This window comes from Tinamus guttatus, unplaced genomic scaffold (genome assembly GCF_059628265.1).
Source record: "Tinamus guttatus ecotype Peru unplaced genomic scaffold, ASM5962826v1 Tinamus_guttatus_pri_ptg001019l, whole genome shotgun sequence".
In the NCBI taxonomy this organism is placed as follows: domain Eukaryota; kingdom Metazoa; phylum Chordata; class Aves; order Tinamiformes; family Tinamidae; genus Tinamus; species Tinamus guttatus.
This window is the reverse complement of record NW_028289553.1, coordinates 17,536-161,714: the sequence shown is the minus strand read 5'-3', so window position 1 is coordinate 161,714 and position 144,179 is coordinate 17,536. Positions and strand designations below refer to the sequence as shown.

The 144,179-nt window shown below is 39.7% G+C and overlaps 4 protein-coding genes and 1 pseudogene across 5 annotated transcripts; 1 reads left to right on the top strand and 4 right to left on the bottom strand.

Annotated features, from left to right (window-relative positions):
- Positions 1 to 8,555: 8,555 nt before the first annotated feature.
- On the top strand, positions 8,556 to 29,471 carry NAA35 (N-alpha-acetyltransferase 35, NatC auxiliary subunit). The gene is made up of 22 exons (XM_010218396.2): positions 8,556 to 8,731; positions 9,708 to 9,741; positions 11,141 to 11,255; positions 11,667 to 11,741; positions 12,654 to 12,821; positions 13,477 to 13,543; positions 14,150 to 14,193; positions 14,639 to 14,689; positions 14,788 to 14,871; positions 16,324 to 16,438; positions 16,899 to 17,077; positions 17,588 to 17,647; positions 18,603 to 18,709; positions 18,931 to 18,997; positions 19,611 to 19,709; positions 20,383 to 20,561; positions 22,320 to 22,456; positions 24,854 to 24,921; positions 25,166 to 25,306; positions 26,998 to 27,120; positions 28,416 to 28,496; positions 29,117 to 29,471. The coding sequence occupies exons 1-22, from the start codon at positions 8,608 to 8,610 to the stop codon at positions 29,174 to 29,176; spliced, it is 2,178 nt and encodes a 725-aa protein (XP_010216698.1). The 5' UTR covers positions 8,556 to 8,607; the 3' UTR covers positions 29,177 to 29,471.
- Positions 29,472 to 32,369: 2,898 nt separating this feature from the next.
- GOLM1 (golgi membrane protein 1) lies at positions 32,370 to 65,005 on the bottom strand. 2 transcript variants are annotated; one of them, XM_088538341.1, is made up of 11 exons: positions 64,978 to 65,005; positions 59,362 to 59,483; positions 56,850 to 57,029; positions 48,128 to 48,182; positions 47,079 to 47,181; positions 40,975 to 41,113; positions 37,400 to 37,529; positions 36,632 to 36,640; positions 35,807 to 36,079; positions 33,096 to 33,218; positions 32,370 to 32,767 (listed from the first exon to the last, which is right to left on the bottom strand). In XM_088538341.1, exons 2-11 carry the CDS (start codon positions 59,458 to 59,460, stop codon positions 32,700 to 32,702), a joined length of 1,179 nt encoding a protein of 392 aa, XP_088394467.1. In that variant the 5' UTR covers positions 59,461 to 59,483; positions 64,978 to 65,005; the 3' UTR covers positions 32,370 to 32,699. The 2 variants fall into 2 exon arrangements, with proteins under 2 accessions (XP_088394467.1, XP_088394465.1); XM_088538339.1 differs by lacking the exon at positions 64,978 to 65,005 and having other exon boundaries at positions 59,362 to 59,504.
- A 12,132-nt stretch (positions 65,006 to 77,137) lies between these two features.
- LOC148590904 (uncharacterized) lies at positions 77,138 to 80,607 on the bottom strand (annotated as a pseudogene).
- A 5,240-nt stretch (positions 80,608 to 85,847) lies between these two features.
- Positions 85,848 to 90,892, bottom strand: ISCA1 (iron-sulfur cluster assembly 1). The gene is made up of 4 exons (XM_088538342.1): positions 90,777 to 90,892; positions 90,072 to 90,125; positions 88,139 to 88,244; positions 85,848 to 86,160 (listed from the first exon to the last, which is right to left on the bottom strand). Exons 1-4 carry the CDS (start codon positions 90,855 to 90,857, stop codon positions 86,012 to 86,014), a joined length of 390 nt encoding a protein of 129 aa, XP_088394468.1. The 5' UTR covers positions 90,858 to 90,892; the 3' UTR covers positions 85,848 to 86,011.
- A 2,859-nt stretch (positions 90,893 to 93,751) lies between these two features.
- Positions 93,752 to 123,096, bottom strand: TUT7 (terminal uridylyl transferase 7). The gene is given in 29 exon segments (XM_010218397.2): positions 93,752 to 93,950; positions 94,731 to 94,794; positions 94,970 to 95,046; positions 96,905 to 97,230; positions 98,994 to 99,109; positions 99,465 to 99,556; positions 99,651 to 99,698; positions 100,379 to 100,556; positions 101,242 to 101,319; positions 101,421 to 101,534; positions 101,624 to 101,713; positions 102,793 to 102,896; positions 103,536 to 103,593; positions 104,145 to 104,245; positions 105,492 to 105,578; positions 106,311 to 106,461; positions 106,586 to 107,604; positions 107,607 to 107,720; positions 108,111 to 108,291; positions 109,531 to 109,662; positions 111,352 to 111,471; positions 112,265 to 112,391; positions 113,224 to 113,293; positions 115,073 to 115,124; positions 116,162 to 116,250; positions 116,658 to 116,835; positions 117,817 to 117,933; positions 118,602 to 118,780; positions 122,586 to 123,096. Coding segments are annotated over 29 exon segments (4,614 nt in total). The 5' UTR covers positions 123,070 to 123,096; the 3' UTR covers positions 93,752 to 93,882.
- Positions 123,097 to 144,179: the final 21,083 nt, after the last annotated feature.

Sequence of the window (144,179 nt, the reverse complement as noted above, 5' to 3'; positions counted from 1 at the left end):
CCTACACATTCTAAGCACAAAACAACCAGCTCGAGCAGCAGGTCAGCAGATAACCCCAAAGGTTGGGACTTGGCATCTACTTGTGTATAGCTAAGATAAGGTGGAGAGGCCAATCCTCCTCTTGGGACTTTACTCTTCGCCTAGCTAAGGAAAGCCAATTTCTGCTCATTAAATCGGGAAAGTTATTAGATCAAGAAACTGCAGTTTCAGATGAATACATCCAAGTTTAAAGTGGCTTGGCGGATTGTTTAGCCTGTTATCATGTGACACATCAATGCCAGTTACCTTTTCTTAATAGCTGCCCATATTAACATGAATGGTCAGAAGTAGTTAAGGGATATAACCCAGTCATTTCACTACTGTACATTGGTCTTTCTGCAGAATTTCAATGAAGAGTCTGCCTCTTCCTAGCAGCAGGCACATTGGAGTCTTATTAAGAAAGAACCCTCTAACCCAGTGAAGACTATGGCTGAAAAGTCCTGCTCATAGGGCAGTTCTGAATGCATAACTCAGTCTAAAGTATTGTCAGTGCATTAGCAGAAAAACAAACTGAAATATGACTCAGTTGAAGACAAAAATAGTCTAAAGCAGGCACTGACAAGTAAAGAACAATTAAAGGGAATAGAGATAAAAATATACCACATTTTTTCAAAGCTGAAGTCAAAGTTTACTTAAGAAGTCAGTTCACAAGAGAATGTTTTTAAACAGTTCTGTATGTGTGCTGGCACATGAGAAAAAAATAAGTCAACTAAAAAGACTTCTCTACTGAAGAAAAAGGAGTAAGAATTAAGATTAAATTAATTTAAGACTGGCAAAAAGGTATTGTTTCACCTTAAAAATGAGCATTAACAATATGGCTGATACAAATAAGTAGATCACATACTGAAATGAAATACTTTTTAACACTGGAAATGTCAACAAAGAATGCAAGTAAATGCAGATCCAACACAAAATAAGAATTAGCCTTTATCTTAGTTATTTCATCCGAGAGACTGCTCTGCACCAAACTTTTTTTTTGTTTTTCTTTAGCTAAACATCTATTTCTGGGAACTGAAGGCCTGGGCCATTCATTTATTAAACTTCAGTTTTCTTGCAGGTTAAGTGATTCCATCTTTAGCATTTATTTCTAAATAACACATGTTTATAGACACTTATGTTTAGTTAGTTAGGCTCTAGTGTACAAATGCAAGCCAATTCTTGCCATTTTCATTTATCTAAGAATTATCACCGATTTTGATGGAATTTACTTGTAATATACTTGTATGAAACTGTCTGTGAGAACCTGTCCTAGTTTTGTTTCTATTTCGAAACAGATTACTATGTGCGAAAGGATCTGTGGAATCCTTTGTAAAGATATGCTTCAAATCACTCCCAGAATACAATTCTAAATCATTTATTTGACACTGTAACTTTTTTTTTAATTTCACAAAATTGCACATTTCAAAGAAAGTATGAAACTGCTAGAAACAATTACTTTAGCCCTAAACCTGTGTTGTTAAATAATAATAATAAAAAAACAAAGACAAATTATACTATTGCCATGAAACAGTTTGAGAAGGAACCAGTCCCTCTCCAACCCCATGGAGTCGAGCTGGCTCTACACAAGATGAAGTCTCAAATTTCAATATTTGTAGAGAATTCTGATACTGGTACATGCGCAGGATGATCCAAGGACTTAAAAAAGGTAACAAATATATATCAATCTACCAGGACTGTGAAAGGGCAAGGCAAGAATAGGCAAAGGACATGTTCTGCAACATAAGCAAAAGAAAAAAAAAAAAAAAGGGCATTTTATATGTTTATTGAAGTCGATCACACTAAATCATTTTTTTTCAAGGTATAAGCACAATGAATTGAGTGACAAGCACTGACAGCTGAGTGACAGAGGGGCATAACTTAAAAAAGAGAGAGCTTTCCTTGCTTCCAACTGCATGCTTATAACCTGATTATTCAACGTTTACCACTATGTAAGTAGTGTAGTATGACTTTCAGGATAGGAGCATTTAACTAAATTATAAATAAGTTTAGGAGTTGATGGTTATTCCCTGTGGGAGTGGAAAGGATAACAAGCAGAAGCTCTTCAAAATATCTGAATGGTAATAAAATGTAAGCAGGAAGAGACCTACTATCCTTTTATATGATTTCAGTGAGATTGTACTAATTTATCATAGTTGAAAAACTGACCAATAACTTTACTGTTTTTACTTTTTAAAAAATAACAGCCACTGCCATCTACTAGTCAATTGTGGAAAGATTTCTAGGAAAAAGGAACGCACTTCTAGCATTAAATACATATTTGATTGCAATCCTTGATACAAAGGAATAGTAAATAGGCTACATTTTTGCTAACACAATTATTAACTAGCAGACACTGAAATATCCACTGACCAAAATCATATTTAGTTAGTCAGCTAATGTAGATGCTGAAACAGATATCAGAATAAGCATTGTGAAAACTACTGCAGTTCACTCAGAATAAACCTTCCCTTTTTTCCCCCCTCTCTTGAAAGCTTTCTTACACTGCCAACAGGAAGCTAAAAAGCTTGCTATCAGACAAGTTCTATCATTATTTTATTTTCACAGGACAGTCACACACAAAAGGACAAAAAAGACCTAGGCATACGACTGTTAGAATTCCTACTGCATTTGCACAAATAGTATGCTGTAATCACACCTAAGAAAACTGTGTTGAGTGAAAGCACAATACTGAAACATGCTCAGAACTGTAATTATCTGAGAAGGTGATTTCAGATGAAGTAGACAACACTTTGCAAAAGACAGATCAGGACCCTGCAATGGACTGTTTCCTCTCTATTTCCTTTGTAATTACCACACACACATTGTTTCCTATTAAACCTTAACCTGTAGTAACTAAGTCTTCACCTGTACTGCAGTTTCATGTACTGAACAAATCCAATCAGCTCCAGACAGTAAACATGACTGCCAGCTCCCCTTGACTCTAAAAAACAATCATCCCTGCTTTGAGAGCTAACACTTGTCTCTGCATACACACTGAAGAATTTTTTTTCAGCTCTGTATCTCTAGCTATGTCAATGCTCTCTAACCATTAAAGCACTTGGTACTTTTCCAAGAGAGCCTGTTCTTTCTCACTTCTGCGATCTTTTATGCTCTGCTACGCACTGTATTTCAATGCATTCAAAAGTATTTCAGCTCAGCATCACATCCCTGCTTCATTCAGCTATCCTTGCTTTTATAAAATCACAAGAAGTAACAAACCAGCAACTGATCTATCTGAAAGTAGGTATTTCCATAAACCAACTCAGAATGCATAATTTGCATATTGGAGGTATTCCCATCAAATATTCTGGGAAGGGGGTTGATTGTATTACTGCTTTGGAGAAGTCAGGAGGAAATTTTCAAATGATGCACTATGCTCCACAGATTTACAAGTCAGTCACTTTTTCAAACGGCTAACATTTAAAATGCCTAAAGGCATTTGGTAACTATAAAGTTACATTTATATTTGCAGGATATTAATACAACAATAAGTGGAGTGAATCTTATATGTTTTGGTCAAACAACCTGCATTCTCCCATTTATTAAAAAAGGAATATTTTATGCACAGGATTTAATTTGTGCACTGAAGGCAATATGTTGCTGCTTTCTCATATCCTGAATCCTATCACAACTGTTTTAAGCAATTTCAGTGCATCAGATTCTAAAAGTCTGTACTAGTACAGAGCTAGTAGCTAAGTATTGTGAACCTAAAACTGGAGCAGTTTTCCAGTTGATTTTTATAGGCTCTTAATCTGTGGTAGACCCCACAAAATACAGGCACATTAAAGAACAGCAAGAATTAAAATAGACTTGGGCCCAGCTGAAGTTCACCTTCTTTCTATTTATGAAAGCATTTACATACTTTTACATATCTATTTTCCTTCTCTACCTTCACCAATTACTTCCATTGACAAGGACATCTAAAGTAATGCTAATTCTTGCACAATCTGTGTAGCACTTTGATAACGCAAAGGGAAAAAAAAGAGTGACCTTCAAAAATGATATGTTTATTGGAAGAAAATTATTTAAAAATAAATTACCGCTTCCCAAAATGGATTTAAGACACTACATCAAGCAGAAGAGGGTTGACTGTGTGATTTAGAAATATAATAAACAACTGATTTTCCATAGACAGATCAATATTTAACTCAGAATACTTAAGATTCTTGAGGCATGCTATTACAGCAGACAGAAGATAGTTATCTCTTAAATCTAATTGTTTCTGTTTATTGAGCATGCTTTAAGAACAGAGCATGAAGGAAATACAACATAGTATAAACAGGCAAGACTTACTGGTAACTTACACTTTCCCATTTAGTTTGACTGACTTTGCAGACACAGTACTTCAAAGATGGCAGATGCCTCTTCTTTTATGCAGATCAAAGTGAACAGTTTTACAGGATTTTTTTTTTTTCTTAAGATGAATAGCGAGGACAAGTTTGCTCTTTCTAAATATCCTTACAATGCTTTAATATGAGGTCCTGCAGTATAAAAATAGACACAACCTCATACAAAATGCATGTGTACCTTCAAAATTAATTACCATTATTTTGGAAAGGCAAAAATAGCAGACAGCTTTTTGACTAAGCCCTGAATTAGCCTAGTTAGCTAGACTAGCTGAAGTATAGATCAGTTTCCTTAAACAAAAGAGCCTACTTAAGTATACAATTATGCATTCCTTACTGTATTAACTGAACAAAGTTAATCAGTAATTAAGATTGGAGTAATCACCTCATAGCACTTATATTTACTCCATACCCACTTCACGAAGAAGGAAGCACACACATTACAGACACAACCACCATGAATTAACTGCAAGTTGACTTGCTGTTCTGTTTTTATTAACATTGAGAATTGTCTTCTGGATTCTAAATAGATGGCATATTTGACTAAAGAAAAAGAGATGCTTTTCTATTAAACACCAAGGCATTTTAAATACCAATATCTGTTGTAATCAATTCCAGCCAGGTTTGAGATCTCAGGGAAGAGTAACAAAAATGAGTGAGAAACCTAAGGAAAAAAAATCTTTTAAAGACATTCTATATGTGAATATATATCTAATATCTAATATAACTATATAACTAAAATCAGAAGTCAGATCAATACTTCACTGTGCTGTCAATGCACTTTCTCATATCATACCAGATAAAATAAGTGCTTTGATGTTCTTAAACCTCAGGGTCCCTGCAGTGAACACATGACAACTTTTTAAACTGCAGAAGTCATTTCACAGTCAAATGACCAATCTGGCATTCATTTTTTGGCTCTGGTATTTCTGCCAAGAGAAGTTATAACTGATTCCAGTCAGTTATGATGCATTCATTGGTCTGTTGTGAACTGGACTGAGATGACCATGATCACTCCATGAAAACTAGCTCATAGCTTAAGTTACCATTAAGCTTGGGCAGAAATATAAGCTTATTTGCTAAAAGAAGAACCTGTGACAAATTTCAAACACATTACCTTCTCAAAATTTTTAATTAAATACTGAATGATTATTAACTTAGTAGCCAAAGAGTCATTACAGACTTTTGTGTGAGCTAGTCCTGATGACTGCATTCCTCAGAAATTTACGTTGCTTTCTGGAGAGGAGGGCTATACTCTAGGCCCCGTTGTGTTCTGTATCAGAGGAAATTAGATAAAACTAGCTAATATTTACATGTGTTTGGCTATCAACTAAGCCAGTTTCCTCAAGCCAGTAGGTAGGTTCAGACAACGACATCCTCTATAGCCATACCTTGAGATCATTAGAAGATTTATATAACATACAACTGTATATTTTGCAAGGAAGTCAGCTAGCTATGACAAAAGCACAGCTGTGAACCATCAGTATATCAATAGCTCCTGAACTAAAGACTTAGTTCTTTTGCATAAGTTAGGTGATGATGTCACTAGTTTAGCCAGAAGTCCCACAAATCTTTCTCCTATTAGTTGTGACAACTACTCTGCACTTGGAACATGTTTTTTTTTTAAGACAGAAGGGTGACAGATGAAGTTAGTGTTAATGTTATACATTTAACTATTTTGTCATAATTCTTGGGGCAAATGCTGCTCAAGCTAGTTTACTTCGTTAGCATAGCACACTAACACACGAACTAACCAGTGATGTTTGTCAGAAACACTGAAAGCATTCATTGCATGCATTCTGAAAGGACATTAAAGATTCAATGTCAGTGGCTTTAAAAGTATGGTTCCCTATGATATCTTTTTAAAACAATCAGCTAGTTTCCTCACTGGCAAAAAAGGCTACATCGTCAAAATATCTGAGTCAACTCCACAGAAAAATAGTTATTGAAACTGTTAGATATGTCTCATGAAAACGGAGAGATTGAAAGGTACGAGAGGAAACACTATACACAGAAAAAAATGCCTCAAGTCTGTCTTAATTTTGGCCAATGACTCAGGCTACCAACATTTCTGCACGTACCACTTACTGGCCATCTCCGTGCACTACTATCCTAATCAAAAAATTACAGTAAATCCTTACAAGATCAACTCACGCTATGGTGCAAACAACTGCTGAAGGAGATGCAGGAAAATGGATCACAGAAACACAGAGCTGATATGACCCGAGATCCGCCCGAGAGGCCAACCAGAGGAGAAGAGTGCATCAGTAGCAACGGTTAACCCACGCTACCATAAGAATTCCTCAAAGAGGCATATTCTCTGGCATTATAAAGCAGCATCTTCCAGGGGCTCTACCAGCCAAAAGCAGAACACAGCCTCCTAACTGCTAGCCTATACTTGCTTTGTAAGCTCGCCGGGGAGACAGTGAGGGCAGCGGATCCCTACCGCCCTCTTCAAAAGAGCCTTCACATGGTGGAGCGCATCACACCCCTCCTCGGTCGTCTCTTCCCTGCTCCGAGCCAACATGTCCTCGAGTACTGGGGGCTCTCAGGACATCCTCGCCAGTACGAGTGCCCCCAGACTCGGGCTGGGCTCGGGGCCAGACGCGGCTACGGCAGCCGCACGCACGGCTGCCCGGATAACGGCCGCGCCTAACGGCCGCGGGGCACCGTTACCGCCTCTCTCGCGAGATTCCAACTCGCGCGATACGCAGCATCCCCCTCTACCCCCAGAACGGACTTTCCCGGTCGGCGCGCGCATGCGCACGCTGGGGCTGAGGCGGCCGCGGCGCGTGCGCGCCTGCGCTTGACCCTGAGGGCGGGGCTGGGCTCCTGCAGTGGCGGCTCTGCGCATGCGCGGCGGCGAGGGCCGGGAGGCGGCGGGGCTGACGCCGAGGCTGGTGAGAGGGCGGCGCGGGGGGAAGCAGCGGTTGCTCCTTGTGATTCCCGCGTTTCCCAGGCCCGCCGAGGGAGATAGAGAGGGACGGATGGAGAGAGACGGAGAGAGAGAGAGTCCATGGCAGGGCGGGGACAGGGGCAGGGGCAGGAGTTGCGCCCGGCCTGTCAGGGGCCGCCCGATGCCGCGCGGTGCGGGGGAGGTGCCCGCCCGCCGCCGTCCGTTAAACGGCGCGCGGCGATCGTTGGTCGGGCAAAGTGGGGGTGGAGGGGGCGTGCGGGCCCAGAGGGGTTGCCTCTGCCGACTCTGTCTTCAGCAAAATAAAACGTGATCGTGCTCCCCCCCCCCCTTTTTTTAATGTGTCTTTCCCCAAATTTCCTCGTGCCAGCCCTTCAAGATAGTCATTTTCTGGCGTTATCTGGGAACTAGTGAAGTATTGATCAGAGGGGGAACTGAGTGCTCTTTCTGGATAGGGTCTTCCAGAGACTTTGCCCAGAATCTGTTGGTTTTGGCTTTGGCTTTAGCATGGAAAGTGCAGTGCAGGCCCTTATTTAAAGCTTCTGTGCTTTCTTTGATTAAGCTCTCTTAAATCTCTCAAGGTTTATTCATAGAGAAATCTCCAAGAAAGCATGGTGAGAGTTGGTGTTATTTATATCTCGAAGTTAAGTGATAAAATGCAAAATTTCTTAAGGGCCACTCACCCTGTCATGAGGTTGTGAAAGCACAAAATCAGTTAAAATGATTACTCAGCACAATTAGCTTAAAAGTTATATTCCAGTCTGAAATTGCTGATATTGCTGTAGTAGTCTAGATATAACTTCTAGCTCAAGAATTCATGGGAAATTAATTTTCACAATTTGTTTTGATGCATTTTCTTTGCATAAAAAACTTTGTGTGTGGTCACTCTTACATTTCCCAGCTTTTAGTACCTATCATACAGCAATGGGAGGAAATGCATGTGTCTGCTAAAGTAAAACACCAAGTCAAATTTCTCTAGATCTCATATAAACTGGATTTCTGCATTTTTTTTTATTTCTGCGTTGACTGTACACGTTTTCTTACAACTCTTTATTCCTAAGGTTTTGCTGTCCTTAACTTTAGATGACTTAATGATTGTAAGCTAGTTCATGGAAAACTGTTAATAAGATTTTTTTTTTTTGTATGGATTTTTAGGAATAAGTTGTTTTGGGATGTTTTTATGTAACAATAGCTCTTTAAGTGGAACCAAATTTGTTTATTTCTGTTTCTCCCCTGATGATTAAAAAAAAACGCATTTATTCCTATGAAGATTTTTTTTTAACATGTTGATAATGTGCCTCTCAGATACAAATTTAAAGGTGCAGTATCATGGTTATGAAAGCTTCAGCAGAGGACGATGATTCAGGATGGGAACTCGGGATACCCGACAAGATGGAAAAGGGTAATTCAAGCTGGATAGATATCACCCAGGATTTTGAAGAGGCTTGTAGAGGTGAGTTGTACTACTTGCATTTTGAGAATGTTTGCATGCTTTGGAGGACTGAGTAGAGTTGCTGCTTCCTCTTCCAGATTAGATAAATATTCTGTCTTTAATCAAGTTTATTTTTTTTCATGTTTTTTCCCTTATGATTTTGGTTTCTTTGCAAAAGAAACCTCTTCTGTTCTTCTAAATTGAACCCCTTTTATCCATGCAGAATCAGGAGTCTGCTTTTTGATTACTTTTTCGGACGTGTAGGACCCAATGCTTTGTTCATTTAATTGGTCATCCATCATTTTTCACCTTTGAAGCAAACCCAAGCTTCAAGGATGTGACATGCATCCAAGTCTTTGGGAACCCAGTTAATTTCTGTTAAACCATGCCTTTACTAACTGATGTTGTTATTAGTTATTGCTTAGTTTATTCTGGCAGTCGCTTTGTTTTTTTTAATGATTTTTACAATGAAGTTTGGGAAAAATATATTTAAAACTGCAAGTTGCTGGACACAAGGTCTTCAGTAAACAGTTTCCTGTACCACTGAAGGATTTGCTCATATCAGCGATTTAAGGTTTATACTACCATAAAGTATGCCCAACGGCTCTGTGGAAAACAATGAGAAAAAGCAGATTTTCAGTAGACATCTTACCTAGAGAAAAAAAAAAGAAAGTAGATTTCTGCACAATGTCTGAACCACCACTATTCAGGTGGTAATGCTTGGTAATTTTAAATTTCAAGTGTTGAAGTAATGGAGCTGGCAGAGGAAAGACTTGAAGAACTGTTCTTTTGCAGGGTAGAAGTGGTAGGGGTGTGATTCAGTCTTTCAGTTTTGAAAGTGCTTTAGGAAAAGGCAAATAAAGATGGAGTAGAAATGCCTGGTGTGCTTTCAATGTCATATGCTCTTGTAGCATAACACAGTTTGGTAAGCAATATGACTTATCTTGGAATTTTAGGAAGATGATGGTAATTATTTATCCTGTTCATTCCTTTGTAGAACTGAAGTTAGGAGAACTCCTTCATGATAAGCTGTAAGTATACCATTGAGATAGTTCTGGTTTTTCAATAGGATTAGTGAATATGTATTAATGCTTATTAATGAAGAAGTCACAGAATACCAAGAAAGTTTTCTTAAAATATCTTAAAATACCTTAAGTAAAATAGCTAAAATGATGTAATTCAGAATATCATTCATCTTCAGCTGTAAGTATATTACACCACTGTTTGAAAGGTGAATTTCTTTTTTCATACCAGTTGGCCACTGCATTTCCAGTTAGTTTCAATACCAACATTAGAATAATATATCTAATCATCAATTGAATTGAAACTGATGAACTTAAACTGTTTTATACAGACATACCTTTACGTGAAAAATACAAGAAACGCTCCAAAACTTTTTTGTTGGTCCAACTGAATACTTTTTGTTCAATTACCTTAATTGTCTCTAGCAAGTTAATTCTAGACAGTCCACATAATTTAGCCTAAACTATGCCAAAATATAATGCTCTACAGTTTAAGAAAAAGTCTGTTTTAAAGCATCTGGGTTTTGTATTCCAGAATTCATTAAAATAGGAAGTGCGATTAAAATATCTTACAGAAAAAAGCATGTTGTTTAGCTGTGTGAATATGTTGACCTGCAAAAGAATAAATGTGCTAAATTAAGACTACTAGCTCAGGAAACATGACCATATTATTAAATGACATCTTTCTTAAAAACATTTATGCAGGGATGTGACCAAATAGTTTACTCAGTAGAATCTCAGTATGTTTTCAAGTTGCAGTTTCATTCATAAGAGCCTTCCCAAGAAGGATACTTTAAAAAATTCAAAAGTGCATTTTGCGGTAATCTTTTTATGTGTTTTTGTATCAGACCTGTTGACTATCACACATGCTAATGAAAGACACTGCAAGCCTGAACTCATTGGACAGCTCTTCTACACAAATGTATATGCTTCATGGCTAAAATAAATAAATGGCTTCAAATACATATATTTTTGCATGTTGTTTAATATGTTTGATATGTATTATGATTAGTTCTGTAGTGTGTATGTTGTCATTAGTTTGTGGGGAACAAACTTGTTTCTTTGGGTATGATAAAAAACAACTGTTCAGTTAATACCAGCTAATTGTGTTACATAATCTCAGGTTTCTAGAAAGCTGCTGTGTTTTATGAGATGTATAAATGCAAACTCATGCGGATTTAGCAGTGGCGTATTTGGCTGAGAAATTGTTTTTAGCTAAGAAAAGGCTAAGAGTTTTTTCATTTTTCAGATACTTTTTAGAGATCCTCAAAACCTTGACAGCTATGTCTTTTCAAGATCAACTGTATTGTTGAAAAATCAGTGTGCTGAGTTTTCCTTCATGTGTACTTCTATATTGTTATATGAAGATTGAAAAAAAAAAAACTTAATTGGAGATTTTTTGTCTTAGATTTGGTCTTTTTGAAGCCATGTCTGCAATTGAAATGATGGATCCCAAGATGGATGCTGGTATGATTGGAAACCAAGTTAATAGAAAAGTTCTTAATTTTGAGCAAGCTATCAAGGTTTGTATATTTTGTTTGTTTGTTTTTTGCCTTTTCACTATCTTTAAAAATATATGGTTCAATCAAAGTGCAGTTAAACATAGTTCAACAATTCAGCATAATAAATGTTTTCAATCTTTTTGTAAATTTTTCTTTCTCTTTTTAATTTGGATACCAAGGAAATGCTTGTTCTTCTTTGTAACCTGTTTCATCACTAACTCTCCCAGTGCTTCTGCTGTTCAACATTATGATGCAAAAGCAAATTTTTTAGAATTGTTGAGAGAAGCTATGAAGCTGATCTGTGAAGTTAGTGGAATACAAATAATCTGAAGTCCTAATCAAATTGTAACTTCCTTTTTACTATAAAGAGTAATTTGTATTTTGCATGTTGTAACACATACTCTATTGAAGTTTTTTTCTTAATTTTCTAAGGATGGGACCATTAAAATAAAAGATCTGACTTCACCTGAGTTGATAGGGATTATGGATACATGTTTTTGCTGTTTGGTAAGATTTTCACTTTTCTTAATATTTAATATGTATGTTTTTAAAATGCAGTCCCTTAAACCAGTAAAAAAAACGTTAAAAATAAAGACCTTAAAATTGATCCATTGAATAGTAAAAATGTACTCTATGTTTTAACTTATATTTTAGTGGATATTATTATCTAAATTGTCAGTTACTTGATTTTTTGATGATTGTGGTTTAGTTCCATTTGCAAATAATACTGGATGTTTTCAGATGATTTCTAAAATGATTTCAATAAAATAATCTCCTTTTGTAAAAAATATTTTGTATTAATTTATTCACAAAAACCCATATATAAAGGTCACCGTATTTGATACGGTGTAACACAATTCCCCAGCTGACTTTTTCTTTTTAAAGGAACTTTGGTCGTGTTAGAAATCTGATCCTACAATGTTTCATGATATTTCAAGATACAAATTAATGTTTTAAATTGCTCTGTAGTTTACAGCAGGAAAAAAGTAATAGAGGGGGGCATGACAAAGAAGTTATGAAATATGAAAGAACATGCAGATTGCACCTTGTTTGTTTCTTACTCGCATTTTTGATTCCTTATTTGTGTAGAGGAAGCTTACAAGTCTAATGCTGTGGTAGCTTAATGTTATGTCTATGCCACAAAGATCAAAGCTGGTGACTGAACTTTGTGAAGGAGGTTTACCCATCGCCAGGTTTTGATAGTGTTTAGGGTCTAATAATTTACTGCCTTCCACTGCCAGCAAGTGGAGAAAGGTTAAAGGGCAAGAGATGCTTTCTGGTCTTTTTTGCCAGATGGAAGGTTGCCATGGTATGTACTTCCTCGAAGACTCCCTGAAGCAGCGTAAAGTAAAAGGAATGGGGCTATAAAAATGCCTATTTGTCTCTGAAAAGTAAAGCATTTAATTTTCTTTTTCCTAGATAACGTGGTTAGAGGGGCATTCCCTGGCACAGACAGTATTCACTTGCCTTTATATTCATAATCCAGACTTCATAGAAGATCCTACTATGAAGGCTTTTGCTCTGGGGATCCTAAAGATCTGTGATATTGCCAGAGAAAAAGTTAACAAAGCAGCTGTTTTTGAGGAGGTATGTTTCAGTATATGCTGTTGTTAAGTATACAGCTCTTATACAGGCTCCTTAATTCAAATAAAAAACAAGTATTAGCAAAATTTAATACTGTTTGATTGGAGGATAATGAGGATAATTCATCCTTCTAAACAAGATCTTAATATCTCTTTAAAATGCAGTTTTATTCAATAAAGATGTTACATGTTCTTTTCTATATTCTACACAAATATTTGAGCCACTTAAATATTCTAATCAAGCAGCAATCCAAATCTCATTTCCCATAGCTTGAAATCGGGTTAACTTTTTGGTTTAATGTTGGATTTTTTTTCTTCAGATAAGCATGATTGTTTTTTGCCTAGAATGTTCTTCTGTCGGTGGGGTGATAGTCTAGTTTTCTGTGCCCTGTGACTTTGGACAAGTTACATCACAATGGCTATATGTAAAATTGATTAAATAGTATGTCCCATCTGTAGTTCTGGAAATGTTTTGATAGCACAATGCTAGACGCGAATTATGGTGGAAGCATTGAACAGCACTCAGCTTTAAGGATGTATGCAGAAAAAGGTTATTCCAAACTGGTGTGTTGTTGTTGTTGTTGTTTTTTCCCCCCTAAACGCTAATTATTACCTCCTATGTTCCATTAAAATTCCCTTCTTCAATTTTTATGTTTTAGGAAGACTTTCAATCGATGACTTACGGATTTAAAATGGCCAACAGTGTGACAGATCTTAGAGTTACAGGTACAATTTGTGCTTTGTATGTGTCTGTCTGGTACTGGGTTTCTATTTTGAGCATGTTGATTACTTTCAGCCAAATCTCATGACTCAGTGGGAATCTCAGATGTTGTGTTTTCTGTTGATCTTATGAAAATAACTTACTGAAAATACGTTTTTTGCCATGATAAAAGCTTCCTTTGTTTTGTTCTCATTTCTCTCACTTTTTTTTAATGCCCGAAAAACAGAGACTCAAAGAAGTGCCAACAGAAAGTCTGTTTTTTTTTTCCAGTAGTTGTAAACCTATGAATAAAAACAAGCTAGTTTTGAAGATATTAGCCTTTATATGCACAGTTGTTTATAATATTTTGAGGTTTTTCATTGACTTATTTTAGAGAATTAATAGAACACTTCAGCTTTGGGTCTGCCGTCCATACTCTGATATTATTTTGCAAAAAATCCCACCGTCTCTGATGACAGTTTTTGTACTGTATAGTCTTTAATGGGTGTTTAAAGCACTTCAACACTTAATTAAACTCTAAAGGGTTTTAGGGTTTTTTTTTTTCCTACTAAGCGGTGTACATGTGTTCGAAGAATAACTCTCAATTTCTAATTGTATTTCAACTTTTTCAGGTATGCTAAAAGATGTAGAAGATGACATGCAAAGAAGAGTGAAGGTATTTGTGTAATTTTTGCCTAGACTCTTATATCTGAAGATTGCTTGGAATAAAGTTGCTAGGTTTGGGGGAGAAGGTGGGAGTGCTCATTTAAGTAAATTATTCACAATTTTTTTTCTGTCAGTAATGTTTTTTAAGGAATTTTTGTAATGGCTTGTTTAAGATGCTGGTAATCACTCTTCTAGCTAATGATGTTCATCACTTCAGAATTTCTTAAATGGGTCATGATTTGCTTCTGTAATGGTGAGACTGAATGATAATGTAGTAGACAACATTGGACTGGGACACAGCATACAATTAATTTCTGGCTCTTACGCTAGCATAGGCAGTGATGATTTTAAGGGATATTTAATAGAACGATGTTTTGGAGGGAGGAAAATAATTACTTACAGCTTCTGTTTTTCAGCTGTTAGTGAGTTGTTTCTAATTCCTTTTCCTTTTTTAGAGCACCAGAAGCAGACAAGGAGAAGAGAGAGATCCAGAGGTTGAACTTGAAGTAATATTGTCTTTTAATGAGTATCTGTCTTTAAATATCTTTCAGAGTTTAATGAGTATTTCTTACTAATTTTCAGTATTTTTTTTAAATTTTTATAGCATCAACAGTGTTTGGCAGTATTCAGCAGAGTCAAGTTTACCCGGGTACTACTGACTGTTCTTATAGCATTTACCAAAAAAGAGGTATATTCATTTGATATTTCAGTCCTCACACTATGATTCTGTGATATATGTATTTTTTATTTCTGGATAAATTGGGTAGATCTGGGTGAAGCGTTATAATAGCAGCTTTTCGTTTTTCTTTCAGTTTTTTCAGAAGACACGGGGAAGGAAAGTGAATGACATCAGTATAGCCTTGTAGAGAGGCGTATTTTAGGTCATACAAAACTTAAACTTTTACCAAGTTTAAATTACTGTTTTCATATACACAAGTAAAACTTTCCTTTCTCAAGTAATATTTTCTCCATTTTTAGTAAATCCTAAAGGATTGTTTCAAGGCAAAAATGTGGAATTCCATGGGTTGGATTTTTTTTTCTTGTTTGCAAGGGCAAATAGTTGCTTTTGCTTATTGTTCTGTTTCCATATTTGCAAAGAAATAAGCTTCTTGCTTGCTAGTTTGAAGTTTCTCGCTCCCATGTTCTGTGCTGTTGGAGCAGCTGTGTATGGAGCAGTTTTAAAAACCTGGGTTAGAATGGAATTCTGACCCGAACATCATCTGGAGAAATCAGTATTGAAGAAAAAAAAGATTGAGTACTTAAAAACTGTTGCATTCTAAGTGTAATCATTTACACTGAGTATAGCATCAATAATTTAATCTTCATCAAACTATCTGGTGGTGAGCTATGTTTATCTATTACAAAATTCTTTCTTTATTAGCTGCAGCGAGTTAATGGTCTGTACAAATTAGATTACCTTAATTTAGCTAGTCTGAAGTTAGTTACTTAATGGGTGTCTCTGAGTAAGATCTGATTTAGCAGCCTATTCTTATAGTAGATTGGTGAAATATTATCATAATTAATATGTATTATGCAGAGTTGGTTCAACTTTATCAAGCTATATCAAAAGTTATGTCAGGGACTGCAAATGCTGTGTTTTTGAAACAGTTTTTTTTGTTCTTGCAGAAAGCAAATTTAATATTCGTGTTCAAATGATGTCAGAAAATTCAGTGTGTCAGCAGATAGTGACCTCTAATAAAGATTTCTAATTAATATCTGGGTTTTTCCAATCCTGCATAGTGACTTTGTACTGCCACTTGGTTCCATCTGTATTGTCAAGAATGCTGAATTATCTAATGATGGGATTTTTTTTTCTGTTTAGTGTGCTTCATTTGGCAAAGTATGTGGGTTTTTTTTTGTTTTGTTTTTTTCTTTCTAACTCTACAAAGTCAAAGGTAGAGAACAGAAATAGTATAAAGTAGATTTTCATTTATAATCACAATTAAGAGTTACCTGATTTCAAAAAATATTATGTTGTAAATTTATTGATATATGAAATATAAAGAACACTTACATGAAAACAAAATTTGATGAAAACTGAAAGAATATAAACAATAGAATACTGATAGAATTCTGATGCTTTTTGGAAATTAAAATAAGTTCTGTAGTCAAGATGTGACAGCTATTCTCTGCTTTTTAGACAAGTGCCGTTGCAGAAGCTCAGAAACTAATGACTCAAGCAGCTGACCTGCTTTCTGCTATTCACAATTCATTACACCATGGTATCCAGGCACAAAATGATACCACTAAAGGAGGTAATTATTGAACCTTCTTTTTTTCTTTCTTTTTCTTAAATACACATTTTAAATAAACTTTAATAAGACTATTTAAAAACTACTATGCATTTGAACCAGTAATACTTCTTTATGCAAGCTGTTAAAAAATGTGCACCTTTTTTTCTTGATTTCATTACTCTGAAAACTTTGAATTAAGCACATAGCAATCCAGATCGATATGTACACTTTCCTCACTGTCTGTATAGTCTTTGTTGAGATTTTTCCATAATCATTATTATCTCAGTTGAGTAATTAGTGTGACCAGAAATTAACTGTCAGTTAGAAAGAAGCTTTTTCTTTCAGCTTTGGAAATGCTTGTCTGCATCACTTATTTTGGCCAAATAAATTTATTATTCCTAAAATTCTCAAGTGAGTTCCACAGCTTACATGCATCTTCTCTTTCTCTCTTTTTCTCTCTCTTTTTTTTTTCTTCCCCTAGATCATCCTATTATGATGGGTTTTGAACCACTTGTTAATCAAAGATTGCTGCCTCCAACTTTCCCTCGATATGCAAAAATAATTAAAAGGGAGGAAATGGTCAATTATTTTTCGAAACTAATAGATCGGATAAAAACTGTCTGTGAAGTAGTCAATTTAACTAATTTGCATTGTATACTGGTAAGCAAATCTTTCTCATTTATTTTCAGACATCAGTATGTTAGTAAAATCAGTGTTTGCATGAAGCATTTTGTGCTGATTAATGCAGTTTTATTACGTGTCTGATTCAGACTTGCTGTGACTTTTAGTGGTTTCATGGTATCTCTTTTACATATTAACATCCTTCTAAAAGTTGTATCTGAGAAACATTCAGAAATCTGATGTGCAGTAGTGTGATGTTCAGTAGAGGATAATTGCAGGGGAAAAAAACAGACTTAGCTTCATAGGGAGCTTTCCTTAGTTCAAATTATATATGCTTTTTTTCCTTAAACTTTGTACAAACTGTGCTATAGGTATGTCTGTATGTATTTTGTGTATATATACATGCATATATAAAGATGCAGATATATATGTGTATTTGTGTAGACATATAATGTTTATACATAAATGTTGTTAAATATACACATATAAGAAAATGGGTATATTAACCTGACTTTTTTTTTTCTTTTTTTTTTTCAAAATATGAATTAGGACTTTTTCTGTGAATTTAGTGAGCAATCACCATGTGTTCTTTCAAGATCTCTGTTACAAGTAAGTCATGCTTTCTCTCTTTGAGTCAGAATTTCTCTCTTAGGCTTTCATTGTATTTATATATTTATTCTCTAGTTTCAAGTTTTAAGTTACTTACATACCATCTAATAGTATACAGCTTCTAAATTTTTTCAATAGATAGCTATATGGAGACTTAGGAGTTAAATTTTAAAAAAATATTTTGAGTGCTATTCTCCAGATCATGTTTATGTATGCTAATTAAATGACAATGTTACCTAGTGTTCCCTAGTTCAGAGTGAACCTCTGGGATGTTATATTTTTGGTAGATTGTCCCTGGAGGCCAAAACATCTTTTCCCTTTGATCCTGATTAGACCGTGTGTAGAACTTATAGAAGATACCTCTTGGCAAATCAGATGTTTTCACAGAGAGCACACGTTCTGACTACCCACATTAAATTTTTTGTGCAATTGCTCTGGGTCTCTAGCAGCAGAGCTGCTTTTATCTTCTAGTTTTATTTATTTATTTTCTCCTTCCAACTGCTCAAGATTTGGGTAACAGAGGAGCATGGTAACTTGCAGAGGAAAGTGGAACGAACATCAAACATGTCCAGTGAAAGCAGGACATATGCAGAGATTAAAACAATATAGGCCTCTGTTAGTCTCGTTCTTTTCAGAGCAACCTTTACCTGTTTTCAGGGAAATTTCATAGCCTTCAGAAGCATTTCTCTGTTTTAACATCTCTGAAGTCCATAAAACAAAATCATTTTGCATGTATGGACTTACACATGTAATAGAGTGTCATGGGAATACCAGGCAAATGAGACTGATCGCAATATGTTTTCACATCCACAATTTTGTACCTTGTTGAGCAATTTTAATTTTAAAGTGATCTTGTAAGTTTTTAAAGTACCTAAGTAATGCAAAAGCTTTCTGTTAGTAATTTATAAAGCTTTACTTCTAGCATCTATTTCTAAAAAGATAATTCTGCTTTCAGACAACTTTCCTGGTTGATAACAAAAAGGTGTTTGGTACTCACCTCATGCAAGATATGGTAAAAGATGCTTTAAGATCTTTTGTCAGTCCTCCAGTACTCTCTCCAAAGTAAGTAAAACCTGAGTTTGTTTGTATGTGTTTGTATATCCGAAGAAAATATTTCTTTTTACAGAAGCAAGGGCAGGCCTTTAAGGAACATACACGTTTTCTACTTATTAATGCTTATGTATGAAAGAGGCAGTTGCTGTTCTTGCAGTCTTTTAAATTTTGTATTATAGAGTCTGGTGACATCAATGTACATACATTACATATGGATATTTCTCTTTTAGATGTTGTCTATATAATAATCACCAGGCAAAGGACTACATTGACTCCTTTGTGACACATTGTGTTCGGGTAAGTGCTTGTTCCTTTATGATTTAAGGACTTTAAAGATTTGTTTGTCTCTGAGAACAGGAGAAATTCTACTAAATCACCTAACATGAAGCCAAAATTACAAAACTTGGCTACCTTAAAATTATTAAAGTTTTGAAGAAGACAGTATAACAATTCCTGTTTGCATCCTGCATGAGGTTTCATAAATTTTCACAAATGAATTTCACTTTATTACAAATCTGCACCCAGTATCTCTGTTATAGAGTAGTTTGTTTTGCAAAACAAATATATATCACTAATCAAAACTATTTTTTTACCTTCTTTGCATTTAAAAATTGTAAATAATTCTTTGAAAATGTTCTTTTACTAAATACAGCACACTGAAAAATCTAAGAAAACTTATTTAATCAAGAAAATTCTCTCTTCCCCCAAGCGTTCTGATCAGATTTTCCACAGGATGCCCATGCAATCTTATACTGAATTCTGTGCGGAAAGCTGAACCCTAATCACTCCCAAGAGTTTTCATAATAGTATGTGCTTCCTCATGAACCAGTCTCGTAATATAGATGTACAAATCAGGTGCCGAAACAGACAACATAGTACAAAATCTATAACTATGCTTTTTTTCTTTCAGCCATTTTGTAGTCTGATTCAAATCCATGGACACAATAGAGCTCGTCAGAGAGATAAGCTGGGTCACATTCTTGAAGAATTTGCCACTCTCCAGGATGAGGTAATGTCCTGGGCAAGAGGCCAGCAAGCCTACCTTTCCACATGTATCCCTACCACAGCGTATCATATAGTATTAATTTCTAGGTGAATGACTGCTACTGCTTTTACTCTAAAGATTGTTAAAATGTTTTTCTCAAAGATTTCTAAAGTGCGGTTCAGGAAGTCTGTAGGATGCATCTGAGAATTTTTGTTACATCTGTTGTACATGAAGAGTAGGATTACTTTTTTTGGTTTTTCTTTTATTTTGTTTTTGTTTTTCCCAGAAAATAGATTTTGGGAATCACGCTGTGTTGTCTATACAACTGCTTGTGGTCTGTCTATCTTGTACCTGGGATCTGGAAGTTGTAAGCAGAGACAGATTGATGAAGCTTGTTTGCAAGACGCTTCTGAGAATCCAGATTAGAATATGTAAAATATAAATTGCAAAATTTTACTTTTTTAATTTATAAAATGAGTGATAACTCTTAAAAATACATACTCAGGTGATGTTGAAACTTTGTCCAGAACGGACAATGAAAGGCCACACTGATGTTCTCTTGGTTAATAAACGTAGAGCATGAGTGTACTGACCAAATTTGTATTCAAATTCTGTTCTGGCAGAACTTGATTGCAATTTCAGATGTATGTTCTTCTTTTTCTGTCACTGAATAGTTTGTTTTCTCCTTTTTTGGTAGGCAGAGAAAGTAGATGCCGCTCTTCATAGTATGTTGCTGAAGCAGGAACCACAAAGGCAACATTTGGCTTGTTTGGGCACCTGGGTCCTTTATCATAACCTTCGTATTATGATACAGTATCTTCTGAGTGGCTTTGAATTGGAGCTTTACAGTATGCATGAATATTACTACATATATTGGTAAGAACATGCTTGATTGAAAGCTGGTGGGGGGGGGATGCTTTCACAGAGCTTTACTTGCAAATGCCTAAAGATGACTTCAAGTACTATTCTCCATTTCAAACTTGCCCAACTTGCTCTTTAGTTACCTATTCATAAAATAAGCAGGAAAAAAGATATATCAGTCTCTTTTCTAGGTTTACTGATCAGTATATTTACTGATGACTTTCTTCTGAAACAATAATTGGCTCTTTGTTTAGCTTTTTATAAAAATCTCCTCTAATAAAATGGATAAAAGCATACCAGTTTTGGCATATAAGGGAATGCAGAAGGTAAAACCACATCTTTTATTCTTGTCTCTCCGGTTCTGTCAAGACCAATTATTTTGTTGAGATCTTAAAGAGGACTCCCAAGTTGAAGACGTGACTATGGTCTGATAGGTGACTAATTAAAAAATAACATCTTATTCTGTGAACATATTTGAAAGGGCACCTTTCTTTTGTGAAAATGGCTACACTATACTATGGATACAAAATCAAATACCTTTTTTTTTCTTTTTCATATTTTTTTTTACATAAAATTATTTTTTGTATTAGACCAATGTCCAAAAGAAAGATGGTTCTAGATGATTCATCCTTAGTTCTACAAAAAAAAAAGCGTTGAACACTTCCACATTTAAATGCTTTTGTATTCATTTCCCTTTTTGTGAAGCTTCCTATAAACTCTTACTTGAAAAGCTGTTAACCTTACTCCTGAGAGTCTAGAGCAGTTTGAAAGGCCTGAATTTCAGTACGTCTCATTCCCTTATATATTGAAGGCTTAATTTCGGTGGTCTTTAAGTAATGGGCTTCTACATTGTTTTATTGGTGAATTAAGCTTTTGAGTGGGAAAATTTATACTGCACATAGTTGCCAGAAGATGGCACTGTTCTGTGAGTAGTATACGGCTTTTACCTATCCATAGCTCCTCTCACCATTTCAGTAAGATCACTCATAGAGCTGTTGACTTAGCTTTTTTATCTCCTCAGTGTAAGTGAAGAACAAAAAAACCGCCTTTGTTTAATAGAAAAAAAATGAAATTTGGAAATGAAACTTTCAGCATTATTCCTCAGATTCTTTTTTTCTGAATTGTAGCTTCTTTTATAGCTTTATTTCTTTTTCATGATATGTAATTTTCCACTCCGTTTTTTCCCATTCCTTTGGGTTGAAACCAGGCTAGAGGTTTATATGTCCTACGCGGTAGGAAATCTCTTTTAAAGCAGTCTTAAATCTTAAAGGATTGCATGTATGTGTAGTGTTCCTGTGGGCAATTTTATGTGATATTTAGTTATACTTGAAGTTTTTTTTAATGCTTGACATGCATTAATATTAATCTTGTTTCCCAAAACAGTATCTCTTAACAAAACTAGAAGCATAGGAATATATCAAATATATCAAAATTTTAAAATATTTGATTTTTTTGAATGAGAATGAGAAGTTCTAGAAAAAAAAAGTTTTAGTAAAAAGCCTAGGCTTAAATTAATAGGAGCACAAGGAACTTGCATGCCTGGAACTATTAGGATTGAATGTGTATGAAGTGTTGTTTAATAATATCAGGGATCAGGGAATCGTGAATTGATTACAGCCATCATCTACTTTCATCAAAAAAGAGCGATACCCTAAAAGATGTCCCGTATCATTAGTTATTTGAATAAACAACTCATCATTCAGTGAAGATGTGTGCATTAAGAATAAGTTTTGCCTTGTAGTATATAATAGCCACATACTGTTTCTACCGTAGGTATCTATCAGAATTTCTCTATGCCTGGTTGATGTCCACACTGAGCCGTGCTGACAGCTCTCAAATGGCAGAAGAGAGAATAATGGAGGAGCAGCAGAAAGGCCGTAGTAGTAAGAAAACAAAGAAAAAGAAAAAAGGTATCACAAGTGTGGAGTATAGCTCAGACTTCTGAGGTGGATTGAGAACCGGCTGGATGGCAGAGCTCAGAGGGTTGTGATAAATGGGACTGAGTGTAGTTTGAGGCCTGTGGCCAGTGGTGTCCCCTAGGGGTCAGTACAGGGCCCAGTGCTGTTCTACTTGTTCCTCATTGACTTGGACGAGGGCACAGAGTGCCCAAGCAAGTGCACCCTCAGCACTTGCACCCTCAGTGCATGCTCAGCAAGTCTGCAGGTGATACAAAACTGGGAGGAGTGGCCGACACCCCTGGGGGCTGCGCTGCTGTTCAGAGAGACCTGGACAGGATGGGGAGTTGGGCGGAAAGGAACCTCATGAGGTTCAACAGGGACAAGTGCAGGGTCCTGCCCCTGGGGGGGAATAACCCCAGGCACCAGTGCAGATTAGGGGTTGACCTGCTGGAAAGCAGCTCCGTGGAGAGGGATTTGGGAGTCCTGGTTGACAACAGGTTAACCATGAGGTAGCAGTGTGCCCTTGTGGCCAAGAAGGCCACTGGGATCCTGGCCTGCATGAGGAGGAGCGTTGCCAGCAGGTCGAGGTAGGTGATCCTGCCCCTCTCCTCAGCTCTGGTGAGGCCGCACCTGGAGTATTGGGTGCAGTTCTGGGCTACCCAGTACAAGAGGGACATGGAGCTTCTAGAGAGGGTCCAGCGGAGAACCACAAAGATGATTAAGGGACTGGAGCATCTATTGTATGAGGAAAGACAAAGCGAGCTGGGCCTGTTTAGCCTGGAGAAGAGAAGGTTGAGAGGAGATTTGATCAACATAATCAAGTACCTGAGGGGTGATTGTAGGGAGGATGGGGCCAAACTCTTCTCCATGGTGGCCAGTGACAGGAAAAGGGATAATGGGTACAAGTTGAAACACAGACAGTTCCACCTCCACGTGAGGAAGAACTTTCCTGTGAGGGTGACAGAGCCCTGGAACAGGCTGCCCAGAGAGGCTGTGGAGTCTCCTTCTCTGGAGATCTTCAAAACCTGCCTGGATGCCACCCTGTGCCACATGCTCAGGGTGTCCCTGCTTGAGCAGGGGGGTTGGACCAGATGATCTCTAGAGGCCCCTTCCAACCTCAACCATTCTGTGATTCCTTCATGTAGCCATTCAGAGTTAAGAAATATGTTTTCAAAGTCATTAGGATCAGCACTAATGTAGATAGAACAAATATCCTAAAGTTTGCATAGGCAAAAATAAATGCTTTTAACCAGAAAAGTTAGGGCCTGCATAAGACTTTTTTGCTCTTTTTGTTTTGTTTTGGCATTTTCTTAAATAGGTTTTTTTAAAAAACCCTAACATGTTTATGTGCACACCTCCACCAGTTCAGCAGTGTGACAGATGGCTGTGAGGTATAATTAATCCCATTTCTTTGAAAATACAGCCTTTTACAGTCTGTGATTCCTGTAAAAGATTTTTTTTTTTGTCTGGCTGTAGCTAGTTTTCTGAATTCATTGTCTTTTCTGTAATTTCTTTTTGGCTCCAGAAGGCCAAAGAATATTTCTTAATTTTACATGATGAGTTGCTGTTTCAATTCTGTGGAAGTACTGTTGTACAAAAGACTGCTTTAGATATCTCTTGCTTCCTTTGGAGTATATGCATAGGTGAGAATCAAAAATATCCTTTCTTACGTCATAGCAGATTGGCTCAGTGAAGTCAGAGCTGTAAGCTCGTGAACAGAAAAGCAGCCAAAACCAATATTTAAATTATATTTGGTACATATTTGCCATGCTTAAGAGGCTGTGACAACTGTTTTGTTGGTGTTATCTTAGCATTAACATTGCAAATGATGAGCAACATGCAGAAATTGTACTTCTTCCTTTGCTATTCATTCTTGCCTTTTGCATGTTTATTTGTGTTTTCCTTTCAAAGGGACCCAAACAGTTAGATAAGAAGTTCAGATCATTTCAGCTGTACTCCCAGCTGTTAGCACTAGCTTAACACTGGAGCTAAAGAGGAGGTTAAAGGAATGTTATTGGGATAAAAGTCTTCACTGTTATCATGCTTTAACCTTCTAATGTTAAAATTTTTTTAAAAATCCTCCAGTTAACCAAAGCAAAGGTCTCTCAGCCACTAGCTGTAAATTTTAAATTACTGTTTATTGCTGTATGGTGACATGTTCATACTATTGGACCAATTTATTTTGCTGAATTCAATGTTGTGATTGCATAATTGTTACTAAGTATAATTTAAGATACTTCGCTTAATTTGGAGGCAAGTGAGCTAATGTGCCTGCCCAATCTTTTTATGCTGCCATTATTTTTGCTGATTTTTCGAGAAGTACATGACTTTCTGAAAATGTGAAAGGAACTCTGAAACTATTATGTGTATTTATGTTGAATTAAAAATCTTTTTATGTAAAATTTGCAGTTCGCCCTCTCAGTAGAGAGATCACCATGAGCCAAGCATACCAGAACATGTGTGCTGGGATGTACAAGGTAATTTATTTCTGCTTGCTTCAAATTTGGTGGCTTGAAATTTGTTAATAGAATTTGAGCATACATTGCTTGCCTTCTTCATTCTCATTGGGACTGTGAATGAAATTTCAGTTTATAACATTATGTGGTGAATTTTCTGCTATTTTACTATGCTGTCAATTATAGTTAAATCATAAATTCCATTTTGTTAACAGCAAAATATAACATATTTATATGCCTTGTTTTACTTTTTCCTCTCATTTAGACAATGATTGCATTTGATATGGATGGCAAAGTAAGAAAACCTAAGTTTGAACTGGATAGCGAGCAAGTTCGATACGAGCACAGATTTGCTCCATTCAACAGTGTTATCACACCACCCCCAGTACACTATTTGCAGTTCAAAGTGAGTAATCTTAAATGTGGTACGTTGTGGATGGTAAAAAGAGGTTTAAGAAGACGTGAAGTGGCAATGACTTCTGGCTTTAGTTGTCTCATGATATGCTGTGGGAAGATACATTGCTCTGAATTCTCGCTAAGATGTTTAGAGGTTGGGCTGCAGTTTAGCAGTTTGAAATGCTTGTGTTGGCTTGCATGAAAGTAAAGTCTACTGGAAGGCTATTGACAAGCCTTTTATTTGTGGTCGGTATAGCAGGATGTTTTTGCAACTGCAGCAAGCAGTCAGGAAAATGAAACAAACATAAAAATAGTTTTGGCTGTTAAATCCCCAAAGTGCTTGTTGGAAGGGAACCGTGGAGATTTGTCGCATCCAGTTTTTTCCTTGCAGTAGCAAGGAGATGAGGTCAGCTGGGGCTTTATCAAGCCATGTCTGAAAACCTCAAAGGTTGACCAAGAATCTCCAGTCTCTTTGGAAAACTGATACAGTTAAATCAGGGGATTTGTTTTGTTTTTTTTCCAGTTCCTCTTTTCATTGCTACTCTGTTTTCCTTCTTTTTAATATCCAGTCTGAATCTCCCAAACTACAATAGATGCCTGTGCCCCCGCTTCTTTTATTGGCATTACCAAGAAGTGTTTGTCTTTTGACAACTTGGTAGCTGCTGTTCATGTAGTTGTAGGCTGCTCTTAGGTTGCCTGTTCACATCCTTCTTGTCCAGGTCCATTAAGCTCCCTTGTGGATCATGTGAACTAGGCTGTAGCCATCTCTGTCTCTAGTTTCTCAGCATACTTCTTGAAATGGTGGCCCAGCACTGGATGCAATCTGTCAGGTGTTAGAACACAGGTGTTGATTGAGAACAAGGGTCACTTCCTCCCTCTGCTGATCATGCTCCTGCTAATGTAGTCCCGTGTGAGGTCTGCCTGGTTTATGAAAGCACTGTGTTGGTTTGTATTGTAACCCTGCTACACAGCCCATCAGTTAGGAGCCTCTGCTGGAACATGGGATTGTTCTGTTTGGGTGCAGAAGTTAGGGTATTTCCCTGTTAACTTAAAGCAGATTTCTGGTGGCTGCTTTATGAGATTCTGAGGGTCCCTGTGGACTGAACCTCTGCTGTTTTTTTTGGTATGTCACCCACCCCTTGTAACTTACTGTCATGAACAGTTGTAGTAGAGGTGGGTTAACCTTGCTTTCTGCCTGTCAATGAAATTATTTCATCTCTGTTTCATCTCTAATTAAAAAAAAAAAAGTTGTAGCATCAGAATTACATGAAATGAAGTTTTGAAAAACATCTGTATGGTTCTTGCTACAAATGTGCTTTGATTTAAAATTGGTCTTGAGTTGATTGCCTATCTTTTTTTTTTTTTCCTTCTCTGTTTTCCTTATAGTTTCATTTCTTACTGTGTGGCATTACTAAAGCATATTAATGTCAAGTTGTTCGAAACAGTGATCACTTTAACCGGAATATCAGATGTTTCCTTCATTTCATAGTGCTATAAATTAATCATTAAACAGCGTATTGTAGTTGACTATTCACCATTTTCAATGGATGTTTCTATCTTCACTACTTAAATACTTTAAAACATTACAGTATTTAGTGAACATAAACTCTTTAATGCAGAAATTTGTTTTAGATGGAGGTGATAGAAATATAATTTCTTGGCAATTGATTTTAATATATGTCTGCTTCTGTAACATGTTAGGAAATGTCTGATTTAAACAAGTACAGCCCCCCTCCTCAGTCATCGGATCTCTACATGGCAGCTAGCAAACACTTCCAGCAAGCTAAAATGATTCTTGAGAATATCCCCAATCCAGACCATGAGGTGAGACTGAACTACCAGAAAAATAACTAGAGGGTAACAATGGAATAAGTGTATTTGTTTTCATTGGGGTCTAAAGAATGACTTAAATGACCAAATTATTCTCTAAATGGTTTAAGCTTTTTGACGTGTTAGTGTATCAAGTTGTAATACAAAGACATTGAAGCGTGATTTTATTTTGTTTAGCTTGACGTATATTATGTATCCCACCATTCTTTCCACTGGTGAGAGGAGAATTAGGTGCCTTAAAAAGGAAATTGGACACATCTTTGTGCTGAGCCCAAGCCACCTTGATGTGCCTGAGGTCCAAAGTATTTTATCAAAAACCTGAGCAAAGTTGAGTGATTCAAGTAAGGTGTGGACAAAGGAGGGTGGAGGCAGCTTAAACACAGGGTTGTTTGATAACCAAATCTGTTTGTGCACACTGTTTGAGAACCTCTCCTTGTTGCATGTCTTAATCTTTAGATAGCAATTTAGTTCTATCTTGACTGCACCTTCAGGACCCATTCTGCAGTTTCATGTCTTTACAGAAAGGGCTACAGTTTCAAGAAAGTGATCCTTCCCACTCGTGTAACCTGATAATTCACATGTTCTCCTATGGGAGGAAAAAATGTCATCAGCCTGAAAGGGGCATTTGAATCTGGTACTCTTCCTGGAACAGTTTTCTCAGAACTTGGGCTTTAAATGTGAATAAGAATTTATTTTTCTCCTTCTCTGCTCATATTTTAAGAAAAAAAAAAGACTATTTTAGAGCAGAGGACACGGATTCTGTCAGGTATGAGCAAGTTAATAAAAGTTACAGGATTAGAAATCTCTATTTGTGCTCTAGATCTCAGTGGTACTTAAGGTAGAGTTTAAGAGCACTACTGGAGACTGATGGGGTAGTTGAAGGTAAGTCAGTCAAGTGTGTCCAAGCACTTTCAAGCAAAAAGCAGAAAGTTTAGCTTTAGTTGGTAGTTTAGTTGCCCCTTCTTGCAGAGTTTGAACATAGATGCCTAGAGGCTTGTCTATACCTTTATTCAGACAAGTGCCTCAGAACCTGCCATAATTGAACATTTTTTGAACACAAGAATGGAAAACAGTGATTTCTATAGTGTGTTGAATAGAAAGGGACTATTAAATGTGTTTACTCCTTATTCCAACTGATACATCCAAAATGCTTTGATATCTGTTAAAATAAACCGATTCAGTAGGAAGACGGCAGTCTTAGCATAGGCAAAAACCTGAGTGTTATTCCCACAGTAATTTTGAAGTCATGTATTTTCCTTTGAACCTTTTTTCTTCTTTTTTTTGCCTAGGTCAATCGAATTTTAAAAGTTGCTAAACCCAATATTGTGGTCATGAAGCTGTTGGCTGGAGGTCATAAGAAGGACTCTAAGGTAAGAAAGCACTAGTTGAATTAGATGTGGTACAACTGTATTTCACAAAACTCCTATAGCTGAATTAGCAGTTAATTTTTTCCAGCTCTTAACAAGAGTTGAGGAAGTAACCTAATCCATTTTTCCAGTGGGTGCTTTTTTAAAATACAGGTTTTAGGAATGGGAAATAATCTGTTTCCATTTTTAAATACAGAACACTCTTCTTCCTTAAGTGTCTTGGAAAGTGGAAAGCATTTTCAGGATGGCATGTACAAGCATGGACAGGTGTGGAGGGGAGCAGTCTATAAGCAGCTTGTTGGGGACCCAATGGGGAGAGCATCAGCAGCTGCCATGAGTCAGAGGAAGTGTTCACCACCAGCCTGAGAAGGGCAGGAAGGAAGGAGGGAAGGAGGGAAGGAGCACCTGCTTTAAGACACCACAGTAGCACTCTTAAACTCGGTACCCATCACTAGTGGAGAGCTATGGGTAAAGCCAGGAACATTTTGGACATGATTTGAAGAGCTGCGATTAGTTTGTTCAATCTCTTAACCTTTAAATGTTTTTATCTGTAGCATGTGTCCCATTTAGGGTATTAAATTCACTAGTACCTTCGTGTAATGTTTTAAATTTCTTCCCTCCAGGTTCCTCCAGAATTTGACTTCTCCCCTCACAAATATTTTCCAGTTGTGAAGCTTGTTTGAAGGATGAATTGTTAGCATATATGAAGCAGAACTTGTACATAAGATACCAGCTGTGGGATGGAATATGCAGTACTGTACACATTCTAAAAGGGATCTCTGGGATAAAAGTACTGTTAAAACAGAATTTCTCTAGTCTATTGTCTTTATGTGATCTGAATGCCAACTGCTGTTTTAAACTGGTTTGTATAATGTTCTGCAAGTGAAGCTGATTTTAATGTTGTACCTTACTCAGTTTTATTACAGATTTAATCATAAGTCATTTTTACAAACAAAATCTGACAGCAAATGATGTTTTAAGGATTCAGTAATACTTTTTTGGCTGAACAGAAATGAAACAGTAGAGCCTTATATCTTAGGCACAAAAAAGAAACACTGAAGGGGAATACCTCACTTAGCTGCCAACAACTTGCACTTCTCCAGATAAGGAGTAGCACTGCCTGCAGGATGTGCTTTTTCTTCTTTCTTTGGTAGGAGGTTGCGTAGCATTTTACATGGTTATCTTCCCCCTTCCTACACTTGACTGCATTTACCATTGCCATGGGATTAAAAATGCTGGAAAACATACCTGAAAAGATGTTCAGCTGGTAGTAGTGCAGGTGACTGAGAATTCCTCTACTTTGCCATCTTCTCATGAACAATCAAAAATTTTTCTCCTCTCTTCAAAATCTTGAGCTATCTACCAGTGGACTCAAGGACATCTGTCTGTATTTCTTCATAAAACTAAATTTCACAACATACCACTTGTAGGGACTAATAAAATCAAGTGCACACCTCCCATTTTGATTAACATTGAAAGTAGATCAATTGTACAAAACAAGACAATACACAGTAAAGAAGGTTATTTTTATTTTAAAATGCTTATCTAAAATGGATTAGGATTTGTTTTTAAAAAAGCATTAATTTAATCTCCACATGATTACAGTTAGGAAACTTTCCGTCCCTCATGCAAGTAAAAACTTTAGTGATAGACAATATCATGTAAGCCACATCTGCAAGTGAATCTCCTGTTAAACTAAAATTCCTTTAATTTTAAAATTCAGTGTAGTAGCAAAAGAGACCCCTTGTCTTAGAATTCGACCAACATAATCCTGTAGCACTTAAAGCCACTAAAGCCAAAATTGTTTTCCTTTATGTTCTTGAACACTGCTTTTAGACGGGCTTTCAGACACCTGCAATCGAGAGACAGGACAACTGTGCTTTGTACAAGGCAGTCCTGTGCTTTGTACAAAGGCAGGACTGGTGAGGACACCATCAACTGTCTAGAAAGGATCCCAGGAAGGTTGGGTTGCTTTACAGAAGTACAGCCAACAAAAGTGTTTTTAGAGGAATACTATGGTCATTATTTTTTTCCTTAACATTTTAGCAGTTTAAAAGTAAGACTCATTCAACTTGAATATAGTGTACATTTTGTTAGCATGCATATTCCTTAACCATCACTTTTAAATTTCAGATTGATTCTATCTCAATTAATAGTATAAGTTAAGTCTTAATGCCCATTTTATTTGGAATCCGTGTAAACATTTTTTGTAAGTTGTACCTTGGTTTACAGAAAAATAATTTAAAACAAAAATTCAACAAAACAGAAACATCTCAACTTTCTTATCACTTGTCTTTTTTAGAAGAGATGCTCATCTTCCTTCCTTAAAAAAATGGTTTACCTGCTGTGGTGCCTGTCATAGCCTAGTAAAATCATGGCCACGTAAATCTGGCTTAAGAAATCAAAAACACAGCAACCAAGATGAACTCAGTAACAGAGGTCTGTGCTGTCCTTAGACCAATCAACATTAAACTTGGCCATCTCAGTCATGAACTGTCTGTGAATTTAGACATAATAGGAAACATTTATTGTGGACCCTGTTTTTTAAAACTACTACTCTTCATATATAAGAGCATCAATACACACTTAGCCATCCTAAGATACAGGAGTTGTAAACTAGTACACTAGAAGAATGACACAGAGTGATAATGAATCAAAGAGCACATTAAAACAAAGTCATGACTTGCTTAAACGAAATTTCTGATCAGGAAGTTACTCGTGTCTTGCTTTCTTCTCTCATGCTGCAATGTGTAGGTTGGCTCATTCTCCCAAAGATGAACCTAAATACAAGATGGATCTTAGGCCTTTCCTAAGAACAGGCACAAATACAATATTTAAAATGACTGACCACACAAAATGCAGTTAAAAATGGTTTCTTTTTGCACCTGACCTGCCTAGGCTATGGCATGTGTACTGCCATCAGCAGCACTGAGTATCAGGAATCAACTCCCCATAGTTTCTGTACTGGAAGTTCAGACGTGAACACTGACACAAACTAAGAGCAACTGAGTAACAGCTGGGATAAGCGTAATCCCACAGAAACTCTCAGACATATCTGAGTCACGAGGGGACCACAGAGCTTTGAAAATCCCTCCATTTAGCAGATGCCTGACTGAAGGCAAGCAGTTGGGGTTCCTAAGAGTGTTTTAGTGGTAGTTGAGAGTATTTCTGGTTTATCCCCAGTAAACTAGTTTCTAGTTTACCTTCACAAAGTTGCAAAAAAAAAAAATGACAACTACAAAACATTAACATAATACATTGTGCATCACACAGCACTTCACAACATCTACAGCTTCCCCTGTGGGAAACACTGACATGTCTGTTAAATGCATAGTCTGGTTTACCTTCCTCAAGAGTGCAATGGGCAGTTTGCTTCAAAGAGGTCTTTACCAAGCCTTTCTACTTTTCTACATTTTAGCAAAGATACTGCCTGGGTGGAATAAAAGGTAGATACAACACACCGTTTCAGAAGGCACCTCTCATCAAAAGTTCAGGAGTCAATTTGCCAAGTTGCACAAGTTAGTGATAAACGAGGAGTCCAACAAAGGCTACTTTCAAGAAAAATTCCTGTAGAGCTAGGCTCGTCTCACAGTGAAAGTGATACTGTTATCACATAAAAGCTATGAAATAAACCAGGGGAATGACTAGGTCCTGGTACAGACCCCATTAAGTTCATAGATTTGGTCTATGAGACCCAAAAACCTACCTACCTATGTTGAAGTCTAAAAGGTTCCAGAATTGCCATGAGAGTAGATGGAAGCATGGGCCAATTTATTTCCTTTTCACGTGTTTTGTCAAGGTGTGTTAGTCTAAACTCCTCTTAAAGCGAGGCTGGGGATCTCTCTATTGCATTGCTCGGGCAGAGGACTCTCTCCCACCTACCACGAATACACACAAGCTTTTATCACAGTATGATAGTACAAAGTATTTGACTTCAAAATTACAATAGTTATTGCTAGCTAGTTTCAGTTCTATAATCAGGAGGAAGGAAAGAGTTATAACAGAGGCCAGGCTGCTTTGAAACAAGCCTCCAGAGATTTAAGATAGTGTTTCCACCACTGAAACAGTTCTAGAACTTCACAACAACAACAAGAACAAACTTCATATGGATCCTTGTTAAAGCCCGGAGAAGGTAATTGAAAGATTCTCAAATCATTGGCTGTCATCATTGCTGCAGACGTGATAGTCATCATGAACCTCCCTTGTTCACAACTTCTGTCGTTCATCTGCTTGATCAAGTAAGTGGTTGTTCACATTATCTTCGTGGTTTGCAACTAATTAGGGAAAAAGAAAAAAGTACTTAAGTTTGGTAAAAAGAGCTAAGAGTGGCAGTTCTTCATCCAGACAACAGAATCTAGACAACAGCAAGAGCAATTTGGAGAGGCTTGTTGGTGCTGAACAGAAAAGCTACAGATACCCCTATCAATCACCAACACGTTAGAAGTAATTCCAGTGCTGCTATAGAGAAAACCAGTCACACCATTAAAGTGAGGAACACTCACACAGAAATCAGTCACATCTGCTACAGAAGACAATTAAAGTATCATCTTAATTTTTAGTGGTACTTAGGGCAAAACTATTAGAGTTCTTTTTTCCCTTTACCATGCAAGTTATTTTCAATTCCTGTAAGTGCAGCTTGTTTATCTGTTTCAGATTCAGCTTCATTCTCATCTAAATTGTAGTCAACGTCTTTGTCCTGGTTCAGTGCTTCATGCCCCTGTTTGTCTGGAAAAACATTTAAATTAATCAGTTTTATGCTACTGTAATACCATCTGCACAAGAAACAGCTCCTACAACAATCTACCACAGAATTTATTTTGCAGTTGAATGCAAAATGCTGCTTAAAGATCAGATTTTCCTTTTTTTTTCCCTTTATTAAATTTCAGAACAGCTTCTGCTGTAAATCTCATACCAGGAGCTAGATAACAGTCTTCTGGGATTTGAAAAGTGTAATAAAAATCAGTCGTCTCTCAGAAGGTCAGAAAAAAAAGACGTTAAACAACTACAGAGTACCCTATGTGACAGCCTAAGAGTAAAAAAGGCAGGTAATTTCACTAAGAGCAGTGAAGCAAGTATTGAATACTTCACCACAGTGTTTCGTTTAAAGTAGTTCCATCAGCAACAGAGATCTCAGGTTCACCACTTGTGTTTCAGTTCATCCAACAATTAGCCCATCCAGTTGAGACAATAGCTTAACAAGAGTATTTTAGGCTGTGTCGACTTGAAACAATATTCTTCTATAAAGGAGATTTCCTTTACCCAGTTGTTATGCATCCCACTCATGCAGATCCATCTCAGACAACTTCTATTTACTACTTGCTTTAGATTCCTTTATGGAAAACTCAAAAGTAGGTGAAAATTTTTCTTTTGCTCCTCAGCCTCCCATCCTTATGTTATAGTTAACTAGCCATAAAAAGAAGTGAAGAGACCAAGAGTGATCACACCATATTTAAGAGGGACATGAGGGAGAAGGAAAAGCTGAACCCTCTAATTAGCAAGTGGCTTAAAAATGGGCTTGAAAACACTTAGCCTTTTATTTTGACCATATTCAAATCACCATTTCAAACATGTTTTTGTAGGAGTAGACCTAAAGGTCTCAAGCTTCAGAAGAAGCTTTAATTGAAAGAGGGAGGATCCTCAGAGAATATAAAAGAAATCTCTGTCTACCTTGCTTCCCCCCTGGAACAAGCAATCTGTTTTAGGAATTCTAAAATCTATGAATTTATATGTAGCTGATGATAGAAACGTTGTGTTGCTATATTCAAGTACAGAACAGCTTGCTTACTTACTCTCCCAAAATACAGAAAAAAATGTAAAAACTTGAAAACTAGGTGATGTCCCATTATATCTAAAACTGTCCCATGGGCTTATCAAATACATACTTCTTGCTTCAAGGATCTATCCTATACATTATATTCCAACAATGTTTTACTATGCATTAAGTTTATCATCACAAAGATTATCAAGAAGAATGACTGTTATACGCCTATGCAGTAAGTTATGGAAGTTATTTGTTGGAACAATAAACCTGAAGAATATCCTGCTTTAGCATCCACCTTTTAGCTCAAAGAACTTGGGTAATTGATTTTTTTTTCCTGTGCTGCTGCATGATTTTTGTACCAAATTCTTCTGTTATTTTAGGTAAAAAGAAGTGGTTTAGATACTTATATAGTCAGTCATCTTTGGAGAACAGTCTGCTCTGGCCAGTATCAATTTGGGACAGCTGCAAGAACACTACTTTAGCTACGCAGATGAGATTACTTATCCCCATCAAATTATCAAGTGTATTAACATCATTACTGATGATTATATGAAAGCATTCACTGGATTAGAAAGCACAAACTAACTTGGGGGAAATTTTGCCCCTTCTGGGAATGAGTCCCTTCTCTGAGTGCCACGGTGCCTCCCTTTGCCCTCTGCGGTCCATTGACTAAGCCTGGCACCCAGCTGGGAAGGGTGGAAGGCCACCACTCACCAGAGCTGGTAGCGAGGCCCTTGGGATATTCTATCGGAAGATACGAGATACGGACTTGGATGACAAGATTCAGGAGAAAGCAAGGAAATGACTGTAGGAACACTGCAAACTGCTTCCACCACGTAGGCAAACGTCACTGCCTTCTACGGGGGGAGCGGCTGACACGCTGCTCTTGGGAGCACGCGGGACGATGCGAGATGCGTATCTAGATCCCGCTCAGGTTTAGGCAGGACGTCAGTGCTCTGCTGCTCAGGGCTGAGAATATGGGTGGCGTGGAGACACACTTGCTGAAGGCCAAAAACTCTCATCTGCTGTATCTTACAGGCTCACAGTAATAGGCTACAATACCAGGCCTACTGTAGAGTTGACCCTTTTCTTCCCCTTGGTACCCTATTTTGAGAGTAGTTAACACTGACACAATGTCCCTATAAAAGAGCTATCTACAAAACATCAGTATGCAGTATTTCTCTGCACATTCATGCTCCTGATGGATAAGATCTCCTCATTTTCAAATGCATAAGCCACATTCTTACAGAGTCCTGACACCAAAAAGATTTTGAAGGCTGATTTTTTACCCACCCAGCCAATAGAGAGAGAGAGGAAGGCAGCTACAGCGATGCAGAACAACAGCCCAGCCCTGGAGCTCCACGCTGCACAAACAGAAGTCTCCATTTCTATCCACTGACTGCCCAAGAGCACTGGCGATTGACCAGCCTTTTACATCTTCATGAAAGCCCTTATCACATCCGATCGGCTGGCCTTACCGCCTCGGAAATCCTGCCCTATGCTGCACTTGGATGTCTCTGCTGTCTCTGAGAACACGTAACGTGGTACCCACCATCCTTCTGGGGACGCGGGTCATTCTGCTGAGCGTCGTAATTCAGGAGCTGCTCCCGCTCCACCTCCTCGTTGGCCGCGCGCTCCGTGGCCGCCTCTCGCCCCGCTCCGCGCTTCGCCTCTTCGTACTCCCTTCTCACTCCCTTCTCCGGCTCAGGCAGCACCTCCCTGGGGCCCGCGGAGGCCTTGAGCGAATCCTGGGCGGGCTTCAGTTCACCTAAAAGGATCTCCTCCTCTGCTTTAGGCTCCTGTTTTCTGACGGCAACAAGGTCATCTGTAAGACAGAACAGCCACACTGAGTACAAAACATACTGCCTTTTAGTGGCAGTAAAAGTTGGAAAACTTAAATAAATACTGCCTTATCCTTCCCATCCAATACCCATTTTTTCCTCTGAAGGGACGTCTTTCAAACACATCAGTTCCAAAGAGAAAGACACAGAAAGACACATCCTGTTTTCACACTAGGGACAGCTGCAGAATGGGACTTTGAAAAGCAACTGTGGTTTTGTTCAATATTAACAGAATCACACTTCTGCCTACTTAAAATTTTGATACAGTTAATAAACACAGCTTGTGAAGTAGAACAATTTAAATACAAAACCGATATTCTATGCAAGTATCTGCTATCACAGCATTAGATGTATGCAAAAAGACATTTCTGTAAGCCTTGCATTTCATTATTAACAACGAAAGGACCAATTTGGTGTTCAGAAATAGTTTAGTGCGAAGCAGTCACATGGACAATTCTGCAAGTAAAACAAAGCTGGTTTTATTTTTAAACATGGAGATGCAGTGCAAGAAGCCTGTGGCGTTCAGCAGACACCACTACATCTTTCTTTCTGTGTATCCATATTTTGAACCAAACAACATCAGGATACAATTTGCCTGAAAAAAAATATATAAAGATGTTGTCTTGAACAGTTAGTTTTCCAAAATGAGAGCTGCAGTACTCCCAAGATTGTAATTTAAGATAGCACATTAGAATAATTAAAGAGGAAATTGAATTTGTGACGCACAGAGTACTATGCAAGACTGAGGCTGCAGTAGCCACCCATTCAAATGAACAGTTCCTCAGAGTTTATGCCAAAACCAACCATTAGGTGATCTAATCTGATAACCTGCATATCATTTTTTTTCCTGGTATTCTACCCAGTGACAACATAGAATGGCAGGAAAGTGTGGTTGTCTAAAGTCTGACTTCCAGCCATCCTTTACGCAAGGGTGGGGTGCTGGCTGTGTTAGACTTGAGCAAACTTTGAAGGTTCTTAATAATCTTTCCTTTCAAAAGTAAGACATTTTCTTCAGAGTAAACCAGGAATATGACGATAGACTTGTAAATATTTTTCTTTTCCTTTAGATGTGAAGCATTTTAGTTGCAACACATGACTGAACCAGTAGCAATGCTGGCATTAAAAATGCTTGAACAGAACAGATCATTAGTCATATCTCTCCACAACTTCGGGAAAATTGATCATAATCCAGTCTACTAGACTGATTTTTTCCATTTTAATACACTTTCTTTTTTTCTGAAAAATGTTCAATTCAAGCCTTACTACTCGAGTTGCTATTAGGATGGCAATGATTTCCACCCCACCTTTAGTTTGAGGAGAGTCTGCTCTTTTTGCTGTAGGTGCTACTCTGGGTACATCCCCATCAGCCTTCGGCTTTTCCACGCCAGCCTGCTGGAACTCCACTTGCTTCAAGGTAGGCAGTTGAACATTAACCTACAAAGCAAACACACACAGACGGGCAATGGTCTGGACTCACTGCGTTTGGTAGTGGCAGTTATATCAATATCCAAGAGCGCAACGCGTAAGCACACTCAGAAACATTTTAGCTGAACTCTTTACTGGTGGTGGAAGCAGCATGCCATCCCGAGCATGCTTGTTCCTAGTGTATCACACGCACGGTGAGAATTTAACACGCTTTCTCTAGCAACTTTCCATCCGAGTGCCGTGAGGGTGAGGCTCCTGCGCGTGGCCCACGTTCCACAGGGGCGCGAGGAGCGTGCGGGTCCCCGGGCTGCAGCAGGGCACCCTTCTGCAGAGCTGCCTGTCGACGTGGCAGCTCCAGCAGCGCGACAGAACCGATGGCACCCAGCAGCACGGCAGAGTATCTCTAAACACCGTTACCTTCCTGACTCGTGTCCGTCAATCTACAGAGACACAACCGAGCCTGGGCACAACCAGATTCCTGTTAATCAAGGCTCAGCAGAACTGAACTAAAGCTATGATGTTGAATGCAAGTTTAAGAGAAGAAAAACTAAACGAAACAACCAGTCAACAGTAAAAAAAAAACACCAACCAACCAAACCTGTGTCTGTTTAACGTGATGCAGCTCGCTTAAGAATTTACTGAGCACTAGCACTAGGCTGCTCTCAGAGCCTCCCTCACTGAAGATCAGTGGCCAAGACGCACACCAGCTTGAGGCGCTTCCAGTCCAGCAACTGAAGTTCTACATCAAGTAACTCATTTTAGCAACTCCCTAACTGCCCCAGAGCCCAAACACAGAACATGAAGTTGTGCCTGGAGACGCTGCTGCTCTACACCAGTTTCAGCTCAGAAAAATAGTGTCACGAAGCTGCTTTTGCTGTGTGTTTTTTTTCCACAACGGATGTGCAGAGAGGACAAGGACACAGACTTGAGGAAAGGTAAGCACGCTTACACTTGAGACTGTGTCAATGAATAGGAAACTGTATGGCACGAAAAGTTGTTCTAAGCAGGCCAACAGGGCTGTTTGCAAGCATTTCTGCAGAAAGAAATTATTAAACAGTTAAGAAGCTAAAACTGTAGAGGTGCTGCAGGACGTGCGTGCTTGTTTTTTTTGAAAATTTTTAACCTCAGCGAAAAGTGGGCAGAACTGAAGAATTTGTTAGGTGAACACCACTCAGTTCAACACTAACAGGAAATCTAACATTAACTTTTATGAAAGCTAGGGAAGCATGCTTATATATTGCCACAACATTCTGTTAATTTTTCACAATCTCCCTTCAGTCTTTAATACAAAAGAAGTATTACGTTTAAATAAGTGTCTTTTTGCAAACAGTTGGCCCTCTTGACGTCATTCTCTACAGTAAAAGTCAGAGAAACATACAGTATATCTCACTAGGCTAGGGCATTAATTCCTCTGTAAAAACACTGATCCTGCACTTCAAGAAACCGCCTTTTAAACAAACATGCAAGAACACTTAACTTTATTTTGAATGTCTAACTCAGCAATTCTTAATGACAGTGTCAAGCTAGTAGTGTACATGCTGAAAAATTTTACAGTGACGACGTTTGTTCTCTGGATAAAAAAGATAATTACTAGAAGCTGTAGGGGATGAATGAACACACTGTATACTCCTCAACTGAGAGGTATACAGTGCTCCACAGGAGAGATCTACGAGAATAAACTGTGCATTTACTAACCAATATGTTTTCTTTTTTTTCTCTTGGATTTACTTTAATTCTGCCATTTCCATTACATAAGCATTTACATCTTAAAAATTCAGCATGAAAACACAAAAATTGTAGAGCCCAGCTACTGTGATCCATGAAAACAGGAAATATTCCAGCTAAAAACAAGGGGTTTCTAGACGGTCACCTTGCACTCAGCCTTTGCACTGGTCAAAGTTGCAAGCCTTGCTTGAAAGAGAAGTGAGAAAGTTGCTACTTGACATAAGAAGCACCGTCCTGAACACTGAGGACAGCAGTTACTTGGCTTGCAGCTATAGGACTGGTTATCTCACCTGGCACCATGTATGTACAGCTTGGACAAGGCAGATTATCAGCCCTCCTTTTAAATCACTGACTACTTTCATGACATGCAGACATGGAAAAAAAAAAAAAAAGAAAAAAAACAGATGGACAACAAGAGCCTTCACTTTCTTCTGAAGGGATAAATGACCAGTGGTTCCTGTCCATCATGCTTCATGTATGTGGTTGCTGTCTCGAAGAACGAAGGTCTCACAGCTGCGTGCTCTAGCAATGGCACGTGGTGTTTCAGATCAGTCCTGGCTCTCACTTCAGCAGCCCCTCTCCCACCATAAGAGGTTTGTAGGAGGAGAACAGAATAGACACAGACTGGAACAAACAAGCGAACCGTTATGGAACCATCCTGGAAGGATGATGATCCCTCAGACACTTTTGTATCTGCAAAAATAGCTTCAACTCTAGTTTCTTTACCATTTCCATTTATGAAGGCACAATATTGTTTCTTCTGTCAGCATTTTCCAACCTAAGGATACAGGGCATATACTATCAGAAAGCACACGTGCTGTTGCAGTGAGAGCTGGACACCATGTATGAGGGAAAGCCCAGTGGTGCACACACACACAAGTTCTGCCACAGCTGCACACAGGCCCAAAGACACAGTAAATGGTAAATTCACATAAATTAAGTGACTTCTGCCAGAGGCTTCGTTGCATTTTGCCAGTGAGACCAGCAACAAGCACAGGCTACCCTTGCTCTAATCCCACTTCACTGAAGTGGCATCAGTAATTACCACACCAAGACAACAGCATCACCTAAGTTTCTTTCTCTTGAGGGTTTCCTCTCCCTCTACGGGAAGAAAGGGTGGGCTGGCACGTAGTCACAGTATTTGCCAGTCAGCACTATTTTCGTGAGCCTCCTCATGCTACCCACCACAATGTCCTTTGCAGGCCAGCTCAGCACATCCAAAACAATAAAATAAAATGTTCAACCTTCCACTTGTTCCCACCTTACAAGTTCTAAATTGCTTTTTCTGTGAAAACTCTTAACTGCTGAATGTTTAAGTGCCTAGTGAGGACCAATGGACTACAGTGTCTTATATTCAAGCCTTGCTGCTACTCTGAATGGATTCATGCTAAGTTTATCCTCATATTTAAGCTGCACCTAGAAATACAAAGCAACCAACTCCTTTAACAAAGTCAAGATGAGCTGTGGACCAACGTTCAGAGGTGCAGCTTCACCCGACCAGACTCTTCACCACCCCCAGCACCCCTCTTGAATTCTGCCCATCTCTCAGAGTCAGGTAATTTGGAGATCAGTCTTCCTGCCTGGTTCAAATCATTCCATTTCACATAGGTCAGAAACACCCAACAAATGTTGGTAGCGAGATGGGGTGACACTAGCTGGGAATGGAAGGAAGGAGAGCCCTTTGAGAACTCCACAGGAAAAAAGTTTTAGAAGTTACCTAGACCCTTACCTGGGGATTCTTGTTGGAATCTTCCGAGGCTTCCTTGTTTTCTTTGTCCTTTGGTACGTCACTGCCTTTTTTTGTAAGGTCATTTATTCTTTCTTCACATTGTTCTTTTAATTCTTTCATCTGGCTGATGCATTGTGACCTGGAGGAGATATGAAAAAGTTAACATTTGTTACTTTACCCACATCTGTAAAATAAAGAAAAATACTCTTCTAAATAAAGTTTTCATAAACTAGTTTACTCCTTTCCTGTACTTAACCTTGAAAAGACAGCAGAGAAACAGGTGCGTTAACCTAAATACTCAGACAGATCTAACATGCAGGTAGTCCAAGTTTCATTGGAAAAAAAATAATTTCAGGTGCTTTTATCAGACCAGTTCATCAAGCTATGTGAGTTTTCTTGCCTTGTATTAACCAGCTCATTTAAGTTAAGTCAAAAATCAATTCTAACTCTTGAAGCATTTCTAGTATGAGAAAAAACAAAAACAGATTTTGCTTTTAGATGGAAGAAGTGAACCAGTTCAAAGCCATTTCTATGGTAACTAGAGGCAAGTTCCTGTTAGCCAAGAAACGCTCCTGCTTAATATTTTACCACACAGGGCAGAGTTGGAAAATATTAAGAAACAGCATGCAAGAGAAATGGAGTTCATCGGTGGCTATTATAGCTGCAACAGGAATATTCTCGAAAGGCTAAAGTGTTTAATTCTTTATGTACTTTGTGACTGTTGCACAGTGCCGCGGGTGCCTTAACCTCGGCAGCACTGAAGCCTTTCCACGTGCTGCTCCGCACGCCCGCTTGCCGCCCGGAGCCTCCTGCTCCGCTCGCGCTCTGCTCCTGCGCACCCCACGTTGGGTTTTCATGGGAAGTGACGGCCACCAGTGAGAGATCATCCCTTCTTCACCACCCTCTCCCTGTTTGGTAGCTCTTGTTTTACATCCAGAGGAAAGCAAGACTAGCAAATAAACTAGCCTAGTGCTAACAATAACACTTACGCACAACCCTCAGGCAACAGTCAGCATACAACCGCATGTGTGTTTTGATCCCAGCATGAACAGGAACTACAGGGTTTGAGCAGGTCCCAATGAGAAATACATCACACTGGAGGAAAATATGCTGAGAAAATACCACCATCACCATGGCCAGCACCCAGATGCTGCAGAGGGTGCCTGGCAAGGAGCCGGGGCTGTGGCCCACATCACTTCTCCTCCTGGCTGGGGCAAAAGGTTTTCCCACTCTTTTTTTTCTTAATCTCCCTTTTTTACCCCCTTCTCAAATGTAACTTTGAATAACTTGCACGCGAGAAGATACAGACCCCAGAAAGCCATCTTTGGACACGGAGAACCTCCTCCACATTAGCTTCACGACACCGTCAGCACATTGCAAGTTTTACCCCCCATCACTGAGGAAGGGGGATCCACTTCCCAGTCCAGCTGTGTCATATTAATTCTCCCCACTGTGTGACAATGGCTGGCTTAGATGGGCATGGTCCAGTTCCCCAAATTGCAAATAACTCCAGGAACTCTCGGGGAAGGTGTTCTCTAAGGCAGCATGCCATTCACTTGCACTGCATCATCACTATTCCCCACCCTTCCCTTACACAGGCAAAAGGTTTGCTCTGCAGGTCACATCTGGAAAGGAAAAGGAAGGTTTGACAGATGTGCTCTCAGCTGACAAGTTACCCTTATTGTTGTTTCTTCCATTTCATAGCCTTGCAATACACTATTTTAATACGTGATTTTGCTAAAACTGAAGCATGGAGGAGTCATCAAAATAAACAGTGAATCCTGAGTTGGCAAACATCAGGAACTATAAAACAAAGGCTTGAGTTATGTACACATTCATCGATTTCTTGGAAACTGAGGAAATTAAAATTGCCTGTCTATCAGTTTGGGACCTGGACAGGGAGGGACAATGAGCTGCAAAGTTGAAGTTGCAGAGAGCAAACATTTATAAGTTCTCTTTCATCTCGTACTGCACATGAAAATAAAGCTCACGTAACATCTGTGACAAATTAATTTTGATTTTACTAGCTATGAAGGAATTTCCTCCTAGCAAAATAGGAATTCTGGAGACAAAGATACTCTGTTCATGCATGCAAAAACCTGAAGCATAAGAACAGCGCTCGTTTCTCCATGTTATCCCACCAATGTGGCATACTCCAGACAGGCAAAACCAGCACTCTTCAGACTCAGCCTCTCTAGCCTGTTCTAACTTTCTCATGATTCAGTAACGAAAACAGAGTAACTTTGTCCATCAGGAATATGCCTCACCAACTCTTTTTCCACGCATCAAAGAAGTGATTCTTTCAGTCACACCCTTACGCTTCCCAGCGCTGCAAACGCTGCTATCGCACTTGCTGCAGGCAACATTTCCAAAGAGGACGGCAGAGGGAGAGGAAGCAAGCGCGCCTAGGAACCCGAACACGCCAGGACCCGCAGCCCTGCGCTTCTCCCTGGCGGGCGGCACGAGGGCACGCGGCGCACGAGGGCACGCGGCGCCTCCGCGCGGCTCCCGGCCCCCGCGCTCAGCAGCGCGGCCCACCCGGGAGCATCTGCTCCAACTGGAACCTTCTTCCCGCCTTAGGGAACTCCCGGTTTACTTCATGTGAGAGAGCGGTTTTCAAGAGGTTTCAAATCTGGACCACGTTATCCTGGGTTCTGAGGTGACAGCAAGGCGAGAAGAAGCTTCTTTAAAATTATATCCCCTCCCCTCCATTTTTTCAAATGACCAATTGCTAATTTAATTTTTTGAATAGCCTACAAACCTTGGAGCCAGCTGTCTGTCCAGTTTTGCACAGCAATGCTCATTTGATTCTCCCTGTTGCTAATCCCATCTAACACGACAGCCATTTCTCACCCTTGCATACGGTTCCCATATGACAGCCCCAGAAGCATTCTGCAGGTCAGCACTCCAGGCTTTTTGCCCAGGTGCTGGGCCTGTTCAACACACCTCTCTGTGGGATGCAGCCCCTGGCCTCGGCACATCCTTGGCAGCACCGTGCACGGAACTGCTCCTTCCCCAACGCTGCCCCACCAACGCACGGCCTTGCGGGTTGCAACGACAACTTGTATCTCTCTGCTGTGCCACAGCACCCATTTATTTTAACTTTTTGGTCTGAAAGACACTCATTGAAAAGCAAGCCAGATCCCTCTTAAAAGGATAAATCTGTTACCTATTTTCTACCTCACCTCCCAGAAAATACCTAATAAACTAACTGCTGCCTAAGTACTCAGTAGGGACGTAACTGCGCATGATCAGAGGGGGCATCTAACGTGCACAGCACAGGTATGTTTAACATCAGGAACTTACTCTTTTGACGTGTTGCCTCCTCTTCCAAGGGAAAGGTGAGCTCAAACTCCTGCTTAAGACGAGGTGGAAGAGGAGGAACGAGGGCAGCGGGGGAGCTGCCTGGTCACCACTCGCTCACTCGCAGCGGCACCGCGGGGATGCAGCCCCACAGGCAGTGGCACCACGGACAGGTTTGGAAAATACAGGCAGCTCTGCCAAGAAAGGGTTTATTCGGCTTCTTTAGATTCCTCCAAACAGGGCTCTATCTTCCTCCCTCCCCAAACTATCAGGTGCAGAGAAGGTTCATGCACAAACTCACACACATGTGCATCCCTAAAAGCAGCAAAATTTGGCATTCCAGCTTTTCTCACAAGACTTTGCACCTTCTAGATTACCTTCTAAATCTATCTCACATGCACAGCTAATTTTATCACTATCTTCTACAGAACAATACCTTATTTTTTTTAAAAAGGGCAATTTGCAATTTGTGCAGTTGAAGCAGACATTTGGCTTCTGTCACATTTTGCTAACATTTTCAATCACACAATAATATTCTCTCTCTTCTACTATTTTCTATCAAGCAACATCCATTTATCACTAAAGATGTCAAGCCTGAGTCCATGCAACTCCAAATCAAAGGAAGAAACATTGGCATGATACCTTACAGGAATAGCCTCCCCTCCTGCTAATGCTTAAGGACATTAAGCTGTACAGAGAAGCAACACATTTGTTTGCTACTACTATTGGGAAAGAATTAATGTGAATGCCTTTGTGACAATACTCGTTTTTTTAGCCCTGAAACCAAGGTGGAAAAAGATCACTCTTAAGTCTTTAAAAGAAGTCTTAAGTTACATTTAGTAACAAAACAACAAAATAAGCAGAGAAAATGTTCCACCAAGTATGTTCTGGTGCATGATTCCACAGTTACTGGAATGCAATGTTAAGTTACATTAATGAAATATTAATGCTCCAAGATCTCCCCAATGGTACAGCAAGCACCACCAAAAAATATGTAAATGTATGTTCCTGCTGGAATGTTAAGAGTGCTACAGGGTGCCCAACAGAAGACTAAAAGTGCCAAGTTTTTTTTCTTTATTTGCATAGCCACAAAATCCAGAAATGGAAAATGATCCCTTCCATTTTATTCACCTGAGTAGTAACTAAGCTTACTGCATTTGCTGCACCTGCCTCAGGACAGAAGGAGGGCAGAAACGCCAGCTCCCCAGCCAGCACCACACCAAATTACCCCTCCGGGCTCTGCAGGGCGCTGCGCCCAGCCGAGCCGGCCCCGGCGTCCCCGGGGGTGCCCGGGCACGCAGGACAGGGCTCAGGACAGGGCTCTGCAGCACCACCGCCCCGCGGGGCCGCGGCGGGCGAGCAGGGCACGTCGCGGGCGCAGGCGGCCCGTCCTTCCCTCCGCAGCAAGCGCACGGAGAGCGACGGCCGCGGCGAAGCTCCGGGAAACCGTCCGTCAGCAGAGCTGCAGTGCGGCGCACCGTGACACAAGGACAGACCTGGACTGCCTTTTCTGTTAGAACTTTTAGAACCCTGAGTCATCAAGATTAAAAAAGTAATGATGTCTTTTATTAAAAAAGAAGAACACTGCCAAGCAGTAAATGATAAGTATTCTAAATAATAATAATCTTTAAGTGCAGAAAAAAAGGGCATATTTCAAGCTTGGTCTGCAGCATTAAAGCTCTTTGTGATTGCCATGTTGAGTTTTTAAGTTAGAATTCCTAAAAAAAAATGAATAAAAAGTGCCTGCTATTAAAAATAAACACCCGTGGAAGAATTATATTATTGATGGAGAATCATTAGGAGAGCACAAAAAAACTGAAAGCCCTATAGGCTGACAAGGTATATCTGTGTGTCAGATGAAAGATATAATAGGAGGAAGAAGGATAAGAAAATTTTTGAGCAGTTTGAAAAGTCAGAGAGAACCCAGAAAAAAAAAACGCTAGAAATATTTGAAATGTACATTTAATGCAGGGATACTAATAAGCACTTTTGTTCATAGAATCATAGAATCACAGAATGCTTAAGGTTGGAAGGGACCTCTAGAGATCATCTAGTCCAACCCCCCTGCACACGCAGGGTCACCTAGAGCACATGGCACAGGGCTGCGTCCAAGCGGGTTTTGAAGATCTCCAGAGAAGGAGACTCCACAACCTCTCTGGGCAGCCTGTTCCAGTGCTCTGTCACCCTCACTGTTGAAAAATTTTTTCTTAAGTTCCTGTGGAACTTTTGGTGCTTCAGTTTGTGGCCCTTACCTCTAGTTCTGTCAGTTATCCATGACTTACAATTCAGTGGGAAATTTCTTTAAAAAAATGTGACTAGGCATGGATGGTAAAGCAGAAGGACTTGGTCTAAACTTAAGTCCACCAGAAACTTGCTGCATGCCTTTGGCAACTCAATGGATGCAATGGAGCTTCTCAAAAGGTATTCCAGTATCTTGGTCCTTAAGCTTCTCCAGATGTTAGTCTCTCTGTGTCCTAGTTTCCGCCCATCTCTAAATTGGGTATCTTGCTACCTTTCTCTTCCTTCAATCAAAAGAACATCAAAAAAGTGTGGGAGAAGTCAATGGATGCCCAGCTGCTGGAGACTGCAAGGACTAAAAGTCTACAGAGAATTGCAGTTATATCGTCTTTTTCAGAAATAAATGAGGGAAGTTAAAAAAATGCATAAATTGTCATGCATCACTTTTGTCTTAAACTATAACCCTGCATGAGACACTTCAGCTATCACAAAAATATTTAAGGTCATAAACCTTAGGTCAACTACAACTCTAGATGCCACTGCTAGAGAAAGAATAAACTTACAGATCATACGAGAACTTTCTCTGAAGGTTAGTTTGGTTCTTCTGAAACCGGTAAACATCCAGCTGCAGCTTTCCATATTCTGTCTGTAACTCCTTCAAGTGTTCTGATCAAAACAGCATTAAAAAAAACACATGTATTTTTTTTTCCCACAACAGAAACATCAAGTAGCAGGTCTGATAGCAAGCACACATCAGCTCCATCCATCCAGACAACTGTAGAATTTATTCATCAAAGATGCACGTGATAAGGATCAGGAAGTTTTTCAGCCTAACATAAACTAACAAAAGCCGTGTACACCTAGAATTTGACCCCCTTTTCTCCATGAGGAATAGTCTAGCTTATTTGCAATTTCTGGCTCTCCTGGGTTTCAGCCCAGGAAGTCTTAATGTCTATGAGAGACTAACTGCAACATAGTGTGGAATACCATCCATGTTTATTAAAGACATGCTTACAACACTTCCTTGAATAATTTCAAGGAAGAAATTATTCTATGCTCCTCAAAACAGAGTGTTTTTTCTGATGTTGTTGTTTTGAAACATCATCCATCATGTATTTCCTTGTAACATGAGGATTTCCTTGTTCCTGACAGAAAGCTCTGTGTGAGGGCAGCAAAAGAATTAACAGAAGATTAGCCAGTTTATAGAATTTACCAATCAGTTCCCCCAGACTTTGGAGGCACAAATTGCTAGCAATAATTCTGAAGTACCAACATGAACAGAAATTAATTAGGCCAAGTTTTCTTGTTCAGAAATGTTTGCAAATTTGCCTAGTGCCAAAACATACAACCAATCATATCAGGAAAGAATGTAAAAGCACACTACAAAAGGTAAATGAAAAATAAATATCTTAAGAATACACAAATGAATTTTCATTTTATTTTATTTTCTATCATTAGTAGTCAAGGGTCAGGAGTCCAGCAGGGGTAGCTCAACACTGTGCACACACAGGGTCTACGTCAATTAACACAAATTAATTCCACGTAACATAGATCTTAAAAAGAAGTCTAAACATCCAATACAAAAGTGATGCATAACTGCATTAAGACGTACCTTGCAGAGTCTGGATCAATCGCTCATTTGCTGTGATGTTATTCATCAGTGTTGCCTAAGAGGAGCAGGACAGAAAATAATGTTTCATTTGCAAAGGGGAAAATATTAATGTTATAAAAAATACTGACTGAAGTACTTGTAACAAGATTTTTCCTCACAAAGTGCTAGATTAAAGCCAACAAGAATTGCATTAGTTGCTGTAAAGATTTACTATTACAAATAACAAATTCTCATTCTAGTATTGTTACCCAGACATGCAGACTTAACAGGGAACCAAAAAACACACACATATATATATATATATATATATGTAACTGCTCTTAAAAGGTAAGGAAATCACCCACAGCTAGAATGACTTGCTGCTCTGTCCTGTTTTAATCCCATGCTCACAAACACAGCCTGTATTTATTACTGCATTTGCCAAACAGGCCTTAAGGAAGAACACAGAATAGCGCAGCTCAATTCATCAGCCACTCTCTTGCCACGGAATCCATGCATTTAATTCTGAGGTGGGAGGATGAGGTATGGAGACATTAGTCACAGAACAAGCACAAATGAGCTCTTTGGAAGCAATGTTAGGCATTGCATCGTTTTTCCCGATTATCCCCTCCCTTCCTTGGATTGGTGAGTGCTGAAGAACCACCTCGCCGCTCCCTCACTTCCCTCTCACTCCCGGGAGCGCAGCGGAGGCAGCCAATGTATAAACGTGTTCTCTCCTCTTCCCCGCACTGCCCTTTTCCCACAACAGGGAACATGTGCACAGGCACATACCCCAGGACACAGGAATACTCTCGGGACTAAAGCAGCTCTAAAGGAAAATAATTGCCCTGGGCGAAACACCAAGGTAATTCAGATTTACGTGTAGTATTCAGAAAGCACAGAAGATTCTTCCAGAGGCTACAAAAAAAGATAACTGGCCCTTCAGAGATGATCCAGTTTTATATGCATTCCTTGCTCTCCATGGCAATTATAATTTCCTAGCCATCCTTTCACAAGAAACCCAATATTCTACAGGGGACTGAGGTCAGACACCAGGTCCTGAGTTTCCCTAAGTTTCTGCTCAAGTGCCAGTACATACACAGGCCCACACCAATTTAACATAATGAAATGCCCCCGTTCATGCCGTTTGCTCAGGTCAGTCAGGCCCAGGCAACATTGCCAGTTAGTGCCAATTTTCATGGAGACTACAGTAATTAGTGCCAATTGATTATGAGTATGAAATCATTAAGTTAATACAAGCACATCAACCCAGAGGAGAGTGGATTTGTCCTTTATTTATCCTTGAAAAAGTCTCAATTCACAGAAACAGAAAGTCATTCATGTCTGGATGAAGCAGCAGCCATTTCCAATCCAGTAAAACAAAATATTCCTGGGCACAACTGGCCAGTGAACTGTGAAACATAAAGGGCAAAAGCTTTTGTTTTAGCTGCTAAGCAGACATTAACAACGCTCCCTCTCCCTCCTCATAAAAAAGGGGGAAATATTCTCTGGATTTGTTTTCATTAGTTTATTGGAGAAAGGAAGTTATCATTTTGGTGTAGGTGCTATGTTTTGCTAGTGCCTGAGTGATGCAGCCAGGTACCACCATGCTTATCACCCCCAGGATTTCCTGTATTGGGATTAGATGATCCTGGCCATTACCAGAAACATCACTGCACTAAAACAAGCATTACAGATGACACTGCAATTTTACATCCTCACATAATTTCTGAAATCCATGAGTGCTGAGACCATTCATTTTGACAACAAAATGAACAGCTGTTAAATATTTTTGCATTGTAGGATAGTAACGACTGTGAATATCTAAAACAGAAAAAAAATGTCACTTGAAATGTGAAAAAACAAAACAAATAAAAACAAAGAAACAAAAAACCAACCTTGCTCTTTACATCACACCACCTCCCTCAACCCACCCTGAATTTGAGACTAAAAGACAACGAAGGAATCATGAAAAGCTACTCAGCTTTTTATCCGGAGAGTAATATGGTGTTTAATAATTTACAGGGCAGTGTTCCTACTGCTGTTTTCCTATCTGACTATATTAATAACTTAAAGCTTTCCATTCTTCCACTTGTTACACAAACATCAACTAATCTTCACCCGATGGCTCTAACCTAGGCAGTTATTACTTTTCCCCAATTTTTTGTTTGTGGAGAGAGCCAACTACAGGAACCAGACAGCAAATTCATGGCAAAACTCAGATCCAAGAGCCAATCTAGATTTGAAATCTCATTCAGCCAAAAAAAAAAAGCCCTGAAGTCCCCAGGAGTGAGAATTCAGCATCTGGAAAGTCAGTCTATCACCCTATCACACTGTGATCTCTTACAGAATGGAAACAACTCCATAACATTGAACCAGGTTACTAAATTTGCCAGCACATCCTGACTATCAGAGAGGAAAAACCGCTCTCAGATTGGAGTCAATGCTGCAGACAGCAACAGCAGTCAGATCAAAACCCATACTGTCATCAGCAAGGACAAAAAAAATCTCGCTCTAGCTGTACAGCAGATGTTTTAATGAGAACTGTTAGAGATATACTTATTTCTTTGCCACACAGCATGTCTGCATAAGTCTGCAGTCTGCCTTGGAAGCAAAAACGTTAAAGATATTGTTAAAAAACACGGAACTATCAACCAGGAAGCCTGTCCGCAAAGCACATGTTTAACTCACATGCTCTTAATTACGTACAAGCATTTTGTCTGGCTAATTGCACACGTGGCAGTCTCCACAACATATTCCTCAGAGGCAACTCACGCCGCTGTGCTCCTTCAGCACGGGCTGTAAATGCAGCATTGCCACTGCCATAAACACAGCAAACTGAGGCAGCTGCTCCCTGACTCCGAGTGCACGCGGTGCCCCTAAGTGCACGGTGAGAGACTGCAACAGAAGAGGGAATAACACGGCCAAGCAGTTGAGAAAAGTAAACATTTATTTCAGAACTAAAAAAGTGGCTTCCACATGGCGTTCATCGAAAGCAGCTGCCAGAGAAAAAGGCAGGTGCCCGTAATTCACTGCTAAGGACAGAGCTAAGTGATGGTTCGCCCGGGACAAGCTGCCCGGGAACAAAGCGAGCCGCAGGGGAGATTTGCACATGCAGAGAACAGCAGAAACAGCACTTATAATTTACAGGAGGAAGAGGGACACCTATTTCACCACTGGAGCAACTGATCTACAGCCCTCCCACACACCAAATGAGCAGTCCTATCGCGCATGATACTGCTGCTTCTTTCTGCCTCATGGCCATGCCAGCAGCACTGCTCAAGCCACATTTTTGTTACCTGCTGCTCACTTTTTAATCGCATCTGGAAATTCCTATCCTTTCTCCGTATGTGCAGACACACCTCCTGCCCCCACCACTTTCCTGGCAACCTGCATCTTCAATTCTTTTGCATCTTTTTTCCTCTCCTCACCATTTTAAAATAATTTTCAAGAGGAAAGAAACCATTCATACTAGCCACAAAAGCTTTTTTCATTCTGTGACATGAGATTAACGGTTAACTAAATACTACTTGGTAGAAAAAAAATCCCTAAGAAAACATTTCTTTTTTAGGTTGGTCTCTGTGCTGCACACTCATTTAGCTTTCTATATGAAAGGCTCAAGGACAGGATGTCAAAAGCAAATTTCAAACACAAAATGGAGCAGACTGTTTATTTTAATCCTTCTATTTTCCACTGAACTGATTTCCACTTATAAATTATGCACTGTTCATCTCAATAAGGGGGAAAATAAATAAATAAATGAAAGGAACGGCTCTGCTCCAAAGTACCGGCCATGGCAAAGACCTTGGCCTGGGTCTGCCAGGGCCCCCTCGGCGGAGGGCAGCGCGGGCTCCGTGTCCCTGCCGCAGGAGCGCCCGTCCCGTCCCGTCCCGTCCCGGCGGCTCCCTGCTCCCTGCCCAGGCTGCCCAGGCGCCAGCCCCGCTCCTGGCACCGCGCAGAGCGGCCCGGGAGCCGGCGGAGCGGCCGGGTGCCACCGCGAAGGCAGCGGAGGCGCCGCGCGGGCCGCGGGGAGCGACGCGGCCACTGCGCCCACCGGGTTGTCACCACTGTGCTCAACTGGAAACCAAACATCTGGCACTGCGAGCAAAACGACCATGTGGCAGAAAAATCCTGACTATAAACCAGCCGCGGGCTCACAATATACTTTCTGCTTTCTTATTTTGTAAATTCCTTTAGCTCTTAAAAGAGGTAGTAATATTTCAATAGTTAGCTGTTAAACTACACATACTCCAGTCTCCACTCTTAGCTTACCCTACAGCTTACCTAGCTCTAGACTAGCCATTTTTAACACTGGTAGGTATATAAAACTTAGTTTAAAAACACAAGTAGTCTTCTATACCTCTACCCTATCGGTTTTGAGCAAACAGAGATTTCTCTTGATAATTTAGAAACATCACATTATGGCAAATAAGGCAGTTGTAGGGAGTAGGAGAAATGGACTTGTTTCTTCTTCCAGTCTTTTTCAGAACTGAGCAGGAGGCTCGAGGTCGGTTTACAAGTAAAAGCAGAACACCCACTAGCACTTTTCCTCCTTTTCACCACAGATTTTCTCTCTCCCATAGCCAGTGTGGCTTCCTTCGAGCAGAGCTGACTCTGCTAGTTGCTCCTTTGAGGGGGAATCTGAGGGCAGCTGCAGACACTGCTAGAAGCAACAGTGACGTATTTCGCACACCACGTACAAAGGCCCTCCTCGGTGAAACCAGACCCGGGCTGGGGAAAATGACCTAAAGCCAAAGAAAATGACAAACCGCAAAAGCATGTTCCAACAGCAAAAGAACGCACTGTTCTCCAGTTAGTCTTCAAACAGGCTACCGTGCAGGCTGTGATGTGACCCATCCCAGGAGCTAGGGGTCATGAATAGCAACCGGAGAGGATATGCTTCTCCTTTAGAAAATTGTTCAAAGATTGGAAACATCCCTCATGCGCTTCCGATTCCTTATCTGTCGTTACAGACAGTTCATGCAAGCTCTCTTGACCTGCTCAGCCTGCTTCGCTATGGATTTTTCGCTACAGATTGCCAGAAGCAGTTTGCTAAAGCTACATTAATCTTCAAAAACTCAAACAGAATTTTTAAGAACAGACTGGTGATCAGCATGCTTGATACATTTCCAGATCTAAGGGTATAACTAAGACAGCAATTTCCCAGGATTACATCACCTGAACGAATGGAGAGCCCATGGGGTCTTTCAGGCCCCATCTCTCCCCCACCCCTCGCACCCCTGCTCCTACTGTGGCACAGAGACAGTTTCACCAGAAACGAAGATGTTAATTCAGGCTGGTTGTCACATTGCCACTGAGATTGACTTTAACCTGTATCTCATTAATGTATTACTTACTTTAGTATTAAAAGAAAATAGTGGCATAATTATTCTGCATTTTGTTAGCAGATGAGTTAAATAAGATACAGTGAACAGTGAAGAACTGTAATTCTTGGATGTTCCTTGAGAATTACTTCTAGTACAAAATCCCCTAGACTGTGAAGGTTTTTTTCCTTACAGGTTTCTCAATCAACAGTATTTCTCCCTGAAGAGTTTTTCAGAGACAAACCATTTACTCCTACATGTCAGTGGAATATACTTTTGTTTTAGTTCATTACGAACAATAACAATACCAATTAAACAAAATTTCTTCTATCATTCAAAGATCTATTTACCCTGAAATAGTTTTGTTACTTGGAAATCCACTCCAAAGACTCAGGGTTTGGACTTTTATTCATCTCTCCTGGACTAGATAAGTATTTGCCATCATTTCCGCTTTGGGGATTAATAGTTTTATTTAAGGACTCATTTTCCTGTAACCAGAAAACACCATTTTCAGCACTTTTCCCTCAGGAATTCGAGATTCCATTGGAATCTATGCAGCAAAATATCAACGAATATGTATGTGTATATATATACACTCATAGATAGGTACATACACTGACACACACAAACACAAACAAACAAAAAGGCTCACAGACTTTTTTTTTCATATTTTCTGCATCCAGTTTCAAATAACCACTATCCATACAGAGCTTACTCATATAAAAGTCCTTGGTTAATAAAACTAAGCTTCTGCCACCCACTGTCCAAGTCAGGGGCGACCTGATTTTAGAGAGGATAAATCTAGGCCGGCTTGGTCAACGATATCTTTTGACAAGGTCTTTTAAAATACACAGGCCCTACAAAACCAACTTCCCCTACTCTCGAATTGCAAAGTTGGAAAACAAACACCCGCATGGGTTTTTTTTTCGACCTTTGGCCAAAAGAGTGAACTTTAATTGCCATGAAGCACAGACATACACACACATTCATTCTGCTACTGCAGCCTCCTCAGATGTGCTCCTTTCCAACCACAGAAAGAGCAGAGAGGAAGCAGGGAAGACCCCATTATATCACTGCTCTTCAAGTGTTTCCTACAGTGTCAGCCTCTGGGGTTCCCATGGCAAACTTCATAGCTTATACCAAACGCCTGCATTTTAGCAAGAGGGCAGACAAAGCGTTTCTTGTGTTTGTTTGAACTACTGCTTGCTGATGTCCTTCATTGGATGACTGATAGCAAGTGGAGAACTGCTGCTCCTTGTCTCCTCGAGCACCATCCACCCTTCCTCTCTCCTGCTCTTCCCGCGTCCTCCCCTCCCTGCACCACTCAGCACCGTGGGCATCTCTCCACTGCTCTCCCTCCGGTGCTCCTTGTCCAGGCCAAGAGCAGGCACCCATGGAGCAGATTCCTGCACAGAGCTACTCTGTTGCTTTGGTTATCTTTCTTGTCCTCTCCATGTGCCGTTTCCATCCCTCCAAAACTCCACTGGCATCCTCTCCACAGGACAAAACCTACCCTATTTTATTTCTAAGTCGTTCTGTAACTTTTGCTTGCTTATTTTTCCCTGTGATAACACCGGCTCTTGTTACACGGTTACGTAATTTCCACAAGAACCTTTTGTGAGAGGCCTTTTACCACTCCAAGCGTGGGTATGCTCATTAGTTTCCCTTATCCTCGTCACTGGCTCTTCCAAAGGGAAACTCCCTCAGACCTCAAGGACAGGATTTCCTTTTACAGAAGCTGTTCTGACTCTCCCCAGCTTATCACGCTTTCCTAGCGCCAGGCCTACAGCATGACAGTTCCAATAAGTCCTCAAAAAATAGAACATAAAAAGCCCAACACTTCAAAAAACCAAACAAGACAAACAACAAAACCCAGACACACCACTGGCGCAAGCCACCCGTCACCTGACTGATACCACAGCAGTCTGAAGAAGAAAGCTACGCACCGCACTTGGCCGACACTCCATTCCCGCCACGCAATTCCTGCCAGCTCTTGGGCCAGGCCTTGTGACGAGCGCCTGGCATCTGTCCACCCTGCTAACCTGCACTATCACCTCTCACCTACACTCAGGTGCTACATAATACCTTTCTACAGCAGAGAAGGAAGTATAGTAGAGGAAAGTCATAAAATGCATTTCCCTTCTCCCCTTAAAAAAGGAAATTACAAAGTCAATCAAACAAATATTCAGAAATATTCAATTTCACATTGTTTTTCTTTTGTTTTGCCAGAACAAAGCAAAAATTTCTCAAAGGACTAGGGAGTCACAAGCTAAACTCCAGGAGAGAAACATGGACACTTTCACAAAGAATGGTAAACAAATCCCACAGCACTTCGCAACTAGGCAGAAGGTTGAAGGGACAATCCTGACTACTCTGCAGAACCCTGTCTGAATATCTAGAGGTGTCTTCTTAATATAAAAATAACTGAACAAGCAAATAAAATATACCTTGTTTTTTATAAAGCATAACCAGAGACTGAATTCAAAGAGGAGAGGGGAAATTATCAAAGAAAGGTATCTGTCACAAAATAAGTGAAAAGAATTGCTTTACTACTTCTTTGAAGAGCTCAGAAAAAAATGATTTTAAAATAGAATACAGATATATTCTGCTAATGCACCTTTAAGTAAGTCAAACACTTCCACTTTGATTTTTATTGAGCTTTTCCTTCTTCAAAATTTCTAAATATTCATTTGGTGATGTTTCATTTACAAGAGTTTTAAGTCATCTACAACTCATTTACAAATGTTCTAACACAGAAGATACATTGTACACTACTCATTTTGAGGCGCAATCCATCAACTAATGGTAAACCTCTTACCACTCACTTGGATGTCTCCAAACACTATTAGGTTTGGAGGGTTTGGGGAGCAGAATGCCACACAGTTTCAATATATTTAGAAACAGATGATCTTTTATTCCAACAGATACACCTGTTGGCACAGCTTCTTCTTTTCCATAAATTTTAAACCATTAGCTTACAGGAAAGAAATCCAGAGGCAAATCCAAGATACTTGTATTCATGATTTACAGCAGGAATACAGGTAGTGCTGTCCCTAATACTGCACATTTAAAAGCTTATGAAGTGAAATCATTAAAAAAAAATCTACATTTGGGCTTGTTCTGTACGCTTTCATTTCTTTCGCTCATCCCTCATTTTCAGTTAATTTTTCCTCCATGGCAGACCACTAAACAAGTCTTTTACCATTTGGAGATCTACAGTATGCATTCAGTTGCTAAATATTATGCAATTTATTTATTTATTTATTTATTTATTATGCAATAATACATGTATTATACATTTCATAACAATAAAAAGAAAAAATCCACTGCAAACCCACTTGTTGGAAGACTTAAGCACCCTTATTTCACTGCAGAGAGTGCAGTGGTAAGCTGGATTCTCAGGGTAAGTGGAATCCTACCTTCTCTTCCTGATGTAGTTTGTTGGCATTTTCCATCTGAAAGCTGTGTAAGGACTGGATTTTATCAATCTGGTCTCGCTGCTTCTCCAGCTCTCCTTGGAATTCATTCTTCTTCAGCTCAACTGCTCCTCTTTCTGCTGCTGCCCTGCGCACTCTGACTTCCAGTTCCATGACCCGATTCTGTTAGCAAGAAACAAGTAGAAATGCTCTCAAGTGACCGATTAAAAGGAAAACATATTCAAATTCCATGGGGAGAACTGAAACAAGTAATTAGGGAATCCATCTTCCTTCTTCCTGATCTCTTCTCCAATGCACTTTGGGACTGTCTCATTTTGGGGAAAAAAATGGAACTAAGAATACTAATATCATCAAAATATTTCCTCAGGTACTTGTATCTGCCAGTCGCTCACACATCCCAAACAGTCAATAGTTTATATAAGGCACAGACCACCAAAATTTCAGTTAAAGATTTTAGCAGAAATGCAAAGAAATCTAAAATAGTTCAGCTTTTACATATATGTATGTATATAAAAATGAAAAATTCTGTTTCCCCCCAAAACAGTACAAAATCAAAAGATGTCTGCATCTCATGCAAGCAATTCTGATATCGCTGCACTCCCAGTGCACTTCCTAAACTAACTGAGAGAGAAAATTCATCTCTCAATAAATCAGTAAGTTTTTCTGCAAGACATGCGAAGCAGCTAAGAAAGGACAACTCTGTCCAACTTTTATGCACACAAGTAACTGCACATGCCTGCTACAGTGAGATGCATTTCCAAAGCACGCATTTCACGTGAGAAAGTCTCCCTCCTCTTGATGGTCCAAAAAGCAATGTCAAGCAAAAGAAAACTTCAACACTGTCTCGGAGATGAATACACAAATACAGACACACATAATGTAAAGGCATCCAGATAGATGTGGTTAAGGCTTTTCCTATTTTTCTTTTGACACATCAATTTAATTTTTGCAGGACATTGTTCTCTTCCTTGTTCCCAAAGAGCCATCAAAGTCTTTCTCTTAACCTCAAATTATTAGAAAAAAAGATGACCAGGAAAAAAAGAAAATCAGCAGAACTGACCCCGGTAGAGCACGAAGCTCCTGATAGATGAAAGAACAGATATGATAAAAACCTGTGGCATCTGCCAAGACTCAGTTAAAATGGATCAACTCTTGCTACACCATACTACGTGGCATATTACTGCCTGTCTACTCCACAGCACTTCCACTGAGAGGGGAGGGAGCAGGGAGAGGAAAATGTTGGCAGTTGAGCTGCAAGAACACTTAACTCCGTTTTAGTCATTATAGTACCAAAGTCCTGCCAACAAATGAGCGCATTAGCAGGGCTTCAGAAGCTCCACTTGCACCTTGGGCTGTGCGTTACTCAGAGTGCCTGATTTACACAAAAGTGAACGGATTTTCAAGCTTGCTTTGGGGAAACAGTACAACGTAATACCATTAATCAATAACTGTGAACAAGACATTATGCACTGGGGTTACTGAGAGCAAGAATACAATCTGGCACACTAACGATTTTTCCCCCAGTATCAGCTGCAACACACTGGCACAGAAAAGCTTCAGTGTCTCAACACAGCTACTAACAGCTGGGAGCCACTATCCTGAGGACAGGGACTGAAAGAAAAACAGGAGCTGAGCAAAGTCTCAGAATGATGATAAACCCCTCCAACCGAGGGAAGCTTGAGACCTCAACTGCATGTGCAAAGGCATAAAGTCTGCTTGAATACTGCCAGCTCTGAGATTTAACAGGAGTTTGTTTTCTACAGCTGTCAAATGAGGTCCAAAATCCAGTTCAATTATGAAGAAGCAATATTTACTCCATTGGGGAAAAAAAAAAAATGGGAGGACCACTCATCAGTCTTGCTTAATCAATAGATTATTCCACATAAGTTGTTTGCTTTCCTTGGGAAAGTTTCCTAAGAAATACCAGTTCAGATTGTTGGGCACCCTGAATCATCTGCTTTCCCTCTACTTGGTGGGAAGTGCACGCATGGAGGAGTTACCTTGCATCCCTATTTGCCCAACATACTGAAAGAAGTTGATCTTACTCTATACTGTGCAAGAATGGGTTATATGAGGAAAAAAATGTAGGGACATGGACAAAAAGGCGGAGGCCCCTTCAGATTGAGAATGAAGGACTGACTTGCAATATATTGTGGAGGGAAAAAAAAAATTGGATAGCATCTACCAGCTCTGCCAACTGAAACTGACTGCAAACTGAAGCAACATGTAACGGCTGAACACCTTGCAGGAAGGGTACAGCGCACGGAAGCACCATACACACAAGTCTTCTGGGTCCCTCACACCCCTTCTAAATAGTCATTGCTCCTTCTCTCTACATTGGTAAGGAAGAGCACTGGTAGCAGTGACCATTCCTACAATCCACCAAAGCTCCATTTCACCAGATGCAGGTGTAGGCAGCCTTCCTGTTGCAGACCACGCTTACTAACCACACAGAAGCAGTGGGACGGCTCACGCAGAGCAGTGGGACTGTTACCTGCAAATCCACGCTGCGAGAGCTGGCAATCCAGTAGTTGAAGCCCAGGACGATGATACACGCCAGGAGCGCCGCTACGAGCAGAGGTGGAGACTTCATCCCTCGGCGGCTGTTCCCAAACCCTATCATTTCAAAAAAAACAACAGTGTGGAAACCTGCAAATCAAAATACACACGTTACACGACATCCTTTCCCACGACTGCATCGTGTGTACGGTCAAACTCCTGCTGCGGCTCCAGAGCGGCTCAAGGGTCGTGCGTCCCGCCAAGGCTCTGCCACCACGGGGCAGGGAAAGGGCCACACCGCAATCCTGGCTTCTGCACACGTGAAAGCGTCACACCAGCTCGCACACGTCTGTCAATACAATAAAATCCAGAACAGAACAGATCAGCCATTCTCCTACCACGTATTCTATCCAGCGAGCGAGTTAGACGATGCTGGTCTGCACATAAGATTAACTCCTTGCTACCTCGTTCTAGTAAGTAATCAGACTGATTATGTTGCTTTCAACTGGAAATTTTCCTACTTTTTTTTCCTGCTCAAATCACTGACAAATCAACAGGTACTGCTTTTGAGCCTTAGGTTGTTTCTACAGAGAAGTACGTTTTGACAAAAAAAAAAGTGGGGACAATGCGCAATTGCAGTTCTGTCTGAAACAGGCTGTACCTGCCCTGTCGGAAGAGAAACTTTGATTTTAACGAATGCATTAGCATGTAGCTCAACAAATCCTCAAACTCCGCTGGAACCCTCAGCACAGCTTGTAAGACAAAGTGCTTTCTCACAAGCTGAGATCAACTTTTTTTCCTCTTGCTCTACTGCATTCAAAAGCTAGAAACAATAGCACGGAAAATCAAATGGACAGCAAATGCCAACACACTGAAAGACACTAACTCAATATGAAGTAGGTAGATTTACTGCTGATACATCACACAGTCTCGCAAGGTGTACGCTCCTGAATAAACCGGTTTCTTTTTCCCTACGGATGCAACTCACAGCTTGCACTGCATTTAAAAATGGATGACGGTGGCAACTCTCCGCAGGTTCACAGGAACCCACGTGGCAGGGGGAGCAGACGGCGCTGGTCCTTCCACCGCCCTGTCCTCAGCGGTGACCTCCACCGCGCACACCCGCGCCGCCGAGACGGGCCCTCGCCGCGCTCGGGGTGCCGCAGCCGCCGCGCGGGCTGCCCAGCCTTTCACAGCCACCTCGCGCCGCCCGGAACGGCCACGTGCGCGTGTCTGCGCATGGGCATGGGGCGCATCCCGGGCCAGGAGGGGAGACGCGGCCGACAACGCGCGGCCTCTGCCCCGGAGCTGCAGCTGCCGCGGAAGCGGCAGGGCGGCCTGCAGGCCCCGCGCGCGGAGCGCTCGCATCCTCCGGCACGGATCCCCCGGGATAACCCTCCTCCTCCTGCTTACCAGAGGCGAATGCTACACTTCATGAGACGTCCCAGTATAATCTTTTTTTTTCCTCAAAAAAGCCATTCTTCCCTGTAAAAACACTAGATAGTACTCTTGAAAACACTATAAAATTACTAAATATAATACCGAAAGATGGCTTGCGTTGCTCCAAGTGCTGTTTGAATGAAACAATCAATATTTTTCCTCCTGGCAGTTAAAAGTAGATAAAAAGTAACTTGTTTCCTTAGCAATAATAATTTGCATTGATCTACCTACCAGACCAATATATCAGACTACCTAAAGGCTCAGAGAGAGACCAACAATACTGAGTAAAACAAGAATGAATAATTCACCATGGGCCTTGAAGCACAGGTTCAAAACAGAGCTTAAGAAACACTCTAAAAACCTTTCCAGTGCATGAACCGAGTAGCCTAAGTGACTCTTCTGGTGCTTCCAGTTATAAATAAGCAAGCATTGACCTCACTAAAGCATGTTCGACTTCAATACACTTTCGCCTCTACAAAATCCAGTGCTGTTTGTCCTTAAACAATTTATGTCAATTAAAAATATGTTTTTATACTTAATGGAAAAGAAAAAAGGAGGAGGAAAGAGAAAAGAATATGGAAGTGAAATACAAAAAGATCTCCAATCCGATTCAAATTGTGCAGACCCAAAAGAGTACTGCAACAACAATACTGGTATCTCCTTCCTCACTTGCAAAAATCAAACAAAAGAAAATTCCGTCTTATTTCCTGTCACAGACAAATGCCCACAGACACACACGCTGTTGTAAACGCAAGCTTAACAAATGCAAACATTAGCTTAACAAATACATACTCATAGTCCAGTTTTCTAGGAAATATCCGGTTTGGCACAGTTATTTAAGTTGCAAAAAAAAAAAATGTTTCTTATTTTATGGATAAGAAAGTGATTTTACTGAGCATGAAGGAATCCACACTTCATGAATGTTGACCACAGATGTGAAAAGCGAACACGTGTATGCATGCGGTAGCACATTAAGTGCCTCGTTTCTGAACAGCAGTTTTCAGTCTCGGGCTGTGCAGTCTTCACGAGCTACGTCGCAGCGGCAGCCCCGTCTCACAGCCTCTCCTGGGCACCAGCCGTCCCATGCAGGAGTCTCCCGCCACGGCGGAGATTAGCGAAGGCACCGACTCAGGTCTAAGGCTTTGCAGGCCAAGACAAAGCAAGACTTTGTTGTTTCAAGGTCTCCAGGCAAAGCTGAGCCTGGGCGCAGGGTGCAGCTGGGCACATCGAGGACTCGCTGAGCAGGAGGACATCCAAACAGACCAGGAACTCGGGAAAACCGAAGACCCGACCGGTATTCTAGAGAAAACACTGGAGACACTCGCAGAATCGACATCTCAATTTCTTGAGATGGATGAAACGGATTATCTAGTTTGGGAAAACTCATGTAATGGATTACTAGATGAAACGAGATCAGATTAAAAAATTATAATAAGAAGAAGATTTCTTGATCAGGCGCTCTCGTCCATCAAGACGAGTTGCTGTGATTTCAGAGGCGTGCCCACACCTGCAAGCTATACCTACACATGACCAGATAAGCCTAAGAGTAGCAGATTAAAAAAAAAAAAAAACACTTTTTTTAAAAATCAGATAGCAAATCTTTGTGCATGCCCTCTGAGGTGACAAGTCAAGACATAAAATTTTAATTTTATTTTCACATACAGTTAACAAAAAAGGCAGCGTGTCTGAAAAGCGAATGCAATTGCTCATTTTCCTTGGGGGCTACGTGCTAATGACAAGAATCAGCACTCGTAAGCACGCTGCCGCAACCTACTTACAGCCAGTAACAATATTCATCATTTCTAGGGTATGCGGACTACCAGAGGGATCAGAAATTATGTCTAATACACTGCTATAAAATGTGGCACTCAGACTTGCTCTCTCTTCCTAGAGCAAGAGTGTTTGTGGGATTTCTTTTAGTAGTTGTTTTGTTACTTTTTTCCCTGGAATTTACAAGTCAAAGAAGTTGAATATACGTGGGGTGTTTGTTTCTTTCTTTCTCTCTCTCTCTAGTTTAAGGCCCACTGGCTCTCTCCTCCTAGCCATCCTGCCAGGGGAATCCCCAAGCAGCAAGCTGCAGGATAAAACGCTTCCCAAAACACCCAGCACCAGCCACTTCCCAAAGATCCGGACTCTGTGCATGGGGTTTGTCTCACCCTGACGACCTTTCCAAGGAAGTTTAAACACAGATGCTGCAGGATGCCAGTGAGTCCCTATTTGTTTAAAGTATCAAGTTACTTCTTTTACAGGCAGCAGGAAAATAAGGAGCAGCATTTACAGCCCAACAGGTTCAGCAACTGCATTTTCATCATTCTCAGGAAAAAAAAAGAAAAAAATAATCCTTTGATACTTTCCAGTTCCAGACTTAAGTCTTCGTATTCTAATGCATCTTAAGACATAAGTACAAACCACAATAGAACGAAACGAGTGAAAAAGTGGAGGGAGAGAGGGGTTGTTACTTTACTGCACTAGTTATTTTCCAGACTGATCAGCTCATCCTCCCTCTCTCAGCTGTCTGCTTAACAAAAAGCTAATGAGCAAAACTCGCTGATCACCCACTATATGCTAGTTTTCACTTAATGAATTCTAAAGAATGTAAACAATAATTTTCATATTGTATTAAATGTAAACACACTAAAACCCAGAAGATTATATCTAAGAAACCTGAGTTAAGTACTCAGAGGTACTGGAGGTAGGAGTGCTTCTCGTTAAAGAAACTGTACAATCAAGGGCAGCTTGACAAAAACCTCTTCTAAATTACCCACAAATAAGAATCCTGGAACATGCTCTCTAGCCATACTTCTAAGCAACACTTCTACTGCCTGGAAAAAGAAGTTGCGTGTGAAAACTAAACTAAACTAAACAAACAAACAAAAATAAATATACGTGAGAAGAGTCTCAATGTGCAGCGAGTTATCCTTAAGAAAAGGGTTCATTTTAGGTATTTCCTTCATACTATATCAATTGTCTTGTTTGCATCACAATTAAGAGTATAATAGTAAAAAAAAATGTATAATATTAAAAAATGAATGTATAATATCAAACATATATAATATTAAAAAATAAATAAAAAGTTTAGGAAAAGGAGTGAGCGGGGGGTTAGATACACAGTGGGGAAAAAAAAATCAGAATTGCTACAGTGTCTACACCCCAGTGCCACTCTGTGTGTCTTACTGGCAGAAACCAACCCCCCCCCCCGAGGAAAGTAAAGAAAGAAATAAATTACATACATATATGTATGCGTGTGCGTGCGTGCACACCAACATATACTTGAACACATATATGTATATAGATACACGCACATGTATACACACACACACATTTGTGTATACACACACACGCATAAAAATATATAAATACACACATATTTATACACACACACGTACACATACACACACATAGAAATACATATATACACACGTATTTATATGCTATACATACACCCACGTATACACACATGTATTTATACACTACACATACATACATACACATACACGCTCACGTATTTATACACTATACACGCACACACAAATACATACATACATATATATATATATATACATACACACACACACACACACGCACACACAGCGCGGCGGCAGCGAGGGGCAGGCACGGCGCGCCCCCAGCCCCGCCACCGGCGCCGCCATCGCCCCCGGCCGCAGCCCCACGTCCCCGAGCGCGGCCCCGCCGCACGCACCGGCCCCGCCGCACGCACCGGCCGCGGCCCCGGGCCCCGCCGCCCCCCGCGGGCTCCTACCGCGCGTCGCCGGCGGCCGAGCGGCCCGCGCTGCTTCCCGGAGGCGGCGTCCTGCGGGGAAGGCCCGGCCCGGCCCGGCCCGCCCCTGCCGCGCGGCTCCCGCCGCAGCCGGGCCGCGGGAGGGCGCGGGGCCGCCGCCACCAGAGCCCCCCGCGCGCGCAGCCCGCGCGGGGCCGTGACCGTGGGCGGCGGAGCCGCGCGTGGCAGCCGCGGGACCGCGGCGGCGCCTGCGGGAGCGTCCCCGGCCGGCCGCGCCGCGCGGGGGGCGGCGAAACGTCCGGGGAGAGGAGCGACCCGTCGCGTGCGTGGGGGAACCGCGGGGGCTCCGTGGGTCTGAACCCTCCCCACGTGTCTCACTGTACAATAATGATAATGACAGTAATGATACATCGCTGTGAAACCCGCATTCACCGCAGAACAGATTTCCCTTTTTAACAGCGCATACAGCAGCTCTAAGCCGGGAACGCCACCTCCTTACAAACCTGAAACCACGTTATGCTACACTCCTTTTCTCTTCTAGTTTGGGAGGTCTGTAATTTCCTGAGAGGGTGCTTTCCTCTTCTTTATTTCTAAGGAAAACTGGTTTTTTTTTTCTTTTCAGCAGAGCAGCACATCCACAATTGCCTTATGACTAAAAAACAGTGTTTCAAATGGTCATGGAACAGAATTGCTTGTGAGATTCATAAAAAACACACTGAGAATCAGAAAATGGTTCATCCATCTCTGTCAAGATGAGACAAGATGATGTTAAAAATAAAAGCTAGTAAAGCCACTCAGTAGGAATCATTGTGCAGGCAGGAAACACGAGGAATGTCTGCAGCTGGGATCACTGATGGACTAATTTTGCTCTGCTTGCTTGCAAGCAGCAAGTCCTGGGGATGAAACCCCACTATTTTTGTGGTCTTAGATGGCTGTGCTGAGGAGCAGCAGCTCTGTCCAAAAAAAAATCAGGGGAAAAAACGGCCAAAAAAAAAAAATCAGTTAGATGTAGAAACACCTTATAATACTCAAAAGTCTATTGACTGTAAACCCAGTCTTTTACAGGGATGGATTAAGTCCAACACTGCCTGCTATGTGGATCCAAGAAGAGATGAACATACCAGAGTTGAAAAATCAAAAACTATGTGGTTTGTGACAACTGATTCAATGAACATTTAAACACAGTAATAATGACAAGACTCGTTCAGAACATTTATTTGCAGTGCTTACCAGTGTTTCCAAAAATATCAGTAATTGATGCTCACAAAGAGGAATTTGTGAAAAGCTCAGACACTGTGGAAAATTGTTCTGCGTAAAAAAATGTTCTATTTATGCTTCACAGCTATCATTACTTTCCTAACAAATTATTACTTTGAACTAGAATTAAAATCTGTCTTCTACAAAAATAAGTAAATATACAACTTTTTTTAAAAAAAAGTGAATATCCATATACTTTAACAAAGAATATAAATAGAAGTTTCATGAGTATGTATTTAGACATAATTTGGTTTTGCCTTGAAGTGTGGTAAAGCAAGACTTATTGAAAGAAAACCACACAATTTTTGTTCAAAAAAGCAAAACGGAGTACAGCAGCCAGACAACTCAGCTTGACCTCCTGCTACATATGCACAAGGACGTTGCAGTCTTTAAGAACTACATTCTCATCCGTCTTTCTTCATGCATTCTTCTAAATGCGTTAAACTGCAATAAAGCATCTCGTCAATACCTGTTGGCTAAGCCCTAGAAGTGACAAATTTAATAACGGATAGTTTGTATGGGCCTCATGAGGCAGCGGGACCCTCAGCCGGGAACAGAGCAGGCGTTGAGAGCGAAGCCAAATGTGCACTTGAGAGCAAGATACGTTTGGGCTGTGCGCTCAGCACTTACTGCTGCCAAAGTGCTGCATCTGAAGAGCACGGTCTTGGGGAGAAGTGATGCAATTTACAGAAGGTGGGTGCAAGTGGACCACCTGCACAGTTTGTACATTCAGCAAGTATTTGTGAAAATCAAAACTTAGGCTGAATTAAGAAAATTTGACACGTATTGAGAAAGAGGCATTAGTATTACCCAGACCTGTAAAATACCAGATACTTACAAGATAAACTGCACACAGAGCACTACATGTGTGATAATTAATGTATATACAGCTCATCATAACGAGAGATGAGGGTGTGTTCCTGTGGGGGTAAAAAGTCAACAGAACAATTGTAAAAGAAACAAAATCTTTGTTGGAAACATTAAAACTGACTGTAGTGTACATTTTTAAGCACGATGCTTTACTATGTGAAAGAAAACAATATTCAGCACAAGTTTCTTTTTAAATAAGTCTTCGTCATGTTGCTAGGGCTCTCCATGTGAGCTTTACCCTAAGTGGTAAGTTCTGATAGTTGTTAAAATGTCCTTAAAAAAAAGTGCCTGAGGTACAAAGTACTTTGCAGATCATGTTATGGGCAGAGTACATCTAGTCTTTCTTAAACTCCCACACAAATAGATCAGAAGAGTTAATCCATGCAAAAAAAAATGTTCTGAAGTGTGCAAGTGCTATGTCTGCAGGGAGTAGCTGGCATATAACTGCTTGGCATGTCCAGTCTACTGCTTTAAATATCACCAAACCAGTGCTGTGTGCCTCTGTTTTATGTACTGTTTCTGGTATTTCCACTGAGGAAGAAAACGAACGCAGAAAAAAAATACCTCTTTTTTGTCTATTTTAGAAAACGTCCTTTCTAATTTTACACTGCCCTTACCTTGTTAACATAATTAAGCAGAAGGTTGCAGGTTATTTATGTCTCTAACACGTGGGAAAAGGCACCTTTTTAAGATCTGTGTATATAAAGGGCATTGCTCTTGGATGGGTCCAGCCCTTCTTGAGATTTTAGCAAGACGGAGTTGCTCAGGGGCTTGCACGCGGGGAACATTTCAAGCACAGAAAGTGTTCTCTTTTCTATGGCATGTATGCAATCTTACATGTATTCTGAATTCCCCAATGCCTGTGAAATGAGTTGTAACCATAATCATAAAATCTGTTGACCACAAAAGTCTCTCATTTCTTCCCTCATCTGTGTTATTTATAAATATGCATGAGATATGGATGTAGCTGTTACTTCAAATTCCACAACTCTCTGCCTATATGTGTGAGTAAGTGTATATGTTAAATTATACATCCTTGCCAACAGGAGAGTAAAATACAGTTCTGCGTGCCTTTGTACAACTAGCAGCATAATGACCTTGATCCCAGGAAGTTCACTCACAACTTTGTGTTTTTTTTTTTTTTTTTTCCCCCACCGTTCCAGGCAGCGTGAAGGCAAATGTTTTATAATCTTATATTTGAAAATGAGTGTCCATCTCATAGTGGAAAATGATGTGCAATTGGTGTAGAGTGAATTTTGGTGTTTGCTTTTCACTTTTATATATATACTAATAATACCCTTGGATTTTTTTTAGTAAAAGAAGAAAATCCCATACTTTAACGTCATTTTAACTGTTTCCCTTGCTCCCATGCACTTCATATGCAACATACCCTTTTAAATCTCCTTGAACTGTTTCAGATGATGTTTCATGGTGTTACTGGAACAAATGGATTGAAAGGATTATTTTTTATGGCAGCTTCCACAGTGCTAGTTATTGAAACTTAGTACTGTTTCTTCTCACTATAAAAACACAACCCACTCAAAGGAAAAGATAAGCCACACAGTGCTAGTTATTGAAACTTAGTACTGTTTCTTCTCACTATAAAAACACAACCCACTCAAAGGAAAAGATAAGCCACAAGAGTGTTGCGAGAAGACAGTGTTTGACAGCTGAAAAGAAAGTAAGAGCAACCGCAAATTCTGGCCTCGATGAAACAGCATGTCAGGCATTATTTTTAACTCATCTTTTTGGTCACACAAAATTGCACTGTAATGATAGATTTGTTCTGGCTGTCCAGGTTGAATTCGTTTTACAGACAGATCTCTCCCTGCCCTCTGTTTCATCCCTCTCTTCCCTATACACCGCTTCCGTTTTCCCTGCTAGAAAAATACTAGAAAAGGATAAAGGCATAGAGAAAATAAATTTATGAGAAATGCAGTTGATGTAAATTTTGTGTTTGCATCCTACACCTCAGCTAGAGTTTAATTGAAGCTATTGAAATATGTTATTAGTTATTAGTTGGGTCCACCTTACTCGTCCCTCCTGAAGCCTGAAGAACTTCAGTTACTCTCTTGATCAAGAATCATCCAGAGTCTATTCTAGTCAGAACATCTTTTTAGGATCCAAATGAAAGAAGATCTTAAAGGACCAAGCTCACTCACCAGTGCTTGACTCTGCTGAAGGCAATGATTGTGCTTTTCGTCCCTGACAGATTTGTCCCTGTGCTCGTCACTTCCTCCCTTCCAAAGCAAACTGAGAAAAAAGGAATCGGCAAATCAGTCTACATGCATATATATCTTACCTGAAAACTCTATCTTCCTCTATCTTCCTCTACTAGTAACTGAAATAGGTCTAGCCTTTCCTTATAGGAATCTATATCCCTGACTCTTTTCTGCTTCATTCTTAAGGATTAATTTTCTATAGATTTTCTTTGATGCTTATATATTCTTTTGCCTTTTGTATTAGAGATAGGGAGCAATCCTAAAAAAAATTCAGAGAAACAGAATATCCCAAACCATTTTTTCTAATATGCTTTTTTTTGCCTGCCAAATGATAAATAAAACAGTCCAAGTCTCTTTAGCGTTTCACTAAAACTGATTATCAAATCAGAAAAAAATCTAAAATATTGTTCTGATCCCTTAAAACTACTGAAAACCTTGTGGCAGAGCTACAGCCTGTCAGGAGATCCTGTCCTGGAGACCTGTAACCAAAGCACTGTCAGAAGTCACTATCAACCAGCAACAGCATGAACATTCAAACTACTGGGTGAAGACATTAACCGCAGATTTACAGGAGCAAGGCAGCTGTTTTACCATGCTATTGGTCTTAAAGATACCAAGCAACAGGAGTGTAAGTGCCCTGGAGCATCCGTGAAGCCCAAGATGCAGCACATCCCATTTTCCCATATATCATTAACTTAAATTGCCAGGCCTGTCTGCTCTTGACCACACTCAACATCGTGCTCTGTAACGGGCTGAGATGCTGAAGGCAGCTGATGGGAGACGGACATTCCCCCACACCTCCTGTTCCCTCTTCCCTGCCTCTGTGTGGAGGGCATGTAAAACCCAGGACACGCACCTCGAGGTGCTGAGCGTCGTGCGAGCTAGAGGAGACCACATCTGCACATTTCGAAACACTAGACAAAAAGGAACATGACTTTACATCTTCTCTGCTCTTCTGCACAGCGTGGGAATGCACACTGACCTAAGCGTACATTTGGGATCTGATTTTTGTACCAAAGAAGCTTATGGTTGTCTAGCCACTTGATGTCCTGCATGTTAGGGAAAAGGAAAACACATCTTGATAATCTTCTTTGGCCTTGAAAACATATCCAACAAATCTTCGGCTGTAACAGGTGCAGGCTGAAGCCCTGAATAAAACTTAACCCTTTCAAAAACTAATTAACCTACATAATGAAAGCTTTCAAAAACAGGTACAAGGTGAAGTTTTTCTAGTATTAATACTGTGAATTAGCACTCACTATTTAGTGCTGATTTGGCAAAGCACATGCTGGCTTTGACAGCTGGGTAGCTGTCTGGGTTCCTCATGGGATTATCCACAGGTTCAGTGCAGGACAGCCTGTTGTCCACCTTGTGCCTGCGCCTGCAGCGTGAGGGCAGCTTCAATGACCTGCTCTGAGAAACAGGCTTTTTGTTATATTATCATAGAGTTTCTCTGGAGGTTGCGTGAGGGCAGTAATTTTTAATGTTATTCTACAATACTGGTTGCTGCCATTTTCCTCAAAAAGAAGCCGCAGGCCGCTCTGATACTCACTCTTGATAGCTCACTCGAGATAACCTGTGGAGCAAGAGTTAGCTCATGCTTTTCTAAAACTGCTGAAGAAAAGTGGGGGGCAAGGAGGCACACATCACTATTACAAAATTAAAACACTACAAGCTTACGCCCTAGCTTTCAACATTTCCAGCTTGCTTACGTGTAAGTCGGTAGCAGGAGTACAGCACAGCCTTTCCGGTGCCTCTCATCCTGCTGAAGGGATTCCTGTGATAGCAGTTGTGTTTGTAACGAACGATGTACAGGCATTAGCCACAGCCTTGTGTGCAGATATATAGTCACATACACAGGCCACAGGCTGAGCCTTTTTCCTTGGATATGGCCTGCGATTTGTGACACTTGGTCTATTTGATTGGATTTCAGAAGTGTAAGCTCTAGCCTTATGTCTGCTGTGTGCGGTCAAAGCAGAGGTCAATCTCCCCACGCCTCGATAGGTGAGAACAGTAACACTCCTTTCTCCTAATTAGGGCACTGAGAGGCTTAATTTATTAGGGAGAGCACACGGCTAGTCCGATATAAATACACAAAGCCGGGTAAAGGTTACACAGCTCTCCCCAGGACTGGCATGTTTGCCTAGAAACAATGATCTTCGCCTGCATTTTCTACAAAAGCTGTCGGTGGCAGGGACACAGCAGGGAACGGCTGTGATAACTGACATGGTAACAAACGCAGTATTGGCTAACATTGCTTATTTCAGCGCAGAGGAAGCTATGAGGTGTAAAGATCAACTGATGGCTGCTTTGTGCCAGGGCTTGTGTTGTGTAACAGGATATGGCAATGCATAATAAAGTGCCTGTCAGCTACAGTACTTTGCTCTGATGATGCACCTTGGTACAGGGGATTGGTCTCTAGATAATAAAAGCTCGTTTAGACCCTTTTGTATAAATTCTGCATTGCTTTGCATACAGTGTGTGTGCTGCAGGTGTTGGGAGGAAAGAGAAACAACAACAGAGGAAACTGCTAAATCAGAAATGGTGGTGGGAAAATGAGGAGCATTCAGTAAGGCAGTCTATCTATGAGCACAGAGTACTACTGTAACGTCAAAAGAAAAAATATTTTCTGCTGGCCTTGTGGAAGTTCAAAACACAAGTTTCAACCACGGTGTTCGTGTAAACAGAGGCAATTCCGCCTTTGCTGGGAGTGCTGCCGGGAGGCACAAGCGCCGGGTCGTGAAGCCAGTCTGCTCTCTCGGGGGTCCCAACGGGGGGCTAATGGAGACCAGGGATCGAGCTCGAGGACAAGGCGCAGCGTTCCTGCGTCCGCGAGCTGATGGGCCGCGCTCTGCCGCAGCGCGGCCAGAACTGACCCACTGCCTGCGCGAGTCAGAGCTCCCTTTGCCACCAGCGGCTCGAACGTGGCATTTGCAGGGATGAAACTGAGAGAAGGGTGACCCGCGCCGCCGGCGTGGCAGCAGGAACACGATGCCTCTGGAATGTGTGATGACAGCGCGTGTTTCCAGCGCTCGCACCGCAACGCCGGATCAGGCCGGGCTTCTGCAAGCCGCTTCTGCAGGCTTGCAGGAATCGATACCCCACAGCGGGCAAACTTCCATAAATCCACCGGTTTTGTGTTACTCATATCTAAAGGGACAGAAGCAATTAAGAAATAAAAATGAAATAAAAAGGCAGCATATGAAGATAGCCACCAGATGGCTCACACAGTGTGGTACCGGTTGAATTTCTCAGGTATGTGGATTTCTTGAAACCATTAACACAGGTTTGTTTATACATAAGAACTCAGAAGGTTGTTCTGTAAAAATACTACATAAATGAGAAAATTGCTCAAATTCTTCTGCACCAAAATCACAAATGAGAAGCATCTTCCATGGTCACTCTGCTCCTGTTAGCAGAACTCATGCCTGGAAAATTCTGACAAATGGGTGACGTGTACACAACGGAGAAACAGAAGTAGGATGTTTGCAAAACTTAGAAATATGCTTGATTGTTGTATTCAATCAACTGGTTCTTTTATAGGGTCAAAAAGTGTTTACTAAACTCTTTAGCCCAGGAGTCTGTATAAAGGCTGGAAGTGTGAAAAGTGAGCAATGGGAGAACTTTTTTGAGGATTTTCATCCACTGCTCTATGGCAACATCATCTGTTCACCACAGCAATAGCAAGACCCTGGCCTCAAGGGTGTTTCGACAGACATGTAAAAATACTCCTTGCCCCATAGAAAAATAAATAAATACACACACACACACACAAAAAGATAAATACACAAATTCTTACAAATGTTGTTTGTGGAGTCTGATTTAAAAGCTGTGAGGGATGGATCTTTCCCTACAGTCACCCCCGAGCTCCAGGTCAAGGAAGCCTTTAGGAAACACAACCTTCCAGAGCTGGGTGTATGAGGGAGCTTCAGGCCTTTTTTGGGGTTCCTCGGTGAAGCTCAACAGCTTCCCTCCCTCTGTGGATTATCAGCAGTCCAGGTCAGGTGGCACAACCCAAAACGGTGGACGGGCTGCCCTGCCTGCACTCCCATGCAATGCCATCACTGCCAGGCACGTCACTGTTAATTTGTTTCTGGAGCTTCCTTGTTTGGAAACTGGGCCTCTAATAGGAAAGAAGCCAAATTTCGAAGAATTCATGATATCTGTATCAGCTGTGTAAAAGGATGGCCATGCCACTTTGCTTAAACAACACATGCTTTCAAAACACTGATGTTTTGCATCAGAGGTCATTTGGGATCCTATGGTTTGTATGTGAAGTACATAAAACCAGTCATTTTGGTTTCTGTACCTGGAGGTAAATTGCTGCAAACTGGCTAACTGCAGGTTCTTTTTCAGCCTGATGTTGGTGCTCTCTTGGGCCTGATGTCCACCCCTTTCCTTGATACGGCAGTGGCAGCTGGTATTCTGTGGTGGAAGCACGTACACCTCCCTGACAAGCTCCCACCAGTGCCTCCAGGTTCATAAGCTCTGTCTCGATTCCTTTGTTGGTTTCTGAATAGTGATGGCAGCAGTTGAAGTAGCAAAGATGCTGACTTTTTTACAGATAATCCTTCGCTTCTGCTTCCATCACCTCCTTTGTCATAACAGAAATAAAGACACATCTGCTCCCATCTTCGCTTCACCAGATTTTTCTTGCCTCAGGCTATAGTTTTCAGTGATAAGAGCTACTAAGGTTAATAGTGTTCCATCTTTCCTCCAGAAGATTAGATGATTTTATTAGGATGAATGATGCAGACAGAAGCAGTGGTGGAAGGAGTCATATTAGCAATGACAGGATGGAATCTGCGCAGGGAACAGCAGAGGAAGGACTACGTGGAGCCGCAGCAATGAGGGCCCTGCACGCAGCGCGGAGTCGCTGATGATCCGTGGGAGAGGAGGCAGCACTGCAGCTGAAACACAGCTACGTGCAGGGGCTCTGCCACGTTGAGGCCAACGCCTGGGACTTCCGCAGGACTCCGGGAGCCCCGTGCACAGCCACGGACTCCGCGAGGTCTGTGCTGCCCTGCACCGTGCGCGAGCTGGCTGCCCGGCAGCTCCCGGCCCAGAGCAGCCTTGGAGCTCATCACACCTCCGTGCCACGCACTGCACCTCCTCGAGCAGCTCTTTGTGGCCAACCCCTGTAGAAGCGCAGCCAGAGCTGGCCCTGACCCAACACCCATAGCCCTCTACAGGCTTGAGGGCTCTAAAAATAAGGCAATTAAAATAATATGCTCAAAACCAGAACGCGACAACTGCAACTAGCGCAAAGCTCAGCACAGGCTGTCTCATTCAGTGCCTGAGAAGCAGTTAAGTGGGCACTAATTGCTCTGATCATTTGTCTTCTCTGAGCATATGAACATAATTTCTAAGAGTTGAAATCAGCTGCAAGCCCAGGTGATCACAGACCTGAGAACCAATTCCCAGGCTATGGATGGCCGCGGGCTCGTGCTGCCCAGAGCACACCAGGATGGAAGGAAAGGCAATCGAGTTGGTTCCTTGGAACAGCTTCCCAGCACTGCTGCCGGTTCGCATGCCAAACGCTGGGCATGCTCTTTGTGCCGCCCTCCCCATTACTCTTGTTCTCCCAACACAAAAAGAAGGAATTTTCTAAAATCTTACAACAAAACAGCCTACCAGAAAGAAAAAAAAAAAAGGCATAAAAAAAATCCCCTAGACTGTTAATTCTGCTGCTCCTAGATCTGCTTTCCAAGTTGTTGCCATTTCAGGTGGGAACGAAGATTCAGGCTATCTACATTCATTTCTAATCACCCTGCTCTCTCTGCACAGAGCAATCCCTCAAGCAATCCCCGTCAGCTGTTTTCTTGTGAATCTCAGTGCCTCTGCTTCGACTTGGGCCGTATCCCTACTTCAGCCACGCTTCAGGATCCAGTATCTAGAACACGCAGGTTCTTAAAAAATAAAACAAAAATGCATGCATTTGTTTTCTTTCGTGCTCTCCAATGCATTTTAACAGGAGACATCAGTAACTGACCAGTGTGTATACGTGCACTATGCATATTACACAGTTGAAGTTTCAGCAAACGATATCAATTAGTACAAGTGTCAAAATAACCCTAACAAGATAGGAGCATTTTCTTGCTATGCATTGGGAGGGGAAAAAAAAACCCCCGCCACCTTTGTGCTCACAGCCTGAGTGCCTGTTTCTGAGAGCCTGAGAAAAGCCAGTAAAATCCCCGCTTACAGCTTTAAACAGGTGGATGGCTGCAGAACACCATCACTGTCAAGGGTTACTTAAAAAAAAAACTTAAAACCTTAAAAAATGTGATGCCAAATACACAAATAAGTGCTGCTTCTCATTTGCTTTCCCCCCACTCCCTTCTCAAAAAGCCCTTAAAACAATTTAACATTCCACAATTTTAAGTGGAAATAATGGCTGCCTAAGCTGGCCGCTTTGACACTGACAATCCTTGTTTTCTCCTTGCAAAGGCCTCAGGAAAGCTTGTCCTTCCTGCAGATTCCTGTGGGAATCATTCCCATACTGCTGTCCCTGGAACACACGCACCACCAGGCTGCTCCCTCTGCTTTACAGCCCTAGTTCTAAGGTCTGCATATGCTTTAACCCATGTCAAATTCCACTCTGGCAGTATGAGGCATGCACATTGTGAGTGCATTACTAGGCACAGAAGGAGAGAGAGGTAAGCAATTTTGGTGGGGGTCAATACACCTCCATCACGCTTGTGATGCAGAATCCCCAGGAGCACAGGCTTGTCTTTGGACCACATTAAAACAACTTCTTCTTTAAAAGGAGTTGTTTCTGTTGTGAATTTCTATTATCTTCCTTCAGCTAATATCCTTTTACATGATGTTTTTCATGCTCACAGTGTCTGTACAGCAGTACATGCCCTTTCAACCTAAAATTCTACAGCAGAAACAGCTTTTATCAGAAAATACCCAGGAAACTCAGTTATCTCTCTCAAGTTACGAGAAATACACTTCACACTTTATAGTTCTAACCGCAGGTTCACCGTAGCGGCTGGGCTTTCATGGCCGCCGATGCGTTCTGGGTCACTGCAATGCAACACGGTGTTACACCACCACCTAGCTGCCACCTCTGGGTGCTGGTGGAGCACAGCCCAGCGGGGTTCACTCAGCACTTCCCTGTAGCGCGGCGGCTCTGAGCAGAACCCTTTACATTTCAGAGCACACCCGCAATCCTTACAGAGCTGTCACTGTGCGACTCGACGTGGCGGCCATGGCCCTCTCTCCACACGTGACTTCATAAACACCATTTGGTGCAGCAGGAGTCATCCAGGCTTGGTAGCTCTTCCGTGCAGAAACGGCCCTCACTTGCTGCGCCCAGGAGTCACCCGTATCTCCAGGGAACCACCTACTTGCAGACGAAGACAGAGAGGAGCGGTGAGGAGCTCTGAGCCCGTGGAGAGCAGAACCACCGGGGCAGTCTCTGTGGATGAGTCTTCCAAGGCCACCCAACACCTCCAAGGCTAACGAAAGTTGTTAACACTTAGGAATGGGGCTGGAAGTTTGTCAGAAAGGTATCTCTAATCCAGAATGAGCCAATTCTGTTGTAAAACAGGAGGCCCTAGCGGGTCAAACGAGAGGGGTAGCAGGAGGAACGAGAAATACAACTAGGAAATTCAACCCTGGGGCAAGAAGAGCTCAAAGAGGGGCACTCTGCAACTGCAAGTAAAGGCCGCTCTGTGACTGAGGAGGAGCCACAGGGAAAATAAAGGTGATTAATAAAAAAAACACGAGGTAGCGTTTGGAAAGGAGGTCGGAGATCATGGAGAAACAGAGAAGCAATAAAAAAGCCAACACAAGGAGCAAGAGAGATGGAAGAAGAGGAAGGCTGAGCTCGAGCTGCTCCGTGAGGGCAGCACGCAGGGCGCAGGCTGCCAGGCGCTCAGGATTACACCAAACCCAGGGCACCTCCGACAGCAGCAAACTGAGCCGAGCCCCTGCCCTGGGAATCATGCACGTGCACACAGAGAGACAACACTACGCACGCACAGAAACACCAGGGCAGTGACCTGCTTCCTTAGAGAGACAAATAAGTGCATTTTGTTTGTCTGCAGGCTTAGATTCATCTTGAGCTACTCCATTTCTGAGGAACACTAAAATCCCAGTGAGAGCATCATTTTCTTTCTGTTCTATTTGTACAGCATGTGGAGGTTATGATTCCAGGTTCAGCTTCAAGCTACTACTGGATTCTAAATAATAATTAAAAACAATGATAATTTTTAATTGCATACGTCATTTCATTTTATTTGTCTGCTGCAGTCATTTCCACTTAAAATCACGACGTAGAACAGGATATGGAGGATAAACAGAGATAATTATTGAATCCTTAAAAATCAAAGGCAGGATGTAGTCTGTCTTCTTCGTGTTCCCTTTAATATCTCAAAAGATCTGTAATTTGCTTCTCTACAAACAGTTTGGAAAGGCTTCTTCCTCTTTACCACGTTTTTATACAGCTTCCATTGCAGTCCCCTCAGATTGTGGAAAAACACATACGGTGCTTCTGACACTGTCAGTAAGATACATAATATGTTAGCATATTAGTAATACAACCGTTTCTCAGGAAAAAGGAAATTAAAAAAAAAAAAAAAGAACATTGTAACAAAGCAGAGCACTGATTTCTTTCTGCATGCTAGAACTTAAATTGAACTTTAGACCAAGGTCTGAAGTGAGGTATTTACACGAGTGAATGCCTGTTTGTGATTTTTTTTGAGCACCACAGTCTATCCCTTGGTCATGCAGGTGTGGATTTTGTTGCTGTTGGCCTCCAGCGAATATCTCGATGGAGAAAGCACCAGAACCTACTGGCTGAATGTTGATCTGCTTCTGAGGACCATAAGGAAGGAAGTGGTTTCTACGGAAGACTTCAAGTGCAAAGCATCTCCTTGCAAACTGCCTGTAACTTATGGCAGAAACCTTAGCGTCTCCTCTAAATTGTTCCTTGGAGATCTGGGGTTATATCTGAGAATTCAGAAGCTTATGATGATGGCTTTAACATTTCCTAAGTAGGAAGGCCATTCAGTGCCACTAAACTGTCATTTTTCTTAGACACACATGTGAAGAAAAAGAGAGAGAGATGAAAAAAAATATCACAAAGCCCCAAAGTACTTTGAAATCATGGGTGTGGGGCAGGAAGCAATATGGTTAGTGTTGCTTTGACATAGATTATTCACTCCGTATTCAAGAGGGAGCAATGACTGTCTGCTACAGGAGACCCTGCAAGTGGAATGGTCACAGTGCATGGAAGCTGCAGCAAATCCTTTTTTTTTTTTTTTTTCCTCCTCTTAAAAAAACTTTAGTGCAGAAGTTAGAGCCGACAACAAGGTAAAAATCAAACACTATTGATTGAGAATCCACTGTTTTGTTTAAACCAGGGCAAAACTGTTTATATGGATCTGGCAGTCAAATCAAAGATTCAAATCAAGATTCTCACCAAATTCAGCATCAAGAGCAAATAACAAGCTTAGAGAATTACTTGACTTTGTGCACAAAGACCAAACATAAAACACCATGGATGTGAGCAAACTCTCAAATACCTACCATAATTTTGTTTACCTTCTAGATTTAAATAAATAAATAAATATTTGGTGTAAAGAAACGTAGCAGGTTATTTACTTTTGCTTTGACAAGTCTATTTTTCCACTTCCCAAATATTCAGGCTTTTTATTACCTGAAAATGGTATCAGAGTATAATATTTTAGTTATCCTATTCAGGAACTGTCCCTTGCAACTCAGTCTTAACTATTAGCCCTCTTTTAATTTTTATTCTGTAGTTCCTGGCTAAACCCATGTGTACTGGCTTCAGAGACACCCATTAATAGCTACTATCGTTACTGACTGCTCACCTTCAGAAGTGTGTACTTGAGAAATGGAAGAAGTCTCAAATGAGGGCTGCTTTTTTTTCTGCTTCCGGAAATGTTGCTTCTTGCAGAGTATCTCCCCATTCAAACATTTGTGTTGGATCAAAGAAACTGACACAGGAAGGCAACTTTTGATCAAAAACACATATGGAAGTATAAATTTTTGCAGCGGGCCACTAACATGAGACTTCCTGTGCCACCCAGCAACAGTTATTTTTGACATTAGTTTAGACAGCTGTTTGAAGTCCTTGGATAAGCAACTGTCTGGAATTCTCACTTCTGTTTTCGGTGATTCAGCTTTTTCCTTTGCAACATCTGTTTGAGAACAACATCTACTAACAGACTCATCTGAGAACAAGCTCTGTCTTTGGTACGCTGCAGTATCCCAGTGGTTAGATTTCACTGCTGACTGTATACTATGGAAGAGAGAGATGTGCGTTTGCTCCAAAATCAACTGGTGCCTTTGCTGCTCATTTTCCACATCTATGAGATACGACAACAGTTCTGACACCTGAAAAAGTACACGACATTTTCCACATTAATGGCTTGGACTGTAAAAATGAATTCTTTGGATTATTTATAAGTTTTCTTTTTCAATTATTACTTATCGTATTCTTAAAAAAAGCAGAAATTCTGATATGAGTCACTGTTCGGTAACCATTGATCTGTATAAAATACCGAAGAAGTACTTTTCCATAAAGATCCTGCAATCTAAACATGGGCTGGAAAAGAATGAAGGGCTAGAGATGAAGATTAGAATAAGATGATCATCTGAAGTATAATGAATTGCACCCCCAGCACTTCTCTGTAATAACAAACTCTTTCGATTTGTACCATCATATAAATACATTTCTTTTCTGATGTATGTAACAGACTGCAGGGGGCATCTGCTCCATGAAAAAAAATCTCTAATATTTCTACTGTATGCCTCAATTGATTTGTCTAGAACAATGTGGAAGACTTGTATAAAATAGAGAGAAAGGAAACCTAAGGAAGCGGTACCATTTTGTATCCCTCATAGCTTGTGTGCTATGGACAGCACCAATGCCAGTACAACCCTGAAAGGAAGTTGTAAAGAGGAGCCTCAATCCTGTTGCTGCCATATGCTACTAGGCACTGGATCCAAATATTAGCGTGACATGTAATGTGTAACAGGCAAACAGAGCCTTGCTATGTAAAAAGTACTTTTAGATTAAAACCTAGCCAAAGCAGAAGGCCTGCTTTCTGGATGGCACTTGAAAGAAAAAAAAAAAAAAAAAGAAAGCACCCTTTATTTAGATAGGATTTAATATTTATGAAAAACAAACAACAACAAAAAATAAGCAAGTAAACTGCTTCCATTAAGATCAAAGTACAAAGAATATACAGTGAAAAGCAGAATCAGGTATCTGGGTCTTCTGAGCTCGTGACCAAATGTACTGATATGTACAGCACCACTGAGAAAAATAAAGTGATTGTAAAATATTTACTATGCACACACTACAATTATTTTTCTCAAAAAAGAGACAAATAGTAGGAGGTTAAGTATTATGCTCATAAATGCTGAGCTTGTCTGAGTAAATAGCAGTAAATTCTGGCATGAACTCTTTTTGTATATTTAAATGAGTACAAATTTCCTTGTGATGTAAAAATTCACTTGCGTCTTCTTGTTAAATATCAAATGAACACTGCTTCTTGTATAAGCATCTAGGCAGTCATGTGGCCAAAAAAAAAAAAAAGAAATAGAAAAAGAAAAAAAAACAATCATTTTATAAAAACCAATTTTGTACCGTCCAAGTACTCACTTTCCAACCATTACAGTGCAATTGTTTTGCTTGTTCTGTATCTTCCGGTACATCATCCCCAGTTTGACCCATTGTACCTTCACTGTGTTGGGGGAAAAAATATAAAAAGCAACTCTAATCAGTACAGAAAAAAATGCAGAAATGATACAGATACAGGACTAAGAGGAAAAGACGAACAGCAAAAATATAAATATCCCAAATTCGGTAGCGAGAGAGCAATTCAACCCTGCATTCCCAGAGGGGTGCGGTGGAGTTTAATACGGGCCTTTCCTGCTACACATCTCGCCCCGCGGGGTTTAAAGCCTCCCCAAAAAGGCCGGATTCCCCCTCCTCGGGACGCGGTTCCCCCGCCGAGGGACCTGGGCGCCGGCAGCCGCCGCGGCCGCCTCCCCAGGGCCGCCGCCTCCCTCCCCACCGGGCCGCGTCCCGGGGGCGGGGCTTCGGGAGAGGCAGCGCCCTGATTGGTGACATGGGAGGGGCCGGGGCGCCAGGGAGCCAATAGCGCCCGGGCAGGGAGCGCTGGAAGGGGCCGTTGGGGCGAGGCGGTGCGCGGGGCGGGCGCCATGTTTGCCGGCGGGCGGGTGCGTGTAGCCGTGTGGGGCCGGCGTTGCTGCCCGTGACCCGCCGGGAGGGCGGGCTGCCGCCAACCGGGCCGCGAGCAACACCTAGTGCTGACACCTGGCTTCCACCATCGGGCTATTAAAAAAATCCTGATATTCTGTATAATTTCACTCCCATCTCCAGCCCAAGAGGACATTTTCCTTATAAAAGAGGGTCATAATAACTTCCTTTAAACAGCTAGCAGGTTCCCAGCAGAGCGAGCACCGTCTCCCAGACGTGCTTTTCTAATTCACAGAAATTCACAGCATTTCTGGCATTGCCTTTTCAGAAGGGCAATTCCTCATTACAACATATGGGCCTAATTACATGCAGGCCTGCCGTAATTAGCTTAACAAATGCCCTGGCAGCGCAAAGTGCAGCAGCGTGCAGGGCGACACGTGCAGATCCACCATGTGTAATTTTCTTCGGAAGGTTCAAAACCTGCCCTAGGCAGCCGTCACTCTGGGTGTTTTCATATGACTTCAGAGCTGGCCTCTAGCCATGCCCATGACATGAGGAAGGACAGGTCCTTGTTAAACATTTAACAGTCTTTGCATTTAAAGGGTAAAAAAAAAAAAAAAAAACCTTTGACTTTCTAACTTTCTAAATTATTTGTAGAAGTCAGAAGTTCTTTATTTTATATGTTTTTCTATATATTAGGAGGCAGCTCACAGTGCCCCAGCATCAGGTATCTCATACTCCCCAGGACACAGGTAGATGCACTCCAGCTCATCTTGAGGCAATTTAAGAACCCCCCACACACACTATATAGCTATTTATCACACTGCTGGAGTTACCTGGCTTTCAACGTGAGATGACAGGCACCTCTCTTGGAACAAGTCAGGGCACAACGCATCTGTGCACAGTCGTTTCTAAGCAGCAGCTTTTTATTACAGTTTACACCCAAGTATTGAATTTTGTGAAGTTTATGACAGTAAATTCACTGAAAAGTCACCAAGGCTTCTTTTAGCCTTTAGCTTCTTTGGCGCTGTACCCAGACAGCTGCGGTGAGCAGGACCACAGCGCGCAGCCCTCTTGAAAACGGGGACAGCTACCTCCAGGCAGGACCTGCCTCTTCAGAGCATCTGGCCACACTGTGTCCATTACACCTCCCTCCCCCCTCATTCAAATGCTTGTTTTAAGCATTTAAGCATTTAAGCCTCTTACGCGAAAGAAGTACAATGTGGGAAAGAATATGATTAACAGCAAAGTATGCCACTTTAAACATAGTTTTGCCACACTTTATAGAATTACTTAGTGTTGAATCAGAAAGAATCTGTGATTACATATGAACTATGAAAAAAGTCTGGAAGAGGAAGTGGCTGTCTGGGTATCCTCTGTGTAATTAATTCTTATTTATTTTGAACCTGGATCACTGTTTCAGGTAGAAACAGTGAAGAACAGGTAGAATTATTTCTGCTATCTAGACCTAGTTTCAGCAACCTATAGAAGGAAATTAGCATTGTGCAGGTATCATTATATAATCAGAAAAAAAAACCGACACAAGGTATAGCAGAGGAGGGTACTTCTGCTGAGAACAGACACCAGACAGTTTCATAGTACACAGTACTAGCAAGTAAAGGAAATGCTCCCCCCTGCCCCAAACAGTAATAGTAAAGTACATTGTCCTTAACACCACTTGGTCAGCAGAGCCATGCCCTAGCACTTGGGTACTAGCATCAGGAGGGAGGGCTGAAGTCATTTGGCTTTCTGCACTTCCACATCCATCTCTCCAAGACCAGAGAAGAAGCACAGGAAGAAATACATAAAAGGTCAAACAGCACAGCTTCACAACATTATGATTACTCATAGCGCAAGTACTCCAATATACGTGAAAGACAATAGGAAACAGAGCATGAAGCAGCAGGGAAGCGATTCTTGCTCTGCAATGGATAGACTGGAAACCTGCTGCCACCCTGTGTCAAGAGGTGTTTTCCTTCATGAATTAGAGCCTGTGAAAAGAAGTGTTGGTACAGCGCACTTAAGTGTGGTTTGGGATTCCTGGGTTCCAGTTTGGCTCGGGAAAAACACCTGCTGCTTAAAGCATGTATGTGCTCTTAAATAGCCCCCAAAGGGGACTAGAAAAGATGAGGGTGAAGACCTTGCTTAAATTCAGCAGATATTTTTCTTAAGTAGAAATGCAGTAGCAGAAGATACGTGTGTGTATGTATGTGTGTATGTACACCAACATTTTATATACACTGACAATTACTTTGATCATGTTTATTTTCCCTTCGGTGAAAAGTACCAAAATTATTTTTTGGCATATGGAGATTTTTGAAATAAGCCTCTGCCTAACAGAATTCTACCTTAAGAACAGCACGTGGAGAAGGCTTGGTATCTTTAAAAATTCACCAATGACCTTTCCAAGCAAGATGTGAAAATGCTTTCCCGCACATGTTAGTTTGAAGCATTGCTAAGTTAACCATGACAAATCTGCACAATATATTCCAAAACTAATCCAGTACTACTAATATTTGGAAATTTTTAATATTTCACAAATGCAGTGTTGTTCTCTGCGATTCCCCAGTAGAAGTCTGATCTCCCTCATGCTTCCTCCCACCACGCAGGCGCACTTGTTTGTCACTGTGAACAGATTCATTTTAAGAGTATTTCATGTTTATCAACAAGCAGTATTTATTAATATAATCACTCTACATACAGTATTGCACAAAATTGTAATGGACCAATCAACAAAATAAAGTTACTATATAATTGCTGCTAGCACTTCCACAGAAGTTTGCTCTAACACATTGTGCGCTTAGTGTTTTAGTAAACTGACATTTTTTAGGAGATTATTTCATGTAGCGTGAAAGTACAAACTTTCATTGAAGGCATACACACAACACACATGAAAAGGAATGCTAAATATGCCGAAGGCCTAAAACAGCAAAATTAAATGAATAAAACAGCACTCTTGAAAACCACCAGTGCTACATTTATGGTCTTTATCTTCCAATAAGAAGCAGAGACATGCAAGCTAAAAAAAATGCCCTCAATTTGGAGTTTTAGACATATGAGGTCAACTACCACATCCCCTATATTTTTTGGCAAGAGTGAAGGACTTGCATAAATTGACCTACTCCTGTATTACCAGTTCTTCCTGAATGACTATATAAAATAACATCAAAACAACATCAGTTGACTAATAAAAGCACATCACTGTTTTTACATCAAAAGGTGATACACAATTAAATTCAAGTACTTAGTACTAAGCTGTACCTGTGGAAATTCAATCCTTCTATTCCTGTGCACTACATAAGATAAATCAAGATCTTTTTTTTATTTTTTTTTTTAATTTTTCAGTCTTCCCTCTACACTTTTACCCCAAGCCAGGCCCACCTAGCTGCATCTTTTCATTTTCAGCACTTTATATTTCACAGCTTTGGAATAATACATGCCCATGAGCAATTTCCCAAACTGACACAACGCCTGGATTTTCAGCCTTCTGCCTTTAAATAATCTCTTCACTCATCTTAAGTCTGTGACTGTAATATCCTCATCCTTGTTGCCTACTTTTAGCCTAGATGCATCTCATCTTTGGGCAATCAGGGAAACAGGAGGATAAAAGGATAGAAAGCTGTTTCTATCACACCAGCTTTTGAGGAGTCCAGGGAAGAAGTTTACTTTTCTGCCTAAGCACCAGTGGAATAAGTGCTCAAGGCTGTTATTGGCTTGAAAAATAAACAAGAAAAACAAACAAACAAAACAACAAAAAAATACACTGCTTTGGAAAAGGTGAATTCCTATTAGAAGCAAGCAAGCAAGTTTAATTCCAAAGAAAAGAGGCCTCCTGTTAATATTTTAATTACTGATAGGCTTCATTTTAAACCAGTTTTAAATAGAAGTCCTTTAAAATTATAAATGGTTTTCCTGTTACCAAGAAGTCAAATAAAATTTCCACAAGTTTTTAAGTGAAAACCTCTGGTTCCTAAAGTGTTACTAAACGAAGTTCCAGTTTTAACCAAACTAGGAACATGCAACACAAAAAGCTAATGAAAACTACTTTCTCTCAAAAATAGTTTCTGGTTCAGACAGCATAGAACATGCACATTCTGTGAACGGTGGGAACCTGAGTCTGCAAGCAGCTTTATCAGTTTGGCAATTTAAGTCAAGCAAGATGAAGAAAAACAATAGAAACATGAGATAAAGGCCTGTGTGTATTCTGCTTCAACACTGATATACTTAAATACATTTTAATTTTTTGTTTTCAAAAAACATTTTTGAACTACATCAGAGACTGTGCCTTCAGATGGCAAGATATAGGGCTGGGTTAGCACATTTGAACCACTGCTGAAATAACACTTGAACTTCTTTTCTGGACTCTCCTAGATTTATGGGAAAAAAAACAACCTGAAAACCTATCCAGAGAAATACAAATACGTCTGACACCTAATAAAACAGAATACCCATCTAAATAAGCATAGTGAATCTGAAGCTGAGGCATGTACGTCTGTGCATCGAAGTATCCACAAAGACACAAACATATGAACAGTATTTCTTTTCAAATCAAAGCAGAATATGTAGGCAATATATTCTTGCAAATATGTTTTGGATTGGGAAGTAGAGGGAAGTTGACAAAGAAAATGACAAAGGAAAAGAACAGCGAGACTTTTATTTCCTTTGTATATGAAAATACAGAAATGCTACAGCACTGCTGTCACCTTCTGGATCCCAATTCATCACAAATTACAGCATAAATATATCAGTGGTGGAATTTAACACACAATTTACTTTTTCAAAATGAATTAACTTTATTTTCCTTAAAGGCATCCACCCTTTACACAGCCTAAGAACCTGAAGAAAACACATCTGCTTTTGAAAGCCATACACTTAGTAAGTGTTTTGTGGTATTCAAAGTAACAGTCCTGAGATTTCATATGTTAAAGCTTTCTCCACAGCCACATGTTCCTTTGATGTTTGGATTATTGAAGACAAATTCACTGGACAGTTTGTCTTCTACATAGTCCATTTCTGTTCCTAGAAGTGTCAGCTGTGCTTTCTTCTCAATAAACACTCTAACCCCTTGAAAACAACAGCAAGAAAATTATATACAGCCATATAGTGTTCATTTACTTTGAAACTGGTATTCAATCAATGATTAAAATGAAATCCAGAAACAAAGTCCATCAAAAGTCCACTTGATTTCACCAGCCTAAGGTGGGACTTTTTTTTCTCCTCCTATAGAACTCTATGAATAGTATAACACTAGCATTTGTCTGTCTATACACCTTTTGTGTATGGATTTAAAATACTGATACTTAGGAGAAAAGGGCTAGAACTTGAGAATTAACTCACTTTTAATACCTGCTTTCCCACGCATTAATCTCTAACCTATTTCCTAATGTTTTTAAAATCTGTACATCCCAAAAAAGTATGAACTTTCAAAGATATAATTACCTTTAAGGAGTGAGAATTAGTAATTTATTTTAGAAAAAAAATCTCTTCTAAAAATATGCAAGGTATTTACCACTTGGAAAATTATTGAACTATAAAACTACTGAACTTTGAATCTGGTATGAAGTGGTTACCATTAATGACCAATTTAGCTGATCACAGGCTAGAATAAAAATAATAATAAAAAAAAGAGTATCAGTAGTAGCAGCAGGAGCAACAAAAATTACATTCGAGGAAATATGTTTAGAAAACTATTTCATCATAGAAATTAAGACTGAATATGTTGCTAACACAGTTCAATTTCTTGGGTAACCAAGTTGAACCTCCATATTTTTGGCCTGGACCATAACAGACATGGAAGGATAAATCAAATGAAAGATTTCATGGATCTGGTCTTTGAAGAAGGACCACAGTTCTGTATTAGACATCAGCACCTACTATGTAAAAGCCAGGAAAGTTGAGCTCAGATCCAAAACTACCAGCTCACTGAGCACAGACTTATACAGAAGTTAGTCTGCAGCCAAAAGCTATCTTGAACCCAGGAAAATGTAGCAAGCACACAGGCATATCTGAAATACTGTCTGGCTCTGGCAGGCTATCTGGTCCAAGACCTCTTTTTTAATAGTGGTAAAATGCTTTCATCTCTCTGAAAATACAAGCCATGAACTGCCTTCCCCACCCCCCCCAAAAAAAAAAAAAAAAAAAAGCAGAGCAGCTCTGGAGTCCAGCAAAAGAAGAAAGCAAAGGAAAACTCAAGAAGAAAATGTAAGTAAATAAAATTTATGAGTTGGTCACGGATACTTCCAAAGCAACTAAGAGATGGAGCACAGCTTCTGCATGAAAGAAACCAAAATATCCCACTCTTACTCTGATCTGACATTGCCACTAGATTAAAAATTTTCCTGAACCTAAACACAGCAAAGTTCAACAAGGTGTAAGAAAGAAAAAATCATAAAGAATTTTAGAAATTTTTAGAACAGAAACAGACATTAAATTGAGACCAATACAAACATTATTATGCCTCTGTAAAAATTCACTCTCCACAAAAAAGACCACCCAGTAGAAGTTTCTATTAAATTAGGAAGATCTATGGTGCATTACTCATTTCTTGAACAATAGACTTATTTGACCATGGGATGGTCAAATTATCGAGCAGCAAGTTTAAATGCTAGAATAATAGAAAATTTTCAACATATTGCTTAATTAAAATTATAAAATTCTTTGTCACAAAAGCAAAAAGAGATTAAATCTTAAATTAATGAAGGATAAGACTTGTTACTAGAGCAGACTGACTGGAAAATTCTGTGCAAAAAGTCTATCTTGACAAAGATTATTTTAGGTATGCTAATACTTTTCTAGATATGTCTTGTTTTACTCTCCAGGCATCTGCTTCCAGCCAGCTCCAAGTATATGAATAATAGGCCTGATCTATTCTGACACAGAACAGAGACTATTTGTTATTATCCTAGAGAACTCCAACTTAATCCAACATGGGCAAAAAGTAAGGTTTATCCCTGATCTGACTTGTCCCTTGGCAAACTTGTAATTAGAGCCACTCTTCCCTCCCACTACTGCACTGTTTCCCATTACTCCACCTGAAACTCACCATCTTGAACTACTTCTTCATCAGACTCTCCTTTTGATTTTGTATATTCTAATGTGTAAGAAAGTCCATTGCATCCTCTTGTACGAACACCTACTTTCACACCAACCTGAAATAAAATATTAAAAGTGAAACACCTCCTGGAACACAAAGACAAAAAGTCCGCATAGCAACAAAAGACTGTTTTAGTGTTAGTTTAGTTTTCCCTGCAGCAAAACTCAGTGCTAGCACACAAACCTAATGGATTGGAAGGCAAAAATTTTCTATTTTACAAATTGACTACCAAGATCAAAGTTAGACCACAATCATAAATATTTATTACTCATTTTGTAACTCTCACATGGGTTGGTTTCAGCAAAAATCTGGCTCTTTGGTCCATGCTATGTTTGTTCCATATTATTGTACATTTTAAGTGAAAGTGATAATATTAGAAAAATACATTAGTTGAGTCTACAGTTATACTTTCATTACTACCTCTGCTGTTTATTAATAATGATTTTATTTATATTAGCAATGTGGCACACATTAGAGATTTTTGCAGAATAGTAAACATCTTAAGTGTGTTTAAAAACTTTTAAAGCAGGAAGCTATTAGCACTTCTGTAGGTGCTCAGTATTGTGAAAGCCAGAGTTAAATTTCAAAGACAGATGTTTTTGTAACTTAAAAGTTTATTTAAATGCTAGGTCAGGCTCTATTTTAAGGTTACTAACAGTAACTTAATTATGAAGTTGTGACACCAAGCCAAGGGCAGTTACTAAATTTTCATGGAACTCCTGTAACAGCTACCAGAATACTTTCATTCGATCCAAAGTTCTGAAAAAAATATTTTGTGATCTTTATTACCCCCAAAATCTGTCCTGCCGTTTTTGCTAGTACGTTTATTCATTTACTGCAGTAATCTATCTTAAAGTCCACCCAGTCAATCTGTTTTAATTATTTACAATTATCTTACATTATGTTGTACGTCACACAAAAAGAACATTTGGGTAAATAAGGACCTGAGAAAGGCACATAAGAACTGGAAAACTAGATCTTCCGAAAGCGTCTACCTGCACCTGTTTTCAAACACGTATACTTCACCATGTAATTACAGAGGAAAAGTACAGTAACTTCAGTTAAAGTATTCTGATAAATATGTGTTAATAGTTTTCACCAAGCAGAATTTCAAGCAAGCAGCATCTGTTCTTTTCAAATTAGATACCCTTCTCTACAAGAAAAACTAGATACAACTAGGACTGTTTAAAATGTGAAAAAATAAAAGTCTAATCAGTTACCACCATGCAGGAAGGAAAAGAAGCAATAGATCTTGTACAAAAAAAAAAAATCTTCCTCTTGCTGTGAAGGAGAAAAACAAAACAAACAAACAAAACCCCACATACTAATGCTTGTTTTTAGGATACCGTATCTGTTTTGCCCCAGGAAGGGAAGATGACAATTTCAATCAGTTACTTTGTGAAAAGTAGATTATCATTTAAAACAATACATTGTCTGGCAAGGTGTGGCAAGAATTATACTGGTTTTCAACGGGTACGAATCTAATACTATAATTACATATTTCATAGCCAGAATTCTGTCAAGAACTCAATTACATTTCCATATCAACAACTGGAGACAACTGGCCCTACCAGCAGATATCATCTGCAAGAACAGTTAATTAAAATCTAGATTATAAATATTTTGAATATTTTTTTCAATTTTACCTACTTCAAAAACAAGCGTAAACTGAAGGATCAGCACAGTCATTTTCTATGCAAGCTTAATCCCCCCACTCCGAAAAAGATGAAAGCAAACAAACATATAAAAAAATTCCATGCATCACGATCTCTAAGTTGTTCAGCATTTGTTTCAAGCTACTAGATTAGCCAAAAATGCTTCATAGCCATCAACAGCACAAACACCTTAGTGCAGTTTACAAGGTGGCCCTGCTTGCACTTACATGCTCCGGTTTATCTTTAAGAAGCTGTTTTATCTTCTGAACCGCTGATGGGGTCTGAAAAACACAAAGGTACTTATCAGCTTGGAACCTCTTTTTTCCCAATAAACCTAATGGCACACTACAAATAATTCAAGAAAATTTAATTCCAACTTCATGCAATCAGCCTGTATCTTGGTTTACAGCTAAGTTTTGTCCTGTGACAGCAGCAGCCACCTCAGCGCAGACTAGCCTTTGTTCTACTTGAAACCGACGCCTGCTCTCCTCTCAAATTAACGTGCTCTTCTGAAAGAAAACAACAGCTGAATCTAATCCATGCACAAACACAGTGGCTGTTTGCTCCCCTCCCCATTTCTGCTGGCAGGAGATAGAGTAAGATAACGCACTTAAATTTCTTAACTTTTTTTTAATGTAAACAACACTATAGTGTTTTAATTAAGGATCCCCGCTCCAGCCAGACGCGTGTCACACGCACACTTCCGTGACACACGGACTTTCGGCCGTGGCATGTCCCCGCTCTGCTCCCTTCTCCCGCACAAAGCTCCCGAGTCGCGCAGCAGCGCAGGGCGCTCCCCCGTCCCCCGCGGCGGCGGCACCCCCGCCCCCCCGGTAACGGTTAACGGCGCCGTCCCCGCCGCGGCCTGCGCCGCCCAGGCGGGGCCGCGGCGCAGCCCGGCGTCCCGGGAGCGGCGCGCGCGGCGCACTGACCAGGGTGAGCGCGGCGCGCGTGGCCTGCAGCTTCCTCTTGCTCACGGCGCGCACCGTGGCGCGCACCACGGAGGAGGCCATGGCCCCGCGCCGCCGCCGCCGCACCCCCGCCGCGGCCCCGCGGCCACCGCGCCGTGACGTCACCGCCGCGCCTGCCCCGCCCCGCCGCCGCCGCCGCCCATTGGGCAGAGGGCCATGATTGGCAGGCGAGGCGGTGGCGGGGGGGCGGCGCGGCCGTTGCGCGGGGCTGCGCGCGGAGATAACGGTCGCCGAGGGCCTCGCCGCGGGCCCCGCGCCAGCACCAGCCGCCAGGCCCCGCCGAGGGACGAGACGGGCGAGCCGAGGGAAGCTGCGCCCTTTAGGGACACACGGCCGCTCCGGGGAGGCGCGTGCGCGGCCTCGCGCCGCCGCCGCGCCCCTGCGAGGTGTCACCTACCCCGAGCAGGGAGGGCTCAGGGGCCCGAAGGACTGGCGGCCTCGAAGCCAGAAAGACGGTTAATGACGCTGCAAACACCCAGCTTGCTCCTTCTGCGCTTTCTTCGGCACTTTTAGCAACCCCCAGCACTAAGCACGTACACTGACTTTGGAAAGAGACACGAAGGGCATGGGAAATTGCTATGAAGCAAGACAATACTACTATTTAACATGAGTGAATAATAATAAAAGGCCGCTGCACCAATGAGTAGTGCTTGCTCCCTGTCCTGCCATATTATTTGAGGGAGAGTAGAAGTGTAAGTGATGATTTTTCTGCAGCCTCCCCAAGGCTGAAACGTTCCTAGAAAGCAATAGCTCCAGAAAGAACTTTCCAGAGATTAGTGCATCACAGTAATTGAGTAAAGATGCAGGGGATTTCATGGCTGCACCATCTGACTTCTCTAAAAAAGCATCATTTTCCAGAAGATAGCACAAGGGAAGTAGTAAGATAGAAACGTATTGGAAGAGACATAGCGGTGCTGCAGAATTATGAGCATCTCACATTTTTAATGTAAATACTAAAGAGAGGCTAGCTACATAGTGCTGAATGTCTGCTCTGTCACCACAGAGTGTTCAAACAAATTTGTCACAGGACAGCATCATGTTAGGAGCAATCTGACTGCACATACACAGTCCAACAAAAACAGTTTCCTTGCAGATCTTCTGAACTATCAGTATTCATTACTGAGCCATAGCTTAATTATAAACTCTATTTGTTTTCATTCAGTCCCTTTCCTAAGATACTGCAATACACTAAGCTTTAATAACCAAGCCAGAGGAGAACATCTCATAAACTGTGTTTATTCTGTATTACAGATACTAAGTTTTCACTACACTATTAAACACTAGGCAAATATATGTATTTATTATTTACCGGTTTAAAGGCTCTAATATGTAACTTGTGGGGGGTTATTTTAGGACTATGAAAGATGAGTGGTATAAAACTTGTAGTTTCGGTAGCAGCTTCAAAGTGAGGATTGTGTTTGTTTTCATCCAAATGTTTGTTCAGAGATTTCATAGTTGAAAGTTTCACAATTAAACCACAAAATAACAGGGTGTATCCGATTTTTGTCATCAAAACACATTTTCCATCTTATATGCTGTGATGCTGTTGTCCTTTATAAGTTTATACATTTCATTACCATCAGCAAAAATTGTATATAGCTCTGAACAGAGGGCTAAATAAGCCATTGCATACATAAGGTCAGCATCTGCATTATTTGGTTATGAATATGAATACAAAAAGCAGCTTGCTTGCTTTCTCGAGAAAAATAACTTATTATTGTATGAAAAATACAGTATTTTGTTTGATGCTGGTTAAGATTTTGCTTGAAAAATATGGTAAGCAATAGAAAAGAATTTTGCAGGGAGATCTGCCTATCTAGAGATTTATAAATGGATGGTTATGGCAGGATGAAATCCAAATTAGGAGTTTGGATCTCAGTTCCTTCCCTAAGGCCTCTTTCGAAATTCCGTATTTTGCCTTTATTAAAAGTAGACAGTTAAGAAAAATAAAATTCAATTAAAAAAAACATACAGAAGACACATTTCAAGGAACAGACATGAAATAGTAAGTTAGAATAAATTTTACATTTAAATCAAGAATATTGCAAAATAGGTAAAGTATATAGAAAAAATATAGAAACTTGTCTGAACTTCAATTTTTTTTTATTTCAAAATCATAAATAACAGTGGTTTCCATTTTACCATGTAAATTAATTATTTCCTGAACAGGATAAGGTGGTACATTACCAGCTATGGCAGGATTTCAAGTAAGGTTCAAGTGGATATCATTAAATTATTTGCTGGTAGAAGAATCCTCTTCGCATTTTATGAAAATGGGAATACCTTCTTCCAAATGCCTTTTAATTAACTAATTAATTCTTTAAGCAATTTAATCTATCTTTAAGGGCATGAAAAAAGATCATTAGCAGCAAACAGGACAGACCTGTTCAAGTCTTCCATTCTTTCTTTCTCCTCTCCTGTACACTAGCACAGCAGCAAATGAACTCTCATAAAATCACATACAGGATATCAAAAAAAAAAGTGTCATTGCTTGACTTTTGCATATAGAGTTTTTTTAAAATTAAAATAAATTTGCTTTTGTCCATGTTTTCTGTTGTCTACAGAAAAAAAAAGTTTGCAAACACAGTTGTAGCAGTCTACAAACATTTCAAATACTTTTACATAAGGATTCAGTAAGCAATCAACATTAATAAATATTATTTCCTCCTTCAAAAGTCCATTTTTGAAGAAAATAGAGAATTTTTGGCTTGCACACAATTTTAGTGCATTTTGAAAGGATCAGGTTGAATGACAGTACCTTAAAAATGCTCCATTTTTTAGTACCTGCCCTTATCTACCTGTTTTACCTAGTTAAAACCACTAACCATCATGGCTTTCTATTAAAATGCTCAAACAATCTATTTAAAATAGGGTTCCATGGTGGGTGACAATATTAAAATCCATAGATTTCGAACTAGCCATCAAAAATATCCATATTTCTTTAGAATTGAAGATCATTTATGCTGCTGTCCTGTGAATCCAGATGTTTTAGCCAAAGGGTGAAAAAAAAAAAAGTTAAAAAATGAATGAATGGCCTGTATTGCATTTTAACAGTGTTTCATATCCCTCATGATTCTTGCTGGGTCCTCTTCTGTGAGGCTTTTCCCTGAGTCATGTATTTATTGGAAAGGCTGCCTAAGATTGGGGAAGGGAAGAAAAAAAATTATACTTTAAGAGTTTTTTAAAAAAGAGACAAAATAACACTGAATTATGAGTCAGAAGAAAGACTGTCAGACTATGAGGAAAGCAAGCTCAAGTCATCTTTATATTATTGCTAATGTTAATGGACAATAGAGTTGCATTCAAGACTCAAGGCAATTAAAGCAGTTGCTTTAAAAATCTTCACTGTACCATTGAATGAATAAAATGTGTAAAACTGCTGAAAGAAAGCTAACACAATGCACACGACATCTCCCATCCAGAGACTGCACATGAAGGCATGTGCATAAATAAGGTCATGATCTGACTTCTGCTTGTCATGCATGCGGGGAGCTCAAAGGACGTGCTTTCACATCCTCTGCTAAGTTAGCCGATTGTGGGGAATTGAGATGATTCCTCTCTGAGGAAGCCTCACAAGAAAGTGCTCCGCATGTGGTGCCCAAAGAGAAACAGAGAACCCCATGTACCGCAAAACAGGGAGAACAGAGATGGATAAAAAGCAATGCATCCATCAGAGTTCACTAAAGAACAGACTGCAGAGAGAACTGGCATGCTCTACAAGTTGCTCTTCCAAGACGAACCAAAAGAAATCCCACACACTGACAAAAAATCAGCTACGCTACAGAATTACATAACAACCTATCTGGATTGGTGCTGTGTTCAACATTTTGGGCAGAGTTCACATAAGGATTGATAGGAAAAGCAGGTTAGAGACACATGCTTTTATACTGAACTTCTGAATTAGCAGATACAAACCTGATTGGGGACTCAAAAACACTTTTCCTTTTTGTTTCTTTTTTTCTTCATGTATAAGCATTCCCTATAAACAACATATACAGATTGATGAATAAAAATTGAATTGAGGAATTCCACAAGCAAAAGTAAAACGGTCTCTCCTTGAAAGCTTATGTAAATCTATTCCTAGTTACTCTATAGGGGTCTTTAGTACATTTAAATAAAAAAGAGCTCTAGGAAAATAGGTATTTGGTGTTTACCTGATTTAATCTACCAGCATGTATGGCAGCACTGGGTAAAGAAAGTGATCCACACGACACTTCGGGTTTTGAACTACCTGAAAAAGTTGTAATATAACAAGATAAACTAATTTGAAATTCAATTTCTTTGTAAGATATAAAAATACCAGAGTATTTAGAATCTACCATCATGACACATAGAAAGTAGGTCATTATTTTCATTCATTTGGTGATACGGAAAACGGGCACAATAAGGCAAGATCCACCTCATCTACAACTAAGCATGTAAGTTTCTAATTGCAAGTAAGCTTCGTTCTGCATCTTCCTCTAAATTAGGGCAAAGCAAGTAGGGACCTTCAGAGAAAGGCTGAAGATGATACTGGGATAATGTGAATTGTCCATAGTCGCACAAAATGTTTATAGCACACATGTTTGTTTATAAAAAAAATCGGATGCTTTAGGTGCTCTTCGCAACTAGAGAGAACACACAGGACAGGAAACGAGAGGAAAAAAGACCCAATCCACAGTAATGACTTTCATTAAAATCAATCTTTCCCAAAATACAAATAATAGACAAAAACTCCTATTCCAGAGTTAGTGATTTTTGGATGCAATGTACAGTCTCTGCACCACTCCAATATGCTGAATGATGTTTACATACATACTTCAAAATATAGCAATGTCAGTGTCTCCTGAACCGTCAGATACAATCTTTTTCATCTTTCTCAGTCTAGTGAACTGAGGTCATAACAAATGGAATAGTAACAAGAAATACTCACAGAGACTGGGTCAAAAAAACAGAAATTAAGAAGTTAATTTTAGACTTAAATTTTCAAAAATAAACACAGCGTACTTGCTTTTTTAAAAAAATATTTTTATCCACCCAATACTTTACAAGTATTTGGTAAAATACTTTTCAGTATCTTTGGACATTCTTAATATATTTGTACCATTTTCCTTGCACTTCCATTTCTAGTTACAGCATATTCTTATTCCCTTTTACACTGCATACATCTGACATATAAGCTGGGTGTGTTTATCTAAGCAGGATAAAATATTTTTGCTGATAGGGAAGAGCTGGTCTAAAAGCGTCCTAATATTATTTGGTCTGTTAAAATAACAGAGTAATCTGCACAGTGGAGTTTTCTAGCATTAATTTAAATGTCTTTAGGTATACCTAAAGTGTAATACTACATTCATTTGGAAGCTAACTAAACGCATTATGTTATTTTCTCATTTTTCCCTTACAGTGATCTTCACTTGCAAGGCAGATGATAACAGATGTTCCTGATCTGAGGGAGGACTCACTATTGCTTACAAGTCTTTTGGTCAGGATCTGTGCTTGGTGACACTTCCGTAATTTTTGGATTTATCTTTTAAGCAAAATTTGGTAGTTGGATTAGAGAAAAAATAGGACAGATTGCTGTGAAGACTACCTCTTTGTCAGCTGAGTTAGGAGTGAGTAATGCATTTTTACTCTATTTCATTCACAGTATTTTTTTAGAGCAATTAGACACAGTCATAACGACCAGCATGGGAGAAATCTGTTTCAGATGATGGGATGAACTACAGGCTATTCATTATACCATCACAGCAATAAAAACTGTCCTATTGCTGTGATCATGTAATGAAAAGAAACCTGTGCTATGAAATATTAGTAAACTATGGTGAAGGCAGTGGAAGCAGTTTCAACATACTATAAACTCATTTCATTTCTATACAAGTATCTTGCCTACTAAAAGAAACCAGGATGTCTCAGGCTAGAACACGTTCTGAAAAATAGGTTAGGATGAAGGGAAAACTGACCAAATATGACTGCATTTTAAAATAAAGTAACTTTGAATGACATGATATAAACGCGGAAACCCTATCCCTTAGTCAGCCCTGTTAAATAAACCAACCAACCAAAAAAAACCCATAAAATGTTTAAGTTACTCAACTATACTGGTTTCATACCTGTAGCTCCTTTATACTGTGGGCATTCTTTTTTAATGTGACCTTCTCTTCCACAGATAAAGCAACGTTTTTCTCTTAAGTCTCTGTCTTCCAGGCGCTTCCACTTTTCTGCTGATTGCCTGGGAGTTCTGTCTCTTCCAGTTTCTACTGATACCCTTGTTAGTTTGCTCTTCGGAGGTGTACATAGCTCTAGCTTTCCCTCCTTAACAGAGCTCTCTCTTTCTATTGCTTTATTCTGAATTTCTTTGTCCTCTTTGCTTCTTTTCTCTTTGTTTTCTGCGTACCTTTGGTTTCTGTTATCTTCAAAATCCTGCTGTTGCCTCAGTCTGCAGAAGAAGAAAAAGGCTGCAGGGTTCGTAGGTCTTACATCCATAAGCAGAGAAAGAAAACGTTGCACACAGATGACATAATCCCCATGTACTTCTTCAGTAAGTTAAACAAACTGATTCAATGCATCCATCCCTTTACTATAGCATTGCTTAGTAGGACAGTGAATGTAGTGGATCCTTAATAGTGTACATTTACAATTAGATTATAGTGCTAAAATCTCATAGCTACACTCAAATATAAACCAAGGTCTAGATACTCGAGCTGAAAGAAATAGACATAAGAGAAGAAACAACCAGCAAAGAATTTATAAACAGCAGATTATAGGATTTTTTTTCCCTTTCCATACACTTCGCTGATAAATCTTGCTTCCCTCCTCTAGTCTGAAAATGCATATATATATTCACAGTATTTCTAAAAAGCTTTCCTTCCTATGGGAGAAGCTTCTAGCATTCTATGTGATTCAAAGATCCAACACTGGACAGATTTTATTTCACCTCTTCATACATTATCTGGAGCAGAAGTTAGTGAAACCCACGAGTTTAACATGTTTCAGTCAGTCACATACAGCATTAATGGGTAGCACCTTGAAAATAACCTCAAAAATGGAATGAATGAGGTAGAATCATAGAATGCTGAAGTTTGGAAGGGACCTCTACAGGTCATGTAGTCCAGCCCCCCACATGCAGGGTCAACTAGAGCAGATGAACTGCAGTGTAAATAAATGTAGGGTAATACATCCAGGGGAACATAAACCATGTCTGCAAGATGTTGAACTGGGTGCTGGCACCTAAAACTAAGGAAAGAAATTTTGAAATAATTTTAGAGAAATCCCCAAAACTAACAGACTGGCAAACAGCAGCAGCCAAAAAGACTGTCAGGATATTGGTACCATCATATAAAATCCTGAGAACAAGACAAAGCATTTTGTTGCTATATAAAAAGCATTCCTACATGAGAACATTGCATGTTGGTCTGGTCTCCGTAGCTTAAGAGTTAGAGAAGGTACAGAGAGAAGTAGCTAAAATGATCAAGGGAACAACTACCTTAGATTCCTACAGATACCTACAGATTCTTCACCTCACAGGAGGTGCCAGAAGCGGGGGACACAATCATAGCTTACAAACTCACCAATGTGGAATTACTGCTAACTAAACCCCACAGTATTATGGAATACTTGATGCAACTAGTGTAGACTATTACCAAGTAAAGAGCAGGAAGATCAATTTAGCATTCATTAGCTGCAGGAAGATATTTACTGAATTTTGAGTATTTCTCAGCTGAGGATCAGAAAGCTGTGCTCTTGCATACAGACAGGACTCTGTTCCAATCTGTAGGTGCTTTTAAAAAAAAAAAAAAGGCGCCATGCTGTCATGCTATTGTTCTGCTTTTGGACATGTTGACATGAATGGCATGATTCTGTGAATATGACCAAAAATCTCTTGTCTGGAGCACTACATTCCTAGAACAGAAGTTTTTAAATGAAAGTATGTAAAAAGCTTTCATGAGTACTCTTCACGGCACACATCTATTCAGCTTTAAACACTTGAGGAGATGTTGATAAAAAGTAGTGATTTAAGACTGACTAAAAGTTTAAGAATAGACCCTTCTGCCCCCACGGCCAAAGCTGATATTCACATATACTCATATTAATAGTAAAGACATCACCTGCAATATGTACCATTTTTCCTGAACATCACCATTTTATCATTTCTTCCAAACAAAGCTAAGGAAATGTTCCATACAGATTTCAAATACTTACTTTCTTCTCAAGGGACAATCTTTCATAAAATGGCCAATTTTACCACAAATTCTGCAGCATCTATCATTTGGTGCTAGTTCTCCTTCTGTCAGTACCTCAGGATCAAAGAAATACTCCTGAAAAAGAAATCATGCGCACAAAAGAACAAATACCACTCAGGAATTTAAGACATAAACTAGAGTTAAGCTACACTGAATTACTGGAAAGAATAAACATTCTTGTGGGTAGCTGAACTCAAGAATGACCAGATGAGATAACTGGCTACTGCTGCCTCTTCTTCAAAGCCAGCTGCTGACCTACCAGGTCTGCAAGTTGCTTTGTAACAGCAGTTTGAAAAAAAAAAAAAAAAAAAAAAAAAAAAAAAGGTCAGCTGTTTTGATAGAAATTAATATTTCTGATAATCCAGTACCATGGAGCCATGATTTGACTAGTACGCTGCATGCTCCACTTTCCAAACATAATAAAACTTACCATTTTTGATGGATATTCTTTAGGAAATATTTTTATAGGGGTACCAAATACTCTCCTCCCATTGATAAAAGCCTTCATTATAAAGTTTGTCACTGAAGGGAAAGAAAAGAGAAAAATGAAACAAATCGAAACAAGATCTAAGATAAGATCATCACTCTATACCCGAATTTGTAAAGGAAAACTTACTTTTTCTGGATAATCCAGCTCCAAGATTGTGGTTCAGATCAAAGGGATCTGTATAAAAACATTATAGATGTTACTCAAGTACAGAGCAAATCAGGATTGTGTATATACATGAACAATCCAAGACAGAATTCCTAATGTATAATTAATATACAAATTACATTCTTTGCAAGTTTATTGAATGCAAATTTACCCCAAGGATAAAGGATCACAGCAGCTCAGATCTGAATCAATTGAAATATTGTAAGGAGTAAGCTATGCTGGTAGGAGAGCAGAAACCCTTCCTGTGAAAATCAGCTGGGCCTGCAAATTCTAGCTTAAGGAACTTTTCCAAAACGTGTCTGTGTGTTTTCTCGAAACCACCATGTTACTTAATAGTATAACAAATGCATATGGCATGATCAGTCGTAATGTGGAGTCACCTAAATATAAGTTTGTTCATTACAGCTAAGTTTTTCTCCAAAGCATATGATTAAATTTGTTTTTAAGTCACTTAATGACATTATGCAAAGCTGAAATTTACTTTACAGCTTCTTTTCACATGGAAAAGAAATGAAGACTTTGCAGTCAGCAGTACTGAAAATTAATGAGAATTTTGCTGAGATTTCAGAATATACACAAACAGCATTTTAAAAGGTAGCAAAAGAAAAACAAAGCAAGCCATATGCAACGACTGATTTTTTCATTTGGGCATTAAAGGAATTCCACATGTTCAACCTGTGTGCTTTTACCTTCAATTACAATGTATTTGGAAGTCCACTGCTTTTTGAAAGTTGTGAGCAAACTTTTCCTCCTAATGCATATGACATGCTCTTTAAAATCAAAATCCTCTGTGTAGAAACGGAGAAGTCCAAGCCACAGCTGCCCAACAGATTCAGTGTTTTTGCCACATTCTGGCCAGACAGTAGACTAAAAATAACAGAAATATATTTTTTCTAGTATTTACATTATTTGAAATTCAAATAATTAAAATAAGTATACTTAATATAAATTTTACTGTAAGAGGAACATAAGTCAGTCATTCTAGAATACCTCCCTTTTTTTTTCATAAGTATTCCTAAACCAAGTTGTTCTTTAAAATGGTATTTTTTAAGCATTGAGATTAGCAATAAAAATAACTATACTTCTAACATTCAGTTTCGCCTGTTATCGAAGTTGATTAATTCACTTGCAGTGTATTTGATCATATGAGAAGAGGATTAAACAGAGAATAGATAGACAGCTTATATTTGTATGAGGTATGTCCACTCATTAATGAGTCCACATCTATACATAGCAATTAATCATCATGATACCTTAAAAATTATTTCTATCAAATCTGTCTATTCAGATTTTTTCCATACTTAATTAAATACAACCAGTTATGTTCTGAAAAATTCACAGGAAGCAATTGGGATGTTCAAGGCAATACCTCTGAATAAATTCTCTCTGATTACCATTTAAGTGTATTTATGCCACCCATGTAGAACTTATGATCAGAGATTATTGTTTGGAAACTGGTTTCTATACTAACAGTATGTTTGAGGAGTATGTTCCTTCAAATGAATTTTTTGATTTGTTAAGTCATTTCAAATTCACTTTCTGATATACTCACCAACTCTTCCAACTTATCAAAGAAATAAACATTCCAGCCATCAACTAAAATTTCAGGCTTCTTTGGTTCTTTGTAGATCTAAAAATACAATATTAACCAATTAGAAAAGCTGTTCAGATTCAGCATTCTTCTGCTCCATTCTGTGCACTGATACTCATTTCTTCCTTGAAATACTGTACCTCTTGAAGAACAGGGATAACAGGTGGATTTCTTTGTTGAAGAAAATAAAGCACCATAAGAGTATATGCATAAGAAGAAAGGCTACCTCGAGATGCGTCTCCAATGTCACACATCTAGAAAAATAAGTATTAATTGTGTTTTTCGTAGTTACCATTCCTCACTGTAGGTGCTAGTGCTTTTAGCTTGTCTCAAGTATACTAACCTTCGTAAAGACTTTCATTGTATAGCACAGATATTTTACTCTAGGATCAATAGCTGCATATGATGATAGGAGTCGTGTATTGTGCAAGGCCTATAAAAACAAGAAAGTCATATGCAAAAAAAGGATGTCCTGCAGAAAAGAGGTAAAAGGCCTCTGAAAACATGAAATATAAATTTTAGTCAAGATAAGCAAGGTCAAGGAACAACACAGAGTACTGCAGTTGTGAGTTCACATGTAGACATGCATACTTTTTCAAAAAACATTGCAATTTATTTAAAAGTCATAATTAATTTGTGGACAAAAACACTAGAATTCTGTGCTCAACAAAAGCAAGTGTGAAACCCTGAGTAGTGGAACTAAACTAAGGAAGCATTCAACTATGAAGTTATCACCTGCCAAAGAGCAGATAAACATCTTTAATCTGCTCCCCAATGGTACAAAGAAGCATTCCCAGAATAGTACCTCAGAAAAGTAAGTATTAATCTATTACTGCATTTTCAAAATAATATGTAGAGGGTAAGTTCTTGAACTAAGAGATTTTCAGCCCAGAGTTGTGAAAGCTATCAGCCTACCCATATGGATGCAAAGCTTCAAGAATAGACTTTCAGACTTACTGAGTGGCTGAAGTAAGTGGCTCAAGATTCCCCTTGGACCGATACAGAAACTTCAGAGAGTTACAGAATGCTTGTCTCTAAAACTTACTTTCCTTTGATGTTTCAACGAACTGGCTTTTGAAGTTCATAGACATTGAAAAGAAAAACAAAACTTGTTTTTAAAATATTTGGCCAAGGACTTGTGCTCTTCTGTAGATTTTAACAGTTCAGGCAAGTTGATTTCAAAAATCACTATCCCAGGCCTCAAATTCTAAGGAACTGCCATGACTGGGTGCAAGGGGGAAAAGAGTGAAATTATGTTATTTATTTTTCAGTTACAGAAATACTCAAACACCTAAAAGGATAGTGCTTGCTCTTACTGAAGAGGAAATGTATCTTAGATAAATTCCAACTCTAAACTGACTCCATTTGCAGTGAAATAAAAACTGTTATTCAAAAATCTAAAATTGAAATAGGTAATTGAAATATTACTGAACCTCAGCAAAACCAACATTTCAACTTCACTTATACACCTGCCTTTTTTAGTCCCACTAACAGAAAAGGAAATAACCTTACCAGAGTGTTATATAAACTGATGTCTACTTCAAGACCACTTCTGACATGGAAGAATTTGACTATGGGGACTTTAGCTGTTGTTATAGGCAAGACATTTCTTAGACCTAGAAGGAAGGTTTAACAATTGACAGATGACAGTCATAAAAATGCATTAAAAAAACCCAAAACTGTAGCAGAAGTGTTACAAAATAGAATCTTAGCTGATATCAAAATGATTTTTAGTATCTATTTTAGGCATTTGTCAAACATGATGAATCTACAAGCAATTATATATACATATACACACATAAATACAAATGACTTGAAGATTTGTCTACATTTTATAGCAAAATGATTGATACTTCAACACCCTAACTTTATGCGAGATAAAAAATATAAAAAAACCTATTCTAAATAAAACAGATGACCCAGGGCAAACTTTTGTGAGCTTTTGTGAACTCTTCCATTAAAATGCAATGTAGCTACTAACCTGAAACCCCAAACATTATAAGGCTTCTCATGCACAGAGGACATGAATGTCTAATTTAGATCTGGTCCTACAACATTACAGCCCCAAAGACCTCCACATAAGAAAAAAATCCAAAATGCTCACAGCATAACATATACCCTTCATTCTTACTAATATCAAGCCATACACGGGAGTTTAATCTAAACAATTATCACGTACTATGACACACAGGTTTCTCACTGTATCAGTTAAAGTCACATAAATGAAGCCACTTTTTTCATTTTCAAGAAAGTACCTGAATGTTTCTTGAGAATTTTTGCTAAGTCTTCAATGATTCGGATGCAATCAAGGCTCTAAGACATTAAGGAAAAAAAAATCACTAAAGTTGCATCTGCCAAAAAAAGTCTAGAAAAAGTATTTCAGATAAACCTTTTATTACATGTCATTAAGTTTACAGCTATGTAACTCAGGAACTAAAATTGCACAGAATATTGTAAATATCACAATTTTTTTTAAAAATTGCATGTTTCAAAACCAGTACTAGACAGAATTTTAACAGGTTTTTATTTTTCTTCCTCCTCAACAGTGAATTTATATTAGGCCCAGTCCTTACCCACAATCTATAACATAAAGAGCTAGAAATAAATGCTATCAGTGTTATAATTCTATCTGCAGTGTTAACAATAGAAAATAGAAAACTGAGTACCAGGAGTAAATTTTTTAAAGGCCTATCCCTAACACCAGTAAAATATTCCCAAAATACTACCCACATTATCTGCTTTTAAGACACCTATTTACATTTTCCTCTAATCTGAGGCACTGTTACAAAAGTAAAATTGTTTCAGTATGTAAACGATTTATGTAGCTGTAAAAGCTTTGCATTTGTTAATGAAAAGTCTTCTACCTCAGCAGTTTCCAATCCATCAATAGTCATGCAGATATCCAGGTCACTTTGTTTGAAGCCAAAACCATTTTTGGACGAGCCAAACAAATTCAGCTTGGTTCCTATAAAAGATGCAGCAGATAACATATCAGTGCAGAATCTCAAATCTTATACAGCTTCAAACTACGGTGTGCCATTTAACACAGGAATAAATAATTTACTATTATTATGGGGTAGTTAAAACTACCCCTTACTAGTTAAATTTTTTCATCAATCTTTTTGATTAGGGAAGAATCGCTACTTTATTATTCAAATGAGTCTTCTACAGATCTAGAAACAAATTGGGCGGTCAAATAATTATTTAATTATTTAGCATGCAAGCTAAAATCTGGATAAAATAGAGAAGATTGCTCTCTACAGAGATCTTCAGGATAAGGAACAGATCTGTCCACATACCAGGCTCCAGCCAAAAATTCTTTTGCACATTTTAAAAGGACTGAAGTCCAGAGGCTACAGATATGAATTCCAGAAATAAAAGAAACAGTGTCAAAGAATTAGGCTTCAAAAACAGAACAAATATGTATCTATAGCTTAAAGTATCCCTCAAACAATAAGTTGTGGTATGGGCACAAACTCTCCTGGCCTTGGGCTGGATTTTTTTTTTTTTTATACTTCTATACACTGCCAATTCTTCTCTCTCACAGTAAACATAAGAACAAAGAGAAAAATAATGCTGAAAATAAGGAATGTAAACATATATATATATATATATATGAAGGGTATATGAATCAAAACATTGTTTCTTAATCTTGGAATCAGATTCCTAAAGGGGTTAAGCACTACAGAAAACTTAATGTTTATAAGATACAAAAATAGGAAACCTAATGAATTATGAGATGAACCGCTATTAAAATCTCAGTTTAATTAATCTGAATGAAATTAAAATGACAGCTATAGAACTGTTCCACTACTGCTTTGATTATTGTTTTTTTAATTTGACATTTTTCCTTCCTACTTATGTCTTATATTTTGTATTTCTAAGACAAAGAAGCTAAACCCAGAATCTGATTTTTATATATATAGATTTTTTTGAACAAGCAAAAAACCTGACATGATTTTGCAGCCTTCATATTTTAAAGGCACAGATTCCATGGCTTGAGCTCAGCAAATGGTATAAATGGATGAGATATTAAGTTGCATTTCATTCTGTGATTGTGTGATTCTGTGATATGGTTGTTGAAAGATTACACAAACTAACTTAATATTATATACTAAATCTGAACAACAATGTAAATCATCAAATACTAAAATGTTTATATACTGGGAAGACACTGAAGCATAAGTATAAAGCCAGAACTACGTGATTACCTGGGAAGTCCTGTCTAATGAAGTTCTCTAAATTTTGTCTTATGTGTTCCCGAGCCTGATCCTCCAAAATATTTGGAGCAAAATCGTCTTAAAAAAAGAAAAAAAAAAAAGAAAAAATTAAGCATGGTGATTTCTAAAAACAATCAACAGCAAAGACTGAAACAAAAAAAAGTGGTATGGTGGAGGGCAGGGAGCAAGAAAAAGAAAAAAAAAAAGATTGTAAGATTCACATGTGAAAGAAAAAGCAAAGATGGAGAAATACCTGTTCAAAGAAAAATATTAATTAGACAAATAATGGTCAGAAGTGGCAAGAGAAAGGAGGAAAGTTGGGTCACCCTGAAAAGAAGAAAATCGAAGAAGTATTACAGAACAGTATTCTTCCTCTGATTTTTCTAGAATTTCAATGTCTTTGTATATCAGAAACCACAACTAGAGGTTCAATCAATGTTGAAATTCAAGGCAGAGACAAATTTAAAAACATTAGGCAAAAAACTACCCAAAATTATAATTCATAGATCTATATTAAGATGTCTAAGTGGGTCATCAGTCAGCTAGAAGCTTTCAGTATGCAGAAGATAAACCTAAACATGTTTTACTTCTCTAGATAGAAACTTTCTAGTACTCCTATAACAGCCATTATGAATCTAATGGAGTTGGATGCTGCATTGCAGGTAAATCAGTTCCCTTTACAAGACCACCAGTCACTGTTATTTCATTGTTTTTTGCAATACTTTTCTATCCCACAATATTAAAAAAAAAAAAAAAGAAACAAAACAACCCCCCTTCCCCCCCCCCCCCCAAAAAAAAAACCCAACTTACAGTAACACTGGAGACAAACTTGATCTAAAATAAATGAAAATTTCGGTGTCAGAGTTGGAAGTGGGTCTAGCTCAATCTTTTTGAAGTCTTCTGGACAATCTCTCTTTAAGTGACCTTCCCGTTTGCACAAGCTACATATGATTGTAGGAGACTGTATGAACAGAAAGCAATATTGGTTTAAAAAATACAGTCTCACAATGATATTGAATAATGCTTTCATACGATTGATAATAAAACATAAGCAATATGTTTATGTTCTGATAAAGATTGCTTACCTTGCCCTTTGTAAACGCTGATTTACTGAATTCATAAAAAAGTTCAGAGTCTGAACATTGTTCTATAGATGTATTCTCTTCAAAAGCACTTCTCTCAGCAAGATCCTCTTGACTCAGATCAATCCTCAGAAGTCCATCCATATTTTCTTTTAGATGCTTTTCTTCATATTTAATAGGGAGTGACAAATCTTCCTCCTCCTCAGACACTGCATCCTCATCTCCCGTGTGTACATTATCGAGTTCGCCTTCAGCTCTTCTAGTATCACCATGCTTCGTCTCATTTGGAAGACTTTGTTCTTCCTCCTCTTCATCCTCATCATCCGAGTTAATCATTTCAGACATCTGATTCTGTGCTGAAAGGATGAATTTGCTTGGGGACTCGTCCAGCTCATCAGTACCTTCCGTACTCTCCTCATCAACGTCAATCTGGTCACCCATCATCTCACTGCACTCCAAGACAAACTCATCACTCTCTGTAAAGGTGGTGTTCTGAAAACCTTCCAAGTCTGAAGGACTGCAGGTTTCTATATCATGATCATTCAGCAGGGAGGTAACAGGGAGGTCTCCACTTTCACTATCCTCATCGACTACCTGACAGGTAGTCAGCAAGTTATTATTCCAGCTTCTTTCTTGTTCATGTTCTTCCTCATATTCTTCCTCTTCATTCCCACTCTCTGCCTGTTCACGACTTGATTTAAAATCTTTGTTTTCTCCAGAAGTGATTTCTTCAATTACACAGTCTGAATCTTCATGAGCAATTCCCAAATTACTTAGATCATCAGCCAGTTCTTCTTCAGTCAAGCTTTCTGAGCCATCACATAGTTTTGAAGGATCAGTCCGAGGTGCTTGAGGGATACCTGTACCGTCAATTCTGTAATCTTCTACTATTCCTGTGTTTCTTTTGCTATTCATGTTTTGCAATTCAGAATTACCAGGTTTTATAGCATCTTTTCCAGGGTCCAGTGTATGGGATTTCTCCCTGCTGACATTTGGAGGATTTTTTTTGCTGAACTTTGTGGGTTTTTGTGAGGCAAGGCAAAATACTTGTATGTTGCTCTCAGACAGTGAAGAATATACTCATACACTAGCTGGCTGTTCAGAGATCTTGCCACATTCCTTTTGACTGAGTATGGGTCTAGAATAAAGGAGTGAGACAGCAATGGGGGAGTTAACTGTTCTTTTTAAAAATATATTTACATCTTCTCAAAATTTAAACTTAGTAATATCAATTACATATGTCCTTAACATTACGTTAAGGACATGAAATCTAGGAAGCGTGCTGAAGTGTGTTTTTTTTTTTTTATTACTATTATTATTTACTTAATTTGGCAACATTGATTAAAAATACCCCAAAGAAACATTACTTAAATGTATTTGTTTCAAAACATATTCTACTATATTGTTAGGAAACACAGACTAAGATAAGAAGAATCTAACTCGTTACACACGATGGCAAGAGCCAAGGTAGTACCCTAGGAAACTAAAGGTAACAGCTCTTTAAAGTCTGATGGTAAACATCATATACCTTCCACAGCAATGCGTTTTTTCGGCCAGTCCTTTAATTCACGAGACACGGTTTCTTTAAGCCGTATGCTAATAACCAAATCAGCCAAATTAAACTCCAAGGCATAGAAACGAAGCAGCTCTACCCACAGCTGACCAACTGGTGCTGAACACTTGTGTCCTTCACCAAATACTAAGGGAACCTGTCAATTACAAAAGAAAAGTTTAAATAATATTTAATACATGCATATGGATTGAGTTGTTAAAAAATGTCAATCTAGAATACCCATTTGTAATAATGTTTATACTCGATCTGCAATGTAATACAACAGTTTATAGTTGCCTCCATACTCCATGCTTATGTATTAACATGAAGGGTTAATATTGCAATAAACACAAAATTTAAGGAGATATTATAAACTATGATTATAAAACTTAAAGATCTAAATCTGTAGTAGTGGTTGAAGAATTACATCAGTGATTAATAATAATTACATGTTTTCCAAAACATTCCATTCCATAAAGAAAAAAACACATTTAATTTGAATTTGAGATAGAACAAATGCACAAAATATACTGAATCGTCCATCAAGACAAAGCAAGAACAACCATCCTATGGAAGAACAAAAGAAAAAAAAACATTCAAGCAACACATGAAATAAATTTTATTATTTAAAGTTTCTAGATACTTATTTTGCCATGTCTGCAAATGTTTAACTTCCATGCAAGATTTTTATGTCTTATCTGCTTAGAGTATCTCAGCAAGCAATCAATGCGATCAAAATTACCTCAATATCAAAATATACAGTGTATGTTTAAAACATTTTTTGAACAGTCTTACACATTTCATGTTAGTATTAGTAGATTTATTAAATACTGTGTCAGTATGTAGTACAAACCATTTAAAAATATTTTCATAGATAAGAATACTTCCAGAGGTTTCCACAAAAGGATTCCTTTAACAGTAACAGGTATTCTTCTTTAAAAAGTTAAAATCATCTATTGGAAGCAATTGTAGTGATATTGATAATTAAAAATATTTTTAAATTAATTTTAAAATTTTTAATTAAAAATAACTAAAATTAAAATTACATTACTTACGAAATAAATCATTTTAAAGAATGGTTTAAACTAATAGGAAGTATTGTTCATTTACTTAATCCTATTTGAAATAAAATTGCTTCAAATCTGTAAACACTATTTTCTCCTTTGATCCATAGATTAAAACCACAGTCACAAGGAGTTCAAAGTAGGAGGCAGTTCTCTGCTAGCTCCTCAGCACCAAAATACAAGCATAATAAGCCTCGTATCGAACAGCCTCCCAGCTTCTTAGTTCATCTTTTGGCTTTGCAATACAAACACAAAATAAAAAACAGAATATGGGTTTTAGTCCAAGAATGGCGATGACTGCTAGACAACAGAAGTAACTTAAATGGTCAGACCTTGCCCTTTTTAGGAGAAGTTTCCTTTGGTGCATCAGAATCATCAACAGGATTATGCTCCCAAACCACAGTATCATTTTCCACTTCTTTAAGATTAAAATTTGTTAATTTGTTTAATGAAAATCCTCCAACCTGCAGAAAGTAAGAGAAAGTATCACAAAGTTTAGTATCATGTGAACTTTAAATCATTTACACCCAAGGTTAACAATACAAAAAAATATATATCCAAACAGGGTTTAAAGATGTCTGTTCCTTGCCTTGAATATATTCTCTACTTTCCTTTCTTCTTTATACATTTCCCACAAAATCTGGAAATGTATCCAGGTATTATAAAACCTTGACTTACAAATCCATTAATTTACCATTACCGTTAATAACCAATTACCATTTGTTTAAATTAACAATTTACCATTATATAGCCATACATATATATGTATATATACACACACATATATATATATATATATAGGACTTTTGCCTCATTCAGTGAAGAGAATAAATGGATTTTGGGGGCTGGTCAACTATTCGGCCAAGCAGTTATCTGCAATGCCTGTTTACCTGGTTGCAGGAACTGGAATACAAAAAAGAGGTACCCTGAATATAAGAACTGAGTGGTGTCCAGGAGAATTAGTTTCTGGATAGGTTTTTGCAATAGAAATCCTCATACTTAAAAAATTATAATTCAAGCTTCTAAATTCAAAGCATACATTCTCTCTAAATGCTTAGTCAGATTCATCAGGCAGATCCTGCCCTAATACTTGTAACGAGGTCTACATTTAGTCACAACTAACCTCACTGTTGCTATGCTAAGTCAAGGACCCACAATAGCCCTCTGGCTAAGCATTCCCTCACCTAAGTTTTCATGTGACTACATCTAAGAGTTGTACTTTCTGTAAAGCTTAACAAATTTGAAAGATCAAATTCTATGCGAAACATAAGACCAGTACTACTGTCATTAAGATTGACAGGGGAATGATATGGCAGCCATGCTTTATTTAAAACGATCAAACAAACAAACAAAAAAAAACACACAAAAAGTTTTACTTTCCATCCAGAAGCTACTTTACACGGAAGACGAGATTCCTGAGTTCTGATCTCCGCTCTAAGAATGCTTAGGGATTTGCTTTACAGAGTCTTTGAATAAAAGCAGTGCTGGTATCAGAAACAAGAACTTGGGACTCCTTTCAGAGAATCATACTTATGCTTTCTCTGGTCTGGGGGGGTGTCGCATTCTTGCCTACACAGAGGCAAAATTTCAGCTACAAGGGTTGACGGTGTCCTCCAACTCAGCCTGTCCTAGAACTAGGTGCCTAGGCTACACATTTGAAAAGCAACAAGAGATCAATTTGAATTACTTCAGACTGAGGATGACAAAGTAGATGTCAAGTTCACTAGTTTTATATATAAAAAGCTAAACATCACCATTACTATTTCAAAAGAATAAGGCCAATCATCTTTATTGGTCATAATGAATTAAATGCCAAAGTCCAAGATGCTGTTTTGACTATTAGGTATGTGAAATTCAGAACTTCTCAGCATTTGGAAGAAAGGCTGAACAAGTGAGGAAATCAGTGGGGCTATAAATCATATTCTTAATTGTCCAGCTGTATCTGCTCACTAAAGGGGAAACAGAAGCACCTAGTTCCATGGTGAATTTCACCTAGAAAGCCAAGCATAGCTGTACAGCCTGGCAGGATTCATACTCTTTCCCAGTCTGAGTACGAACAACTGGCTTATAGCTTGCTCGGTGAAGGAAAAAGCAGCAACACAAGGGAAGGATTATCATCTGATTCATAACGTTCAGCGTATTAATAGACATACCCATGATCCCAGATAAACAGGTAGAAATGGCTCTTTCCTCTGTTGCAGAAAGAAGATAACCATTATAGCAAATACATAAGGTGACAAGCCTCCTTCTTCAGGATGATCAACACAGCACAGCTGTAAAGGTAAGTTGAACAGTCATTAAAACGTCTTTTCAAGTGATACTGTGAAATATATTTTTAAAATTTCTCTCTTGAAGTCTGTCATATTAAATAATGAGGGGGACACAGGCATCTTTGACCTTCTCTTGAGATGGACTTGTCTCTGAAGGCCTTTTATTTTTTTGGAGTCGTATTACTACTATAAACATTTCAGTGAGAATTCTACTCTTCAAATACACTGAAGAATCATTGTATGCAGATTGGTAAAATAAACAGCAAACCACACATATGCAAAAAGAGGACAACTCTTTTTACATAGATATAACAAGTTCAAACTCAATACTTTTCTAAAGTCATACTTTAGTCGCATGTAAACAAAGTTTTCAAACGAGTAATTTTGCTTTATGGAAGTTTTATAAAGTTTCTATGCTATGAAACTTTTCAATGAAATGAAATATAAACATATTTTTCTTTCAACTTTGTCATGGCAGATTAGTTTATGGAGATTCTATTTCATATGTATATCTCTGACTTATGTGGCAATGTAGAAGAACAGGACGCTCAAATCTGTACACCAATGGCTGAAGATGAAAACCCCCTTTGCAATTCTGCAGAACATTATAGTACAAATAATAATATATAACCTATAAAACTTACCATTTATAAAAACTCAATACTCCTTTTCCAACTCCTTCCTTAAAAGTAATTTCAACAACGGTTTTCTAATCCACACCTCCAGTCTCAATAGTATAGCACTAATATTCATACAAAACTCAATTCATAAATAGGGGAAAACAAAGAACTCCCACCTTTGCCCAGTACCTGAAGGCAATCACTAAAGGCACAATTGTAGGTTCCAGCTTCCCAAGAGTAGCCAAATGGTTTGCTGTCAGGTAAGCATTCTCACTCCCAGCACTTACTTTACAAGTAAGCCCACTAAAAAACAAGAAAAAGTATAAAACCTTGGATGTGTTATGAGAAGGTCAGATGTCATCCCTCAAAAAATTGCAGCTTAAGGCTGTAAAGAAGGATTTAACAACCTCCCAAAGAGGCAACTTAAAAAAGAAACAAAACCATCTTGATTTGTGATTCAACTGGGTATATATGTATTAAAATTTTCTGTGTTTTCAAATACAATTCAAATTTAAGTATTTTTGTTTCTAATAAACATTAATACACCAAATCTAAAATTGTACTAATTTTCTTCATGAAATAAAAACATCTTTCCGTTTCCACACCCATAATAAAATGGTTCCTATAGTGTTTCTAGAGCACAAAAAAGCTTCCCAATAGTGAAAGATCAAGGCAGCAGCAAAAAAAAAAAATTTCTTTATCACTAGCCATTTAAAGAATGTTTCATGAATCTTAAGTGATAACCATTTAATGGGCAAAATACGTTTTTCTCCTATTCTCAACATACTACTCAAGATAAGCTAGCTGTTCTCGCTCTTTAAGAAGCCCTTAATTTAATATCTAGACATTATCTAGAAGAAAAAAAATTCTGCTTAAACAATGATCCCAAGTGGTGAAGTAAAGGTACATGCCGGACACTGTAACTCTTTAGGGAATTGGGAAACAGGAAGCTGAGTACAGAACAACTCCTAACCTCTTATTCTAGGCTAGGAATGACTTGCCCATGAGTACTAGTTTGTGTTTCAAGATCCATGGAACTGTAATAATTTAATACAAAACCTTCATTTTTCAGATCTTGGTATATATAATTTACATTACTATATTCTACTATAACACACAAAGTGACAACTGAGACCTTTGTTTTTCTCTGCACACCACCACTGGTATTCTAGCATGGAAATCTGCTTCAACTTCAATAAAAGATTCTAGAGGGAGAAAAGAAAAAGCTGTATTAGACATAGGAGCGATAGGAATATGCTGAACTGGAAATTCATGCAGCTAGTGGAACACACTCACATTCTGAATTTCAGTTTCCAAACTATCTCAAAATTAGTTTAATTAATTTATTAATTTATTAAATAAATTAATTTAATTAACCAAGCATGCAGTACATCTGACACATTAATCTTGTTATTCTTTTTAAGTAGGCTTTGAAATAAGACAGAAAATATGCTCCAAACTACATTAATCAGTGTTGTTTAACAAAATACTTAAGAAAAAACAAGCTTTCTAAAATGTAGTATAAACAGTAGGCATAATACAATTAGGCAGATGTATCTGTTAAAGGTTGGCTTTACTGCACACATTAAATTCTAGAAGAACTTTATTTCTTCAGGCAGACAGATAGACCAATGTCATTTGTAAAATAAAGTTAGATTGAAAGATGAAAAAAGAATTATCTCAGTACCTAAGAAGGAATATACGTCAGCTCAATGTGTTAGAGCTGGCTTTTCAACATGATATAAAGTCTTTCTTCTACACCTTTTTTCTCCCTCTTCTGTGTTATGTAAGTTTCCAAATTCAGTTCAGCATTTTTTTATACTTAGAAAGGTCAAATATCACTCAGCTCCTTTTTGGAGATGGAGTGAGTTGATCCAAACTAAAAGCTACTATTTCACACCTAGCTGTTTCACTGGCCAGAACTAAAAGAAACTACGATTCCATTTTAGATCTTCAATTCAAAAATTGTGAAAGTGATAAGTGTTTTCTTGGTGCCATATAGCCATTGTGGCACCTGAGCTTTCTGAAAACATCTTGGTTTTGGTACCAGGCTCCTCAAATGCGTACTATTCTCCATCTCCATCTCCTGACTCACAAGAAAAGGCTTTGTACAAGGCGTTAGAGAAACTGGTGCTTGCTTTTAAAATGCTTTGGGGTTATTGAGGTTTGGGCCTTCCTTCCTTCACTTTGTTTAACCACAAAATCTCCATTCACAAGGACTGAAGAAGCAGCTACACAGATGTTAAGGGAAGAAGAGGGAAGAAAAAGACATAAATCTAGCCCAATAAATGTATTCATACTTAATATACATGTTTGGAACTATACCTCTACTTCCCCTGCTACAGACATACAGCAAAACAACAACAAAAAAGTAAAAAGCAAACAAAAAACCTTTGCAATTCCCATTAAAAGGGAAGGGAATCTTCTCCATCTTTTTTTTTTTTTTTTGCATATACTGCATTTGGTTGGAATGCAGTTTTTAATATCTTAAATTATACTGCCTTTATTAACACAGTGTTGTGCTTTTTACATATTGTTACATAAAAACAACATGTCTGTATACACTTATTTGTACACGACTGTGTACAGGCATGTGTACTTAATTAGAAGAAAGTATCTAAGCTTATGAACACAAGTTGGAAGAGCCTAAGGTATTTTTTTCCTACTATAACGCTAAGGGTAATAGAGTAGTATGAAAAATAATACTTTAATGGCATCTTTGCTTATAATATAAAAGAATACTCAACAAATATTTTTTAAGCCAAAAATAAAAAAATAAAATAAAAAAAAAGGAACTTCAGGTAGCCTCTAAGCAGAACATAAAACACGAGGTACATCAACATATTATTTTCTACGATATTATTTACTTTTGCATTATTCAACAAAGCAACACACAGGGCTTATCAGTTCAGCAGAACTGGGATTCAAAATTATTAAATAGTAAGAATAATGTCAAACCTAGAAACAGGCATGTTCTTTCTTACCGCTATTCCTTAGACTTTCTTGCACAATTAAAAGAACATCTGGTTGAGCCATCTGTGAATAAAGCAATAAAGCCATTTTCATTGCTGTCAAAAAGCCTTTTTTCCCCACAACTCAGATTTCAGACAAACTCTCCCTCTGCCACTTCTGTTTCCTCCCCGCACTCCAAAATGGGCAGCAAAAAGGAAACAAAAATGGCAGAAACAAAGAAAATAAGAAAATGAAACATTTCTTCATTGGTTAGTGCTAGATTATGTCAAGAGGAACACCAACTCTGCTTATTTACATGAAAAAAAATCTAGATAATTGTAAACAAAACTATTTCTATCTCTATGCTAAAGACTTGGTTATGTAAAAACCTGAAGAACTACTGTTTCAGTATTTAAATATAAAAGCTTTCTGACATAGCGGGTTTACCTCATGTCAGATTTTGGAATCACAGTATTATATTTAATTATATATATTTATGAACTTGGGAAGATTTTTTACCCCCATTATATTTCTGTGTTTCTCTGGAAAAATGCTCAGTTTTAGCTATGAGGCTGTCACACCTACTACAACAGCAGAAATAAGTTCAAGCACAGAATCAAAAGCTTTTCACCATCCTTCTTTCCAGTGTTCAAGCAGAAAAATGTACAGAAATAACTTATATAGTAAATGAATGCTTTAAATTGTTTCACAAGTAAATGACAATGATGGTTTCACAGTTCAAACATAACCTAGCATTTGGAAAGCCTAATGTGCATATACCAGTGAATAGGCAGAAGCACAGCTCTGCCATTTGATTCAGTTAAAAGAGAAGATAAAAAACTGTCTTACAAGACTACCAGGAGTCCAGGTATTTAAGTCCGAGATTTTTAGAAGGAAGGATCGATAAAGCACAAAACCATGTTCTATTACATGACCATTAGTGGTGTAGGAAACAACGTTATTTTAAGATTATGTTAATGTGGTAGTTCTGTTATCTAATGAATTTTCATTGAAAAATGCTACTACCATGTAGTTGCAAGTTATAGCTAAGCTATAATCTACATAAAGGTATAAACATCCAAAAACACTTGGATGTATGTAGTAAAAATGGTCTTACTTACGTTGGCAGGAAACTGGATATCTATGTTTATGTCTGATGTTTTGAAACCAAATCTGCTACAGGAGGAGCCATACAATCTTAATGAGCTCTCTGCAACGGAAAGAATTGTACTACATTTACTCTAGGTCTAGTTCTAAGTCTGTAGCTACTTTACTACTTTGTCAGTAGATTTTAAACCTGTATACAGTTTCACTAGCCACAGGAAGTGAAGAAGGGTCTTCCAACAGAACAGGCCTGAGTTAGAAAGTCCTACCTCCCAAGCAAAGGCTTGTTTTGATGGTCAAATATACCCCATGTCATTCCTGCTCAGTTTTTTTCCTACAATACACGCCTATTTGGATCATTAATATGCATTATAATTTAATTCTGATATGAGGCCACACTGTCAGATCAAGTCTTGCTGCAGGTAATTACAAAATACAGTGTTTTATTATTTAACTAACCAAGGTTTTTAAGTTCACATATCTAGTACTCTAAAGCAAAATGGTAAATAATACCTGGCAAGTTCTGATGCAGTAGATTTTCCATTGTCGTTTTAATTTTGAGCCTTTCTTCTAAATCTTCATTATTTAGACCAAATTCTTGCACTACATTTTCAATGGCGACACCAATAGCTCGTATTTGGGAAGGTGTTGGAGGAGGCAGGGCAGTCAAAAGCAGCTCCTCTTGCTTTTCCTTTGAAGACAGTAAGACTGAGGTTTCAATGATATTCTTTGGATGCTAGAATGAATGTCTGCAATTTATCCCAATTAAGAACACCACCGCTTTTCAAAATACCAGAGGTAATTGGAAATAAGCACATCAAAGCAGAAACCGTAACAGATACAATTAAATAGATACTCCAGCAGGCTTCAGTAATTTGCAGAATTCATTACACATTTGTCATCAAACTCATCTCCTATGAAGTGAGAAAGGGAAAACAAAAAAAAGAAAAAAGAAAACATGCACAAACAGTGATTTCATTCACTTTAAACTGAGAAAGTAACTGGGATCAGGAGAAATTTTATTTAAAAGTAAAGCTGAGGTTATACTAGGAGTTGTTTTAATATTTGATTACGCTCAAAACAAATCTATTATTTCTTTTTAGAAATAAACATATCTATAATATTCAAAACCTCTCACTTTCAATTACAGTATTTCCACGTGGCAAGTTTCACCAAGATGCACAGGTAGTTATTTCTGCCCTAGCAAGTATATTTGCTTACTGTTAATTCCTAATTGCTTTAAACTTCATCAAGACTTCATTGTTTGAAATATGCCAATAAAATATGCACTAAAAAGACTATATATAATTATACTATCAGAGGGATTCAAAAACAACAAGTAGAAGGGTCAGTTGCTACTGTTTTTTTATTATATTTGAATCACCAGCAGAAGATATTATTGAATTATACTATAAATGACAACATCCTTCAGTAATAGACATGAAATTAAATTGATTAAATTAACAAATTAAATTCCTAAGCAAAGTCCATCTACCAAACTTATTCTTTTTATTACCATCACTGAGAGCTTTTAGATAATCATTCAGAATTTTAAACATCTATATGGCAAAAATACATATGCAATATTTTTGCAGGTAATGCAGTTTCATTGTCATTACCTCTCTGTTTTGCGATTCTGTGCTTTGTATTTCTTATACTGTCCTTAACTTACCTTTACGCTTTTCTTGTGTCTTTTCTCTTTCATGTGTTTATGAGCAAAAGCCACTGACTCAATCAAAATATCACACAATTTGCAGGTGTATTTCGCTGATGGATGGCTTCGGGGTCGCTAAAATAGAAATTATTAAAAAAAAAAAAAAAAGCTTTGAGAAGGCGAAAAAATACTACCTTAATTTATTCAGTGCTCCTTCCAAGTAGAGCACTGGTAACTCTGAAATGCAGAAGTGCGCACACTAGCTTTCCTAATTCCATTTTTACAGACAAAAAAAAAATTAATTTCACATATACTGCCAGAAGAATGATGGTATTAGACCAATCAAATCCAACATCAGGTGTGTTATGGGTGAAAAATATCCAATACTCACAGATGATTGTATTAACTGGGCAACATAAAATAAAACTTTTCTAGTACACTGCCCTAGCCTGTAGTTAATTCACAACCTAAGAGAAGAGCCAATTTGTGCTTAACTGCTCCCATAAATTTGTGTATTTCATTTTTTTTTAATACTTAAAATTCCTGTGGAATTATGGACATATACTAAGACTTATTACAGTAGGAAACAAAAGATAACTTCTTTTGACAATTAATAGCACCGATTTTGCTAGTTCATTCAGTTATTGATTCAGAATTTTTAGCTAGAATTTATCCAGAATTTTTAGTTAGAAAAACTGCTCGGAGTAGACCCTCTACATTGTATTTACTGATTAGAAAAAAAAAAAAAAAAAAGAAAAAAAAAAAAGAAAAAGGAGAAACTATATAGGTAAAGCCAATGGCACCTTCTTCAGCCTATAAATGCAGTCTCTCTTCAATCTTTCCTCAGCTTGCTGCAACCCGAGAAGTTCCTTTGCCGACAGCAGAGATTCATCTATGACTGGAGCATCCACCTCTTCATTTTGATCATACTCATCTTTTCTAGTTCTTCTTGGTCTTCTTGGTTTCCAGTGTTTCTTCATTTCTTATACAGAGTTAAGAGAGCAAACATGTCAAGTAACCTCAGAGTACTACACAGAATATGGAGATTTTTTTCTTTCCTCTTTAGTTTCCCCTCTGGTTATGAGCTAACCAAGAAAGATACAAATACCCTGCACAGCTTCCTAGACCATTCTCTGCAAATCTGATAAAACAAACCGATCCATGTATGTTATAACCTACAGAATTGTAGGTACGACTCTTGCCACCCTTAAGAAAGAAAAAAAAAAAGGGGAAGAAAATTTAGTTTGGTAAAATTGAAAAAAAAAAAGAAAGGGTAAAATTAAATGCAGTAATTTCACTTTCTATTGGAGATATACCTTGTACACCACTCAGATGAAAAGACCAACTATGTCCAAACATTTCAGGATGCCTAGTAAGGCTTAGATATGCAAATCATTTAGAAAATCCGCAGTCCCACTGACCACCCAGAATAGTTTAGAATCACTGAGCATAAACCAATTTGAATGATCTTTTATTTGATATAAGATATAGCATGACAGTGAATTAGCTGATATACAATAATTTATCATCAGCGGTAACAACTGCAACAACTGTAAATAACTGCGCAGTTGCCTTGCAATTAAACCAGAATATGGATCAGGATGGCCTTCGTATAGTTAGAGTGACAACTGAAAGACAACATAATAGCCCCTTTTGGCTATTCATGTCGATAAATAATTAACTTGAAAGTATCTGCACACCCTTATTTATAAAGCTACTCATCTTGCAAAATGATTGGTTATGTTTACATCAAAAACCCTGGAAGGCATTAATGGACACATCATCTCTAGATTCAAATAAGCTTTGCCATTTTTGAAGCAGGAATTGATAGCAGTCTGAAGAATACATATAAAAATGACCTTAGGAATCTACACAGGCCAAATGCATGCAGTTTAGATCATATCTTACCATTCATTTAGGAGTCTACACAAGATGCCCAGCTGCTTGGCACCTCAGAAGTTCTAAGCACTTCTGATAAAGTTCTATGCAATCTTCTTAAAACTTTATCACAGCCTTTGGTTTTCATTTTTAATATTAAAAAAATATAAAAAGCCTATCTGTAACAATTTTTTTCCTCTATTAATTAGTAAAGCAAGAACACCTGGCTGTGAGTTGTCAACCAGCTGTTTGATTCAGTTCACAACTGAACACACAACTGAGCACAACATGTTTGGGCTAGTGCTATCAGTAGGAACAGGGCATAGGTAATAACACACCTCCTTCAAGCAGAAATTTATGTTGGAATAAGCGAAGGATAACTAAGGCATAACAGTTTCAGGGACAGTACTAAAATGAAAGTCTCAGAAAACAGAAGGAGGACCCTAACTTATCTTTTAACTTTACATATCTGCTCAATTTCTATAAGAAAATGAAGCAAAGAGACACACCAAAATTCCTAATACACAAAAAAGTTACATTTGGCGACTGATCACTGTAAACAGAACTTGGAGAAAATGTCCTGTATGTTACTCTGCAAGAAAGTCCGTGACAGGTATCTACTAATCGCTTACTTCTGAGACCACAAAGTAACTTAAAAAAAATTGCAAAGTAAGTATTTCTAATATTACTCAGCAGCTGCAGTACTGGCAATCTAACTATAGACCAATGATGAAAAGTACTAATTGCAAATTAGACTTGCCAGTAACGCTGAAGAATCATTGCCTCAGAGATTTACTAAACTCCCTCATTATAAGTTACAATCAGGTAATTAAAAAGGCCAGGGAAAGACACAAGTACATAAAATATCTCAAGGACAAGAAGTGCCAAAACATTAGAATTAGAAATTTTAGAGAGACCTCAAGAGGTGAGCTATTCTATGTTTGTGCTTCGCAGGAGCGTGAAATGGGCTTGCTCAATCCCGAATGATGCTTGCCTAACCTGTTCTTAAAAGGCCTCCAGGAACAGAACCCCTGAGAGCCTCAGACATCTACCCCAGCAGTTCACTAGCTTTACTATTAGAAACTTCTCCTTTATTCTTTATCTGAATCTTCCTTGCTGAAATTTAGGCCAATTGAGCTGTGTCCCATCTACTAGAAGAACACAAAACAGACTATTTTAATACTCTTAACTTCAGATAGCTGAAGGCTATTATCATGCCCCCATGCCTTCTTTCTGTAAAAAAAAAATGGTTGTTATTTAAACTTTATATAGTTTCTGTTTTCTTACATGTCCTAGCATTTTGTTTTGGTCTTCTCTAGATTGTTTCTATTTTGTCTGCTGAAATACAGTGCTCAAGGCTGAACAGAGCAAGGCTTCTGCTCAAGGCTGAACAGAACTCATTGCAACTGAGAGTTTGTCAAACATTGATAAAATAAAGAATATTTCAGTTTGCAACTCTTTCTCATGCCTCACAACAGCATGACTACTGGTGAACATCACCTCATTATAATTCTAGACTCCTCTCTGAAGAATTGCTATCTTATTAGCTTTCTCTCCTGCATTTATGCAGTTGATGTTCTTACCTAAATAATGACATTTGCAGATGGGATTGTATTTAAACCTATTTTTAGTCCATGTCTCCAATTTTGCAAAAATATTTCAATTTCTTTTATTGTCTTTCTGCGTTCAGTTTTACCAGCTCCATGGTATATCTAGATTAATAAGCATGCTCTCTTCATTCATCGCCTGGATAGTGCAATAAGCATCAAACAAAATAGGATTTTTGTAGATGCTTGCTCAATATTTCATTTTGACAAAATCATTGATAAGTACTCTCTGAGTATAGTTATCAAATGGGCTTTGCAACTCTCTTACTAATTTCATCTAGAAAAATATCCTCTAGCTGGCTGTCAAAAAAAGCGTCTCAATGATTGCTAGCAGAGTCTGTCGTTGCTTCTCCCATGGCTGCAAGAGCTGATCATCCTTCTGAAGAAATAAATTAGATACATTTAACATAATTTATTCCTGATAAATCCATGCCGACTGCTACTCAGCTCTGTGTTACCTTCCAAATACTTACAGTAAGCAAGATTAATCTTGGAGATTCATTCTGTAGCAAACAAAGCTGTGTATTGTGAGGTGGTGTTGTATTTTTAAGAGTTGTTTGCCCTTTCCTATTTGTTGGTACGCCATTTCTCCTGGCTAAGTTTCCTCGTGTTTCACAGGATGAAGTTCAGTACCAACCAATCTGAGAACACTTAAGTATCCTACTCTGCTGTTTCCTTGTCTGAGGTTGAGCTCAAGTGTGCAACACAGTTTACTTACCACAATGAAAGATATTAAGTACCTGTTTACAGTTCATATTTTTTTTAGTGACACCTGAAACAAAAGGGAAGGACATTTAACTCCTGGCTTTCTTGACATCAGCCATCAATAATATCCCTCCTTCACAGGAGTGGGAAACCAATATTGTCCTTGGCCCTTTTCTTAACTAAACTAGGAGAGATGTTGTGTTAACTTGAGATCTCTGAAGCTCATCTCCGTATCTCAGTATTTCTCATTTTATCCTATATTCTGTTCTTTATAGTGTCATATTGCTGACATGTTCAGTTAATTTGTACCTGGAAAACTGCAGAAACATTACAAAGATGCTGCAACCTACTCATACTTACCACTTAGAAAAGAATTTACCAAGCCAATGCCATTGCAATTTATGATACAAGTTCTGTATCATGTGCTGTAATAATTTGTTTAAAGTGCTGCAAAATAATACAGTCAATAGTTTGCAAGGTGTTACAGAAAAAAAGGGAACTTTTCTTTTAACAATGAATCTTCAAATTGCACTTTTCAGTAGTATATAAAGCTACTTTCTTAATAACTGTGCTAAAATAAATGAACATGTTGATTACCAGAACTTCCTTGCTGCATGTCTGAAAGGTCTTCACTTGTGAAGTCCTTCTGAAGCTGTCTTCTTACATGTCTGTTTCCCGCACCTTCAGCTTCCTGAAAAGAGTCCCTTCTTGTCCGATTAGGCATGGGAATCCAGACTGCAGATCTGTGCTCTCTCCAGCTGTCAGAACTACTACGATGATCATCAGATATCCACTTCTTCACTTGTTCTTTTTGGATATCGAGTAACTTTGACCCCGGGTTGTGACTCATGTTCTTAAGTGAATGAGCACTACGTGGCCCTCGTCTGGGACTACTTCCATAATGAGCTGGTGTTCCCTTTTTCTTCTGAGTGCTGATATCTATTTTATTGCTATGGCTACTTCCATAATCATCCATGACATGGTAGTCTGTATGTAAGGATTTCCCTTTCAATTCTTCTTCATGCACAATTTCCTTTTCCTTATTTTGTTTGGCAAAGTAGGGTTTTGCAGCATCTCCCATTGTTATTGCTATTCAATGACTCATACCTAGAAATTACAAAGTCTTAGCATTAAAATTTTAAAACTAGCATTTTAAAATAATCAACTGATAAGCACAGCTGCACTGGCTATTCTTTGAAAAGGAAACTGCCAACAATCAAAGTTCTGTCCCTGAAATACCACTAAGACATGCAAGTTTGGGCAGAAAACAAACTTTTCTCCCTCTAGAAAAAAAGACAGTCTGCAACTCAGCTGTCCTTCTCCAACAGTGCCTAATCTTAAGAGGGATTCACTAAATTGACAGTCCACACATTTTTGGATAGGAAGGTCTAGAAGCTTTCAGGACAGATTTAAAGTTGGATAAACTGACCGCTTGAGAAGGCCACTACAAGTCTCAGGTCACAGCACAGGAATGCTTTGAAAGAAAGATTCTAGGCAGACAGGCACAGATAGAATTGGTGGGAGGTAACAAAGAGAATGCTTCAACAAACAGTCTACTGCACCTGGATAATCAGCTTCCTTCCCCCAACAGCACTCTTCATCTGCTGGAGATGAAAGTTGTAGGCCAACAGGCAGAGATTCAGAAGCTGAGTCCTGATCTGTCGGTGAAGCCAAGTATCACACAGCAACTAAGGAACAAACCTGCTCTGCCCAGTGCACGTGCCTGTTTTACACAGGACTGAGTCTGAAGCCTTGTATCGCTAAACACCTACACTTAATTTGTTTTAGAATGTTTGGGCTGTTGAGTTGCTCCCCAGACTTGATCTTGTCCACGTTCCTATTGTAAAACACTTCCAGAGAGCTGTTACTCAAGTAATAGCATAAATCTGAGACGACTGTGAAATGAGGAGCTATCTGGAAGAGACTGGCCCAACATGAATAAATGGCAGCAGTCACCGCAACACTGAATATTGCTTGACTTCAGCAAAGCCACATACAAACGAGTACAAAATGTTTTCTCTCTCAAAAGACATGTATGCGCTTAAGGATGCAGAGAAGGCTGTAGAGTACTTACCAGAAGCAGTTAAGGAGGAGATATTTCTGCAGTCTTTAATAAGGTGCCAGACTTGTTTAGATGCCTTTTAGGCCATGCTCTGCAGGCCTTAAAGGCACTTTTAGAAAGCTCAGTATCTGCTTTCTGCAGTCTTGAAGCCTCATTACTTATCTCTCTCTTCAACAGAAAAGCTGTTTTCCTCTTGTACGCGTGGCAAAAATAAGGTGGATACCTGTCCCTGAAAAACAAAGTTCAGTCACTTATGCATGCCTGCGGAGAGCTAGCTGCTCTAGCTAGCACCTTTAGGGCTTTAAAGCGCACAGAACGAGCTTGCTACCTACTTTAAAGGGGGAGGGTGTCGTGAAGGCTGCGTTTTAGCGTGACCTGCACACAGCTCGTCCCGGGGCGGCACGGCAGGGCGCGCCCTGCGCTCTGGGCACCAGCCACGCGCCCCGGCGCCGGAACCGCCTCCCGGGTAGCGCCCGCCGGGGCTGCCGCCGCCGCCTCCCCCCCTGCACTGTCCCCTCCAGCGCGCTCGGCCCAACGGAACCGCGGAGTCAGCGCCGGGCAGAGCCTTCCGGGGGGCGCGCGGGGCGACGCGACGCGACGCGACACGACCCGACCCGACCCGAGCCCATCCGACCCGAGCCCAGGGAGGGGCTGCGGAGGGGCCCGCGCTAGGAGGCCACTCACCGGCACCGGCACGGCCACTGTCCCACGCCGGAAGCAGAGCAGCGACGCGCGGGCGCCCTGCGGCTCCGCGCTTCCGGCGGCGCGCGACGCGCCCCACCCCGCGCCCCGCCCCGCGCCACGCCCCTTCCCCCAGGCCCGCCGTTGGTCCCGGCGCCCCGCCCCCTCCCGGCGCCCCGCCCACCGCCTGGCGTCACGCCCCCGCCTGGCGCCGCCGCCACGCCCACTGCCCCCTCCTGAAGCCCCGCCCCCTGCCCCCTCCTGAAGCCCCGCCCCCTGCCCCCTCCTGAAGCCCCGCCCCCTCCGCCATGGCGGCACCGCCGCGCGGCCGTTGGGGCTCGCGGTGCCCGGCGCAGTCTGGCGCGAGCCCGGAGGCGGGAGGGCGCAGCTCGGCCCGCGGTGGCAGCAGAGCCGCCCCACGAGCAGCGCCCTCCCGCCTCCGGGCTCGCGCCAGGCTGTGCAGGAGGGAAACGGAGGTCGGCGTTGTGGGGCACTGCGAGATTCATGCCAAAACACGGGATTTGTGACTGCCCCCCACCACCACCAGAGCACAACACGGGGCGATCTGAGGGCGCGTTTTCGTCCTCAGAGATGAACCTAAGAATATAGATGGCCTAGGAAAGCCAGCAGATTTTTTTTTCCCGTAAATAGCGGGGAGGGTGCCAAATAAAACTGTTGGAAACCTAAACGTGCTTCAGACACCAGTGTCCTTGATCAGTAAGTTTCAGTGGTCAGTCACTGGTAGTGGGAACACATGTACAGTGCGAACACATGTACGGTGGATGATCGTCACGCTAGCTTTGCTTATGGTAGGTTTTTTACGTGATACACAATCACGTAAATCCACAGTCATACAAAGGGAAGGCTGCGTTTTGTTGGGTGCTGTGGGTCCGCTGTACATGGAACTAGCAGAAATGCGGTCCTCCTCACTCTGCTGGTGCGTGATGGAGAAACATTTACGTGCTGGGCTTTATCCACAAGCACGTGTTACTCCGACGTAAGCTAAATCCTAGCTTTTGCTCTAGTTGTAGTGAATCGGCTTTAAATACTAAGTTCATTAAGAGTATGAGCGTTACATTCATAGATTAAGTGAATCAGCTAAAGTGAAAAGGCGGTTTGGCTGTATCCTGGCTATCTTGCTGGAAATACTATAGTTAAAAAAAAATCAGTTACCAAGCCAGTACAATGTAAGTGACTTCTGAATGTAAAGCTTTTAGGGAAGTGTTTCCATGTCCCTGGGAACCAAAATCAAACCTATGTAATTCACATGTCTCATCAAAACTAACCTGTGTAGGCAGGTAACACTCAGACCAAATTACTCATAAACACAAACACAGAAACCTGAAATGGAGTCAGTTCCTTAGTGGTGATTGAATGACTCACTTGAAAAAGCAGAAGAGAAATGCCAAACCACCCTGATTGCAGTGAAGGCAGCTGAAAAGACAGCCATGTATCTGGTTTCTTATAAAAGAAGAGCTTCTACTTCTGTTATGTGATTTCTTCTTACTGAACTAAATGCTCTGTCTATTTTGTCAATATTGTTTGCACTTGCTCAGCTTCGTCATCTTACTGGCCTTCCTTCTACAGGCCATCTTCCTTACCTAATAACTTCCTAGCTTAAGAGAGTTTCTTCCTCCTGCTCTTTTGCATCCATGGAAAAGAAGTGTTCTTAACTGACTCTGGAAGTAGCCCTGTGAACACCTTTCCGTTCCATTCCATCTGTGCAAACTGCGCACAGGATTTTGAAGGAAGGTAAAAGGTAAAGACATATCAAAATTTCTGACAGTGCCTTTTAAAGATAGAACTTCCTAGCCTTAAAGTCAAACGCTTTGCAATTTAGTAATTGTAATCCCAATGCCAGAATTACAACTCGCAAATGATTTTTGCCTTCCCTTCCAGGACCCCCCAAAATAGGAAAATTCCCATGGTAGGATGTTCTCCGGATCAGGCCAGGAATGCAGCGACAGCTTAACTTATCAAAACAATAGCTGTGAGCAAATGTGGCAGGTGTGCCAAATATAGAAAAAATTCTAAGGCCTGTCTCACCTCCTTCCATAAAATTGTTTGAATGGCTGCAGGCTCAACACATGTTTCGCATCATGCTGACTGCTGCGGGTCAGACAGTGCTGGGTCTTGTGGGAGCTCCTTGCCCGTGCATTCATCCAAGATGGTCTGAAGCCCCCGTCCTTTTTACGTTCGCAGAAACTCACAGGTTCTGCCTTAGATTTCTGTTAGAGAATTGTGTATTCAAGTGCTACCATCTTCTAAGATGGCGAGGCAAATGCAAGAGCACGTGAAGCGTGGAAGGCCCAGCTTTTGAGTAGAAGGGGGTTTTGTTGTGGGTGGGGAGCATGACTGGAGAGTTTATCAGCTTTTGTGAGAAGGAGTAAACCTACAGAACTAAGCAGGCTTATACTGAAACGTGAAAACACAGTAGAATTTGGTAGGTCTACCTGGAATAAAAGAAAACACAAGTTAGAACTTTAAAAGTGTTAAAAGATTACCTAGTGCTAAATAAATACGAAAGCCAGATTTATAAAAGTGATAAGATTGAACTTGACAGTGTGCTGGGTATTAAAGAATCTTATTTTATTCTTGAAGACATATAATCTTTTGAATTTCTTGGGCATTAATTTTGAAAGCTGCTGACTTTTTGCTCCCGCTAAAGCCAAGCATTGCAATTTCTGCATAACCAAAATGTGATAACAACATTTACTTAGCTCAGACAAGCATTAGGTGTACTTTTTAAAAAGTTTCTTTGTCTTGCGAAACAGGTTCTGTTTACATTTAGGAAGTTTTTCTCAGAAAAAATGGTTTCTGTGGTTCTGTGAGCTAAACGGGGCCACGGAGGGGCTGGTGAATTGCCATACTGGTGTTACTGGTGTTGCTGGTGTGGCTGATGCTAGTGGTGTTAACTGGGTGTGGGGCCGTCCAGGGGCACGAGTGGCAGCACCCGGAGCTGGAGAGCCTGTTCTGGCAGTGACTTAGCCACCGCCTGGCGCCTCACCCCTAATCCGCGGCCTTTGTCACCTCAGTGTTTTGCTGTTGCAACACTCTGGGCAGCTTGGAAAGCTACTGAGAAGCTCCCAGTATTGAAAATATTGCTGCTTGAACATCAGTGGAAAATCACATCTCTGTTCTGTGCAGATAGGTCAGACTACCTGCCAGATATCTTACACCTGGATTTTCCTGAAGAACATTAAGCTATCTGATCTATAGCCCAGTTAGAACCTTATGTTTATAACTTCTCAGAATTGAATTGCTTTGATTCATGTGTGCTTACCTTACTGGTATGTATTTATTCCACATGATGTGGCAACCTGACTTCTTGCAATACAGTAAACATTTCAGGGACATATTATTGTAGCAATGATCCAGATCAGTACAGAATGATTTAATGAAAATCCCCAGATGTTAAAAGCAAAGAGATTTAGGCTCTTCTAGAGAGGGTATAGGGCAGTGGCAGCCTTATATTGATTTTACTTTTACATTTGGGACCCTGTTGGAAAAAATTATGGAAATAGTACCGCGACACAAGATGTACCTTCAAGTGGAGAGGAACTGGGAGAAAATCATAGAAACCCAGAATGGTTGAGGTTAAAGGCACCTCTAGAGATCATCTAGTCCAACCCCCCCTGCAGCACGTGGCACAGGGTGGCATCCAGGCGGGTTTGGAAGATCTCCAGAGAAGGAGACTCCACAACCTCTCTGGGCAGCCAGTTCCAGGGCTCTGTCACCCTCACAGGAAAGAAGTTCTTCCTCACATGGAGGTGGAATTTCCTGTGTTTCAACCTGTACCCATTACCCCTTGTCCTGTCACTGGCTACCACAGAGAAGAGCCCGACCTCATCCTCCCTACAATCACCCCTCAGGTACTTGAACATGTTCATCAGATTCCCTCTCAGTCTTCTCTTGTTCAGGCTAAACAGGCCCAGCTCACTTAGTCTTTCCTCATACCATAGATTCTCCAGTCCCTTAATCATCTTTGTCACTCTATGCTAGACTCTCTCTAGAAGCTCCACATCCCTCAAAATCCTGAACATGCTACAAGCTCACAAAACACACTGCTTGCCCTGAAAATCATAATTACATCTGATTCATGTTCACTAGATGGCAGCAGATTCAAAGCCATAATTCAAATGGACAGTTTATAAACACAGGGCTTAAAGACATGCCTGTGCAGCAAAATAAATGTGTGATTATAAAACGTAATTAAAAATCTAGTGAGTATGGGTAGCAGGGGCAGGGGAGGATGGTAGTGCAGGCACTGGCATGGTTTAGCCAGCAGAGCCTTTTGCCAGGGTTTCCTTACAGCTTGTGGTTTGTTTGCCAAGCTGCCCTTTCTGCCAGCGTACCTCGAGGTCCCCAGGCTCGCTAGGTTACAGCCAGTGTGGCTGTGCCTCCCTGTGCCGTGTCCAAGCATTCATTCTCCGTTTGAAAAGTAGCTAGGAGACTGTTGTAGACATGTAACATGCTTGTCTGAATACAATACCTGTTGTAAGTAAGTGAGGTGAGTTGGGAAATAAAGGGCCTGAGGTTTTGGAAAAGCTTCAGAGATGGGTGGAGTGGGCGCTTCCACTGCAGGCACGGGGTGAGAAGATGGATTGGGATGTCCAGGCACTGGACACCTGGTCCTTGAGTGGGAGGGTTTCCAATACTGCTGACTCAGCGCTGTGCTTGCAAATCCTCCTAGCAGAAACTCATACGGTAAAATTGTGCCACAAGGTAAATGGAGAAACTGTTCATCTGCGGCACAGACCGCAGCCGTTCTGCACATGAGCTAAGCAATGCAGGCAGGAGGATTTTGTAGTCAGCAGCCCTGCATGGGCACTGGGGCTTTTACTGGCCTCTGTCAGCCAAAGGTGTGATTAATCCATGGCACCGTTCATAGTAAGCCAGGCTTAATGTGTGAAGGGATATTGAAGCCTGGTTGTGACGCTGCACCATGTGTCATCCCAAGACGTGCGCTCACCCCATAAAACTGACCTCTCCTACTCTCAGAGCAACCAGGGGATTTTGATGAGATTGCTGATGTTGTGGAAAATATTAAGTAATAATCCCTTCCTTCAAACCAGTTCCCAGTTCTTCAGTTAGATAAAAATGCTCTGAGTGTTTTATTAAAGTCAATAGTTTTACAATCCCAAATGTTTTTTGTTCCCATGTTGGCTGATTTTTTGAATATCATCATAAATTAGAAGTACAGAACATGGCAGGTTTGTGAGAAGTATATAAATGGTATTGACCTTTCTAGTTTACTGTATTATAAGAATCTTTGCATTGTAAAAAGATATGAAGTATTTTCATTAAAGACAGCGTACATGCACACAGACATGCATATCTCTGTGAAAATGTGTATGTATGAGAGGTCAGAACTCAGTTCATAGAAACCAATGAATTTCTATTGATTCCAGAAACAGACAATAACCACAAAATAAAAGTCAGAAAAAACAGCATGGACTACAGAACCTCTTAAGCCAAGATTCTTTTCAGATGGGTGGCTGTAGCAACGAGGCTGTTAAATACAAAGTTGTTCACAGGGATATAATCGGAAGTACTGGTCTGAAGATTCAGTTCTTCATTTGCAGCAAATGAGGTGGATGCCAGATGCCTGATTGTCTCTTTGGATCTGGTGGGCATGTATAGGATTTTCAGGTGTCCAGAAATGCATTGTGAACATGCAGTGCTTATAATTTTTAAACAAGGGTTTTCAGGTTGAAAAGAGGTCCGTGGATTCTTCAGAGAACAGTCGACATGAAGAAATTTGAGTTTAAGTCCAATCTTCTTTAAATACGCAGTGCTGGCATTCAGAGAATTGTTAGAATTGTTGGGTCATGTTTTCCCAAATACTGGATACGCATTATTGCTTTATGGGAAAGATCTGTCTTCCTACTAAAGGAAGAGGACTTGTCAGGAAAACATTTATGCATAACAGATAAACAAATTTGGTTGTGTTTTTGCGTTGCTATCAAAACATGTCTCATGCAGTGTTAGAAATATGTTTGTTTATTTATTCACATTCATCAGTTTATTTATACTTAAACAAGTTTTAAAAAGTCCTTGGATATATGAGGAATGTAGGAAGATGCAAATATTTCAGAAACAGGGAAACTAAGAAGGTGGACGGCCTTAAGACAAAAGCTTTAAAATTGCCTGTCTGGTGTTTGGTCATTAAATATGTGGCTTATTGGAGTATTTGAAAGAAAACAATGAGGTTTTGCCTGGACATATTGATATATATTTTTATTTATAGTTTCTAAAAAAAAGCATGTGGGCAGTTTGGTTGCCAAAATTGGAGATGCACATTGTTACACACGACACTGCTTGATATATGTACTAGTATATTTGCTCTTGCTCTGGAGCAAATCACTTCTGCCTTTAAAAGTTCTTTTGTGTCAAATAACAGTGAGCCAACATTGCACATAAACTCAGAGTGGTTTAAGGCTTCTCAGCAGCACAGGCAAACTGAATTTTGTTACTCCATAAGGTAGAAAAATAGCTTTCTGCAGCCAGAAAAGAGTGATTTTGTGATAGTGGCAGAGCTGGTGCAGGGGCGGAGGGCACAGATATGGGAAGAAGTCTAGGATGAATCAAATGCAGGAGAAATGATCTCGGAGGAGTTCTCAAGGTGCTGGGGTGCTGCTGGAAGGGAAGGAGGGATGAGTGGCATTTCAGGAAAACCTCTGGAGGACCAGGAACAGAGCTACTCCGAGGTTCCTCCGCGAGAGGCCCGGGACCAGCGGGCAGGCCTGCTGGCAGGCGGTGGGTGGACATGGAGATGGAGCTGTCCTGCTCTCCTCCCGCTAGTCCACAAAGGGGAGTGCAGACGCAGGGGCTTTGGCAGCTGGGTGGGGTGAAGGCAGACATTGAGCAGGACCTCCTCCTGTCCATGATGAGCCCCAGCACATCAGCATGCAGCCCCCTTTACCGCAGCGTGCTGGTGGTTTTTTACAGCTTTGTGTGCTACATTCATCTTTTTGCTTTATATCTCTCTTACCTGCTCATGCCAAATGATCGTGTGCAGTAGCCAGGGCATGTGGACAGAGGGACACCCCAGAGTGTCCTCTGGAAACACCATCTCCATAAGGATTCCTGGCACATGGCTGTCCCTTTTCCTGGATGGAGCAGCTTGGTGTGTCGCTAAAAGGCCACTTGTTATTGGGAATATTTTGTCATTCCTTCATGTTCCTCTTACCCAAATTGGCACCACTAAATTATTGCCTACTTGCCTGAAACTGTTCTTGAAGTCTGTGTTTGGAGCTCAGAAAGCATGTATGCTATGTATGTATGTTTGTAGGCTAGCTACCAAATTCAACATTTAACTAAGAGTTCCCCTGGGGGGGAAAAAAAAAGAACAAGAGAAAGAGAGAAATGTATTACCCAGAACAAACAAACAAACAAACAACCGAACTTTGCTATAATCCCACTAGCTGTGCTTGAGAAGAGGAGCACCTTCAGAATCCTGAATGTCCAGAGGATGTCTGGAAGCTATCTGAAACACAAGTTTGTCCCCATATCCTGATGTATAGCAATTCGTAGTAGTTTCATTGCTTTCATGGCAGGATCTCAAACGCAGCAGCATTATTTAGCTCTACGTGGTTTTTCCTTGGGATTTCAATAGTGGTGAAAATAATGAGAAATGGGCTTGAACCAGCTCACCCAAATTACTATCATGTTTGTCTTTCGTATGTGTGAGCTGGATTTCTGTGCATCTCTGCAAACATACGTGTCTCCCCTTGTGTTGGTGTGTCTGGGATCGTGCAAAGTGTGTTAGTGATTGCAGTTTGTAGCTGCCAGGCCACAAGAGGGACCCAGAAACACACGTTTAGAGCCTCTCGCTACTTCTGGGAGCTTTATCTTTCAGATTGGGCTTTAAAAATATTTTCTTTTATTTTCTTTTAATTTTAGTCTTGGGGAAATTTGCAACTACTGACCTATGAGTTTTCTCAGGGAAAATCTGAAAAGAGCTATTACGCGAATCATGGATGCCTAGTGCTGAGAAAAGCTGTTTGGCTTCTAGACTGATAAATCATGAAGAAACTTTAAGAGGAAAGCGTCTGCACTGATGTATTATGCTCTGAGCGCCTACAAGAAAAATATTAAATAAATACAGCATTTGGAATTTTCCCTTTATTACTGTTTTTGAACATCTAGCCAAGCAGGCAACTGCGGATGTGATGAGGCAGTTCCATAAATTAGAGGAAAACATTATTAAAAGCAACATTGCTCCATAAACATAATAAATTGGAGACACTCTGTAATACGCGGCTTTGCCACTGCAGTAACTCACTGTTCCTCCCACAGCTGTGTCGCCTCTGAGATGTACAGTGCTTGTGTAGCCAGGGCACTTCTGCTTTGGCGATGAAAAACAGCTTTGGTATCTGCCACGTCGAAGGAGCAGCACTGCCCGGAGATGCTCTGGTTTGGGGGCTTCGTTAAGCGGTCTTGAGGGTTGCCTTCCCCAGAGAAGACGTGTCAGATGCCCTCACCCTTGGGGGCTGCTCCTCCTCCTCCCTGTGGTCAGTAGACGTGAGTCAGGATTGCGTCTATAGGGCTCGTTCTGTCCTTCTCTTGCCGCATGTTCGTGGTATTTTGGTCAATGTAAGTGGTAGCAATGTTTTTCTGTTTACAAGAGCTGTCTCCTCTGGGGGTGACTGGAGTTTGTTTTACTGCAGTGACAGCTCCTGGGTTTTCAACTGAAAAAGGGAGAGATGATGATTTGGCATCATTAAAATAACACCATGTTGCATCTGTATGGCATCCTCTGTCTAAATGAATTACAATCATTAATGAAACCACCCAATTCTACTTTTGGAGGAGGCAATAAAATGTTGTCCGTAATTTGCTGAGAGAAACTGATTTCCTTGGGGCCAGAGGGTGAGTCCAAAGCAGAAGGGAGAGCAGGACCCAGCCCTCCTGCAGCCTGGGAGGAGGCCAGTCCCTTCCATAAACTTGCTGTTCTCCTTCTGCTGTTTCTGCTGAAAGTCGCTCAAGAAGTCGCCTCCACAAGTGCAAGATTCTACGAAGCCACCTATGCTCTCAGCTGCACGATCTGCAGGGGCTTCTCTGCTCTCCCTGACTCAGAACATCTCATGCTGACTTCTGCCCGGTGAAAGAAGGGAGTTCGTGCCTTTGTATCCGTGTCGTACGTAGAGAACATAGAGCGTGAAGTGCGGGGACAGCCTGACACGAAAGACGGTTCCATTCCCTCTCTGCTTTTCCTGGCAACGACTGAACGTGCACCAACAACACACCTTCCATTACTAATATTTTGAAACCTAGAGCAGGAGAGTGCCTCAAACCGCAGCTTTATAACGTAATGAAGAATACACACAGCTGCAGTAACAACCACATAATTATTTAATTAGTTTTTGACAGCTTCAAATTGCACAGGCCTAGGAATGCATGAACCACACATGGAAACCTGCCAGCAAAGGTTTACACGTGCGCAGATGGCTTTAGCTATTGTAAACGCGAAGCCAGGTCGCTGTGCTTTTACTGCAAAGCCTAACAGCACATCACACGCTGCAGAAACTATATCGGGGAATAAAAATGGTGTTTGCAATTATTTCTTCCCCTTTATGTCATCGTGTTGCTTTCATTGTATTTAACTTCTCATAAACTTAGCACACTGAGACCAAAGATGGGAATATTTTAATACTAGCTTAAGTAATCTATAAAGTAAGAGCTTCTTTAGGACTTGGGTATTAGCAGTAACAATTACACTAATTAACTATATATCACTTTCTATTTAAAAGCCTTGTTGTGGATATGAATTAGTGAACAAACCTGTTGGGAGACTATTTTTGTTTGTTTGTTTGTTTGTTTATTTGTTGAAAAGGGAGAATGAAGCTTGTTAGAGGCCACGGTGTGATTCCAGGAAAAAATGACGTCAAACGAAGGATTTTGTCAGTTTTCATATGACTCGATGGAGAGATAGAACAAGAATTTTCATATAGAAATGATAGAAAAAGAGTTACATACAACAAAGCTGATGAAGAGAGGACTAGCATTAGTAGCAATCTATCTTTGGAAAATGGATTACTCCAAAGAGGAAGATAATAATTTAGAAATGAAGTGAAGCCTAATGTACTGTAAATATTTGCTCTTCTGCTGCTGCAAAGCCCACACCCATCTCTTAAGTCACTCCAAAGTGTTTATAATTTCCATGTGTTGCAAGCTCAATGATTTTATATTAGAGAGGAAGTGATTTCTCCTGAGTGAAGCTCATTAAGACTAACTGTTAAAGTAAAACACAAATTAATTCAAAACTTCACTCTGAGCTCTAAATGAACGCAAACTTACTTTGAGGTTCAAAAAGTTAAGTCCCCCCTTTTTTTTTTCCACATAATTGTAGTTTTCATATTTTCCAGCCTTTGCTTTTTATGGTTCTGGCTGGGATAGGAAATGCTAGAAGACCACAAGAAAAGATTATTCCCTTAAAGCTGTGTAAAATATTCACAACAAAAACCTAAACCATGTGGAGCACATGTGGTTTCAAGTTTCACAAGAAAGTCAAAACCCAGACTATGTTTGTTGAAGTTTGTAAAATGGTTTGAATGAAAGTGGGCCAATTTTCAAGCAAATCTGGTCGGATTCCTGGTTGCAAGTTGAAATCATCCAGAAATTTTCAGTTTGGCAAGGTCTGAGAAGGCAACTGTTGGACTGAAACGGGTGCCGTGCACATGTGCTTGCCAAAAATGGGCCAGTGAATTTGGGGCTGTTTCCCCACAGATCATTTATCTGAACAGTCTCCAAATCTTCTGCTTGGATGAAGTGACGGGAGGGGATCAAATGCAATGTAGGAAATGTTCAGGAATGGGAAAAGCTGCCCCAAAGCGGGGCCCTGGGGCAGTGCCTCGTGACTTCCCGGACATATGCACCGCTTGCCTGCTGAGGAAGAACCTCTCTGTCTCATACAGCATAAAGGAGCTATGAAAAGGAGCACAGCATTCCTGGGTGCTTAGTGTAGAGGACTTCAGTCCAAGAGTCACACAAAAATCAGATGCAGGAGCTTCAAAGTGAAGCTTGTGCCCAATGTAGGAGCTCACGGGGAGCCCTCAGTCCACCCTGGGGCTGGCACTCTGCCACTCTTCTGTATACATTCGTAGTACAAGACTGAGAGTAAGGGTAGGGACACCCCAGTCCTTCAGCATTGTGTCCACTCCTGCATTGCATTTTTTAGGATTTATACTGGTGTTAGCCACAGGGAAAACACAGCTTTATTTTACTAAAAGAGATCTTTCTGACTAAGGAAATGAAAGGATATGAAGAAATACTTAGCTAGCCAGACAGCTTCTGTTTGAAAACACACAGAGAAATCTTGGAAAAAAAAACTAATTCCAAATGAGATTTGCGTCACTGTCCTCCAACAACGCACTGGAAAATTGTGTTAAAATGCACAGACTCTTTTAGGAGCAGTATATAGGAAGGAATCACTTGTTATTACTGGAATTTAAACTCCTACAATCTCAAGGGATGTTATCAAAAATTCTGAAGTCAGTTTTGCCATTGCAAGAATGGATATTAGGGCTGAACTTCTCTTCATGTATTTCTAAAAATACCCTTAACTGAGCTATTAATACTCCTGTAGATTACTGAAACTCCAGGGTTTTTAAATCAGACGTACTTTCATCTTTGTTGCAAACCATTTTTAAAATTTCCATTGCCGCAAGGAGTGAAAACAGGGCAGAAAACTTATAATCAAGTCTTTAATAATGTAGCTAGAATAAAATACAATCTTTGTAGACAGGTTTATTTTTTGATCTCGTACATCTACATAGCAGTATTTTCTCCCACATGTATGACTGTGTTTGAGAGCATTTAACTAAGAAAATAAAAGCTGTTTCCCTTTCAAGCTGAAATTTAAGCAAAGAACAGAGCAGATGGCTTGTAAGTACATGGAGAAACAGCATATGTCTGTGTATAAAGGAGTTGCTCCATATCAAGCTATGGAACAGTGTGCATGGTTTCTCTGTTTTCTGTAATGAGGTGTGTTTTGTGTGCGCAGTTGTGCGAGTTCAGCAGTGGGAGCAACAGTTACGCTCGCAAGTGAAACACAACTCATCACAGCTCCAGCTCTTTAATCTGCACTCACTTCAATTAAGCATAGGCAAGAATCCTGCACATGGCAATGACTTATTATCCTGTCACTGCTTTGGGTTTTTTTTTTTTTTTTTTTTTTTTTTTTTTTTTTTTTGTAAATGGCTTTGTTCTGGCCATAAAGGACATGACATGATAATCTCTCTGTTGCTTCTGTTGGTACCAAATCTCAATACGGCATAAAATTGCTCTGGATCTTAGCAGATGCCAACATCGTATAATCTTCATTGTTCAGGCCTGCTATTCATCTTCAAAAAAAATACCATCAAAAAAACGAGAAAGTTACCATAATCTACCAACATGCTTTTGCAAGGTCCAGTTCTACTACACATTAGTGTCCAGGCTAGCTAAAACTGTCCCAAAGAGCTAGGTTTTCACTATTTCCCTGAGTGACAAATAAGCATCTTGGTGGTTTGTCATATGATGTCTCACTCTTGTTCAGGAAAGTGGGAGCAACACTCACAAAACCTTGCTGTTTGCTTCCAGATCCATCCTTTTCCCTGATGCCTCCAATGAGCAGATGGCTGTTGAGCGGCTTGTGCGTTGGAACCTCTCATAAATTTTTGCTGCCATGCCCTTGCAGGCTGTCCTCCTCCCTCTTTAACCCCTTTTGAGGGATCCTTGCACACAGTGTCCCGTGATGGGCTCCGAGGGCACATTTGAATCCTTATGGTTGCCTGAACAGATATCTTGCTCATCCTTGCACCGCTTCCATTCCACCACTAAAACGTATTTTATGCTTATCCTGCAGTATTTGTCAACAGCATCATAATGCAGAGAAAAGAACCCTTCAACAAGCTACCCAAAACCTGGAGGGCCATGTTATTTTTAAAAATCATATTGTAATGATTGTGTTGTGCATTGGCAATATTTTGTTTTAACTGTTTCCTACTCGCATCTAAAACTGGGGTTTGCTGAACTCCTAGTGTTTACCAAGAAGACAATTCTTCAAAAAAAGAAAAAAAGAGAAAGCAGAAGCTATATTGATACTGCCAAACTGCTTTTCAGCTTTCCGAGACTGAGCACACAGGCAAGTTTCCCACCAGAAAATCAGCATAATTATCTCTCTACATTGATTAATTATTTTGGCAGTTTTCCCCCAATATCCTGATGGCAATTTGATAATCCTTCAAAAGGTTAAAAGAAGTTATATTTCAAAAAGAGATTTGGAAATGTTTTGCTGTTTCTTTTTATTATATATATATGTACATATACATATACATATATATATATATATATATAGTGTTGCTCAGTACTTTACCAAGGTTTCTGACAAAGCACTGTTTTTCCACTGCTCTTGAAAGTCTAATGATGTCTGCATTGCTCAGTTAGACCAGCATCTTATTCTGAAAGCATTTCCTTGCACTTCAGAAATTGAACATAGCATACTCTTACCTTAAACAATTAGCACTTATTAAGTTGTCTGTTTATGCCTGACAAAAATGAAATACTGCTATTTCATGGCTTGCTCAAGCAATACAGGGTGTATGGAGTTCTACATGTAATATCACTCTGCTTGAAAATGATTTGCTGCAGCAATTTTGGATTACGAATCAGCACACATTTTGATTGAAAGAATGGCAGTAACCCAATGGTTGGATACCAAACATGTCAATTTGAGATTATGGGTATAATTGTCATTGACAGTGTTACTCCTTAGAAGCCAGTTTTCCTTGCCTCAGGAGCTATTTTATCCTGCTATACTGGAAAAAGTGAACAAATTTAAGGAAATGCTTTCAAAATTATCGGCTTCTAAAGAACTCCAATAATCACTTCTCATAATCCCCATCTGGGCTCAATCCAGTTTTCCTTAATTAGCTACAAATGCAATGCCTGCTGCTATGCCTCAAATTTTTGCTGCATGTACCTATTAAAATGGAAAATGACTTGGATTCTCAAGCTAAAGAATATTAATCAGACGGTTAAGAAGATTTAGAAATTGTGGCATTCTGTGTACTGTAAATAGCACAAAGATCTTTATTTTTCAGCTTTTAGAACCAACATGCTCTTGTTTTGGGACAATCCCAATGGCTGCCTTTCCTGGCAAGCAAATGTTTAACAATTCAGTAACCAGTAAATCACAGACAGACACTCAGGCCCTGTGTTCACCCTGAAAATACAAATAGTATTTAAAAACATCAAGTGGCTATACCTTCCAGGAGTCTGAGATGCCTCCAGTTCTCCTGTTCGGGTCTGGATGTGGTGTTCACACCCAGGCAACATTTTCCTCCTGCCCTATCCCATCATTCTGGGAGCTCAGACGAACGACCCAAGGAGGTTTTGCTTTGCCTGTGCTGGACAAGTACAACGGCTGCCCCTCAAATTCCTACTCCACTGCCTGCCAAAAGGAGAAGTGCACCAAGTGTGTCGGTGGCATTACAGCAGGTAGGAGAATAGCCTCTCCTGTCCCTCAGCTGTTGCTAACTCTTGTTTTGCTATGTTTTTCACATATATACACATCATTGTACAGTTGCACTATCAAGTTTTCACCAAAGGCTGTTCAAAAAAGAAGGTCTAGAGTGTCCCTTGGCATCCTACCATCTTGAAGAGGTCTTCGAAGGGGCAGCATGCGAGTGGGACTCCCAGCATCAGTGTTGCTATCCCTTCCCAGAGCTCTGTGCCTCATCCTGCTGTGCTTGCTATTTTACAAACATGAAAAAAATGAATCTGGTCTGGAAGTTAAATTTAGATTGTTTTTTCTTAATTCTAAAGAAAAGAAAAAAGAAAAAAAGAAATCTTGAAATGGTCTCCTATGGCTGCTTCTGCTTTTTTTTCCCCCGATTTTTCTTCGCTGATGCATTGTTGAAGGCATGATCCAACCCTCAGCACAGCCAAAGGGAGCCTTTCCAAGAGCTTGTGAATATGATAGATATATATCTAAATGGAAACATAAAAATAACTGAAAAGTTGATTTTCCTAAAGGAAAACAATGACAAAGTACTTGGTGCCTAAACCAAGAGGCGCAGTTGCTGGGTTTCACCTGGAAGAGACTCAACATGCTGCTGGGACCTGCTGCGCTTCCCTAAGCTCCTGGCCGGAGCAGGCGACAGGGAAATCCAGTCTCCAGGTTCAGGCCTATGTGCATGTGTCTGCACTTTGGCCTTCCTTTTCTTCCCCCTCCCAACCTGAACGTGTCACATGCCTATTTTCGAAGAAAATATTCTATAACATTTGTAGAAGATTTGCCCTGGGGCAATCCCTCCATACAGAAATGGCTTAGTTTAAATAAAATAAGTGACTCTGTGAATCATTGCCTCTCTACTACCCAAATGCTGTGTAAACGTGGTGTAGCTCTTTGAAAGCCAGCATAGTTATATGGTTTTAACTGCAGGATAGTGCTGCAGGGAACAGGCAGCCCCTTTCTTACAATCCATCATGTGGTGACAGCAAAGTGGCCCCAAAAGGTTTCTAAGGAAGTAGTGCAGAGACAAACTCTATTCCGGTCAGATGGGACGGATACGAGAAGTGGAAGCCCAACTGGGAGTACAGACACTTGAACGTGAGCATTCTGAAGACCTTTCTAATTTATTCTATGGTAACTTTTTTTTTTTTTCCCTACGTGTTCCTCTCTGTTCTTTAGATCACAGAGCACAGGACAATCTCCCACTTGCTGTATATTTTTTGGTATATCAGATCGTCAGCTGTTCTGGCACAGTTCAGGTGATTCAGCTGGAACGAGGCTAATTTATGAGCCAAGGTAATGGTGTCTGGTCAGTTTGTCCCCAGGCTGCAAAAGGGTGCAGAAAAATCTCTTGCAAAATATATTGTCGCACTGTTTTTTGTCTCCTTTATTAGTGACAGCAGTTGGGACTGATTTTTTTTCTGCTTTCTAAAAAGTAGTACTAGGCAACTGAAGGTTGAAATAATTTCTTTTATTGTTTTCATTTTTGGTTAGTCATTTATCTTAGGTAAGATATTCCATGGAAATGTTGTTTAGTACTACACACAACTATTTCTAAAGTAATTAAATTTGTTTTCTAAAGAAGGATTTTTTTTTTAAGAGTGGCAAATTGGAACCTTATGGACTATTAAAACTCTCTCCTAGGAAGAGATGTCAGCATGATTGATATGTAGACATTCTCTTTTTAAACCATTAAAACACTGTGTTCCAATCTTCAAGCTCTTGGGAGAAACATCACTAAATTGCTTCCTGTTGTCTAGTTTCTTAAAATTCTCTTGCCAGAAGCAAAACAATAGATTCCTGGCAGCAATATAAAGACCAGGTGAACTATAGACATGCATCAAGATCCATGAGGAACATAGCTTTGTTTGTTATGGAAGCATTTTAACAGATAAGAAGAGAAAGCAATAGCTGGAAGCCCTAGATGCATTAATATAAATCATTCATTTCAATATCATTACTGTGGCAAGAACACTAAACCCTCTGCAACCTTGACAGATCAGAATATACCTGACAGAACTAGAAGTAAGAAAAACTATTTTTAAAAAAGTTTAGAAAGAAAAAAGAATCACTCTGTAGTCATTTGGTGATATTATTTCAATGCTGATATACAGTTTTCATCCTGAAATAAGCCCTAGGGCTTTGATGATTCTTCTCAGCTTAATACAAAGTTGATAGTCTTTCTTCCAGAGGGGAGTGCATATCTAATCCAGCAAATCAACCAAGAACTGCAAAGAAATTTTGCTAAAGGCCCCCAAACTGTTTGGCTCAATTTGTTCTCGAGCTGCAGACATGAATTGTGTGTGCTTGTTGCTACCTGTGAGCATTTCAGCACTGCTGGCAGCCTGTCAGGGCTGCGGTGCCAGCCTGGCAAAGTCACAGCGGCAGCGGGCGGCTGCATCGCTTTCTGGCTCGCAGAAGTATGTGGGTGAAGGAAAATAATGTTAGTGTTTGGCTGACATCATATGATGGCTTCCAAAATATCAGCTCAGCAGAGTTGTCTCATCCAACAAAAATGGGCTCTCATTGGATATCAGCAGTAACACACACACACCCATGCTCATAGTCAGTGGGTGTCAAATGCAAAAGGGAAGTTTGCCAGTGGATTTCCAAATCCAGGGGTATGAATGAGAACTGCCTGTTTGGACTGAAGGCATGAGAATGCTCTTGCTGTTTGTATCATCTTGTTCCTCTGACATTTGGGGATTTTATGTGAGTGTGATGGCACATTCTCCTAAAACATGCAGAATCAAATCATGGCTTTCTATATAGGCTGCCAGAGAAGGATCGCCCCCAAAACACATTTGTGTATACACGAAGAGCAAACCTCACAAGCTCACCATCCTGGGATGCACCAGGACCAAATCATCTCTGGATCCCCAAAGTGGTGGCATTGCCAAGTGCTGCTCCATGTGGCACTGCGGGAAGAACTTCAAGCCCCCATGGAGTGTTTCAGGAGGCCCAAGTGCGTTAGCACAGCTGTGAGCAGAGGACTGCATGCACGTTTGTGTGCACTTCTTTTGGCTCACACCTACCTTCAGGAGCTGTAGCACTGGTGGGAAGCAGTTTCTAAGCATTCAGAAACATTGCACTAGCTGTTTTTGCTGTGATCAAGCTCTAACAACATGCGGATTAGGCTGGGCACACAACTTCATGGACAAATCATGACATGGAAGGAGTAGGGAGATTGCAAGGCTAGATGGACATGTAACAGCTTAGCAATTACTAAACAAGACAGAAGTCAGGACAAGATTCATGGATTACAAGTCTTAGGCTCCTGCATGGCTCGTTGTCCTAGGGAAGGGTATTTAGCAGAGCCTGGAGAAGAGTGAGCAGAACATAGTGACCTGCAAATGTTATGCACACTGCAGTACTTCGTGAATCCAAGGCAGGACGCTGAGAACAGGACATTTTATCAATAAGCAATTCACCATCAGGCCAGGCTGAGCAAGGAGGAAAACAAAATAACAAAAAACACCTGTCTCAGTTATGAAAACATTTCCTGCTCTAACTGTACTTTAGTGTAATGCCATCACAAAGTGAGCCTGGGGATTTGGGTGAAACTCAGTTAGCAAAAGAAGAATTTTACATCTGAGCATGTCATTTGTCAATACTTGATAGACCATGTATCTGCAAAAGAAGGAAGAAAAAGTGCTGTCACAGATTGCAGATGTAAGAAGTTAGAATAAAAATCAGTTACAGTAGATCAGCTTGCTGTGTCCTTAAGTTTGAAATCAGTTTCCTTTAAATACTTCCTTAGTCCTATGGAAACAGATGTCTACATCTTTTTTTTTTTTTTTTTTTTTGTAGACAGAGGAAAAATAAAAGACTCTGAATCCAAAACTTTGATTAAAAGAAACATAAAAAAATAGAGAAATGTTGCTGTGTATGCAAAAAGAAAGCTAAATCTGTTATGATATAGCTTTATTCCTGGAAGTCTGATTAATGCTAGACTGTGCTGCAGTATGTAATTCATATTATTGCACCAAGAGCCAGAGCTCTAAATATCTAATCCTAGCACATGAAAATAAGTATACATCCTTGTACACTTTCAGTCATATTTCATTTTACACATATTGGTAGAAGGAAAGAAAATCAGAGAGAAGAAAATGGAGAAGAGAAAGGACAGGAGAAAAGACAAAGGAAAGGAGAGGACGGGAGGAAAGAGAAGAGAGGGAAAAGGAAGGGAAAAAAAGGAGACTAAGTAAATAATAAATAAAACCGCTAAGGCTTAGAGAAAAATTCAGAGGTAGGGAGAAAAAGCTTAATAAAAAGTTAACAGAATCCTAAGATATATTGGCCACTCTTACAGATTTTTTTTTTGTTTGTTTCTGGGAATTTTAAGGTAGAATGCCTTTGTTTGCTTACAGTAGGAAGCAGCAGATACTCAAAGGTGAAACCTCCCCAGCTGTTTCCAAACAGGACATCTGGTGTCCCCAAACAAGGACATCTTGCCCTGAGAGGGCCTGACTTTGTAATGTCATCACAGCACATTTAGAAATCAAAATTGTGGTGTGGTATTTAGAAGAAATACAAACCGAGGCTTGGAGATGCACAGAAGAGGAACCTAACAGAGGAGGATGGTTATCCTAAGTCTCTTCCTAATGATAAAATGGTTAAGGTTGGAAGGCACCTCTAGAGATCATCTGGTCCAACCCCCCCTGCTCCAGCAGGGACACCCAGAGCACGTGGCACAGGGTGGCATCCAGGCAGGTTTGGAAGATCTCCAGAGAAGGAGACTCCACAACCTCTCTGGGCAGCCTGTTGCAAAATGCAAATGTTTACAACTCAGTTATGACAATTTATTATTTATGGCCTAAAACTAGATACATGCTCTGCTCTCCAAGCTGTTGCACAATGGCCATTACCTTATTATCTATTTGGCTACTCTGTTCTTTATCTGCTTCATAAGTCTTGGCTATATTTCGCCTGGGACTGTTCAAATTAT

Bases quoted from the DNA above. Each gene is read 5' to 3' on its own strand.
- NAA35 (XM_010218396.2), top strand. From the start codon at position 8,608: ATGGTTATGAAAGCTTCAGCAGAGGACGATGATTCAGGATGGGAACTC. The intron at 9,742-11,140 runs GTAAGTATACCA...TTTTTGTCTTAG, and splicing joins GAACTCCTTCATGATAAGCT to ATTTGGTCTTTTTGAAGCCA. The intron at 17,648-18,602 runs GTAAGTCATGCT...TTCTGCTTTCAG, and splicing joins TTTCAAGATCTCTGTTACAA to ACAACTTTCCTGGTTGATAA.
- GOLM1 (XM_088538339.1), bottom strand. From the start codon at position 59,490: ATGATAGGGTTTGGGAACAGCCGCCGAGGGATGAAGTCTCCACCTCTG. The intron at 37,530-40,974 runs GTAAGGGTCTAG...TTTGCTTTGTAG, and splicing joins ATTCCAACAAGAATCCCCAG to GTTAATGTTCAACTGCCTAC. The intron at 33,219-35,806 runs GTGGGTACCACG...ATGTTTTTCCAG, and splicing joins CCCGCGTCCCCAGAAGGATG to ACAAACAGGGGCATGAAGCA.
- ISCA1 (XM_088538342.1), bottom strand. From the start codon at position 90,857: ATGGCCTCCTCCGTGGTGCGCGCCACGGTGCGCGCCGTGAGCAAGAGG. The intron at 90,126-90,776 runs GTCAGTGCGCCG...TGTGTTTTTCAG, and splicing joins CGCGCGCCGCGCTCACCCTG to ACCCCATCAGCGGTTCAGAA. The intron at 86,161-88,138 runs GTGAGTTTCAGG...GTTGTTTTCAAG, and splicing joins TGAAGAAGTAGTTCAAGATG to GGGTTAGAGTGTTTATTGAG.